This window comes from Chroicocephalus ridibundus, chromosome Z, assembly GCF_963924245.1.
Source record: "Chroicocephalus ridibundus chromosome Z, bChrRid1.1, whole genome shotgun sequence".
NCBI lineage: Eukaryota > Metazoa > Chordata > Aves > Charadriiformes > Laridae > Chroicocephalus > Chroicocephalus ridibundus.
Window position 1 is genome coordinate 824,992 of NC_086316.1, and position 142,786 is coordinate 967,777.

The 142,786-nt window shown below is 47.7% G+C and overlaps 3 protein-coding genes across 17 annotated transcripts in view; 1 reads left to right on the top strand and 2 right to left on the bottom strand.

The window, feature by feature from the left end:
- The window catches only part of LOC134508811 (maternal embryonic leucine zipper kinase-like), a 9,391-nt gene extending 5,131 nt beyond the window's left edge, over positions 1 to 4,260 (top strand). Inside the window, exons 7-8 of the mRNA XM_063320893.1 lie at positions 652 to 750; positions 2,182 to 4,260. Coding sequence (XP_063176963.1) covers positions 652 to 750; positions 2,182 to 2,190 — 108 coding nt within the window. The 3' untranslated portion in view covers positions 2,191 to 4,260. The remainder of the gene's footprint in view (positions 1 to 651; positions 751 to 2,181) is intronic.
- A 17,179-nt stretch (positions 4,261 to 21,439) lies between these two features.
- Positions 21,440 to 44,056, bottom strand: LOC134508424 (endoplasmic reticulum aminopeptidase 1-like). Of its 3 annotated transcripts, none has more exons than XM_063320070.1 (19): positions 43,351 to 44,056; positions 42,647 to 42,785; positions 40,941 to 41,075; positions 40,241 to 40,361; positions 39,733 to 39,887; positions 37,542 to 37,655; positions 36,636 to 36,767; positions 35,963 to 36,094; positions 35,731 to 35,814; positions 35,134 to 35,291; positions 34,565 to 34,644; positions 34,096 to 34,279; positions 32,471 to 32,627; positions 32,265 to 32,380; positions 31,330 to 31,491; positions 30,285 to 30,425; positions 30,096 to 30,177; positions 28,109 to 28,251; positions 21,440 to 22,523 (listed from the first exon to the last, which is right to left on the bottom strand). In XM_063320070.1, the coding sequence occupies exons 1-19, from the start codon at positions 43,839 to 43,841 to the stop codon at positions 22,490 to 22,492; spliced, it is 2,760 nt and encodes a 919-aa protein (XP_063176140.1). In that variant the 5' UTR covers positions 43,842 to 44,056; the 3' UTR covers positions 21,440 to 22,489. The 3 variants fall into 3 exon arrangements, with proteins under 3 accessions (XP_063176140.1, XP_063176139.1, XP_063176141.1); XM_063320069.1 differs by having other exon boundaries at positions 21,441 to 22,523; positions 32,196 to 32,380; XM_063320071.1 differs by lacking the exons at positions 21,440 to 22,523; positions 28,109 to 28,251 and adding an exon at positions 28,664 to 29,794 and having other exon boundaries at positions 32,196 to 32,380.
- Positions 44,057 to 45,705: 1,649 nt separating this feature from the next.
- On the bottom strand, positions 45,706 to 112,651 carry CAST (calpastatin). Of its 13 annotated transcripts, none has more exons than XM_063319736.1 (30): positions 112,491 to 112,651; positions 105,126 to 105,191; positions 95,224 to 95,295; positions 75,575 to 75,634; positions 71,018 to 71,068; positions 70,625 to 70,681; positions 70,321 to 70,437; positions 68,776 to 68,871; positions 68,199 to 68,300; positions 67,336 to 67,416; positions 67,186 to 67,239; positions 66,521 to 66,616; positions 66,296 to 66,391; positions 65,525 to 65,623; positions 64,228 to 64,311; positions 63,200 to 63,247; positions 60,614 to 60,718; positions 60,183 to 60,284; positions 59,401 to 59,502; positions 58,273 to 58,356; positions 57,445 to 57,492; positions 57,184 to 57,279; positions 56,516 to 56,614; positions 55,235 to 55,336; positions 53,405 to 53,497; positions 52,505 to 52,558; positions 51,996 to 52,085; positions 49,981 to 50,060; positions 47,985 to 48,051; positions 45,706 to 46,964 (listed from the first exon to the last, which is right to left on the bottom strand). In XM_063319736.1, exons 1-29 carry the CDS (start codon positions 112,509 to 112,511, stop codon positions 47,994 to 47,996), a joined length of 2,313 nt encoding a protein of 770 aa, XP_063175806.1. In that variant the 5' UTR covers positions 112,512 to 112,651; the 3' UTR covers positions 45,706 to 46,964; positions 47,985 to 47,993. The 13 variants fall into 13 exon arrangements, with proteins under 13 accessions (XP_063175806.1, XP_063175805.1, XP_063175804.1 ...); XM_063319735.1 differs by lacking the exon at positions 112,491 to 112,651 and adding an exon at positions 112,285 to 112,370 and having other exon boundaries at positions 75,575 to 75,631; XM_063319734.1 differs by lacking the exon at positions 112,491 to 112,651 and adding an exon at positions 112,285 to 112,370 and having other exon boundaries at positions 56,516 to 56,611.
- Positions 112,652 to 142,786: the final 30,135 nt, after the last annotated feature.

Sequence of the window (142,786 nt, forward strand, 5' to 3'; positions counted from 1 at the left end):
GTCTAGAACGTGGTACTCGCCTTTGTTCATCTATCCAAACTGTTGTCGTTGCAATCCCTTCAAACTTCCTAAATTGTTGGGCCGTGGGATGGAGTCGGTCTTTTTTCCTTTTGCATACTTTTGCACCACTGTCCTCAGCCTCTCACTCCTGCTTTCTTTCTTGTTTTGCGTGAAGTCTGGTGCCTTGCGAGCCTCCTTATCTATGGTCTAAGTGGGGATTACGGTATGAGGCGGTATGAGGCATGTGGACCTTGTCGTGCCTCTACGAGCAGAGAAGAAGCAGCAGGGTTTTCAGGTTGATGGCACCTGTGCTGGCGGCGGCTGTCATCCGCAATACGTTACCATAGGAAATCCCGTGCCATTCCTAGTTGGATTTCATTTTCGCCAGCGAAATCCTTGTAGATTGAAGGTAATGCAGCAATTTAGTGACCTAAGGGGAGGATACTTGTTTTACTGGTGCTCTAGTTTGAGTGAATGGAAAATGGAGTTTGGGTTGCGCGCTCGCACTTGGAATGTAAGCATTCTGTCCAGAATTAAGGAGCCTGCTTCTCATGAGCTGCATGTGGGCTTTGCCAAAGGGGGACAATGTTAGCTGTCTACCCTGTTTTGGATAGATCATGTTCGCAACTTCCACTTGCGTTTATGTTGTAGGCGGATATTTGGAGCATGGGAGTCCTGCTGTATGCTCTGCTGTGTGGCTTTCTCCCCTTTGATGATAACAGCCTCATGGCAGTCTACAGGAAGATCACGGTAGGTATTGGTGCTGGAATACGCTGGGAACAGACATTGCTAAGCATTACAAGAGGTCTTTGCTTTCCTGATGGCAGAAGCTGTCGAGCTGTGCCTCGTGCGAAAAGGCATAGCTGCTGCATCTTGTTACACTGTGCTACTTTTCCTATCAATATTTTGTGGGTTTGTTTCTGTCTTCAGTTGTCCTTTGCAGTACTCTAGCTGGGTCCTGTAAGAAGGTAGGAAACTGAATTTCAGGAGAAGCATTGTCTTGCTGGTGGGCTGGATTTTTGTGTCCGAGCCTTGATCTGGCTTCTCCCTTTATTGTATGGAATAGAATTGCAACTATGTAATTTGATTTGCCAAAAATAATGTTCTTGCACGTCAGCTATTCTCATCACAGAATCACAGATTAGCAGGGGTTGGCGGGGACCCCTGGAGATCATCCCGTCCACCCCCCTGCCAGAGCAGGGTCACCCCGAGCAGGCGGCACTGGAACGCGTCCAGGCGGGTTTGGAATGTCTCCAGAGACGGAGACTCCACACCTCTCTGGGCAGCCTGTGCCAGGGCTCTGCCACCCTCAAAGTAAGGAGGTTCCTCCTCATGTTGAGGTGGAACTTCCCATGGTCAAGTTTGTGCCTGTTACCCCTTGTCCTGTCCCCGGGCACCTCTGAAAAAAGCCTGGCCCCATCCTCCTGGGGACTCTTGTGATTGGCCCAGGCGCTCTGTGCATCCTTGGCGTAAACTATCTCAAGAGAGGGTATTTCAAAGACCCGAAAGCGTATGGGTGGGCTTTTGGTATGGCAGCTGGAGGGAGTGAGGACATGACACAGCTGCCTGCCTTATCTGGTCTTTCAGCTGACCCTTCTGTGGCGGGACTGCTGAAGGTTAAAGAACAGGTTAAAGGTTAAAGAAGGTGAAAGAACACCCAATGGCTGCTGCCAGGGTGATACCCTCGCTGGTGATACAGTAGCCTGGAACAGCACAAAAGGCTGGGGTGGAAAGCCCCTCAGGCCTCACTGATACCCGGTTGAAAAGAACATCTGGTTCCCTCCTTACTGGAGTAACGTAGCTAAGTTTGAAACGCTTTGTAAGCGCATGGGTTAGACGTCTGCTGGGTTTAGTTGGATACAAGGAAGTCTTGAGACGTTGTATCCTTGAGGAGAGCAGATGGGAGAGATGCTAGAATAAGCTAGTTTGGTGAGAACTGGAGTTGCAAACTAAGCCAAAAGACGAACGGAGTGTGCGCGGGTGCAACTGTACCCGAGTTCAACCAGCAGACACGGTGAGGAAGACTATTGACGACCACCAGAGGACCCTGGAAGACCACCAACGGACACGGATGCGCATGCATCAGGGACATTTACATATTAATGAGTTGTAGGTGCTAATAGGAGTATGTTAGTCATTTCTGGGAAATGTAATTAATATGTATATTCTGATTGCTTGTAGCCTTTGTAGTTGAGCAACTCGGCGCGCACTCTAGGCGGAGCGATCCCCTGTGCGCCCAGCGCTGCAATAAAGAATGCCTGCTTTGACACTCCAAAACCGAGTCTTAGAGAGTCCTTAATCACCGGCTCATGGTATCAGGGGTGCATCAGCGACAGTATCGCATCAGCCGAGAGTCCCCGATTCCCATCCGGAACCTGGTTCGTCGGCTGGAGACCCAAGGCGTGATCAGCAAGCCTTCCACCTGGAGAGGCATCCAGTACACCTGGAACTGACTGCCCCAGGGGTGCAAACACAGCCCTGCTGTTAGCAAAGCACAGCCCTGAAATGTTATTAGTAGCTAGGGTTGGAAGGCCTTACGGGAGTTCTCACAAATAATGAAGATTCTATCCCCGACTTTATCAGGCATGAGCTAATTAAAAGAACTCCTCATCAAGGGAGGCAAGTAGTGCATCATTCTCCAGGAAGCACGTGGAGCGTAAGGACCTTGAGGATGGTACTAATCTCCGTGTTTTGAGACGTTTAGCCGACTTGTCAGGAAAGTGAAAATTCTTAGTGTCCCAAGCTGAACTACCTTCATTAGAATACTAAAAATCACGCCCATAGGTCAAGACAACCCTTGCCCAGGTGAAGACCCTTCCCTTGAGCATGTGTGGTAGCTGTAACTTGACGGTGTAACTGTATGTGAGTTACTAACCAATCAAATAGGGGTGGGAGGTACTAACGTTCTAGCGATGTTGTAAAACGTGTATAAAAATCACACGGAGAGTTCTGATGGCTGTGCATGACAGGAGGAGGTATCCCCCATGCACCCGGTGCTGTAAATAAACTAATGTCGGCTTTCTAAACCCCAGAGCTGGTTTAGAGAGCGATAATTTCATTATGGATGTAGATAACCCTCTATTTGCCATGGCCCGATCCAGACGGCACTGGGGAAGGGGGGAGCTGCAGAACACCGGCAGTACGTCGATGACATCATTGTGTGGGGTAATACAGCAGAAGAGGTTTTTAAGAAAGGTAAGAAGGTAGTCAAGATTATTTTGAAAGCAAGTTTTGCTACACAAAGAGCCTGAAGTAGCCAGTTCTCAGGAATCGGGTGGCAGGATGGGTGTCGCCAGATCCCAAGGGATGCCATTAACAAAATAACATCTATGTCCCCACCTACGAACAAAAAGGAAGCACAAGCCTTTTTAGGTGTGGTGCGTTTCTGGAGAATGCACATGCCAGGTTGTAGTCAGATTGTGAAACCTCTCTGTGAAGCGACTCGAAAGAAAAAGGAGTTTACGTGGGCTCCTGAGCAACGACAGGCCTTGGAGGCAAATTCAACAAGAGACTGTGCGTGCAGTAGCCCTTGGAGCACTCCAAACAGGATGGGATGTTAAAAATGTGCTCTGTACAACAGCCAGGAACAATGGCCCTGCCTGCAGCCTCTGGCAGAAAGCAGCAGGGGAGACTCGAGGTCGACCCCTAGGATTCTGGAGTCGGGGATGCAGAGGATCCGAGGCCAACCGTACCCCAACTGAGGAAGAAATCTTGGCGGCATATGAAGGAGTTGGAGCTGCTTGAGGGGTAACTGGTACCGCTCCTCCTGGTGCCCCGATGATCAGTGCTGGGCTGGATGTTCAAGGCTAAAGTTCCTTCTGCTCATCAGGCCGCTGATGCTACCTGGAGGAAGTGGGTTGCCTTAATCGCCCAGCGAGCTTGAATAGGAAACCCAAATCGCCCAGGAATCGTAGAAGTGATCACAAACTGTCCCGAAGGCAGAGACTTTGGAATGCCACCAGAGGAGGTGGTGACCCGTGCTGAGGAAGCCCCACCGTACAATGCGCTCTCAGCTAATGAGAAGGCAAGTACGCCTTGTTCACTGATGGGTCTTGTGTATTGTCGGAAGGCATTGAAGGTGGAAAGCTGCTGTGCAGAGTCCTACGCGACAAGTCGCAGGAGCTGCTGAAGGACAAGGTGAATGGAGTCAATTTGCAGAGGTAAAAGCCGTCCAGCTGGCCTTAGACATTGCTGAACGAGAAAAGTGGCCGACACTCTATCTCTATGCCGACCCATAGATGGTGGCCCGTGCTCTGTGGGGACGGCTGAAACAGTGGAAGCAGAGCAACTGGCGGCGCAGAGGTAAACCCCTCTGGGCTGCTGAAGTATGGCAAGATATTGCTGACCAGCTGGGGAAACTAGTGGTGAAGGTACGTCCTGTAGATGCCCATGTACCCATGAGGCGAGCCACTGAAGAACATCGAAATAATCAGCAAGTGGATCAGGCTGCTAAGATTTTCCAGACACGTTTGGACTGGGAACGTAAAGGTGAACTGTTTTTAGCTCGGTGGGCCCATGACACTTCAGGTCACCAAGGGATGCAACATACAAATGGGCTCGTGACCGAGGGGTGGATTTAACCACGGATGCTATCGCGCAGGTTACCCCTGAAAACGCGCGAAACATGCTCTGACATCAAGCAAGCTAAACGGCTGAAACCTTGGGGGTGTGGGGGATGATGGGTGAAATAGAAGTACGGGGAGGCCTGGCAAATAGACTACATCACACTCCCTCAGACCCGTCAGGGTAAGCGTTACGTGCTTCCAATGGTGGAAGCAAGCACCAGACGGTTGGAAAGCTACGCCGTACGCCACGCCACTGCCCGCGATACCATCCTGGGCCTTGAAAGGCAAGTCTCGTGGCGACATGGTGCTCCAGAAGGAACCGAGTCAGCCAATGGGACTCATTTCAAACACAGTCTTATAAGTACTTGGGCCAAAGAACGTGGCGTTGAGTGGGTATGTCATATCCCCTGTCACGCACCAGCTTCCAGGGAAGTGGAGCGATACGATGGATTGTTAAAAACTACCTGAATGCAATGGGTGGTGGATCCTTTAAAAATTGGGACAAGCCTTTAGCACAAGCCACCTGGTTAGTTAACACCAGGGGATCCATCAATCGAGCTGCTCCAGCTCAATCAGGCCTTTTACGTATAGTAGAAGGGGATAAAGTCCCTGTGGTGCGTGAAAGGAATACGTTAGGGAAAACTGTTTGGGTTTTTCCTGCCTCAGGCCAAGGCGAACCCGTTTGTGGGACTCTTTTTGCTCAAGGACCTGCTTGTACTTGGTGGGTGATGCTGAAGAACGGAGAGGATCAATGTGTACCCCAAGGAAATTTGACCCCGGGTGGGAATACTTAATTCTGAATCGCATGATATTGTCATATGACACTAACGGTGTTCTATCAGTGTTTTTCAGGGTAACGCAGTAGTAATGAACCTGAACCAACTTCATCAAGTGTCATCCAGCAAAACTCTTTGAGATGGACATGCTACCCAGGGGCATGGCCCACAATGAATTTCATTCATCTTTCCTACCCTGAGAGTCTACTATGGTAGACGAAACGCTACAGTTATGAACTAAATGGACTCAGTGAACTTTTCTGTATAAAGTCAAGATATAACTGAGTAACCTCCGTCTGTCTGTCTGTCTGTCTATCTATCGATCTATGCGTGCGTGTAGGTTTGATAGATGAACGTATCAGTGATCTGAGCACGACGCAAACGGTATGGAATAAGGAGTGGAATGTCCTGGTTTGAGGTAAAACCAAACCAACTGTGCGTTCAGTCATTTTACTTCTGAGCTAGGCCTCTTCTCGCTCTGAAATTAACAGCACGTTGTGCCGAAAACGGTTCGTTCTCGGCGCGATAAGACCAACGTTTGCAGCTTGTGCCGAGGAGCGGCACGCAGGGAGGCTCTTGCTTATACTTACTGCCGTAACACCCAAGCTCAGCTCATTTCGTTATTTGCCCCGTTGGAGGGTGGGAAGCGGAAAAGCGCAGAGGGGTCCCACCTGCGGGGAGGGGAGGAGCGGACGGGACAGGGGACCCCAAACCGGCCAACAGGGTATTCCAGCCCACCTGTCCCATGCTCAGTGTGAAAGCTGAGGGATCAAAGGGTCAGCTCGCTCTCTTCAATGGGCAGCGTCCCAGCAGGGCCCTGTCTGTTCGTCGGCCTGGGATCCCCACCCGCGTGCTCCCGGCTCCGGCTCTGGAATCCAGCTCCCACCCGTCGCCGAGTCCAGTCTGGGACTTCCCCAGTGCCTGCCGGTGACGGCATCCTGGGAGCCTGGTACGGCTTTGTATCTGCTGTATCTATTTCATTATTTCCTTTTTATTTTGTTATTAATATCACATTAAAATGGTTTACTTTCTTCTAAACTTGTAAGTCTCTTTATGTCTCCTCCTCCTCTCCCCGTGCAAGACGTGGGGGGAGAGCATCTGTCGCCGGCCATCGGCCAATGTGGCCAAAACTGTGAGAGTTACCGACACCATTCCCATCCCAAACCCAAAGCACAGCACTGCGCCAGCTGCCGCAAGAAGGTCGATTCCATCCCAAACGAAACCAGCACACAGTAACTCGGGATATCAATAATAATAATCAGTAATTTTAATATCAGTAAACATCTAGGTATGTTCGGGTTCCTCAGGCAGTCTCGGACCTGATCCTCCCCAACGATGGGAGGGATTCATGCTCCTGGCAGAGGTCTGGACGTGTTTCTGCAGGTGGGTGGTGGCAGGATGCCCTTTGACCACACAGCCGGGTTTCAGGCCTCAGGCCAAAGGGGCCGCAGAGTACTGCCTGCGGCAGGGGATGTGCGCAGAGGGACCGCAGGCTGCGGCCAGATCCGGCGGTGGGCTGACTCCCCTGGGAGAGCCCAGGTCCCAGCGGGGGGCAGGATGGGCTGCCCCTCCCGGCAGGGGTGGCGGGTCACAATGGGCCCTTGGTGACCTACCCTTGTGACAGCTGGTGATGTCCAGCAGCATGTGCACGGCAGCCCCACAGTGTCCCGGACACTCGTGAAGAGTGGACATGGGTGATCCGGCACGTGCGAGAGTCCCTGTGCGCAGAACGCGTGTTTCCCTGCGACCCCTGCCACGTTCCCCCCCCAGGGCCAGGGTGTCCCGCAGCAGGTAGGAGTGCGGCTCTGGGCCGGGCCAGGGCCACAGGGACCCCAGGGCACCCGGGCCCAGCAGGCCCTTCCGCAGGGGCTGGGGGCAGGAGAGCCGGCGCCAGGGCCGGCTGGGCGAGGGGGGACTGCCCGCTGGAAACGGCGTCCTGCAGGAGTTCCCCCCAGCCCTGCCCAGCCCCTGCCACCCACCACCTCCCTGCTCGGGCCAGGCCGCACCGCGCTGGGGCCGCTCGCCGTGGGCAGCCCCCTCCCCACCCTCAGCCCTCTCCTCTGTCCCGCAGGACGGCGAGCGGTTGCCCTCGGAGCAGCCCTGCACCGGAGGCGGCAGAGGACCAAAGGGCCGGGGTGGCCGCCGAGGACCATCAGCGGCCAGAAAGCCCCAGGCAACGCCGGGTGCAGAGCGAGGACTTGGGCTGCGCCAGCCTCCTCATGCTCCAAGCGGAGGAGGAGAAGAGCCCCGGCATCCCCGCCATGAGTGAGTAGCGAGAGGACCCCAGGGGACCACCTCCAGCCTCGGGGCAGAGAGCAGGGCAGGGAGAGGCCGCTGGGCCGGCGGGAGGCAGCGGTGCTGCCGGGCTGGGGCCTTTCCCGCCCTGCTGCCAGCACCATCCCGGGGGAGACGGGGCATCAGCACCCCGGGCCAGGGCTCGCTGGGAGCAGGGCAGCGGGCGCAGGGCTGGAGAGGGGGCCCCTCTCTTCCCTCTGCCTCCTGCCGCGGCTACAGCTCTCCCCGCGCTTGTTCCTCCTCAGGTGGAGCTGCTTCTGCCTTCAGCTGCTGGCTGAAGGGCGAGGAGAAGGAAGCCCACACCTACGTCTTGGCCTTCCTCGACGGCACCCAAAGGGTAACGGCAGCCTTTGCCAGGCAGGCTCTGCCCGCGGCTGCCAGCCGCGTGCTGCCGTGCCTGCTGCCTGCGCGCGGGCCCTAGGGGGACTGCTGGCTGTGCAGGGCTGCTCCCCCCCCGGCCCCCTGCGCCATCGCTGCACCCCTCGAGGCCCCGCTCCTGCTGGCCCTGCTCTGGCCCTCATCCGCCCTCTCTGTCTCTCTGCTCGCTGGCTGTCAGGAAGAGGCCTCCAAGGTGAGGTTCCTGGTCTCCATCCGCATGCTCTGCACAGCCTGGCTGCAGGGCAGGTACCGGCCCAACCTCAGATCAGTGCAGGAGCTGGTGGAGAAAATGGAGGTGAGGGCACCCAGCGGGGCCGAGGGAGGGGGGCAGCGCTGGCTGAGCGCTGGCTGAGCGCCAGCCCAGCGGTAAAGACAGCACACGTGCCCTTGGGCACAGGGGAGGGCGAGACGGGCCTCCCTGGGCACAGCCCTGCCTGCCACGGGGCCAGTGCCACGCGAGGGGCTGCCCTGGGGGCCAGTGCCCGCCCTGCAGACTGGTGCTGGCCGCTGGCAGCCCTGCTGCTCCATCCTGCCCGTGCTCTCCCTCTCCAGGCCCTTTGGAAAAAGGAGTCTCCTCACAGCACGGATGCCGTGATGTGGCAGGAAGCCATGCTTGCCATCGCCGCAATGAGGTACCTGCCCCAGACCCTGACCTGGCCAGGGCCCCCCACGGCGTGGGCCTGCTGGCAGCAGGCATCTCCCATCCCGGCAAGACCCTGGCACCACTGCCTTTGGGCCTCTGCTCTCCCTCACGCTTGGCCCCCCATGGGTGCGCCAGATGGGAGGGCAGAGGCTGCCCGGGGGCTCCCCGCTACCTCTTAGCTCTTCCCTGGAAGGGAGAGGCAGGAGGCGGAAAGGGGCTCGGGCTCCCCCGGCCAGGGGGGTCCTCTCCCTCTGTCCCTGCCTCAGCGGCACCGGGGAAGGAGGACGTGCCTCCAGGCATCCCTTCCCCACCTCGTACGGGTACCACCCTGGGGACTGCCAGCCCCGACGCCTGCGACCACCTTCCCGACGTGGAAACCCCGGCATCCAACCGGCACCTTCTCTCCTTGCAGCGAAGACACTGAGGGCCTGGTGCACGAGCACTTCTGCCCCTGCATCCGTGACATCTGCTGTCTTGACCCAGCAGAGAACGGGGACGGTCAAGGCGCTTCCCTGGATGCTGCGGTAAGCGCGGGTTTGAGCTACGGGGAGATCCTGCCACTCAGTCCCCGCACACATTTTCCTAGCCGCCTCTGGCTGCAGGAAGACAACAGGGGAAGAAGGAAGAGCAGGGAGAGCCTGAGGCCTCTCCCGGGCGCAGCGGGCAGTTGAAGCCCGCCTCGGGTGGAAGGCGTTCAAGCCAGCTCCCTGCAAGGAAGAAGGGCCAGGGCAAGCGTGCCACCTGCTCTGTCCTCTTGCAGATCCTGAAGACTCTGAACAGAGTGCTGGAGGTGGTGATGTGTGGTGCTTCGCCGAGTTCCAGCCTGCTGAGATTGGAGATGATCTTGCAGGTGAGGCATTTGCCAAGAGCGGGGCTCTCGGGGTCTCTTCCTTGCCCTACCCGAAAGAGAGGTGACCTTCTGGAGTGTGCACGGCCCAGCCTGGAACCGGAGCAGCAGAAGGAGTCCCAGCATCCTTCCCCGCTCCCCTGCTCTGGCAGCTGGCGCTGCTGAGCCACTGCCCTTGCCGCCCGCCCCGTGCCTGCTCTCCTCCCCAGAGGGCAGCAGGGCAGAGAGCTGCTGGGACGTGGCCTGGTGCGAGGGGAGTCCAGCCCTGAAGCTGCGGGGGCAGAGGTGCTGGCACCTGCCTGGGGCAGGCCCCCCTGGGGGTTCCTGTCCTCCCGCAGAGGGGACACGTGGCCATCTCTGGCGGGGCGTGTGGGAAGGGGCAGAGGTGGTTGGGAGGGTGGGATCCGGCTACCTCCCTGACTGCCGCAGGTCACCAGCTGTTGCCAATGGTCCCCGAGGCTGTGAGGTGGCCGGACCCTGATCCAGGCTTCCCCCTGTGCAGGGGAAGCCTCAGCAGCACATGGTGTTAACCCAGCAGGCGCGCGGCAGAGCCACCGCTCTGGCTCGTTTCCCAAGGATGACCATCTGCTTTTGCCTTCCCAGGTCCTGATGCCCCTCATGACATCCCCGGAGGTGGCTAGGCGCCAGAGGGTTGTGCGGAGGATTGTCAACCTCACCCAGTTCCTGAGACTCTCTTGCATGCGGGAGGTAAGGGGCGTGCCGTGCAGGCGACCTCTCGGCACCCCTCACCGCGTCCTGCTGCCCCAGCGTAGCCGGTAGCGCTGGGCTCCCCGCAAGGGAAGCCTGGCCTGAGGGCAGGGTGTTTGGCAATGCTCAGCCCTGCGCCACCATCTTTGCCCTTCCCTCTGGGAGCTGCTCCCTCCCGTGCCTTTTTTCCGGGAGCCAGCTCCGTCCCAGGGCGCAGAAGCGTTTTGCAGGCCCGGCCCTGGCAGCCCTCCCTGCCTCCCTGCCTCCCCTGGGCTTCTGCCCAGCACGCTGCTCGCCCTGAGACGGCTGCCGCAGGCTGGGTCTCCACGGGGCACAGCACAGGGCAGAGCCCTCCAAAGCTCTGGCTACTGCTCCGTCCTCTCTCCCACAGGACTTGCCCTGCGGAGACAGAAGGAGGTCCTTCTTCTGTAGGAAGCCTCTGCCATTCCTGGGGCAGCTGATGGGGCTCCTCACCCTGTGCTGCGCTGAGGAGGACCAGGAGATCAGCGATGGGGCTGCGCAGGCCCTGCGTGCCTTCCACAGGTTCTTCCTGCTGCGAAATGGTAAGAGAGGCCGGGCGGGCTGGGGCCTCCCAGCCACAAGGACCCAGGCATGGCGCCACACCGCCTCGGCGCACCCCCTCTGCTAGAGGAAGGGGCAGCGAACTCCTGCGAGGCTGGAGCAGGGCAGCAGCTGGGGGCCTGTCCCGAGAACCCTTGGGCTGGAGAGCCTGTGGCAGCGGCACGCCCGGCCTTCTCTCCTCCTCCCGAGCAGAACGCCAGACCCCACGCTCCTGCCCTTCTGCAGCCCAAGAGGCGGTTTCCCCTCCTCCCCTGCCACCCCGGCACACCTCCGGCTCCCCACAGAATGGAGAGCCAGGCACAGAGCTCTGCTTCAGGCCCTCGCCTGCTGGCCCCAGCTCTGCCTTGTTCTGGCCACTCATGCTCTGTTTTGCCTCCTTCCCAGCCTACCAGGCAGGAAAACTGAGCCAGAACCTGGTGCTACGCGTGGAGCAGGCAACTGATGTCGCCCGCTGGGCCCCGGAGCACGTTGCCAAGGTGGTAACAAGCTCCTTCCTTGCTGGGGGTCTTGGCCGTGGGGCTGGCGGGAGGCTTGGGATGAACCAGTGCATCAGCCGCGGCGAGGGATGGCACGGCCTCCTGCCCATCAGGCTGCAGGGAGCCACCACCTCTCTGCAGGGAGCAGTCCAGGGCTTTAGCCCAGCGCCAGTGCCACAGCTCTGGCCATTCTGGCCACCGGCGAGCTCTGGTTGCTGGCAGAGCCCACGGTCCCTGCCGCCAGGGCAGTCGGTGTGACGCCTTTCCCCTCCCTCTCTCCCTCAGCTACTTCGGAGACGCTTCCTCCCATCTGAGAAGAGCGACTTTGTCCTCACCATCTTGAAAAACATGGCGGACCCCAGGGTCTCTGACATCCTGCTGGTTGCCAGGTGTCTGGAGCTGGTCTTGAGAGGCCCGTGTTTGGATCTACTCGGGGTAGGCAGTGTGCAGCCGGGTTGCCCTGTGCGTGTGCCCTGCGGGGGCCGTTCCTTCCGCCCCGAGGCCAGGGCTTGCCGTGCCTGCCAGGCGTCCCTTGAGGCCAGCAAAGGGTGGCGGGAGGGAAGCAGGTCTTGGTGGCAGCGGGGGCCATGGCTGTGCTCCAGCCCGCTCCAGCCCGCTGTCTCCGGCAGATGGACGACCTTGTGGAGATCATCTATAGGCACCTGGTCTGCGTCAGTAGGCTGCAGCTCCAGGAGATCTTGACGTTCACCCTTCTCCGGCTGGCCAGCATCGACAGTTATGAGGTGGTCACTGGCCTGCTGAGGGTTTCCTGGCCCTGTGACAAGTACGTGGCCCATCAGCCTCGGGGGCAGCTCAGGACCTCTGGGGCCTGCCCAGGCAGAAGGGGTGGTGGCCGAGGTGGCTCCGCTGACAGTGTGTTCTGGCTCTGCAGCACTACCAGGGCCATGTGGAGCACGCTGGCCCAGGAGCCCGGCCTCGTGGCCGACCTGCTGAGGGTGCTGGTAGAGGTCGGTCACCAATGCAGCAGGCAGTACAGCATCGGGGGACACTACAGCTGCCAAGAACTCCTGGCCGTGAGTGTCTGGACGAGGCTTGCCCCGTCCCACCCAGGGCTGCACGCCCCTCTCCAGCCCCTCCGGCCCACTCCACCCGCCCCCAAACCCGGCCCTCTCCAGGGTGTCTGGCCCAGGGCCCTCGGGCCACAGCCGGGCAGGGCAGCGCGTGCCGCTCGGCCCCGTGGTGCGCCGGCAGGCTGCCTGTCCCGGCCCTGCTGCCCGGACACCTCTGCAGTGAGAGCCGTCCCGGGCTGTTTCTGCAGGTGGCCAGTGCCATGCGCGAGATCTTCCTGGTGCCCGACAGCCAACGCCACGTGTCGTTACTTTTTGATGAGCTCTTCATGGCAGTGCTCTTCCAGATCTCCTGCAGCCTGAACGGCTCACGGAAGGGCTGCTGCTGCATTGTCAGTGGGAGCGGGACACATCCTTCAGTGCTCAGGTGCTCCGGCACTCCTCGGGTGCCCCGACCCTGTCCCTGGTCTCTCCCCGGGCCCAGAGCCGGGGCCGGGGCTCCACGTGTGACCGCGCTTTGCTCTGCCCGCAGGAGCGCAGTGAGCACCATGCAAGCGCTCTTCCAGGGCCTGGGCGGTGCCTCCCTGGTTGAAGTCATCGGGAGTCAGGGGGCCTGGGACATGCTCGAGAGTGCTGAGACCTACCACAGCGGCGTCGCCATGCTGACGAGGTGAGAGCCTGCTCAGCCGCCCTTGCCTGCCCGGGCGTTTCTCCCCTGGCAGGGAAGGGCCGCCCGCACGATCCCCGTCCTCATGGGCAGTGGGACGCCCACCTCTCAGCGCAGTCCCAGAGAGGTTGGCCTGCCCAGCTCGGTGCCACCAATGCCTTCTTCCCCGGGCCAGGGTGCTGCGGCATCAAGTACCGGACTGCTGCGCCACCTTGTCTGAGCAGGCGGTCAAAGGCCTCCTCCAGAGACGGGCCGTGCAGGACGTCGGCGCCATGGTGGTCTTCGTGGAGGTGGGCCTGCTGGCACGCGCTGCCTCTCTGAGGGCAGGCGGGGGGAAGGCAGGCTGCCTGCGTGCGGCAGAGGGCAGAGGGGAGGCGGCCAGGGCCCTCTGCGGACCCTGCTGCCTCCCGCCTGGGCTGTGTCCGGCCCTGGCGCCTTGCCCCGAGCCGTCCGGGAGCTCTGCTGGCTGTGCCGGGCTCTCACTCTGCTGCCGATTGCCTTTCAGCTCCTGGAGTACACCGACTTTGAGCACGTCAATGCCCGGGTCCTGTCCCTCCTCCAGGCCCACCTGAGGAGCGAGGAGGTGCTGCTGCGCAGGCTGGCAGTCAGCAGCCTCGTCACGCTGTCCGGGAGACCCAAGAAGGTGGGCAGGGGCCGCCGGGCACAGTGCGGGTGTCTGCCTGGGGCTGGGCTGCAGGCGCGGTGCGCGCAGCGGCTTGCTCGGGCTTTGCCAGGAATCGGGAGCGGCGGGAGCGCTGCCCGCTGTCCCTGCTGCCCCGTTCAGCGGCCCGTGAGCGCTTCAGGCCAGGCCCTGGGCTGCTCCGCACGTGCAGAGACCTCTGCCCGACTGGCCCCGCACCCTCCACACGCAGCGTGGGTCGGCCGGTGCGGTGCTCGATTGCGTCACACAACACAACCACAGAATCACCGAATTATAGGGGTTGGAAGGGACCTCTGGAGACCACGTAGGCCAACCCCCCTGCCAGAGCAGGTTCACCTAGACTGAAACGGTGTGTTTCTCGTAGGCAGCGACACTGCAAGGCCTCCTGCCAGAGGTCACGCAACGACTGCAGGACGGTGACAGCGACGTCACGACAGGGGCCCTGGCTGTCCTCGGCAACATGCTCCGCGTGCTGGACAGGCAGACGGCTGGCCCCATCGCTCTGCAGCTGCTCAGGACGCTCCCGCCCCTCTTTGAAAACGTAAGGCGGCGGGAGAGCGGAGGCTTGGATAGCATGCCCGGGGGCGCACGTGTGCCTGGCCCGGGGTGGCGCGTCCCTCTGCGCGCGTGCCCACTGGCCCGAGAGTTCTTCTCCTCACTGCAGAGGGAGAGCCACAAGCATTCGTCTCCTCACCGTGGGCTTGGAGGAGCGGGACTGAGGTCCTCCCCTCTTCCTTCTCTCCTCCCAGGAGTCCAGCGACGTGCGAGAGCACTCCATCCTCCTCTGCAGAGATGCGATGGGGGTGGCAGTCAGCAGCCACAAAAAGCAGACGAGGAAGGACGTGGGGAGGAGCCTGATGATGCCCCTGTTCTTCCACCTGCACGACAGGGACCAGAGCGTGGCTCAGGTGGGGATTTCTAAGCCCTTGGCATGTGCCGCACCTGGGGCCCTGAGGAGGGCTCCGAGCCCCCCGCTGCCTGCAGCCGCAGAGCTGGCAGCAGCTGAGGAGGTGGGCAGGGACGTGTCCTACCCCTGCCCTGCTCGGTCCAGCGGAGCAGAGCAGCAGTGCGCGGCCACGAGGACCGAAGCACTGGAGCCCCCCTGGGCTTCCCAGGGGCGCCTGCAGGTGTCTGAGGCCAGGCCTTGGACCCCCAACCCTTGCCACCCCCCTGTCCTGCCCAGGGACCCCCTGGCAGTCCTGTCCCCTGGGCGGCAGGGCCATCTCCCACTCTCTGCTGCTCTGCAGGCCTCTCGGGAAGCCCTGCTCGGAGCGGCCAAGCTCCTGAAGCGCAGGCTGCTCAGGAAGCTGCTGGAGACGGAGCAGCCATGGAGGCTCGGCGAGTGCCTGGTAAGGGCGGCCTCGAAGCCCCACAGCCAGACTGGAGAAGCCCCTCTCCCCCCACGCGTTGGAGCTCCCAGCTGGGCCCCTGCCCGCTGCGGCGTCCTGGGCGCGCGAGCAGGGGAAGGCAGGGAAGGCCAGCCCTGGGCGCAGGGGGAGGCTCTGGGCCAACCCTGTCCCCTCCTGCTCTCTCCAGCTGGCGGAAAGCAGCCGCGGTGCGGGGGATTACCTGCGGCAGAGCCTGCCGTACCTGCGGAGCCCACAGCAGCCCTTGCGCGAGGCGGCCGTCAGATTCATCGGTGAGCCACAACCCCGCCGCGGGTCCCTCCCTGCCCCGTGGCAGCTGAGCCCCAGCCACGGCTGCTGACGAATGCACCGGGCGCCTGCAGAGCCCCGACTGCCCCACGCGGGGCCGGGCGCCCACGGGGCTCCCTGCCGCCCTCTCCCACCCCTGCCCACGCAGGGGCAGCTGCTGGCAGCCTTGCGGGGTCCCTGGCCGCCGCCTTGGGCTTCACCCTCAGGGCACCGGCCTGGGCTCAGCCGGGCCCCAGGGCAGGCGGGCGCGTGGCCAGGCCCGTGGGGTCGGTGGGGGGCAGTTGGGCTGCTGGGGCGGGCAGGCCAGCGGGGTCTGTGACGGGCTGTGTGTGCCTAGGGCTCGCCGGGCGGCAGCTGAGGGATGGGCGCCAGGAGGAGCTCCAGGTCATCTGCGACGGTGAGCGAGGGCAGTGGGGTGTCTGCCGGGGCTGGCGGGGAGCAGGAGGGCCCCTGGTAGGGAGCTCCGGTCCCTGCCCCGGCCGGGGAGGGCTCTGCTCCCTGTGCGGGCAGAGCACAGAGACGTTTCGGGGGCACGTGGGGCGCTGGTGGCCAGCACCTTCTGGCTGATGCCAACGCCTCTGGCTCCCTCCTGGCTATGGGAAGAGCCGGGGGGCCAAGGGGAGCCCTGGCCGGAGGGGTCCAGAGGTCTCTGTGCACCTGGGCTCTGACCTCGGCTCTCTTCCTTTCCACCCCAGCCCTTGAAGGCGCGGTGAACGACGGCAGCATTTTCGTGTCTTCCCTGGCGGCTCAAACCCTCATGATTATGAAGGCAGTCGTGAGAGAGCCTCCCTCCAGGTTCCGCCTGCAAGCGCCGTGCTCCTGGCTCCGGAGGGCGTAGAGGAGGTGGAGCACAGCCGGCCTGCCTGCGTCTCCCAGCTGTTAATAAAAAGACTGTGGAATTTCATGTGGTGTTTGGGCTCTTCTTTCCCGTCCCGCACTGCCCTGCTCCCCCCCAGACACCCACAGGGACCTACTCTGCCGGGCCACCCCTGCACCGTGTGGAGCCCCAGCCCCCCCGAGAGCTGGAGGGGCCACATCGGGGGTGTCCAGGTATGGAATCAGCCATGCCGGAGCCCGTTGCTTCTCCACCACGTGCTGAGCAGAGCGGCAGTTCCTGGCCCAGGCACGCTCGGGGCGCCGGCAGGGGTGGAGAGTGGCCCCACCAGTGGTGGCAGCCCCACAGGAAGGGCAGAGGTGCTGGACGTGGCGACATCCACGTGTATGTGGGCTCGCGGGTCATGTCTCTATGGATTGGCCAAGCCTGAGATAGGAGGGTGTTAAGGAAAGCTTCCGCGCTGCAGTGGAATTGCTTTCTCTGAATAGAGGAATGAAAGACAAGTAAGCCCTTGACACGTTTTAGGTCTCCATGTTCTTGTCAAGGCTAGAGCAGCATGTCGTGGTTTCACCCCGGCCAGCGACCAGGACCACGCAGCCGCTCACTCACTCCCCCCTGCTGGGGTGGGGCCCAGAATCCCAGACTGGCCGGGGTCAGCAGGGGCCTCTGGAGATCACCCAGTCCAACCCCTGCCAGAGCAGGGTCACCCAGAGCAGGTGGCACAGGATGGCGTCTCCAGGCGGGTTTGGAGTATCTCCAGAGCAGGAGACTCCACACCTCTCTGGGCAGCCTGTGCCAGGGCTCTGCCACCCTCAAAGTAAGGAGGTTCCTCCTCATGTTGAGATGGAACTTCCCATGCTCAAGTTTGTGTCCTTTACCTCTTGTCCTGTCCCTGGGCCCCACTGAGAAGAGCCTGGCCCCATCCTCCTGACACCCCCCCTTTCAGTATTTGTAAGTGTTGATGAGATTCCCCCCTCAGCCGTTCTTTTTCCAGACTGAAGAGACCCAAATCCCTCAGCCTTTCCTCATCAGAGAGGTGTTCCAGTGCCCTCAGCATCTTGGTAGCCCTTTGCTGTCCCCTCTCCAGCACGTTGTTCTTGAACCCGGGAGCCCAGAACTGGACCCAGCACTCCAGGTGCAGCCTCCCCAGGGCAGAGCAGAGGGGGAGGATGACCTCCCTCCACCTGCTGGCCACGCTCTGCCCAACTCTCCAGCCTGGCCAGGTCTCTCTGGATGGCGGCACGGCCTTCCGGTGTGTCAGCCACCCCCCCCAGCTTTGTGTCATCAGCGAACTCGCTGAGGGTGCCCTCTGTCCCCTCCTCCAGGTTACTGATGAATGTATTGAAGTGACCCCTGGGGACCACCACTCGTCACTGACCTCCAACTAGACTCTGTGCCCCTAATCACAACCCTCTGAGCTCTGTCTTGCATTGCATCCAGATGCCCGTTGCAATGCATCTGGATACACACGGGCGAAGAGATGCTTCCTCAATTAAAAAAAAAAAAAAAGCCAGGGGTGTGTGTGTGTGTGTGTTAGAGCAAGAAGGGGCTGTGGTAGATGATCTACCACATGATGTGGTAGATGATCGGTAGCCCGATCTACAAAACGCCTGGCCTGCTGGTAACAGGCAGGAATACCTTGACCTCCAGGGGAAAAAGGGTTCTAGGACAAGAGTTATCGGGGCTCATTGAGAGGGCTTTAAACTAGATCTGAAGCGGGGTGGGGATGGTACTGGGCTTGCTGGTGAGGTGCCAGGGTGTAGTTGCTCAGCGCTCGTGGGCCAGTGTGCCAGTATTTCTGAAAGCCAGAAGGCACACCACATCTCAAGGGTCAAAACTATACACACAACTCCCTCTCTGAAATGCTTATACACCAATGCACGCAGCATGGGGAATAGGCAGGAAGAGCTGGAGGTCTGTGTGCGGTTGCGGGGCCATGATCTCATTGCAATTACTGAGACGTGGTGGGACAACTCGCATGACTGGAATGCTGTCATGGATGGCTATGTCCTTTTCAGGAAAGACAGACCAGCGAGGCGTGGTGGTGGAATTGCACTCTATGTGAGAGAGCATTTGGAATGCATTGAGCTCTCACTAGGGGCGGATGAAGAGCGGGTTGAGAGCTTGTGGGTAAGGATTAAGGGACAGGCAAATATGAGGGACACTGTTGTGGGTGTTTATTACAGGCCACCTGATCAGGATGGGGAGACTGATGAGGCTTTCTACAGACAACTGAAGACAAGCGCAGGCCCTGGTTCTCATGGGGGACTTCAATCACCCCGATATCTGCTGGGCAGACCACACAGCCAGGCATGCACAGTCCAGGAGGCTCCGCCAGTGTATTGATGACAGCTTTTTGACACAGGTGGTACAGGAGCCAACAAGGAGAGGAGCACTTCTAGACCTGGTACTGACAAACACAGAGGGATTGGTGGAGGACATTAAGGTTGGGGGCACCCTAGGTTGTAGTGATCATGAAATGATTGAGTTCAGGATCATGGGTACTATCCACAAAACAACAACAAGAAGTAAAATTACAACCTTGGATTTCAGGAGGGCTAACTTCGACCTCTTCAAGAAACTGCTTGGAGAGATCCCGTGGGCTAGGGCTCTGGAAGGCAAAGGGGCTCAAGAAAGCTGGTTGATATTCAAAGACCACTTCCTCCAAGCTCAGGATCGGTGCATCCCTAAGAGAAAGAAATCGGCCAAGGGATGCAGGAGACCTGCATGGTTGAGCAGGGAGCTTCAGAAAAAGCTCAAGTGGAAGAAGGAAGTTTATAATAAGTGGAAGAAGGGACTGACCCCTTGGGAGGATTACAAGAATGCCACCCGAGCGTGCAGGGATGAAACAAGGAAAGCCAAGGCCGCCTTGGAATTAGACCTGGCTAGGGACATCAAGCACAACAAAAAGAGCTTCTACAAGTATATTGGAAGCAAAAGGAAGACCAGAGAAGTTGTAGGCCCACTGCTGAATGAGGCAGGAGTCATGGTGACGGAGGATGTGGAGAAGGCAGAGTTACTGAATGCCTTCTTTGCTTCGGTCTTTTCTGCTCGGCCCAGCCCTCAGGAGTCCCAGGCATTGAATAAAGTAACAGGGAAAGAAGACGACTTCCCTTGGGTTGAGGAGGAGCGAGTGAGGGACCAATTAGATCATCTAGATATTCACAAGTCCATGGGCCCTGATGGGATGCACCCGAGAGTGCTGAGGGAGCTGGCGGAAGTCATTGCTGGGCCGCTCTCCATCATCTTTGAAAAGTCCTGGAGAACAGGCGAGGTGCCTGGGGACTGGAGGAAAGCCAATGTCACTCCAGTCTTCAAGAAAGGCAAGAAGGAGGAGCCGGGGAACTACAGGCCGGTCAGCCTCACCTCCATCCCTGGAAAGATGATGGAACAGCTCGTTCTGGGTGTCATCTCAAGGCACGTGGAGGAAAGGAAAGCTATCAGAAGTACTCAGCATGGATTCACCAAGGGGAAATCATGTCTGACTAACCTGATAGCCTTCTACGATGGCATGACTAGATGGATAGATGAGGGGAGGGCGGTAGATGTGGTCTACCTTGACTTAAGCAAGGCGTTTGACACGGTCTCCCACAGCATCCTCATAGGGAAGCTTAGGAAGTGTGGGTTAGATGAATGGACAGTGGGGTGGATAGAAAACTGGTTGAAAGATAGAGCTCAGAGGGTTGTGATTAGGGGCACAGAGTCTAGTTGGAGACCAGTGACGAGTGGTGTTCCCCAGGGGTCAGTACTGGGTCCAGTCCTGTTCAACATATTCATCAATGACCTGGATGAGGGGATAGAGTGCACCCTCAGCAAGTTTGCTGATGACACCAAGCTGGGTGGGGTGGCTGACACACCGGAAGGCTGTGCCGCCATACAGAGAGACCTGGACAGGTTGGAGATCTGGGCAGAGAGAAACCTTATGAAGTTCAACAAGGGCAAGTGTAGGGTGCTGCACCTGGGGAGGAACAACCCCATGCACCAGTACAGGTTGGGTGCTGACCTGCTGGAGAGCAGCTCTGTGGAAAGAGACCTGGGAGTCCTGGTGGACAACAGGATGACCATGAGCCAGCAATGTGCCCTTGTGGCCAAGAAGGCCAATGGCATCCTGGGGTGCATCAAGAAGAGCGTGGCCAGCAGGTCAAGGGAGGTCATCCTCCCCCTCTACTCTGCCTTGGTGAGGCCGCACCTGGAGCACTGTGTCCAGTTCTGGGCTCCCCGGTTCAAGAGGGACGGGGAACTGCTGGAAAGGGTGCAGCGGAGGGCTACAAAGATGATTAGGGGACTGGAACACCTCTCTTATGAGGAAAGGCTGAGGGATTTGGGTCTCTTCAGTCTGGAAAAAAGACGTCTGAGGGGTGACCTTATCAACGCTTATAAATACTTAAAGGGTGGGTGTCAGGACGATGGGGCGAGGCTCTTTTCAGTGGTGCCCGGGGACAGGACAAGAGGCAATGGGCACAAACTTGAGCATAGGAAATTCCACCTAAACATGAGGAGGAACTTCTTTACCCTGAGGGTGGCAGAGCACTGGAACAGGCTGCCCAGAGAGGTGGTGGAGTCTCCAACTCTGGAGACATTCAAAACCCACCTGGACGTGTTCCTGTGTTACCTGCTCTAGGTGACCCTGCTCTGGCAGGGGGGTTGGACTAGATGATCTCCAGAGGTCCCTTCCAACCCTATGATTCTATGATTCTATGATGAGGAATAGAACTTGATTTCCCCGCAGTTGAGAAACTGAAGATGAAGCAGTAAAGGCAGAAACCAGAAACGCAAATTGCTGCTTACAACAGGAAAAGAAAGGAATGTGCAAAATGACACTAATGAGGTACTTTATCTAGGCTCACGTCAACAAATTTTATTTATTATTAAATTACCTTTTCAGCTCTGAAAACATTTTAAAGCGAGCAACAGTCAACGATACCTGAAATAACAGCAGGAAATGTACGTGCGATGCACAGCCTGCTCAGAATCCCCGTTTCCTTCAATGAGCTCAGAGGCAAAAGGTGCTGGGTACATAAAGGGGTACCCTCTATATAAGGTGAGTGAGAGGAATGGTTGTTGCGTGAAACGGGGCCAAGCGGTTTTGGCAGAAGATAAACCCCCTTGCGTTCTAACACTCCTCACCGAGGCGGGAGGCCAGGTGCGGCTGGGTTTAAATTCTGAGTGATGCCCAATTCAGCACTATCAGTCCAATCGCGTTTAATATGTATTAAACTACTACGATTTGGATACACTAGTAGTGGGCTGCACCTTCAGTCTAGTCGTGCTCCTGAACTAGCACGGCCTCTCTCAAGTTTTGGTCGCGTTCAGTGAGAAAGCGGAACGACCAGCTACTGAAACAGTGCAGTTTATTTAAACAACAGATATACAGGTTCTTTAGGATTGCCGGTGATAAATACACTGTCTGCAAAGCACGTGCAAATAAAGATATTGCTAAGTATACAAACGCGCGACAAAATTACAAACGATACAGCCTGGCTATAAATGTAGGGTAGAGATTCTCTAGAGAAATTTCTAAGTCCCCGAGAAAGCGCTCGGTGTAATCGAAGTCTTACCCAAAGGCGTCCCTATGGGGGGGAAGAAAGGCTCAGCCCGTCGACTGCCTTCACTGGAAATCAGCGGTGGAATTCTTCGCGATGGTGTCTTCCCTGACATCCCCTCTCTCTTGGGCTATTTTTATATTATTTTTTTATCTTCAAAGTGGAGTTTGAGTGACTTTAGTCATACGTACTTTTATTATGATTAATGTATTCAAGGAGGAGCGTTCACACCTCGGGGGCGGATAGCCTCCGGGATGGAGGTGTGTTTTGGTACATTGTGGTGAGCAAAGTTCGCACAAAAGGACAGCATTTCATCAACATTTGACGAAATGTTGGCTCGGGTAGCGTGTAGGCCGCTTATCAGTTCCGTAGTACCGTCTTGTCCCCATATCTGCTATTTGTCACAAGGGAAGGCCACGGAACAAGCGTGTTCCGTTCCATCCCTCGTGTAGTTTCACGAACAACCTTGTACAGGGAATCACAGATGTGGCATTCGTCGCGTGCTAGCTGCGGCTGTATTCTACCTCAGAAGCCTCTTGATTTTATGACTTTCCTTCATGTGTGAACAATGCTGTATTTTTGTATTCTTGGCCAATTTAGTAATTATTCCACAATGGTATTTTCTGTAGCATTGTGACACAGCTTTTTGCCCTCAACAGCAGAACTCGGCAGCGTCTCTGAGCTCTGGTGAAGGAAGTTTCAACTGCTTGGGCAGGTCTAATTTCTAGCTGAGGGAAGAGCAAGCAAGGCACGGTCAAAAGTTCATGATGAGTTCCAGGTTATGCATTTTTCCCCCCCAAGTTTTTATCTCTGTAAAGTTTCTGTCTGCTTCAGCGTATTCGTGAGGAAACCGACAGGTCAGAGCTGCAGAGGAAACAAACACCGTGGAATCACGGCAAGGGCACAGTTGCAAGAGCAAAGAAATCAAGTGCATTTAAAGACATGTGGTAATTAGTTGAATATTTTTGCTTTTTAAAGTTTAGCACAGAAATAAAAGTTTCCTGCAGGTAAACAGAGAAGGCCATTCCCAACTTCCTGTTAAAAACAACCCTCCACCAGAAAACCACCCACCTCCAAGATTTCAGCTTCGCTTTCTTGACTAACTGTCCCTTCTGAGCACACAGTATTAATAATTTCTCTCCTTAGAGCAATTGGCTTACGCTGCTCAGCATAGAATCATAGGATCACAGAATCTCCACGGTTGGAAAGGACCTTTGAGATCATCGAGTCCAACCATACACACAGAAAAAACCCCTGCAGTCTCTGCCACTAGAGCATGCCCTGAAGTGCCACATCTGGTCGTTTCTTAAACTCCTCTAGGGCTGGTGACTCAACCCCCTCCCTGGGCAGGCTGTTCCAGTGCCTGACCGCTCTTTCGGTAAAGTCATTCTTCCTGATATCTAACCTAAACCTCCCCTGCCGCAGCTTCAGCCCATTTCCTCTGGGCCTGTCGTTATTCACCTGGGAGAAGAGGCCAACCCCCACCTCTCTGCACCCTCCTTTCAGGGAGCTGTAGAGGGCAATGAGGTCTCCCCTCAGCCTCCTCTTCTCCAAGCTCAACATGCCCAGCTCCCTCAGCTTCTCCTCAGATGCCCTGGTCTCCAGACCCCTCACCAGCCTGGTCGCTCTCCCCTGGACACGCTCCAGCACCTCAATGTCCCTCTTGTACAGCGGGGCCCAGAGCTGAACACAGCACTCGAGGTGAGGCCTCACCAGTGCCGAGTACAGAGGCACCATCACTTCCCTATTCCTGCTGGCCACGCTATTCCTGATACAAGCCACAACGCTGTTGGCCTTCTTGGCCACCCGGGCACACTGCTGGCTCGTGTTAAGCTGGCTCCGCCAGCACCCCCAGGTCCTTTTCTGCCGGGCAGCTTTCCAGCCACTCTGCCCCGAGCCTGTAGCGTTGCTTGGGGTTGTTGTGACCGAAATGCAGGACCCGGCACGTGGCCTTATTAAACCTCATACGGTTGGCCTTGGCCCATGGATCCAGCCTGTCCAGGTCCCTCTGGAGAGCCTTCCTACCCTCCAGCAGATCAACACTCCCACCTGGTTTGGTGTCGTCTGCAAACTGACTGAGGGTGCACTCAATCCCCTCATCCAGATCATTGGTAAAGATATTAAACAAAACCAGCCCCAAAACTGAGCCCTGAGGGACACCACTGGTGGTGTCCAACTCTCTGGGCATGGCCATCCAGCCAGTTTTTAACCCAGCGAAGGGTACACTTGCCTATGCCATGATTCGCCAGCTTCTCCAGGAGAAGGCTGTGGGGGATGGTGTCAAAGGCCTTACCAAAGTCCAGACAGACAACGTCCACAGCCTTCCCCGCATCCAGAAGGTGGCTCACATGGTCATAGGAAGAGATCAGGTTGGTTCAGCAGGACCTCCCTTTCCTAGAGCCATGCTGGCTGGCCCTGACCCCTTGGCTGCCCTGCACTTGCCGTGAGAGCTCACTCAAGATGATCCTCTCCATGATCTTCCCTGGTACTGAGGTCAGGCCGACAGGCCTCTAGTTCCCCGGATCCTCCTTCCGACCCTTCTTGTAGATGGGCATCACATTAGCCACCCTCCACTCATCTGGCACCTGCGCTGTTGACCAGGATAGTTGATAACTGATGGAGAGGGGCTTGGTGAGCTCTCCCGCCAGCTCCCTGAGTACTCTTGGGTGAAGCCCATCTGGCCCCATCGACTTGTGTGCGTCTAGGTGCAGAAGCAGATCACTGACTGCTTCCTCCTGGATTATGGGTGGGCTGTTCTGCTCCCCATCCTTATCTCCCAGCTCAGGAGGCTCTGAGCACCCTGGGGACAGCTGGTCTGACTGTTGAAGACGGAGGCAAAGAAGCCATTAAGGATCTCAGCCTTCTCCTCGTCGTTGGTTGCAACTTCTCCCCCCCGCCTCCCCTGCATCCAGTAAGGAATGGAGATTCTCCCTGGCTTTCTTTTTGTTGATGTATTTATAAAAGCTTTTTTTGTTGTCCTTAATGGTAGTGGCCAAGTTGAGCTCCAGCTGGGCTTTTGCCTTCCTAATTTTCTCTCTGTATAACCTAACGAGATCTCTGTGGTCCTCCTGAGTTGCCTGTCCCTTCTTCCAAAGGTGGTAAACCCTCCTTTTATTCCTAAGTCCCAGCAGAAGTTCCTTATTCATCCAGGCTGGCCATTTTCCCCGCCCTTTAGACTTGCGACGCTTGGGGACAGCCTGCTCCTGGGCCTTTAAGATTTCCTTCTTGAAGAGCGTCCAGCCTTCCTGGACCCCTTTGCCCTTCAGGACAAAGTCCTGAGTCCCCCAAGGGACTCTCTCAACCAGTGTCCTGAACAAGTCAAAGTCCGCCCTCCGGAAGTCCAAGGTGGAGGTTTTGCTAACCCCCCTCCTTACATCGCTACGAATTGAAAACGTGACCATTTCATGATCACTAAACCCCAGACGACCTCCGACCACCACATCTCCCACTAGTCCTTCTCTCTTTGTGAGCAGTAGGTCTAGCGAGACACCTCCCCTGGGAGGCTCCCCTACCAGTTGTGTCAGGGAGTTCTCTTCCATGCACTCGAGGAACCTCCGAGCCTGCCTGCTCTCTGCTGTGTTGTATTTCCAGCAGATACCCGGCAGGTTGAAGTCCCCAACCAGAACAAGGGCTGGCGATGGCGAGACTTCAGCCAGCCGCTTACAGAAGACTTCATCTGTCTCCTCATGCTCGTTGGGTGGTCTGTAGCATACTCCCAGCACAACATCTCCCTTATTTGCCTTCCCCTTCGTCCTTACCCATAAACACTCGACTTTACCATCACTGGAATCTAGCTCCACACAATCAAAACATTCCCTAATGACCAGAGCCACACCCCCGCCTCTCCCTCCTTGCCTGGCCCTTCTGAAGAGCTTATAGCCATCCATCGCAGCATGCCAGTCGTGACAGTCATCCCACCACGTTTCCGTGATGGCCGCTACCTCATAGCTGTCCTGCTGCACAACGGCTTCCAGCTCATCCCGTTTGTTGCCCATGCTGCATGCATTCGCGTAGACGCACTTGAGCTGGGCTACCGACTTCACCCCCACCCTTGGCCCTTTATCCCTAGGCTCGTTACTAGCGGGCCTGGTTTTATAGAATCACAGAATCATAGAATTGTTGAGGTTGGAAGGGACCTTTAAGATCATCGAGTCCAACCTTTAGCCTACCCTGACAAGAGCCACTTCTAAACCATGTCCCTCAGTGCCCCATCTACCCTTTTTTTAAACACCTCCAGGGATGGTGAATCCACCACCTCCCTGGGCAGCCTATTCCAATGCTTAATAACCCTTTCAGTGAAAAAATGTCTCCTAATATCTAATCTAAACCTCCCCTGACGTAACTTGAACCCGTTTCCCCTCGTCCTATCACTTGTCACCAGGGAGAAGAGGTCAGCCCCCATCTCTCTACAACCTCCTTTCAGGTAGTTGTAGAGGCTGATAAGGTCTCCCCTCAGCCTCCTCTTCTCCAGGCTAAACAACCCCAGCTCCCTCAGTCGTTCTTCATAAGGTTTGTCCTCCAGACCCCTCACCAGCTTTGTAGCCCTTCTCTGGACACGCTCGAACATCTCAATGTCCCTCTTGTAGCGAGGGGCCCAAAACTGAACGCAGTACTCGAGGTGGGGCCTCACCAGTGCCGAGTACAGGGGGATGATCACTTCCCTAGTCCGGCTCACCACACTATTCCTGATATCCCCTTCCCCCTTCGTTTCTAGTTTAAAGCCCCGTCCGTGAGCCTTGCTAACTCTCGGCCTAGTGCCCTTTTCCCCTTTCGGGATCGGCTTTTCCCATTCTTAGCGAGCAGGCCCGGCGTCCTGCAGATCAAGCTGTGATCACAGAACCCAAAGCCCTGCTCGTAGCACCAGTTTCGGAGCCAGGTGTTGATCTGTCCGATTTTCTTGTTTGCCCATTCGTCAGTCCCCAAAACAGGAGGGACAGAGGAGAACACAGTTTGTGCTCCCGAAGCCTTGACGAGCCGTCCCAAGGCCCTGAGATCTTTCTCCATTGCCCTCGGACTTCTGCTCTCCAGCTCCTCACCGTCTGCCTGTACGATCAAAAGAGGGTAATAATCGGAGGGACGTTTCAGGCCAGGAAGCTTCCCGGCGGTATCCCTACCACGGGCCCCAGGGAGGCAGCAGACCTCCCTGTGGGAAGGGTCCGGCCTGCATACGGGACCCTCCGTTCCCCTCAGAATGGACCCCCCTACGACTGTTGCCCTCCTCCTGCTCTTCACAGCAGCAGTCTTAATGCGTGGAGCTGGCTGCTTTGGCGACTCCCCGGATGGGGCTCTATCAGCATCCTTAGTTCCCTCACGGTCCGTCTCCAGAGGCCCGTAGCTGTTCTGTACGGGCCCCTGGGGGGGCATGGGGGGTCTGGAGGGGACCTCCTGCTGCCCCCAGCAGGTACCCGCTTCCATTCCCCGCCTCCATTCCCGCCCTCCTCTCCTAGTTCCCCTCCTTCTGCCTGGTGACAAGAGGGCAGGGGATCATGACCTACAGGCAAGACGTAAGGAGCGCAATGCCCGTCTGTCCTGTTGAGTGTCAATGGGTACATGTGACAACAGTTGCATTTCGATTAGGTGAAAAAGGGATAACGAAAAGCAAAAATTCCTGCTGAAACAAACTGCTGGTTAATCATCTGAAGTATAATCCACCAACTGGTTTTTTTTTATTTTTGCACAGAAAACGTACGTACTTGTTACCTAAAAGCACAAGAATATTTCCAGGGCGGGGAAAGTATCCACACCGGCAGCAGGAGGAGCCGGGCAGGACTCTGGCGAGAGGGTGGCGTTATGGGCACCTCGGCAGCGTGCAGCCACCGCAATGTCCCCAGCCCTGAGACACCGCCAGAGAGCTCGCAGGGATGGGCCTTGTCGTATTTACTTGGATTGAGGCAATTTTAACTACACTTGGTACGTGGGGGTTTTTTAATTACCTGACGCTTGATCCAAGGTACAGGCTTGTCAAAATTACTCCCCTGGGAACACAAACCCTAAGGATAAAGACGTGTCCGCAACGCGGTAGGGCTGTAGCGCGTGTCAGTGTTGAGTAGCGCGGCCCATTGTACCTTTGCAGGAACGACAGCGAAGGGTCAGCACCTGCAGGTGGGAAGTTCCTCTGGGTTGTTCATCTCACAGTACCTTCGGCTTTTTCAGAAGCAATGCATTTCGCATTTCTAGCGGTCACACAACCCCCGCCCCCCCCGCCTTAATTCACGCCACAGCATCCCCCTGCTCTCAGAAGTGTCACCTGGGGAGACATCAGTGAAAGGACCGGGTCTGTTCCCAGCAAGCCGCAACCGTGAGACAGACAAATCCTGAGCAGCAGCAGCATTAGCCCGCCTTACAGTGCCTCCCAAACAAATCTATCCCATTGAGCTGTCCCTCCAGCCCTCCTTTTTCATGCCTTTTCAGTTACTTCTGACAAAAATAAGCAAGGTGCCTTAATTTACAGATGGTTGTTTTGCAGCCATGTCTTGACTTTCTCCAAATTTCTATCCATCCATTGTATGTTGTCTTCAATGGTTTCGATAGCTTGCTGGACACAGCGAAGCCGTGCGCTTTTTTCATCCAGAGAACTGAAGAATTCTTTCACCTGTTGACAAAAATGTGAAAGAACAGTCGATGAAGAGGCGGCCACCTCTCAGTTGTGCAGGAAGACCAGAAGAAACTTGTGATCCTCGAACCTGGCCTTGGCTCTGCCCCGCCTCCCTTCCTCCCTGCTCCCCGGCCCGCCATCCCAAGAAGAGTTTTTTGAAAAGGTTTCGTAGCGGCTCGATCTCACAAGCCCGGCAAGATCACATTTCGAATTCGACCATAAAAAAACGCAGCTGCGGGAGCTGTCGTCTGGTTCCTGCTCGTTCAATAAACCCGTGTGGCCGTTTCAGCCGTGGCAGCTGCAGTGTTTCAGCGCAGACGTCACCAGGGAGACTGAGCGTCCCCTGCTCTGCCCGGTGGCTGCTCTGCTCCCAAACACACCTTCCCCCGAAGCTCGGCCGGGTGCTCCTGCTGGTACGGGCGGGACAACGGTGTGGGACAGACAAGAGACCGTGCGGCTGTTACTAGAGTGGCTCAAGGAGAGCCACTGACCTTTGCCTGCCGGCAGCTCCAGACCATTTGGAGGCGCAGCAGAAGCGTAAGTGTTGATGGCAAAGCACTTTCGGAAGTTTTCCCTACACAGGGACGTCTGCACCTCCTTTCATTTTGCTAAAAAAACCCCCTCCAACCTCCTCCAGTGCTTGGGGAAGCCGCTGCTCTCATCCTTGAAGCACTTGGGAAGGCAGCCACTGGAAACCTGGAGGCTGCTTCTGCTCCTTGAATTCACTGCATTCCCCGCGGCTGCTGCAAGTATTGGCAGCTGCCTCTTTCACTTTTTTCTTTTTTTTTTTCTCTTGTTTTTTTCCCCAAGGAGGCAGTCCTGATCACAAGGCTCAGGCTTGAGCTGGCCTTAATGGCAGACGCTTTTAAAAGATACAGTGACTGTACATGCTGTACAAATTAAAGACATCATTTTCTGATAATTTACCTTGATGAGTGTGATACAAGACGCAAATACTTGTACAAAGTACCACAGAGACACAAATAGGATACAAGGAAGGGAGCTGCTGGATTTTCTCCCTCAGCCTCAGAGCGACTTTGCCTGGATTCAGAGACTCGTGCCTGAGTCCCACGGATCCCCAGGGAGACACAGCCCCATTTCTGGGTAGGACACGGAAATGTCCCTGCAGCCCCTGCCACTGGCCAAGAGGCTGCTAGTGACAGACCGGGAGAGTCCGCTCAGATTTAAAATGAAGACTGAAGACCGTATTCTATATTCTCTCCTTTTATATTTAATATGGTTGCATTACTTAGGCCTGTGTTTTGCCGTAAAGCAGAAAAGTCTAAACTGGCAACAAAAATTGCAGCTTCTGAAAAGGCATTGTCAGGAATGCCATTATATCTGCACGTGGGCCAGTCTGGGTTTTTTACCATCGACAGGGACTGTGGATTAAGTCGACAAAATCATTATCCTCTGTGACACCCAGGAGCGCGGAGAATTTTCCCCAGAATAGAGGATACAGAACAGCGGTGTATTTCTCACTGGCCTTCAGCATTTGTCTTCTGTACAATCAGTGAACAGACCTACCGGTTTTTTCTCCCTGTTCTCCAGAGTCGGCAGAAAAAACAGAGGCAGGTAAAGCACGAACGGCAGACAAACGTTGACACGCTGCACCCAGGCCCGCTGCTTAAACAAAGAACATCCTCCTCCTGGGCATTGGCTTAATGCTCTCCCTTCAGTAACCTAACTCATCACCAACACCATCGTTTCGCAAGGAAAACGCGGGGTCTTATCCTGACGCTTCATAACTGGCCGTGCTTTTACCATGTTAAGATTTAATCCCAATTTTAATTTCAGCTATACTACAGCTATGTTTTAAAACCAGAATCTGAATGGCTCACCTGTGCAAGCTGTGACCTTGTAGAGTACCGACTTGTCACTCCAGTGACGATGGTGGCTATGGAATTCGAACCGAGTTCAAATCTGGCAAAAAGAACCACCGATACTCAGAAAATGCCTATTTTTGGAGCCAGTAGAGTTTTAAAGTATAACTGGATAGAGAGAGCAGTAAAACAACTTCTGTTCCTTACTTTTCTACGAATTTCTCCCAATTTGCTTTCAAAAACGTCCAAGCCAGATGATAGCCGGATGGGTTTTTGGAAACAAATACAATAATATGTGGAAGATCCTGAGTTCTTACGATGTCACCACGCAGACCTTGATCCATTAACCTAAGAATCAACAGCAGAGACAGAAGTTGTTTAGACCAGGAGATAAACCTGGCAAATTACTCATTTGGTACCGAGTTTTTGGTTGGAAGTTCCCTTTTCTAAAGGTCCCGACGCGTCATTTCTGCCGGGTCACTTCCGACTTCTCACAACAAACTCCTCGGCCACATCCATCTTTCCCATCGCTGTTATTTTCACAGTTACAGCTACTTGGCAGACCTGTATTCTAAATACCAAGCATAAAATCAGGGCTACAGTTTGCTCCTACTCGAAATCTCCAAATTAATGACAGCCCATCCGCCCCCTGAAAGAAAGGTATTTGTTCTACGCTACGTGCCAGTGGAAAATTCGGACCTGCAAGTGCTGCCCAGGACTAAGGTGACCGAACAGCAATGCAACGCAGAGAATAAATAATGACATTACAGAAGAGCTAAAGCACGTCTCCAGTGATACGGGGACACAGCTCCATCGGTGTCGCATGCTGTCACCCCCATCAAACGGCGGAAGTCACAAAACGCGTGGTTTGCAGTTAACACCTGAAAACCTCAGTGGTGCTCAGCTCGCTTAAAAGCAGGAAACCTCAAATTTTTATAAGAAACGCACAGCATGTGTGCCTGTAATCACAGTCACTAGTAAGGTAAATGAAGAAGTGTCTATCAAGCACAGATCAGGTATCTTGCATTTTGTCCTAATTTGCTGCTGCAAATTCTGAGCGCGTTGACTCCTGGCACCAGAACACAGAAATGAGAAGGTGCAGCCACTTCCTCTGACCATATTACCCCTACAAAGCATTTGATACGCCATGAAATGCAAAAGCTCTGAAACGAGACTCTGAATAATTCTATTTCCCGTTTCAATGGTCGTAAAGTTTCTCCAAACACCTTGCTCTTCCTGTGTGACTACTTACCACTGAAGCTTGTCCTTACTTCTGCTGAGGCTGAGAGCCCATTCGATGTCGTCTCTCTCCACGCTGAAGGAGTGCAGTCTGTATTTACTGAGCAGGAAATCCCAGCCTTCGGATGTTTGCGCTCCGACAGCATACACTGCTGCCTTCACATCTGCTGGCAAGCTACAACAAGTTGAAGACCACGTTACTCTCCACGGCATACTTAGGACCACAGGTAGAGACATAACCACGTCACCGTCGCACGTCCACTCGCACGGCGGACAACGTATTCAAAAATACTGGTCCCTGGGGGGTATCAGACAGGGACCCCTGCAGCTGTGAAACACTTAAGCGTATCAGGCTGTATCTCGGTGTTGCTCCTGCCTTGGAAACGACTCCCAGAAATTCTGGACTCATCCTTTTTTTTTTTTTTGTCCTTTCATGGCTATGGCCAGTGAGATACCGATACGGTCCCCTTTGGCCTGCCCAGGACAATCTCTCAGAGGTACTTTGGAGGGTGTTTTAGGGAGTTCTTCCACCATGAGGAGAAACAAACATCAGGTGAAGTTCATGAACAGTAGGGAACTGGTTTTACAGCGGCTATAGGTCACTCTCCAGACATGTAAATCGGGGAATACATGTTATCTTCGCTTTCCAGAACATCTTTACCAAGCCAAGTTGTGGAGTTCCACATGATGTATGTGCTAGTTTGGGCACATATTATGCACCAAACTGCGAAGGCGCTGGGAACGTGAAGTCTAAGTTACAAAACCATGAAGGCTCAACTTCAGCGCCCAGAAAGGACTGAAGTTTAGCTCTTTTTGTAAATTAACTCTACTGGTATTAAACAGAGTATCAGAAAAGGCAGTAATAGTTACAGAACAGACCTCAAGGTCCCGTTGGATTTCTGCCATTCTGTAAAATATCCTTTGGCTTTGTCCACACACGGCTGGTACCTGTGCACGCAGGCGAACAGCAGCAGCGAGCGCCTAAGAAATCTCTCAGACACTGAGCCTTCATCGCTCCAAGACTGCTCGTCAATCAGGTCTTTAAACAGATTGACTATATACTCCTAAGACACGGAAACAACACAGATATATTTTAAAGTGCGTTTTATAGGGTACAGGCACAGTTAGAACATTCTCGATTTTTAAAACCTTACCTTTAACTGTTTCTCTGTACCATCCGTATCCCTCCTCTCCACGAGCCTGTATATAGGAATCAGCTCGCTCATACCCTGGAGTACAGGCATGATTTGTCTTTCGTGTTTCAGGTACAAACTCAAATCAAAAGCTTTGGAAATCGACAATTTGTTTACGCTAAGGAAGCAGACGACAGGGGATAAAACAAGTTATAATTAAAACGTAAAAGCAAAAGCAAAAACTTAAAAGCAAAAGCAAACTTAAAAACTTAAAAGCAATTTTTTTGAGGAAAACTATACAAATAGGAATGCCTTAAGAGTATTTTCAAATCTCTTTTTAACTCTGCTTTTGGAAGTGAAATGTTGCTCAGCAGCTACCCAAGCTATGAAACCTAACCTTTAACCTTTGAACTAAGAAACGGACTGTAAGAGAATGACCTCGGAAGACCGACCTTTTCCCCGCCTCTCTCACGCGCCGAGGTTATCCCAGCAGAGCCTCTCCCTCCTGCCCTCTCCCACTATTGCTTTTGCTCTGCAAACCACACACGTACAGAAGGAATCCCACCACTGAGATGACCTCCTCGGCAAAACACCCTTCCAGCTCAACATGTAGGTATTTGGCCTGCAGTAAGCCTCGAAGCTACAACGCCAACCGCTCCTTCACTGTCTTTACCTGACTCGGCAAACTCTCTCCTACCCCTGCCAGACACCTCTCAACGGTTTCTTCCAAGAGCAAATAGAGAACACCCAAGAGGTCTTTGCTCACTCCCCCTGCTCGTTTGTTCATCCTTCTGTGAATCCTTTTCTTCGGACTCCTTTCCATGTCAGCTCCCTGCACACGCTCTCATTTTGTCCTTATTCACCCGTCTCTTCTGCCTCAAAATACAAGTATGCTCTAGTCACCCATCACAAAATGAACTCTGCTTAACTCAATTTGCATCTCTAGCTGTCCCTTCCTCCTTCCCTCTCGAAGCTCCTCGAACGTGCTGAAAATCTCGCTTCACTCTCCTCTTTCCAAACGAGAAAGACCTTTCCTCTGCTGTCCAAATGAAAATCGCAACTAGGCCTGCTGACATCCCCTTCAGCTGCCAGCTCAAATTCATACGATCTTAATTATCGCCCGTCTCCCTGCCGCTGCCCTCTTTCTCAAACACCGGGAGCTCAGACCGGGAATTACTTCGGCCGGTTCCTTAGTTCTCTGAGCTGCGCACAAATGTTGGCAAAGCGCCTCTAGGACACAGCCTTTCCTAATGCATCCCCGGGAACCAAGATTAACCCCGATCAGAATCACATCACGTCTGTATGACTGTAACAGCCTTGTTTCTAAACAACAAATGGCACCGGGATCTTTCCAGGTGCAAAACCATTATCCTAGTCCTTCACGCTTCACGCTTCACACTGGCATCCTTCCCTTAGCCAACAACAAATATTGAACACAACATGTTTCGCTAAATAGGGTTAGATAAATCCACTGCAACCGAGAAAAATCCTGGGCTTACACTGCTGTAAGCAGGAAAAGAATACGCTCTCCACCTACTTAACAGATTTAAGGAATACTACGTACTTATCGGCACTTCCTTCCCCAGTAGTATACATGCAGAAACACAGAGTTTGTATTTTCTTCAGACTTGGGCAGAAGGCCATACCTCACGAGCTGGAATACGTTGTTAACCAGACTGGCTCTGTCGTTGCTGCTAATTGCTGTGTGGTTCTCTTTCAAAAGGTTAATCAGGCGATCCCATCCGTCATCTTCGTAGTGCACAATGTAATACCCATTCATGTCCACGTTGAATTTAACCCACTCCACCTCTTCCGGGAGGATAATGACATCTGGAAACGAAAATGGAACTCCTTTTTTTTTTCTTATTGATTCAAACACATCCTCATACTACACCCAATGACAGCGTTATTCTCATTTCAGGCATTTAAAGAACACAGGAACACGGTTTCTAAATACATCAACAGATTGATGTCGTGGTATTATGGGGCTGACAAAAAATTGCTTCTCCGGTACCAGTAGTTCCAGTTCCCCGGTCCGAAAAAAACTGTGCAAAACTAAAAGGCTTGCAAACAAACGTTGAATACACTAATCTCCTATTTCGTCAAAGAAATTACCTGCTTTAGTTGTCATCAAAAATCTCTCCACCGTGTCAGATTTACTGGTAATGTAGGTTAGAGGAACGTGCCACGAGTACCTATTGCAAAACAGAAGTGCTTTGTTTAATGAAAGAACTTCACAAAAGCTTCTCCAACTTGTCCCAGTCCAACCGCTGAGTAATACCTTTGCCCGCGCGGTAACGGCAACGCGCTGCACTCGCACCTCTGCGCTCAGCGCAGAGCCAGAGGCACCTAGCCAGCTTTCGTTTTGTTTGCTTGGGGGATGACTGACACTGAAGCCGCAACACTACAAACTTTCCAGCCTGGTCCCGCTGGCACGTCTCCAGTGTGGGCTCGCCCAGAGGCGCAGACACTGCAGCTCTGCAGCTCTGTCACCACCGTGGCCAGGCGTGCGGGGTCCAAGGACAGGAGTGCTACCGATCCCGAGCTACACCGGGAAAGCCTCCCAGCCAAACAGCTCAGGGAGCGCTCCTCGAGAAGCAATAGTGAGAGCTCTTACTGGACATCGCTGCCTGCCATAGGACAGTATTTCGGTTTGTGTGCTGAGATTGCCCCGTTTCGTTTACCCTGTGGACAAGGCAGCGTCTACTCCCTTCACGTAGCGCTCCTGCTGCAGGTGGACGTTCTTCCCTCTCACTGTGACAGTTACCAGGGGAAAGCCTTTTTGCAGCGTCCAGGTGTCCATCATTGCCCTCACGTCAGGAGGTTCTCTGTTAGTCCAGTGCTGGTTTTTAGTGAGGGAAAAAGACAACACGGAGGAAGAGGAAGAAGACAGGAGTACACTGACAGTGAAACAGAAGCGGGTATGTCAGAACTCTAAAAGGCCCTCGGTATTGGTAAGCTCTACATAGGTGCGGTTAGACTGGATGACATCTCCAGCTGTTTATTTTGTGGGCGGTCTCATATAGTTAATGACATCTCATTAAGTTCTGCTGCTTTGCAGTCAGCCCTGGGCACAGGAGTAGGATTTCTGTCCGACGTCAGAGAAAACAGATCTCCCGTGGAACTGAGGAAACTTTACGCTCCCTAGGACCGTGCTCAAGCGGTAAAGGATGCTTTTGGAAGGGGCACGGATCAATGCCACGGCACGGAACAGTAACATCAGAGGGCACAGACACGTGCCAAACTCCTAAGCACTGGCAGGTGGAAAACCAGATACTTACTGCACTTGAAGATGACTGTTGGCTGCTTCTGCAAAAACCATCACCTGGTAGTCCATTTTTATCGTTACCTATTGTAGGGCAAATCTGAAAGGAAAAAACCCCAAAGTTTTGGGTCATCTCGCTTTGATGTCATAATCGTAAGTACTGGCCACAGTCCTCAGTAATATATTAGAGACAAAACACCAGAAGTTAGGAAATTTGAAAAAAAAAAAAGAGAATAAGGAATACTTGCATTTGTCATGCTGTTCCACAAATCTTCATTTTTTGTATTCTGATAGCTGTATTTCTGCAGGTACTGGACAAGTCCAGCTTTAAACACATCAGCAGTCAGGTAGTCCCTCAGCATATTTAATACGCAAGATCCCTGAAAAAAAGAGTCACAAAGTGTTTACACAACTACCCCTTTAGCTGGCAAGGTGCTTGTTTCAGAAGAGTTCCAGCATACCACTAATCTACATAGCAGTTCACTTTTCTATGTCCCTCTGAATAAAAAAATACTCAGCTTTTATGCATATTGAAACAGTACTTTGGTCTTTTTGTGACGACGGCTCTTAAAAATATCACCGATTGAGCAAGTGATGTTATTGGTTTTTTTAATTACTATACATGCCAGCACCACACGATGCTCCAGTGAAAAACACTCCTTGGGTTAAGACCCTAAAAAAGTGGGTTAAGACTAAATTGATACAGAACAGGCAGAAGAAGCAAAGGCTTCCTCATTTGAGAAATCGAAAACGCAACTGCCCTTTGAATCCACCCAGGTGTTTCCAACAAGGCATTATTCCAGTCATAAAACACTTAACACCGTGACTCAGGGACATCTTGTATGTAGGGGTAAAATCAGTAAAATGCAATTGACTAGTACAAGCAGCACAACTGAAATCAGCAGCAGTTATGCACTTTACCTTCTCATAGGAAACGCTATCAAACATTTCTAAAATTTGAGCTGGATCTTCCACAGAAGTAGATATAGCGTGTGAGGAATTTAAGGCATCCACTGCCATGGCATCAAAACATCTCCGTAAGAAATAGTCTTCCTGATGGGAGGCAAAACCAAATATTACTACTAAATTTTGCTCGGTGACTACTGAATCCCTACGTGTTCACTTCTCAGTCCATTCCCCGTGATCTTTTAAGCCACACAAAGGAAAGAAGACTCAGCTTCCTTTTTATTCCAGAGCATAAAAATAACCTCCAACCAGTAGTACAGACAGCCAAGTGACTTCTGGTGTTTTAAACTAACTTAAATAGTTGAGCTAGTGAGACTTCAAAATAACTCCAAAAAGACACCTGCACATTCCAACAGTTTGATGACAGAGTGGTCAGTAAGCGTAAAAAAAAATTAAAAAAAAATTTAAAAAAAAGAAAAAAAAGGAAAAATGTGAATTTCCCTATTATCGTAGCCACTTAGGCTATGGCAAAATTCTGCCCAGATGCACCGTCCATCTGACTTCGGCAGAAAATGTCACGTATCGGGCCTCTGCTAGAGCTAGTGGAAGGATTTTGGTGTTTTCAAATCTGACCCTCTTTGAAGAAATCAGACAAAAGAATTTCTTTACATTTTTGGAAGTCTAAGTCTCTTCAAAAAAAGAATACGTTTGCACCGCAATCGTTGACTTCCGTCATCAGTTCACAAAAACATTTACATGTAGTTAAATCGATATTCCTATCCTTCCCAGTTAACGTCAGATCATCCTATCAAACAGAAATTTAAAAGTGGTTCACAGCACTAATCTGTTTCATCTTTGTCCTTAGTCAGTAGTGGATTTAGAAGGCAGTTATAAAACAAGAATACAGTAACGGCTGCTTACAACTCTCAGTTCTGGATGGGTAACGCTGACTGAGACGAACTCCATAAACTTCGCAAACCCTTCATTTAACCACAGGTCATTCCACCACTCCATGGTAACAAGGTTGCCAAACCACTGGGGGAAAAAAAAAGGACTTCTGACATTAAATACACAATTTCTCACAAAGGTTGCATTGCATTGAGAGGGCTGGCAGATGTTCTTGCTAGACCACTCTCCATCGTCTTTGCAAGGTCATGGGGAACAGGAGAGGTGCCTGAGGACTGGAGGAAGGCTGACATCGCTCCAATCTTTAAAAAAGGCAAGATGGAGGAGCCAGGGAACTACAGACCGGTTAGTCTCACCTCTGTCCCCGGGAAGGTAATGGAGCGACTCATTCTGGATGTCATCTCCAAACACGTTGAGGAACAGGAAGTCATTGGAAGTGGTCAACATGGATTTACCAAGGGCAAATCATGCCTGACCAATCTGATAGCTTTCTGTGATGTTATAACGGGTTGGCTGGATGAGGGGAGAGCCGTAGATGTCATCTACCTTGACCTTAGCAAGGCTTTTGACACTGTCTCCCACAACATCCTCATTAGGAAGCTGAGGAAGTATGGGCTAGACGAGGTGACAGTGAGGTGGATCGAGAGCTGGCTGTGCGACAGAGCTCAGAGGGTTGTGATCAGCGGCACAGAGTCCAGTTGGAGGCCTGTAACCAGTGGTGTCTCCCAGGGGTCAATACTCGGTCCAATTTTGTTCAGTATATTCACTAATGACCTGGATGATGGGACAGAGTGTATCCTCAGCAAGTTCGCTGATGATACCAAACTGGGAGGGGTGGCTGACACTCCGGGGGGCCGTGCTGCCATCCAGCGTGACCTGGACAGGCTGGAGAGCTGGGCAGAGAAGAACCTAATGAGGTTCAACAAAAGCAAGTGTAGGGTCCTCCACCTGGGGAGGAAGAATGCTAAGCACCAGTATAGGTTAGGGGTGGACCTGCTGGGAAGTAGTTCTGAGGAGAAGGATCTGGGGGTCCTGGTAGACAGTAAATTATCCACAAGCCAACAATGTGCCCTTGTTGCCAAAAAGGCCAATGGAATCCTGGGCTGCATAGGGAAGAGTGTGGCCAGCGGGTCGAAGGAGGTCATTCTCCCCCTCTACTCTGCACTGGTGAGGCCACAGCTGGAATACTGCGTCCAGTTTTGGGCTCCCCGGTTCAAGAGGGACAGGGAACTACTGGAGCAGGTCCAGCGTAGGGCACCTAAGATGATTGAGGGACTGGAGCATCTCCCTTACGAGGAAAGGCTGAGAGAGCTGGGACTCTTTAGCCTGGAGAAGAGAAGGCCGAGGGGAGACCTTATTAGGCCTTAGAGGGCATATAAGTATCTAAAGGGTGGGTTGAAGGAGGATGGTGCCAGACTCTTTTCATTGGTTCCCAGTGATAGCACGAGGGGCAACGGGCACAAGTTAGAACACAGGAATTCCCGTTCAAATACACGGAAAAACTTCTTTACGGTGAGGGTGACAGAGCACTGGAACAGGCTGCCCAGGGAGGGTGCGGAGTCCCCTTCTCTGGAGATTTTCAAGACCCGCCTGGCTGCAGCCCTGAGGGATGTGCTCGGGGCAACCCTGCTTTGGCAGGGGGGTGGGACTAGATGATCTCTAGAGGTCCCGTCCAACTCTGAAGTTTCTGTGATTCTGTGATTTATGAAGTTGCATTTATGGTATGTTATTGACCGCTACGGAACCTTTTGCTAGTGATACAGCTTGCTCTGGCCTCTTCCCATTGCACTCTCCTTTTAGCAGTAATACAGCAAAACATGGGCTTCTACTCACATTCCACTCACAAGAAACCTTGCACAGAAACCCCGTTTGGCAGGGAAGCCGCGTATGAAATGGCGCACCTTTCCAAACTTCCATGTTCCCATTTTGGCGGCCTAAAATTAATTTCAAGGGCTGTCAGTGGTGCAAAGGCCCCACAGTGCTGGAGCTGCTGGACTGAACGCAATTGTACCTCCAGCCCTGCGCGTCGGTGCAGCCTGCCAGCACTCCTTCCCCAAAAGCAGTCCTCCTCGTTCACAGACGAGCCCTCAAGCAGAGGCCGCTTTTTTCAGCTTCCAGCTCCAAGATCCTCCTCCCCGCACAGCATCCATCAACCCTGACCCCTCTGCAGGCCCTTCTGAACTCCTTATTCTTCCCCAGATCTCACCTGATGAGCCAGCTCATGGGCTATTATCATAGTAATCTGAAGTTTAGAAGACGCCGAGGACTTTTCAGGGTCATACAACAATGCGGATTCCCGGTATGTGGTCAATCCCCAGTTTTCCATAGCACCAGACTGAAAATCAGGAAGAGCTGCTAAATCTAGAAAAAAACATTAAAATACTACTGGTATCGTTTTCCTCAATAAAGAACTCGCTTACCTGCTCCTCCCACTTCATGACTGCTCCCACATAAGCACAGGTATCACACACACTTCTAAAGGCTCTCTTTAATGTAATTGCAAAAACATACTTTCAAAAAAAGCTCTACACAGAAGACAAGGATCTTCAGCTCCCAGTGGAGCTTTTCCTCAAGTTCTGTCAAGCGGACACTTACTCCAAAAGCTTCTGAGCCAATCTGGGCCCTGTCTTAATACTCTAAATTTCTGGTTTTGTGGTATTTTACTGTCGGTGCTTAATAATGTTCTTGAATGCATGAAATTATTTAACACTTACCTTGTTTCGGTAAAGGATATGGAATGCTGAAGTAATCCTCATAGAAGTCTAAAAGTTTCACCGCAGCATCCAACGCGTAATCAGCTTGCTTGATCTTGTCTGGCACCGTATACACAGAAATCTACGGCAGACAAGCAGGCAGCACTTCAACCCCAACATCAGAAGCTTACAGAAGTTGCTCTTTACCACAGTTACTTCGATGACCATAAAAAGGGACACTAGAGCACACGCCTATCACGTCTCGTACAGGGGCTACTGAAACATTTGCAGAAAAACATTATCGGAATTAGGAAAACAAGTGTTAAAACTCACCCACGAGAACCACCACACCCCTCCAAAGACTTCTACTATTTCCAGCCCTACCACGATAGAGTCACTCAACTGACACAGGTCTCCATTAGTGCTGATACTCCATGAAAACTGGAGTTCATTTGTCTTTAATTATACAATCTTAGATGAAACAAGCTGTCACCGATGCATGGAACTGTCTAAGAAGTAAGCCCGTTACCAAAAACCCGTGAAACTCACAAAGCCCAGAATGCAAATTGATCACCCAAGTACAGAATCAATTCCTTTCTCTCTTTTCCCTCCTGCAAAACGTCGAGACATATAAATCAGATGATCTAACTGCAAAGTAAAACATTATGTATTCATACAGACTTAAATACAAAAAAGCTCTTAGAAAATGGGACAGAGTTACCTTAACTCCGCGACTGGTTATTTTGCTGACGGATTTAAAGTCCGAAACGATAAAGGCCACGAGGTACGTACTCATCTTGACAGTGGTATCAAAATGGTCCTCAACAAGCCAGGGAGTTAGATTCACAGACTTCACCTAAAAAACGAGCACAGCGCATCACCCAGTGTACTACCTGCGAGGACCCTGGCACCAACAGCTGCTGTCTTTCTTCTCACTTTACAGATACTGCATTTTAAAGATAGATACTACGTTACAGTTTAAAGCTATTACATTAGTTTACAAAGACATACTGGAAAAAAGCCATCCCCATGCCCACCCTTCCCCACAGCGAGAACGGAACTGCGCATACGTATAGACATAGGGGCACTTCCATTCAGAAGCGTTACTTACTTCTACACCGGTAAAACCAGAAAAACAAAAACGCTGTTGAGCCCACCGATGGAATTAATCTCTGCTCACGCCGATGGAATTAATTAATCTCACATTGATGGAATTAATCTCACACAACTTTAGCTGATCAGCAGCTGTATAAATCTCAGCAGCCGTTGTTACATGCGAGAGAAGCGAGCTCCTCCAAATCGTGACTCAGCTACCTCGGGTGTGTGGTTTCGCATAAAATGAGGCACTGTTGGAGGTATCCATTTCCCCTCTTGGTTACAGAGAGCCCTAGCTGACCAACTTGACCGGCAACACGTTTAGCCCCACTGAACTGTAACACTGCCACTCACTCCTTAGTCATTTTTTTATCTGTTTCTCTACAAAAGAATTGATTTTTGTTATACCAACTTTCCAGACTTTTCATTTTTGAAAGGTACTTGGGTGAGGGGTGGGAAGTGCTGTTCCCTCGTATAAAGGTTAGTTTCCTTGCAAACCAGCAACTAATAGAACAGAAGAACTTACGGAGAATCTCTTACGCCCAAAGGAAGATCCAATGTACAAAACACAGTTAAGCCCATATATGCACACGTATTTATAATCGCAAACAATATCTGTAGCTACTACACGTACAGCACTTTCACTCTGAGATGTTTTTTCAGAAGTCCAAAGGTTATTTTTTTTTTCACAGAGAAAGTCCTGTTTATCTGACAATTAAGTTAAGACACATGAATCATGTATTTATTCACACACATTTCATCACTCATCTTAAAATCTAAGATCAACATGGAAAGCATTGTGTGAGTAAAAGAAAGATTTTGGAGGCTGCGCTGTGCTGATCATTCTCACACTTCTGCTGAGAAGCAGGAACCCATACGATGCATTATTTTCTTCATTCTGTTTTAACCTTGTGTCAAGACTACCAGCAATAGCACACACACGCTAATGGGAAGGGAAGGGGAGGAGAGGGGAGGGGAAGGGGAGGAGAGGGGAGGGAAAGGGAGGGGAGGGGAGGGAAAGGGAGGGGAGGGGAGGGGAGGGGAGGGAAGCTTGGAAAGGACCTTTAAAGGCCATCTAGTCCAACCCCCCTGCCATGAGCAGGGACCTCTTCAACTAGGTCAGGTTGCTCAGAGCCCTGCCCAGCATGGCCTGGAATGTCTCCAGGGATGGGGTGTCTACCACGCCCCTGGGCAACCTGGGCCAGTGTCTCACCAAACATGTTCAGGTCATCATTCCCAATAAAAGCAACTGCCTGAATATTCTGTTCTCCTTTTGCTTTTGTGTTTCAAAGACCATCAGTCAACAGCACATCATTAAAAGTATCCACCTACAATTGGCATATTGGACAGCGCAAGGTGCTTTGGTTCCCTCCTGATCTTAATTGAGAACCTGGCTTTGAAGGCTGGTTCATCAAAACATGGGAAGGCCATTCGCGCAGCTGTCGGCTCAAACTGTGTTGCTGCAAGCACTCTAAGTGGGGGGAAAAAAAAGGGTTACGGTCAAACACCTTCATAGACACAGCGATGTCTGAAAACAGAGTAATTTCACATTTACACAGTAACTACAGGTACTACCAAAAGCTTCTGCATATCACAGAATCATAGAATAGCAGAATGTTTAGAGTTGGAGGGGACCTTAAAGGCCACCCAGTGGCACCCCCTGCCCTGGGCAGGGACACCTCCCACCAGCCCAGGTTGCTCCAAGCCCCGGCCAACCTGGCCTTGAACCCCTCCAGGGATGGGGCAGCCACAGCTTCTCCGGGCAACCTGGGCCAGGGGCTCACCACCCTCACAGCCAAGAACTTCTTCCTCAGATCTCACCTAAATCTCCCCTCTTCCAGTTTAAACCTGCTCCTTCTTGTCCCGTGGCTCCCCTCCCTGCTCCAGAGTCCTTCCCCAGCTTTCCTGGAGCCCCTTGAGGGACTGGAAGGGGCTGGAAGGTCTCCCCGGAGCCTTCTCTTCTCCAGGCTGAACGCCCCCAGCTCTCTCAGCCTGTCCCCACAGCAGAGGGGCTCCAGCCCTCCAAAAAGGGTTACCTGAGTTCTCCTTCCCGGGTCCTGTAGGTGCTTTTATAAAAGCCATGGAAGGACTCGGAGAGATTTGCCCGGTACTGGATGCGGAGGGTGTAGTTGTGCCCAGCCCGCAGGGGCTCAGCGGTGAGGAGTGCCACCTGCTCCAGGGCCTGCTGCTCCACCACCCGCGCCTCCTGCGCCGGGCGGCCGTGGCCAGCCTCGACGGTGGCCCTGGCGATCCTCAGGTGCTTGCTGTGCAGGACTACCGCGCTGGTCTGCCAGGTGACTGTAACCTCGATGGCGGCGCTGCCGGCGAAGGTCAGGGTGGTGAGGTTGGGATGGATGACGAGGTGGTAACGCAGTGGGACAACATCCTTGGGGAGTCTCACCCCCTGCCAGGGGAAGGGCGTGCTGTCACCGCCGAGAGCCAGAGCCGCGCTCAGCAGCCCCACCAGCCCCGCCGCCACGGCCAGCGACGGCCATGGGGGCGGCCCGGCCCGCCGCCGCGGCGCCATTTTACACCCGCCGCCTGAGGGAGCCGGGAAGGAACGGCGGGAATTCCCCCGCTGGGCACAGCCCTGGGGCGCGTGGCGCGGCACCGCACCGCACCGCACCGCGCCGCGCCGCAGCCCCGGCAGCCCCCAGACCGCCTGCCGCGGCCGCCGGCCCCCGGCGCCGCCGCTGCCGCCCGTCGCGATGGCGGGAGGCAAAGCGAAAGCGAAAGCGAAAGCGGGGGGCCGGGCACTCCGCGCTGCCCGCCCCGGCCCGGCCTCCGCCGCGGGTGGCTGATGCCGGCGCCGCCGGGGAAGGGGAGTGGCTGAGGCGCTGCGGGTCGGTTACTGAACGGGAGCCGCCTGGGGAGAGGCTGAGGCGCGCTGGAGGCGGAGACACCCGTAGGGGACCTGCTCTGCCGGGCCCCCCCTCGCACCCCTGCGGAGCCCCGCCGCCCCCGACAGCTGGAGGGACTGCATTGGATCCCGCTTGCGGCCCCGGGGAGCCCTGCTGTTCCCCAGGCAGCTGGAGGGGCTCTGCCGGGCCCCGCGGGGAGCCCCGCGGCTCCCCAGGCCCCACGGGGCCTTCCGTGGGGCCCTGCGAGGCCGGGAGAAGCCCTGGGGCTCTTGGCGGGGACTGCTTGGCCCAGCTCGTGCATCAAGAGGAGTGTGGCCAGCAGGTGGAGGGAGGTCATCCTTCCCCTCTAATCTGCCTTGCTGAGGCCACATCTGGAGCGCCGTGTCCAGTTCTGGGCTCCCCGGTTCAGAAAGGACGGGGAACTGCTGGAGAGAGTGCAGCAGAGACCTACCAAGATGCTGAGGGCACTGGAGCACCTCTCTGATGAGGAAAGGCTGAGGGATTTGGGTCTCTTCAGTCTGGAATAAAGACGGCCGAGGGGGGAATCTCATCAACACTTACAAATACTGAAAGGGGGGGTGTCAGGAGGATGGGGCCAGGCTCTTCTCAGTGGGGCCGGGGACAGGACAAGAGGTAAAGGAAACAAACTTGAGCATAGCAAGTTCCACCTAAACGTGAGGAGGAACTTCTTCACTTTGAGGGTGGCAGAGCCCTGGCACAGGCTGCCCAGAGAGGTGTGGAGCCTCTGCTCTGGAGATACTCCAAACCAGCCTGGAGACGCCATCCTGTGCCACCTGCTGTGGGTGACCCTGCTCTGGCAGGGGTTGGACTGGGTGATCTCCAGAGGCCCCTGCCGACCCCGGCCAGTCTGGGATTCTGGGATTGCAGCCCTCTCAGCAGAACAGAGCAAGCATCACTAGCAGGTACATTTTTGTGTCATTTATCTCAACACAACAAATTACATTGATGGAGCTGCGTGACCTGACACTAATAAACATTTGGGCTTTTATGCAGAGAATCACGCGGGACTGAGGTGCTGCTGCCACAGTCCAGGAGACCCCGGCCAGGCCCAGGGACGCCACACAGGGCTCACACGCGCCATCGCAACAGTGTTCCTTCTGTCGCCCGAACCACCGCCACTCACTCGTGTATCAGACCTGTCAACCAAAATCCTAACTGCAGTTTTTCAGCAAAACAGTAACTTCGTTTCTGAAAATCCTTGTGATTATGTCTTCATCTTTTGAATGGTTCCTGCACAGTGGGAGCCCACAAGTTAAGTTTGGTCCCTGTTAACTGCGGCAGAGCTTTGAAAACCAAAGGAAAGGGGGAAAAACAACTGTAGGCGGACCTTCATCAGACTGTGAGGGCCTTCATGAAGCATCATGGACAAGTATTTTACAGGTTTTTTAAAAGACATTCTATTCAGTTTTAATACACCAATGCTTTTTTAATTAGTTGTAGGGTTTCTTTTGTCTTTCAATAGCTATTCAGGTAACATTAGGAATAAATGAGAAGTAACAAACATCCCAATGCATTCTTAAAAACTTTATTAGTGTGACACAGGTACTCAGTACAGACTGCGAAGTACAGTCAAAAGTCTAAATATCCCCAATTTAAATCTCCCGTCTGTCTCTGCCTGCGGCGCTACATACTAGAGTCAGCTTTTGGTATCAGTACAAGTGTTGGAATGACCTTCCTCCGCGAGCTAATGCTGAAGCAGTGCAAGTGTAAGGATGTGCAGAAAGATGCTCTGCGAGTCACGGAGACAGAGGAAAACAGGCGGCGGCCCCTGGCACAGCTCCATTGCGACAGCGAACCTGGGAGCAGCGCCCGCTCCTGCAGAGCAGCTGAACGTGACGTTGTTCCTCGCAGCACTAACTTCTGCCCTATTTCCACATCCCCTCCTGGGGCACGAGGAACAGAAGCAAGGACTACAAACAGTGCAAAATTAACAAAAAGGTCCGCCTGTTGACCTGAACTTCTCTTTGATCTCTGCTAAAGGCTCGTGCACCTTCTGTATTGACTCTTCTGTGATGGTAACGGCGTCATTGTCACACCAGGATTTGTATTTGTTCAGTCCAAGAGACTCCTGACATTACCAGATAACAGTACAGATGATTGGAAATAGGAAAAAAAACCCAAACTAAAATCCGTATCTGGTGTGTTTTTGCTGTTTTAACTACAGGTAAGGCAGCATCCGAAATACCTGTTTTATTACTAGATGCAATTCATGAAGCAGTTAATCCCCAGTTTCTCATTCTTTAGCTACCCACAGCTTATCTACAGTTTCCTACCAGGAACTGGCTTGAGGTAAGACTGCGCAGCCAGGCTGAGGTGGGCTGAGGATAACTAAAGCTCACGGCATTCCAGAATACTTAATGCATTCACTGCAATGCTAAAAATGCTAGCACATACAAATTCTTCTGAGATTTACAGGCACTATGTGGAAATTATGTGCAAAAGTCTGCAGATATTTTTTTTTGGCATTGCTATTCATTTATGAAATATATTTCTTGCAAATATAAAGCATTCTTTCCCTCTGAAAACTGAAGAAAATTACAAAAAAAGTCAAAGTATATGAGTATAATAAAATGAATGGCTAGGGGGGAAAAAAAAACCAAACCACCTTAGTCTACTACTGGGAAAAAAGAAAATATGAAAAAAGTCCAACAAGTATCACTGTACAAAAACCACCCAGAGTAACCACATGGGTTTTGCATCAGCTTTTGTTCTTCAGGAATAATTATCCACCAACAGAAAGACGATGTTTTACGTGATGCACCAAGATCCTGGGAGGGAAGAAAAAGAAATTAAAAAAAAAGGTTAGAGTGCTTACCTTCTTTAACTTGGGAAAAATATTCACAAAATAAATCTGGGAAGAATTATCATAGAGATTTAAGTCTCTAGTGACAGCAAGAAACCCAGGAAGGCTAAACACCAAGAGATTAGGCACTGTTTGAAAGTGACACTGCGGTGAGCGCGGCGCTCCCCGGCACACGCAGTGATGACGCCTTCGGCCTGTGCGAGGCCGGTGGGCGGATCGTCACATGGGATTTCGCCGGGTACCGTCACTCACCCCTGCAGCAAAGCCAGGGCTGACGCTGCCGTCGGAGGGGAGAGGCTCCTCCGCCGTTCAGAATGCCAGCGCTCGGGCCCTCCTGGCTGGAGCGGCCAGCGCAGGATGAGCCGCTGCCTCTCCCCTCCGCACCTAGCACTTGTGCCACGCTCCACAGCGCAGCGACAGAACATTCCATGGACTAACGATGACGGTCGCAGACCCCAATTACTCTAACGTTAAGAGCGTGCTCAAGCCAAGCACAAACAAGTACACGGTGGCAGCGGAACACGTGCACAGAGCAGAGCACCAAAACCTGCTGCAGCGGCCAGCTTCACTGCAGGAATATTTATCTGTTCTGCACGCCGTTCCAAAATTAGCCTGGTGCAGAAATAATGACATAATCTCACTGTCCTAACGACAGGAACAACCAGTTGAGATGTGCTTGGTCTTCATTTCTCTGTAACAAGGTCTTACTAGGGAAGCAGTACGTCACGTCTTGGAATCCTTAGTTACACGAACCTAAAGGAATTCCGCTACATGAAGTCATTCTGTATGAACTATATGGACAAAGGGTGCGGGGAAAAAAAAAGTAAGGCCTTTCCTGCCTAGGACAGTGAAGTTCAAGGTCATTCCAAGTGTCTGTAACCATCTCTTGCTTCAGTTAAAATTCCGTCAACAAAACCCAGCTTTAATAACACCAGCATGAGTTGTCCTTGTGGTAGTTCAAGGAATAGAGAGGAAGAAATCTCACCCAATGATGTTAACGCTTAGCTTGTTTTCTGCTTCTCAGATTTGCTGCTGGAGGACTGTCCCTTTGCCTACAGAGCAAGAGGAGCATGAGACAGTAAGAAACCGTGACAAGCGAAAATCTGAAATAAAACAGTGAGTCATGAGGAGTCACAGTTCAGACATAAGTACGATCTGTGCTTGAAGTACGGACAGTTTAGCAACGGTATTCGTAACTTGCGCTGTGTATGTATATTTTCATTTTCCCACCATCACTGACTCAGTTTCAGCTACAGAGGGCTGTGGCTGACCTGTTCATACCCTATTTCTCAACATCCTTCCACCCATGCTACTGAGCTTGTCACAACTCAGAACATTAAAAAATACATCGTTCTGAAAAGGAGTTAAAGACCGCCCCACTCCCCAGTTTTATGTTGAAAATTCTAAGTGTTGAGCAATATTAGTTGTTTAGCTTACGTAAGTTTTAATTAAACTGAATTACTTATGGTTATAACAAGGCGTGCTTATTCTGTTTGCCTAGCTTTGCTTAGCACGAACGGCCAGCTTTGCTGAAGCCTTTAGGCTGCAACAGAGCTATTTGTCTCAGTAATGTTCCTAGCAGCTGGCAGTGCTGCGTTTAGTTTGTCACTGTAAGAAAAATGCTGGTATCACACCGAAGTGTTGGCAGTGTTCTTCCCTAAGTCTGGGACTTTTCAGGTCCCCACGTTCTGGTGGCGAGCGCAGGTGCACAAGAAGCATAAAGCAGAAGATCGGGAGGCGACAACCCCCCGCAGAAGCTGCAAATCAACAAGATCAGAGCAGCCAACGGCCAGCCTGGACACAGAAAAAGAATCCCAGAAGGTGTCAGAAGATCCCAGACCAAACACCACCACTGGGCTCAAAGAGGCGCGAAGAGCGCCTGAGGGGCGGGTGGAGATCCAGGGGTATAAATGCCCGGGGGCTTCTTTGTTCAACGTCCCTCTCCGGCAGCACCAGCCCGGGCTGACCTCGCTGCCGGACCTGTCAATTCCATTACTCGTTTTTATAAAGTCAGCGTCTGAGACTCTGCTGCAGGAAACCTTGGGTGGCGCCTGAAGAACGAGGGAGCGCCTGAGAGCGTCTGTCTGTGTGTGGAGTGGGAAGGGGCCGCCCAGCAGCTATTGGGGGTTCCCTGCCGCGCAGGGACCTGGTCCCGGCAGTGACAGCCTTGCCGGGTGACACTCTTGGGACGGGTGTCAATGCTCGGGCAGTGGCTTCTCTAACAGACAGTTCTGATGTTAGACAAAAGGCATGTGTGGCAATTTCATAATGAAGAAAAATCCCATCACTTGAAACACGAAACATGAAATTTCCAGAGCAGATGTTACCATCTGATTCATGCATCTACCAGCACGTATCCTGTGGGAGAACAACATGCTGGGGAAAGCTTCACCCTTACCTACATCCATTCTGGATGACAAAAGCAACACAACCTTTTCTAATTATTATTTTTTTAAATATAGAACGAACTGCCTTCCTTTTCTCACCAGATTAATTCTACATGCTTATTTATGTAGAATTATATGTAGGTCTTCATTTTTTTAAAATGAGTTGCAATAGTAACTTGAGAAATGGACGTGTGGCTGAAGGAATACGTTCTAATCACTTTCAGAATGTTGTTACTTAAAATTGTCAAGGAAAAAGAGGTGTGATGGGGATCCCGAGGCAGCTACAGGATGTGAAGTGTGACTCAGACCAGCAAATATGGGAATGAGAAGCCTGTGGAGCACGCACTGAGCGCCCTGTAGAAGACCTCACTCTCTCTGAAAGAAACATATTTTAGCACCCAATATTGAAAATTTCCCTTGAAACAGACAGGTGCTTTTCTCCTATGTATACACTTATGAAAATGGACCAAGTTCAACATATTGATGTAAAGTTCTCCTCGAAGAAACATCCATGTAATACAAATCCAAAACCCAGTTGCCCACCTTTTGTGTTTATAGTGGTAACTATCCATACTATAATGTGTATGTTTCTACCTTTTTAGGGTCTTTGGGTTTTCCTTTATCTTTTGGGGTTGGTTTAGTGGTGATGGTTTCCTTTCCGCTTTTGTCCTACACTCCAAAGAAAAAAAAATAATTACAGTTACAAACAGAACAGAGAACTCGTGGCTCCTACTTTGACATCTGCCATAACATTATTCTAAACGTGGTTGGTAAGGTGGGAGAGAAGTCAACGCAGGACACGTGCATGTAATTACTGCCCTCAATCCACGGCAAGCTGCAATCTGGAGCCTTGCTTAATGCTGGGGAGACTCGGACACCGGAAAGCCTGCACAGATGAATACGCTGGTATAACGGGGCGCATCTTGTATTTACTACAAAGTAATAATGTTGCAGCAGAAGATCTAGCTCCAAAGCTCATAACCAAATAAAACAGCACATAAAACACCAACAGTTTGTCCAAGCTGTTTGAGGATCTGGCGTCAAGGCAAGCGCTTGGGAACCAGCGCAACGGTTCAGAAGAGCTGCTTGTAAACACAGCTATTTCCTCCCAGGAATTACATCTGATTTGAACTTTAGTTTCAAACCTGCTTCTTCTCTTCCCCCCAGGAGAAGAACAAACACAGCAAAAAAGTACAATCATAGTCAACACTCTAAGCATGGACAAACTCATAATCCACTCTTGCTAACCAGGTGCCCCGCAGTATAAACTCAGGGAAGCTAATGCAGAATTCCACCTGGGAGCTGGTTATGCTTCCACAGCTGTGTCTGTCCAAGGGATTTAATCTTTCACTGCTAATACCTGGTTTGGTCAAAGATCAAAGATCTAGTACAGCCAAGCTTTGTTTTTTCTTTCTCCTTGCAGGAAGCAGGCGGGACGCTACTGCAGGAGAAAGGCAGGGATGGGCCGGCAGGAGTCCGTGGCAGATGAGAGACAACGGTTCCTGCTTTCCCAGCTGAGTACAAAAGCTATTCCCCATTCAAAAAAATGTTTACGCTTCCCGCTGTCTGCAGGTGAGGCACCAGGGCATAGGATAGAACATGTCAGATACAGGATAAGAGAGCAAACAGGTAACAGGAGGGAGTTACTGGTTCTTAACCAGTTTGAGCTCTTGTAGAAAACAAAAGGAGTCCAGGATTTTCACACCAATATCCCACCAGCTGCTTCAGACGGCTCCTCTGCCAAGGAAGTGGGTAATGTGACTGCAGTGTCACAGTGGATGTCTCAAAGCCATACAAGACCTCTCGCTCTGCACAAGCTCAAGGTAACAAACTCCGGGTTCAGAGCAAGCAGAAAGCTCATCTGACAGGGATGCTTCTCACATGTGGACTAAACCTCAGCCCCCTTCTTCACACTCCTTTCCAGCACAACCATCCTTTCTCAAACACTGTCCTCATGTTGGTGACCTCCAAATCTATGCTGCTTCCACTGCTAGTTCATTTCATATAGCCTTGCATGTGCAGCACTTTGCTGGGAAAAGTCCGACAGCTGTTTGCCAGTTGTGGTCAAGACGATTATGTGACAAATAAATGCTCCATTTCTCATTACAGGACCTCTCCAGTCCATTCCTCCTTCGTCTTTCTTGTCAGCTCTACTACTTTCCCTAACACACCTAGAAATCTTTTCTACTCCTAGCGTTTCTCTCTGCAAAACAGTCCTGAACTGTTTTCTCAGTTCCAGCCTACAACTATTGCTAGGTAGCGCATGCAGTCATTGCAGAAATTCTTCTCTGCCTCTCTACATTTTTTGGACACTCAGATCTGTACAAAAACTGTCACCACAATTCTCTGCTCAACTTACTTGTCCAAGCCCATCTTACCTGTGTAAAAGACCCTATACTCCACAAACCCTCCTTCTTCCAAATATTTAGTACAAAGCAAGATACATCAAACTTCCATTATAGTCGTAAGACAACCACTGCAGCTGAACAGCATCTTCCAAAGAGGCTAGCTCTAAACCTAAACTGAGCTACTGCAAACAAAAGCGAGGAACTTTCACGAAGTAGTAAAAAACTGTTTATTTTGCAAGTTATTAGCGGAAAATGTCCTACCTTTGAGTGCTGTGGTGTGGCAGGAGCCTCTGCACAAGTATCGAAGTCACCTGATAGGGCATCGATAGCTGCAGAGTCATCAGTAGGCTTCTGCAATAACGTTAATTCTGAAGTCACACAATACGCAACACCTCCCGCTGCCAAACTAATGTTTCAGAATTTATGTCTGCTTTAGTTATCCCTTTCTTAAAAAAACCCACCATAACTGAGTTCTACACATATGTTAGAACAGAGAAGTCTGTTCGAAGTTTCCAAGATGGACAATTTCTTTGAATACTGGACCTGAACATTCACAGTGTAGTTGTGCATAAAAAATGGATTGACTATGAAGAGTTACTCTTCACAAAAGTTTTACTGTCCACACTGTTACTATTCCTACTGCGTTCATTAGCATTTACAAGAATTTGCAAATGAATATGAGAATGAATCGTGACTTGATACCACTTAGAAAACAAGATCAGAGCACCCAGCATGAAACCAACACAGAACAAAAATATCATAAATATTACCTTTTGTTCTTTGCGTTTCGCATCATCCTTTGCTGTTGGCTTCACTGGTTTCCCCTTGGGAAGAAGAAAGATTGCATCCACGTTTTGAACTGGTCAGATTAGTTGTAAGATACAAACATGTCACTGGGAGTCTACAGGCTACAAAGATACCTGAACCATTCTGAACTGATTTCTCTGTTCCTCATGCTACTTATGCAAAGTCAGTTCATGATGTACTTTCAAGCTCTGTTACTTTCACTACATCTGCGATATCATCTTTTGACCCTTGTAGTCTATTGGAAAAACAGTCTTCTGATCCAGAAAAGATGAAATCACTGTCAGAGCAGTCACTTGCTTCAGTGCAAGGCAGCGTCCCAGGCTTTAGGTATACCACCAAGGTAAGACTTGTATATACCCTTTGTCCCCAAACTTGGAACGGAACTGCTTGGCATGAACACGCATTATTATTCACAGTTTGCAAGGATCTCCTGTTTAAAAGGAGACTATAAAGCCAAGCTTCTTCAAGGGAGACTCCCTGTTTTCCCACCTGGTTTTCTGGAGCACCTAAAATACTGAGCCAGTGTAGCTGGAATCTACACTGCTAAATTTACAGGATGTTGACTACTACTGTGTGGTTCAATGTGATTTATTTACTCAGGTTGCCCAGTTTAAAAAAAGAAAAACAAACCAATTGTTTGTTTGTCTTTTGAATTAAATGCATGCAAGGATACACATAGCTACTCTAAGTATATGATATTCACATGTTTAACCCTAACACATAAATAGAGCGCACACATTTACTCACTTATTCAGCTTCCCTGTTCTCCCCATAATTCCAAATTGGACAGACTGGCTCATGTGCACAAGTTTCTGGTGTTGCTACAAGACAGCTAAATAAAAAATAACAAAGCTTTTCCTTACCTGCCCACCTGACTCCAGAAGTTTTCGATAGTCAGGTGGGATAGTATCATCTCTTTCTCCAAGTTTGTCTCTGTGTTCAGATTTAGCTTTCTCCTGAAAGCATTTAACAACTTTAGTACTTATGTTAGAAACATTAGCAAACAGCAAGTCAGAGCGCTCACTGAACTTAGGACAGCTGCCTTTTTAGAATTTAAAATTTCAAAACTACCAGGAAAAAACCCACATATTTATTCCATTATGAAGTGTGTTTCATGCCTGAAAGTTCTAAATTTAATAGCTCTCAACAAGCGTACACAGTTACTAAGTTAAATATATATATATATATATACACGCACAGCAGCAGAAAAAAACCAGTTACGTCAACTTTCAGTTCTGCTTTTCAACAATACAACTAAAAGGAGTCATTCCATACTTTTTTATTTGTGATACAGTGATTTGCTTCGATACAGTGCACCAAATCTCATCCATGCACTGTATCATTGACACAAAACTGATGTTTTTGCAATGTCTCACCTGTGAATGCATCCAAGTGCCTTTAGCAAAACCCAGGACACTTCTCCACCTCACACCCAAACTGATCAAGAGTGGCCTACGCGTCCCACCAGACTTAGGAGCCAGAGTCAGTTTCAATTCCAACACAACTAGAAGGCAGAGCACCACAAGCTCCTCAAAACCGCCTCAAGAAGGGATGCGTTCCTTCCACTATGTTTATTTTTCCATTTATGCTGCTTTGATTTCTCACAAAAATACCAGAAACACGCCAAATACAAGAGCTGGTTTAGATCCAAGTAGGTTTCTGAGCGTATTATTGAAGAGTATTTTTGTATTTGTTAACGCAGACAGTTTGAGGCACTCTCATTTCTTTTTGAAATTTCTTCATGCGGCGTAAGCATTTTCAATGCCTTTGTAAAGACCACCACGCCACAAAGGCAGGGCTCCTACAGCTCCACTGAAGCACAGGAGCTCTGCAGATCTCGCAGTCAAAGCGTTCGCTCCCTTGCTATGGCGAGGGACAACTACCCAGACCGCAGGAACCTGTTCTACGGCAGCCAGCAACCTCCGCACCCGAGCCTGGTCTGACAGTAGGAACCTCCTTCTAGATTCCAGCCTGAAGCTATTCATGGGCAGCTTATGGTGGTTTTTTTCCCCAGTAACATCCTTTACCGTAAGTATTTCAGTTTACAACTTGCTATTACTACTACTATTATGCAAAAATGCGTCTGATTTTCTTATTAGTAGAAAGGTCTTCATACAATTACACGAAGAAAGACTGAATGAAGGAAAAACAAGTGGAAACACGCAAGTAAAAAATGGGACTGATTAAATGAACGTTGTCTGTTGATGAACTTGGTACCTCTGGGGTTATAAAAGTTAAAGTCTGACAAAAAAGAAGGCCACAAAATTAATTTTAGAAAGAGGCCAGAGAAGACGCCTGAAAAATAATTAGAATAATGACAATAAAAGGTACTGAAATCGAAGTATTGCAAATTACCTGTAGTATTTCAACACCTCCAAACAGCTAAACTATCTTAAATAATTCAACATTTTTCTCCAAAATCACAAGTAATCCAGTTGATTGAAGAGTACACACTTAGAAGCAATATGCCAACATGCCATGCAACAAGTATGTTGTTTTTTTCTCATAACCTTACACCTACATCTGAAAATCACATACTGTGTACTTCTACAAGTACATAAGAAGTATGGCAGTGTACCATTTAAAAGAAATCTACAAGAAGTTAGGCAAGTATCTCAGTTTTTGTCTGGTTTTTGTTGTGTTTTCCCCACACCCCCCCCAGACTGCACAACTTTCATAATGTCTTTTGTTACCTTTACTTTATCCACAACTGGTTTGTTCTCATCAGGGTCGGGTTCCCTCTGTCCCAGGGAATCGGACAGGAGATCCAAGGCTTCATCCATCTCTTTTCCTCCCTAACAAAGTATAAACACAGTCGTGAATGAAATCAGCTCTAAAAATAATTTAATTCATCAAGCTAATATAAGTACTGACTAATGAGCTGTCAACCTTAGTGAACAACGAACGATCAGCTCTCCCTCTGTAATTACAATGTAGTGCAATAGGTGGGGAAACATAATTTCAAGAAGGGGTTATGGAATTTTTTTTAATAGCTCTCTTTTGTTACACAGAAGCCTACTTGATCTAACGAGAACAGCTCTATGAAAAGATTGTTTTTCAGTAATTGCCATTCATTTTGCAAACATCATTATCGCTGCAGATTAGCTGCTAAGGAAGCGTCAACCTGAATTAAAACTTATTAACATTTTATCTCCACAATACGTATGGTCTTTTGCTAATTCACACCAGTTATATTCAAACACTGGTTAGAAAAAAAGCCCTTCAACCCAACTAAAACCCAGGTGGGAGGAGCTGTATATTCCCCTCTCCAGCCAGGCTGGAAACACCAGAGGGAGCTCCCTCCACACAGATGGAAATGGGGAAGGAGGGACACAACACCACCACGACGTGGTGTGAAGGGAAGTCCTCCTGGTACTAAAAGGAGGTCACGGCACTGCCCACTCCTCCACTAACCTTGAACTCCTCCTTTTATAGCCTTAACAGATGACTTTGCCACTATGGTAATGACTACAGTATTATTATTTTAAATGTTCTCATTGCCTAAGCAGGAAAAGAAAAGGTGTGGTTCGGTTACAGGCCCAACCCTAAAAACAAAACCATCGGCACGCAGGTAACTACCCGCATTGACCCACAGGAGGGAAACGAACCCATCCCCTGATGCCCTCAGCGACTCCGGAGCAATGGGCACCGGACCGGGCAGTTCCTCTCCCCAGCGCGGGTGAGGCCGTTCCAAAGGCAGCTGGGATATGACAGCGAGCGGGAGGCACTCGGACAAAGCGGGCAGACCAGTCTTCGCAGCTAGCCAAACACACAGTGCCCAGAAACTCATACTTTTTATTTTCCCAGATGGAACACTTTCTTACCCCCCAGTAGCCTGAATTAGCAATACATTATTTAACTTTTCAAAAGTCTATATCAGACTACATTGTTACAGTAAAACTGGCCACGCTCCCACCTCTCTCCATCAGGCAGTCCTTAGTTTGAGATAAGGATGTACAGAAGAGGTTGCTTACTGAGGTAGAAGCTGGAGGAGCTGATGAGTGCACTGAAGAAACTGTAGCAGCAGAGATAACGTCTGCGGAATCTGCGGGCTTTTCACCCTCCTTAGTCTTCTGCAACAAGACACAGCATTGTTATAACACAGAGGATTAAGAGAAAAATTCGCATCAAATTCCATGCATCAAAAAGGCAATGCCCATTCAGTTTGCTTCTAGGACTTTATTTTTCTTGGAAGCTCTACCTATTTCAGATTGAAGCCCCTTCCTGAGAAGCACTGGCAACACTTTTGCGTCTCAGTTTGTTCACGTTCCATCTTCCATCTCAACTGCTGGGTTAAACCCTGGCATAGCTTACGTCAGGGGCAGGTTCAATGTGCCTTCAGAGGAGCTAAGATTTCACCAAGCCCACCTATATTCCCAAGTAACACCTAATGCTCTCAACTGCAAAGCATTACTTATGCAAGTAATTGGTAAAAAGCTATGACAACTAACTTACCTAGTTTTTTTTCTTATTATTAAAGTCTTGCTCTTCTATTAATTTATTGCAAAAAATATTTTAAAATTTTAGTTATTGAATTTTATTTAAGAAAGTTTACATAAACTTTAAGGGAAACAAATTACATATCAAGATTATTGAAACAATTTGAAAATAAAACAGATCTTCAGAAATCAAATATAATCACCTTTATTACAGTTGGTGTAGGTAATGGTGCAGATGGGGATGGAGAACAGGAAAATCCTTCTGTCAAACCCTCTAAAAGATCATTTTCACTCATAGGCTATAATTAAGAAGAAAAAAAGAGGCTTATATAAGCTTTTCATCTATTAAAAAGTGATCAGGTAACACAATAAATCTCCATTTTTAAACTGAAGAATGAAACCTTACTGACATTTGAGTAATTAATTAATGAATGGAACATTCATCTGAATATTGACTTTTTTACCTGAGACTTTTCTTCAGGTTTTGGTAAGAGTGGTTTTCCATCTTTAGCCTACAACAGAAAAAGCCCCTTATATTAAACCAAACTGTCCTTAAATGACCATGCAATACAAGTACTCTCAGAGGATTTGCTGAGCAACAGGCAGTATTACACAAGAAAATGATCCAACTAGTTACCTCTAGCCTCTACTGCTGTTACTCAGGGTGTCATTTAAAAATCCAGGTCCTGTAACTCAGAAACATCCGAGTGCTGAGAAGTGATTCAGTGTGTGGGATTCTGAGCTTCCCTATTTCATGTTTCAGTTTCCATGGAAACAGCACAATTAACAAATAAAATCCCAAGTTCCAGGCGGGTAACAATGTTCCTGGATGCAGCGTCTACAGAGGCTGCACCTTTTCACACTGGCAGCTGTGGCAGGTGTTGTGCAAGTCCTGGCTATACCTAATCAACCCGTTTCTGTCAAATGAGTTGTCTGGTGATGTCTGTAAAAATACCACCTTGCAGTGTTTGGGCTTTTTAACAGGTTTGACCAATAACAATTTATTAAAGTTCTAAAATACAAAAAGCTAATGAAAGACTGCAGTGCACTGAACTCAGCCAAAATTATTCATGTGTAGGTAGCTGTGTCTAAACCACTTCTGTGCCTACGCAGGCATCTAATGACAGGCATCTAACGACAGATTCAGGAACTACAAACTGGAATTTTTATACACTATAAGAATGTCTGAATTAAACATCAACATTTCAAAATGAAATGGGGCCTCAGTTTCATCCATATACTCTGAGGAATGAAAGGACAGTAGGTCTGAAACGGCACATTAAATAAATTACTTTTGCTTCTGTTAATCTGTACTCTGGAGGAATTGTTTCTTCGTCTTCACCCAGTTTTTTGCGTTCTTCCTGTTTGGTTTTCTCCTACAAAGGCAAAATAAAAATAATATTAATAAAACCAAGTAACTACATCCCAAGAGAAATGTATTTGAGCAAGCTCTCAGCTCTTCAGTCTAGTGAAGTCTTTCAATACAACTAGCAGATAAAAATCTCCCGCAAATTAAAAGAAAGCCTCTTCTCTTGAGAAAGCCTTAATTTCTCTGCCTGTTTCTTCCTGTGTGTATCAGAAGTAGCTCTAACTGTTTCGATGAAGATCAACAGACTTAAGTGAAGAGACAAGCATAGACCAACAACAAAATAGCATTATACCTCCAGGTCTTAGTTCTTGACTTTTTCTTGACATCCACTCAACAGCTATCTGGGCTGCATGCAAAGGAAGGCTGAACACAGAAATCAGTGGCCAACTTCAAAAAGGACCTCCCCCCATACACGTTATGTTGGAAGATGACAACTAAGAAAAGGTAGTAAAGCCAGCCCTGATAAGTTTTGTTTGGTAAAAGCTCCAGCACACCAGAAGAGCTGTCCTCTCTATTTTTGGCTCCAGTCAACAGTCAATACCATCTGGGCCATGGTTTGGGGTGGCAAATGGGGGCATTCAGACTGTGACAATGAACAGCATTCCCTTAGGCAGAACACACGTTTCGGTGACTTACTTAAGGCTCCCTGTTAAAATAAGATCAGCGACAACCCCCAAAGTTTTATGTATCATTTATTTAAACAACTCATCATAAATTTGGTTCCTTTTGAAAAATGATCATACTGGATGCCACCTCTGATGTGCATGTTAGTTCAGCTTTGGCTCAGCAGTAACACACTAAGGTAATGCGGTTTTCAGAAGCTGAGGGAACCACTGTACTGTAATACGCAAAATGATTAAGGAAGTGTACTTACCGTGTTGAAATCCTACTAGTACTTCCTAAGCAGAACACAACTGGTTTCACAAGTAAATTTTGTTTTTAAAAAAAGTGAAAATATTATCTCAAAATTGTTTCTAGCCTGAGGAAATACAACCATGCTGAAGATAATTATATCAACAGTCCATTTTTTGAGGTCTGATTGTTTCTCTACCTTAACTTTGTCCACCACGGGTTTCTTTTCATCTGGGTCAGGCTCTCTCTTTCCTAGGCTACTGGACAAGGCTTCCAGTGCTTCATCTGCCACATGACCAACCTGTAAGGGTATCAGTACAGTGAAGCACAGTCCATAGTTTGGAGGTCAGCTGCAACTGAAGAAACCTCTTCATATACTACCACAACCAGCCACATATTACTTAAAGGAAAAATTGAGAAGTAAACTAAAAAGACGTAACGCATTTCTCCCTAATTGTCTTCCCATACTTGGGATCTGCTGCGTTCAAGGCGTAAGGAAACTTTGACAGAGGTTGCACTGTAAGCAGGCTTCTCCTTTCCAAAGACTTACTCACAGATAAAATGTTCCACAGGGAGGGTTGTTTGTTTTGGTTTATAATAGAAGCACATGTATTCTGATAAGAGGTGCAAGAATGTCAGCCATTAACGCATATCTTCTGAATTATTCAGTAGGATGATTATGACTTTTTGTAGAATTTGTCTTTTCCCGCACTATCTACTAAGTTCACAAGCAGCATCCCCTTTAGAGCATTAAGTGCCAGAGTAGAACACAAGAACTGTCAGTTTGATTTCCTCTATTAAGAAGGTCACTGGGCTGAGAAGGTTTGTGCTTCACTTGATTTTATTTTTTTTTTTGAAAGCACTTAGCCTTTGCGGCTTACCTCTACAGAGGAAGAATATGCCATAGTGAAGTATGCATCTGGGCAATATGCTATACCACCGCTTAAATGAAGCACTTTAGCTTCAGCTGACACTACTCACTGAAGACACAGCTGATGGAGCTGAAGACTGCACAGTGCACGCTGTTGCACGAGGGACTGCTTCCTCCTCAGTAGTTTTTGCAGACACAGGAGCTGACGGCTTCTGAAACAGAACAATTACACCGCGTTTTACCCAAGATGCTCGGAAACCCAAAATGTACCTCTTAAGTGGCCTTTTTTTTTTTTTTTAAATGAAGTGCAAAACAAGAAAGAAAATTCTAAATTTAAAGGTAGGAGTCAGGAGTCCCTCAGTTAAGGATTAAGTGCCAATAGTGCATGTTCCACTGAAGGCAACAGGGGGAGAGGGAGAAGCTGGGGGGGGGGGGGGATGGGCGGGCAACAGAACAGTATTTTTCTTGAAAGAACAACAGCATTGTCCAGTCTTAGCAAAACTATCAGCGTCAGCATCTTCAGAGAACTGGAAAGACATACTTTGGATGTAGTGCTGGGCTTCGATGGTTTGGATTGTACTGCAGGCTGCACAGGGCAGGCAAAGTCTTTTGAAAATTCGTCAACAAGATCAGATTCACTCAAAGGCTGCAAAAAAGACATAAATGCTACAGGTGACTCACTGCCTGTTTTTATTTTTTCAAGAATTATATTTCAGCTACTCAAAAAGCAGAGAAACTTTTGTAGCCTACATTGAAATAACCTTTCACATTCACGTGCAACAAAACGGCATGAATTTCACAGCACACAAAATTCAGAAAACCACTTCTCAGAGTGAGTCAGTTGCTTTGTTATCAAAAGTCAACATAATGTAGAGAACGTTACGTTCAATACTGCTTACGGGGCTACTGAAAAGGAAAGTGCAACTTCTCAATTACGAAAAAAAAGAATGCTAATATTTACTAGATTGTGTTTAATATAACCGCATCATGTTGTTATACTACTTCAAGTATAAATTACATATAGGTAGTGGAAAGCAGCGCTGTCAGATTATGATTCTTTTTTCTTTTTTCCCCAGCAGAAGGAGAGCTCCCTCAGCAGCAGTGCCACCTGGAGCTTCTCTTGGCTTGGGCACTGACTGCTGACACCCACTGGCGTTCACTGCTCACGTTTTAGGGAAAAGTGAATAAAATGCAGTTTTAGTTCCCCACCGTGTGATCTGTTACAATCTGCTGATACTACGTGATCTAGTACTATGTGACCTATATACTTCTGTGACCTATTACTAATGCTCCTGGGATCCTTCAAACTACTACTTAGACCTAAATGTTTAAATCTTTGCTAGCAGCGATCACCATTCACTTGCTATGCCCAGCCTAATTGGTTAGGGCTCATTTGGTCAAGTTCATCATATGTAAAATGACATTTCTCAAGAACAGTTCTTATTTTCCCTCCCACTTTCCTTCCTTTGTGGATCAGTGACCCTAAGCCTATAAAATGCCTCATTGCATAAGGCCCCACTTTCCACAACAACTGAATTCCTCTTTCAATCACGAAATCACAAAAACACCTAGGCAATAGCAACGTTTTTCACAAAGGTAATGCCACTACTTATGCCTACGGGTATGCAGAACAGAAGCACAAAGTAATAGAAGCTCTAGCTGAAATCATGAAGGAAGAAGAACTTCACATTCACCAGGAATCGAGGAAGAAGTGTAAGTGACTGAAGGTTTTTCAGATACTGACATAACTTTTGATTTGCTGGTTTTGGTTTCACAGGTCTAAATTACCGATAATACCACAGGAATACTGGTGAGCACGTGTTGCTCAAAATCGCCTTCTTTAAATTACAAAGAGTCAAATAGTGCCGAGAAAAATATGGCAACATACGACTTCGATACCTGTGTGATTCACTTAGAGAACAACTAGTCAATCATATTTGCGTCTCTGACTGATAGCGGTAAGGAGCATAGGAATTCTTATTCTTCTACTAAACCACTTAATGCTTTTGGCATAAGACCTCATGATTCTGAGCTCACCTTCTGCTTTGGTTTTGTACTGAACTTTAGACAAGCTATGAACCAACCTCCCTTAACTCACGCCATGTTCCTTTCCCAGAGCTTTTCTTTTTTTGGTGTGCCACCTCTTTTGTGCTCCCTGTGAGGCAGGAAGGCTTGTCTCCTAACATCAATGCCTGGTCCCCTCAGACCATGGCTGCTCTCTTTTTTTCCTTATGGCATCTCAGCAGGTGTTCCTTCTGTGCAGCTCTCGCACATCTCCCTCTGAAGACGATTACATGTCTAAGACCTGACATGAAAATTTTTACAGATGTGAAGTCTCTTCATTGCTGCCTTTGCGTTCCTCCATAATTCAAGCTCGAATAATACAAATGACTTCACATTTCAGCGAAAAAGGCACAGTGTCACTCTTGTTTAGATTGGTCCTGACTTTCACAGTCATTTCAGAAGAATGGAGTTTCCTGTACTTTTCCAATTTTGGCAGCACTCCTCAACTCACAGTATTTCCAAAGTGAAGCCCTCAGTGTCTTCAGTGCTCAGTTCCTTTGCTCTTCCTAATCTTTCCTTTCTTCCTGGGCATTTTAAACTAACCTTTGTAACTTTCAGTCTTTTTGTTCTATCTTGCACTTTCTAGGCCACAATGGATGCTTTTTCACAAAGTACAAGTTGTTCTTTGTGATTAGGAAAACGTCCACAGCAGCTTTTTCCTTCTTCCCAGTCATGTTCCTTTATATTTGATGACCAGTGAGAGGAAACTGTCAAGAAAACACAAGATTTTCCTGCCTCGCTCCTCTCTGTCATTTAAGAGCTCCAACAGACTTCTGCAGAATCCCTTACACTAACTCCCCATACAGTTTTCCTTTGTGTCAGCAGTTATTTCTGTAACTCTCTCCTATCTTCATAATCTCTAAACCTTTTTCTTGCTATGAGCTCTACATCTAGAGCCAGTGAATTTCAATAAAACCAACATTCACTTGACAAGGTTTTGTGCAAAGAAGTAAACACGCAAGCAGACCAAGAGACTTACATAATGGCACAGGGAGAAGTGATGACAGAGGGGGAGAAAACAGGGTATCTATTCACACTCCTACAATATTGTCAGTTTTCTAACCTTAGGTTTTTCTTCAGGCTTGGGCAATATTGGTTTTCCATCTTTATCCTAAAAAGTAAAACAAGTATTATTGACATTTTCTATCATTATAACAAGTGCCATCCTCCATAATCACCAGCAAAATAAATGATACACAACAAGATGAAATCAGTGACATAGCAACAGGAATTCCCCTAGACAGGGGGAATTCTTACATGGCCAGGTAAGTGGATAAAAAAAGCAAATGTGTTGTCAGCAGAATACAAATGGGCCAAGACACTGAGAAGTGCTCCTTCCTATCAATATCAATATGCGGCAGGAATTAATTCCACAGTAAACCATCAGGAATTCATCCAGTAACAAAACAACCATTGAGTGCAAAAGACAAACTTTTGCACTTGAACAAATAGGGAGTTTAATCCCGGGTCTGTAGTCAATCAGTCTTTTAATCCCTTAAAAGAAGGGTAAAACTGCTCCACTGCTCCTTTCAAAAGAGAAACGTTACCATTCAGCTCCAGCAAGGCCAGTTTATACAGCAACCTCATTAACACCAGTTATACCAATAATCATCACAAGAACTTTAAATTCAGAACTTTATGGCAAACACATCTCAGTTCTAGTGTTATTTTCCTTAACCTTGAACAAATCTCAATCAGCTGAAGTAACAATCTGAAAGACTGAGTTAATTTTCATACCACTTTAAAATAGTGTTTTCAAGGTTACCTTACAGAAGGATACGCACGAGCACTTCTGTAAAGGGATGCAATTTACAGCACTGCGGTTTAGTATCAGAAACAAGTAAGACCACTCTTGGAGAAGGAATGAGTGACCTGGGAAGATCAGATCTTTGCTCAGAATGCCTGAAAAACCCAGTCATGCTGGGCAAAGGAAGGGAAGGAAACTACAGATAAGAAATCACCAACAGGAGAAAGTCATCGACTGAATACTACTATTGCTTGTTTTCCCCATGTTTTTTCCCTATCTGTGATGAAAGAAAGTGTCAGAGGCAGTGCCCTATTTACAAAGCAATAAAGAGATGACAAGCTTACCAACTCTGGTGTTAGCCTGTATTCTGGAGGTATCGTATCATCATGTTCTCCAGCCTTTTTTTCTTTTTTCTCTTTAGCTTTTACCTTAAAAAGAAAGAACAAAAGTGTCACTAATAGAAATTAATGTAAAAACCCAAAGTACACTAAACTTCACTATCATGATTCTTCAGTGTACTGTTTGAAGAAGTACTAGCATCAGATAGAGTTATTCCATGTATCAAGACAGTAAAATTCCTCAATTTATTGCTATCAAATTTCTGTGGTAAAATTGTCAGGGCTTAAGAATCAATGTCATATGTGAATATGGCTATATTATTTTAATTCCTAAAAAGCTTCAGACACTATTCAGAGCCGTCACTTTGTGAATTTTAGAATTTTTGGGGTGTACAAAATCCTTATGTTTCCTTGGATTTCATCACTCTGATTATACAAGCCATATTCTGTATCTTTTCTCATCACTGTTACTGAAACACAGCTTTTAATTCTCTGGACCTCCTTCATGAAGCAATGCATCCACTAAGTTATTTGAGTGAATCTGCAATACAGCATGCTCTTTTTTGCCAAAATTGAGTTCCAACATCTTCTCTCAGCAACAAAGGATTTTCTGCACTTTCCCTGTCATTTGTTTGCTCTGAGCTGTAAGCGAAGACAGTGGAAAATAATTGATACTAGTAGGCTTAGAGGCAGAGTTTGCAAAACTAAACTAAGAAGTCAAAGTTTAACGTGCAAACACAGGGCTACTGTTAAAATCTAACTGTTGAAGAAAAACAAGATTAGAAGACACAGTGAAAGGCAAGACCCAAATCAGAAAGATAATGGAGTCTGATGGAAAAAGGAGTACCTGCACCAAAACGCCAAAAAGTTAATTAAAAATTGAATCAGAAAGATAATGGAGTCTGATGGAAAAAGGAGTACCTGCACCAAAACGCCAAAAAGTTAATTAAAAATTGAACAGCAAATACATGCAGAACAAAAGCTTGCTACAAATTGTACCCAGTGCTTGGGGAAAAAACACAGCAACTATAGCTAATACAGGGAAAAGTGTATGTATGGAGGCTTCTACAACCAAATGATACCATTCTGCAGGCCATCCTACTATATTGTATTCTACCTGAATCCACTCAGGATTTCGTCATTTCTTACTTTTCTTAATCATATAAGACTCAGACATTGCTTAGGCCTTTGATATGAAGCCCACTTTGTTGCTGTTCTACACATTTCTACAGTATCTAACACAGAGGACTTTGGATTCCACTGCAGCGTCTGAAAGCTGCTGTAAAAAGGAGTAAGATCATACCTCTGACACCTCTACAACAGGGGTAAGATCTTTTTCAGGCTCAGGTTCAGGTCCACCAAGAGTATCAAGAAGAGCTTCCATTGCATCATCTTTAATTTCCTGTATTTAAGAAAATATGCAAATCACTTCTTTATTTCTTTAAATTGGCACAGGTTTTATCTTGTGTATCTTTTATGCTGTATATAAAGCAAACACCCAGCACCGGACTGCTCGTTTCTGTTTGGCTTTACCTGGTGGTAAGATTAGCACAGCCTAATCAACACGTATCTCCTCTTAAGGAGAGGGGAAAGTTAAAAAAAAAAAAAAAAAAAAGGAAAGCAAAAAAAAAGCCAGTATCACGTAACACAATTGCCATATGCTTTGACATGGCAAACCCAGAAAGTGTAAGGTCACACTTCCTCTCTACAGAAGGAAAGAAAAATTTGTAAAACATGAGGAAATTACATCATATTCAAGTTTTAAACACACCTCACATAGCTAAGAAAAAACATACACTTTTCTAGTCCATTGCCTCTAGTCAGAAGAACCGCAGTTATTTTGTAGAAGAATCCAAAAGGAAAATCATCCGACCTACTTGTGCCAGATCTTTAAGGTACAGTAAAGTCTGAGCAATGGCAATTCATATTATTCCTAAACTTTCTATGACAGACTGAATCTACAACTGAAAACGAGGGTGATGAGCATCTTTACAAGATCAGGCACACATAAAATATGACATGTGCTAGTAAATTTTAATTAGAAGTTAACTAGTCAAAGAATGACTATGTATACCTCTTTTGATTTTGTTTTCTTCTCCTTTGGAGGAACTGAGGTCTTGACTGAACTTGCTGCTTGTGCTTGCACGATTTCCCCTTCCTTACTTGGTTTCTACGAGAGATACAAAATTACAGGCAAATTCACAACAATAAAAAGAAGGGGGAAAATGTCAAGACCATTTTAAATTGAAATATTAAGATAATAATGGCAATATTTCATTTCAATAAAGGCATGCAATACCTCTGTCAGACTTGTCTTCTTTTCTTCACCCGACGCAGTAGGACAGGTAAGGTCAGATGACAGGGCCTCTGCAAGCTCATCATCTGTCATTGGTTTCTGAGCAAGAAATTGCAAACTAGGTTATGATTATTAAAGTTCAAACACCAATGCTGTCAAACTCAGTTTGAAATCTGAGTGTGCTCCATGCTTACTCACCCAATGACCTCATAAGCACATGTTGCTGTCACAGAAAAAAAGATATCTCCCCTCACTGGTTGATTCATTATTGATAAGCTTTTATTTTTATATGTTAAACTTATATAAGCTGGTTTACGGAATTCTCTTGCTAAGTATAGAAATTCAAGTAATCTTCAATAATGACAGTAGGAAGAGACTGCTGCATGCACAGCCACTCCTTCCTCCCTTTGGTATTATTATGACCAATATCTCTATGAGTGTTTATTTTACTTGTTTCAGCTTCAGTCAGTGTCCTGAAAATTTCTATTTCTTTATTAAAAACATCCATGTCAAATTCTGCTTAGTCTTACCAGTATCTATGTTATCTCTCACCCCACAGCCCTCTCCCGCTTCCTGGGATTTTTGGAAGACAGGCAACATTTAAATTTAAATGATAATTGGGTTATTTTCAACCTTCCAATATTTAAAAAAAAAAAAAAAGTTCTTACTTCATCTCGTTCGTCTACTTTTGGTGGGACTCCATCTTTGCCATCCCCTTTACTCTAAAACGAGAATTAATTTTGTAGTAAATGGGAAACAAAACCACACAATATGGAAGCAAACATGCTTGAAGAGTATCTTTCTTTTAACTCACTAACCTTCAACAATTTAACGTACTCTGGAGGGAGACTACCTTCCCGTTTACCCATTTCTTCCAAGTATCTTGAAGATATATCTTCCTATGGAAAGAATGCACACATTAGTGTTTTTGTACTATTGTTTCTTGAAATACATTTCTAATGTAGAGCTATCTACAGTGATACTTGTGGAAAGAAAACGCGAGGGTTGGCTAGATGAGAGGGCCAGTCCTGGACCACAGCTCTCCAGTGTCTTTCAGAACCCAGTGTCAGGCACCTGCATCTCACGTAGCTTCAACAGCGCACGTCACCTGGCAAAACTCTGCATCTCCACTGCCAGATTCCTTCTGCATGAACATTGGCCATTTCAGTGTCTCAGACCATAGAATGCATTGCTGTACCTAGACTGAATTATAATTATTTATTTTCCAAAATTTTTATCATGGCTGAGCACTGCACTAAGCCGTTCACTTTGTAATCTTAATCCCTCTTAAATTACTCTCCCATTCTAGCTCAGGAAAGTACACGTTTTTCCCCAAATTCTCAACGTTTTTCTCAAGTAGAAATGAAATCTCCCAGGTTGTTTACACGCTCTTATACCTCTATCACTGCCTTTTGTAAATCCAGTGCAGGCTATGCTTGGAAATCAGTTCCAAAAGCAACAAACTTTCATTGTTGACAATTTTTTGTTTTCTACCGCAATACATGCGTAACCGTTTCATTTCTGTATTACTGAAAACAACACTAAAATGCAACTGCGACAACTTCATTTTACCTGTTAGCGGATCAAAGTGACAACTACTGGATCAAAATAGTAATGTGCAACTACAGACATACTTTAGAGATTACTCCTCTAAAAAATAAAAATGAAAAATTTTAAATACCGTAACTTCTGGACCAGTGTAAACGGGACTAGGAGGCACATCTTCTTCAGGTCCCCCTAGGGTATCTATTAGGCTATCTAGTGCCGACTCATCCATGCCAGGCTAAAAAATAAGCAGACAATTATAGAAGTTATCAAACGGTACAGAGGAAAAAAACCCCAACATCTAAATCATCTAGTGGATCTGTAGAAAACTCCTGGATACCAAACCAAAAGCTTTCTTTCAGTAGGTCCTGCACTTGCCAAACATTTCAGTGAGAACTGTTCTTAAACTCATCCCACAAAATGAGGAACAAGATCGTATACAAACATAATTGAAGACAGAGAGTAATTAATTTTATGCTAGTTGTGGTAAAAGTGATTCTAAATAGGTCCTATCTGACAAAGCACAAATGACACACCACTAGGTTGTGACCTCTTCTGTCAGACAGTCCTTCACCACCATGCATTACTACTACATAGCAATACTTCAGCAGTTACCCATTTATTTTTTCTGAAACTGAAGTGTTTCTGAGAGAGAAATACGCTCTCAGACATTTTTACAAGGGAAGAATTTGTCTGGGACTGCGTTTACCAACCTCAGTACTTGACTCATCAGCTGCAGTAACCACACTTGCACTGGCTGCACCTGCATCAGGTGGACTAGCCACTATGGACATCTTCTCAGGCTTAGGCTGGAGAAATAAGAGACAAATTAAGAGACAGCTTGATTACATGGCCCGATGTTACAAATCCTAGAGAGAACAAGGTAAAACAGAGACGTTCTACTCAGGCACGCATATCTGTTGTCCCTCTTCATCTACACTTGCAATAAAGATAAGCTGGTTCTACGTGCTGGCTGAGTGGTCGGAAAGTTGAGTAGCTGCAGCTTGCATGGTACTAAGCCCAGCCTTCTGAGGTTGCACGTATTTTTTTGGACTCAGCAACTGGCTAACACACCTGCAGAGCATCCAAATCCTTGGGCATAGCATCTGCCTGCAATGCTACGCAGACATACTCTCTTTCCACTGTGACTTGGCTGTGAGAAAGCAAGCATGCAACTTTAAGTACTTTCTTCTTTCTTTTACTTTCCATTTTGGAGGCTTTCACTTACAACTGATAGTTCTCAATACACCATTAGCACCAGCAGCAAATAGTGCTCAAATAGGTAGGGTGAAAACTGCTTCAGGGAGTTAGGTGCAGGAGCAACGCCAACTCTGTTGCTGTTCATGTCACCCTGGCCTTGTCACCCAGGCACAAGTAGACCAGACGACCAAAAAGATCTAGATCCTGACTTTACTACACAGTTTTGCTCCAGCTTCTTCTCCACTTGCCCCTCTGAAATGACCCCTCCCCAGCTTCTTCCCCAACCTTTCTCTTCCTAGGTTTTTTTTGAGTCTTGCAGTCAGGGTGTACGGGTTGCCCTACTGAAAATGCATCACCTGCTGACCTGCTGCATTTGGAGCCAACACTGCTACTACAAACACACCTGGAAGTCCACAGGTGAAGGAGCTCCATGATGGCACTGCTCATATGAAGAAAGCATTTGCTTGACTGACCAGGCGGCCCCTTCTGTTCACGGGGCAAGGGAAGAGACTGACAAAGAACTAATTACACCCACGTAGCTGCAAGGAACTTGCACAAAGCTTGCACAAATGACAGAGGAACCCCAGACACCTAACACACGGGAAGAGGCCTACAATCGTGATAATGTCGCTTGCTTAGATAACAGCTGGAGTGTCTGGGACCATGAAAACAGATGTATGAACAGGACAACAAAAGGTGGATGCACACTGGGATCACCAAAGGAGCAGCACGAACTACCAATACCGCCGGGCTGGGCTGCTCTATCTGCAGCTGATGCTTATCCATTAATGCTGTCATGGGTTAGCTGGAAGTGGTATATTCAGGATGTTGTTTAAGTTAATTAGTGGGTAAAGTGTACAGTTTCTAAGTCCTAGATTTTAAAGCAGGACAAGGAGGTTTTCATAGAAACCTTTAGGCACAAGACAGCTTTTGAGCTTTTCTACATAGTGATTTTTGGGGCCCCAGTCTTGCTTTACAATATTCATTATAAGAATCCATCTTGATGTGAATTTTTAACCCCTACAATAACATAAATAATATTGCTACTTCTGCTATACCTTTGCTGTCTCTGTGGAGGTTGCTGGTGGAGGCTGATCAGCTTGTGCTGTAGTTACTTTTCCGGTATTATTTGGTTTAGAAGCTGTTGTCACAGAGGGTGAGGTTTGGCTTTTTGCCTGTGTAGAGATAAACTATTATCATTAGATAAGAAAATACATATGGGCTGGTTTTGTTTGGTTTGTTTTTTTTTAATTATTTTTTTTAAACGAAAGAAAGAAGAGAAATACCACAAGAAGCCCCGGGGTGGAGGAAAGGGAGGATAGAAGGAGTGGGAGGGAGAGAGAGATAAATCATACAACTTACATCACGGGGTTCCTTTTGCCTCTCTTCAGAAGCCTGTTTATTTTGAGAATCTGTTGGCTGTCATGAAATAAAAAATCGAGATCATTTAGCGTTACCACCATTGAGTGCTATGGAACACGATCTACAGCAGTTCAAATAAGCACAAGATACATTTACAGATGGTTACCAGAACACCTCTTCAGCTGTTTTGAAGCAATAAAGCATCCTGACTGTTCCCCCAAAACACTGCATTTGCAGACCTGCCAGCTCCTCGCTCTTTTGCGCACAGGTATATTACTCATCTCATGGCAGTTTCATGTGGCGCAGTGGCAGACAAGACTTTAGCCTCTTCTTTCAAAGTCAGTCAAAGGCCAAAGCACAACAACTCACCAAAGGTCGAAGATATGCATTTACCTTGGTTGACTGTGCGGTTTTTCCAGGTTCTGTTTTGGTTGTTGGTGCGGGCTGAAATAGAAGCAATATACATTCAGACAGAGATTAATATGCCTGGTTATTTCTACAGAGTCAGCTTATTCAAAGAAGAATATCGGACAGGTTCACACTTGTGAGCACAGATCCTGTGTAACTAATAGACAGTGCCTTGACCTTGCACAGATCTCCACTCCAGCGACTGAAGAGCACTCAAATGTGTGCAAACACACACCCTCACACACACACTCTCCTCATATGAAGGACTGAAAAGAGAAGGAAAGAAGATACTAAACAAACACAATGAACAGCTGGGTTTACACCTGAAAATTTTCTGCAGCCATGCCACGAAATTGACTCCTGTGATTCAACTCAAGTTGAAGTACAGTAAGCAATAAATGAATACTGGTAGAAACGTGTAAGAACAAACACTGAAAAATTAAGGAATGGTTATATTTGGTAAAAAGAAATAAAAATGAAAATGCCAGCCTCCTCACCGTATTTTTATTTGTTTTAGCTGCCAAACATTAATTACCATTTAGATATATCCAGCTTCTGTTTGCTAGCTGACCACACAGAGAAATGTGCTACCTTTTTCTACCATTCGTTGTGCAAGTATTCACACCCCCACACTAAACCACAGACACTTGGTTGGGAAATCCCAAACATGCATAAAAACGTAGGTGTCTGGGCATAAGCCTGGCAAAGGTGTCGAAGCTGCAGACCACAGCAAAGAACACCCCACCACAAGCAAGTCAGTCACAAAAGGCAAAATACTGATAGAGAAGGAAGACGAAAATTTCCCAAAGTGGGGACAAAATTAAAAATAAAACATTTCAAAAAATGAAAATAATCACTTAACCTCTCAGATTCCCCCTGTTGGATTTTCTCTTGATGTCTAACGTGATTGAAACACAGTACGTCTCAGGTTCAGTCATACCGTATATGCTTCCACTTGCACATCGTGGTTACATGACTACCATATGGTAAATACACACATCCATTTGTGTACCTGTACACTAAATAATCCTATATTGAAAAGGTAATCCTGACTTTTCACAGTTTTTAAGCTAAAAAAAGTTGAGTTTTTTTAGGTATCATGTAAAGCACAGAGTCATTCAGAGAGGGGATGTCCTTCGGCAGCAAGGCTGCCAAGAAGCATAACACAAGCGCAGGCGTGAGGTTCAAGGAACATACAGTTTGACTTTTCCTGCGGTGGGACTGCTGCCTGCTCGGCACTTTAAGTACCCTGCTGTTAAGAAACAAATTCAGGTTTTCCTTACGTGCTTTTCGGAAGAAAAGTAAACACACCTTTTTTGCAGGACAATAAAATATGTTTACTTGCATTTCTGTCAACACTCGACAACACCTGTACAAAACACAAATTCAAATTCTCAGCCTGCCAAACCAGTTATCAGCAACTGCATGCCTTTTTTAGTATTGTAAATATTGTTTTACTAAATACTTAATGTCTTTTTTGTGTATGCGTTATTCGTTATCCTTGTACATCTTTTAGAATGTGCAGCATTGCTCATACCATAGATTTATCTATGACAATGCTGAAGAGCATGTCCAATGCTGGACCCATATGGGCAATGCTTTCATTCAAGACTTAAACACAGATGAGGATGATGAAGCCACATTAAAACACATGATCATGAGCACATACAGGCTCTCATACACGCAGAGACATATCTATTTACATAGGCTTTAGCAATAACAAAGTTCAAATCCAATTTTAAAAAAAAATATTAGCAGGCAAGTCAAACCAACCATTTTAGTATAAGACCATACTTTCAAAGGCAACTATTCACTCATCCTTTAAACTGTGTCAGCTGTGAGCAGTCACAGCCTGAAGCCATGGCATGTTTACAGCAAACACCGAACTCCTACAGAGAAAAAGACGTTCCACCTCCCCTTCTGTTGCCTGCTTCCACCTGCTCTGTGCCACCGCCTCAGAGGCTGCCACCGAAACCGACCCAGGAAACTGAAAAATAGCCTACGAAAGAGAACCAGTATTTTTTAACTCCTTCCGCAGTTTACAGTGGAGCTGCACAAATGCGTGCAAGAGGCAGAAAGCGGAATGGGGTGTGTTTCTGCGGTGGCAGCACCCCGATTCCTGCAGCAGGAGGCGGGGGGCTCCAGCCCTCCACCCTGCTCTCCAGCCTCCCCAGCGCCCCGGCCTCCCGCCCAGCGACAGCTCCCACGTTCCCTCCCGCAGTAACTCACAGCTCTCTCAGACGGGCGCAACACTGAGGGCTGAGACAGAGGATTCACGTACACAGACCCGAAAGCTGAAAGGGGTTCAGAGCACGTTTAAAAGTAGTTGCACACTACGGCGATTCTAAGACAAATGAGGTGTGGTTATAGCAGGCAAATGGGAAAGAGTTGTTAATCTGCAGGGAATTGAGGGCTAGAAATGAAAAGTGACTCAGCAACCTTATTTCTTCCCAAAGGAGCCTACTGTTGAAATGCAGACGGCTTTGCTTCATCCAGCAGGAGGAAGGCATTAATAATGCATCAGACATTGAAGTAAAACACTGACTGTCTTACACATTGCCCTGGTTTCAGCTGGGACAGAGTTAATTTTCTTCTCAGCAGCTGGTACAGTGCTGTGGTTTGGATTTAGTAGGAGAATAATATTGATAACACATTCACGTTTTAGGTGTTGCCAAGGACTTTTTGCCAGCGAGGAGGCTGGGGGTGCACCAGGAGCTGGGAGGGGGCACAGCTAGGATGGCTACCGGCTACCCAAACTGGCCACAGGCATTTCCCGCACCAGATGGCGTCATGCTCAGCACGTAAATGGGGGGGTTGGCGGGGGGTGGCTGTTGCTGCTTGGGCACAGGCTGGGCATCAGTCGGTGGGTGCTGAGCAGCTGTTCTTCACCTGCGTCACTCCTCCTCCTTGGGTTTTACATCTCTCTCTTTTGGTTATTTTCCTTTCCATTACATTTTTTTATTACTCTTATTATTTTACTTTAATTATTAAACTCTTCTTATCTCAACCCATGGGTCTTCCCATTTTCACTTTCCCGATTCTCCCAGGGAGAGGGGCGGCGAGCTGCCTGGTGCTCGGCTGAGGGCTGGGGTTGAGCCGCGACACGTGTCCGTGCAAAGGCAGGACTCTGGTTCAAAGGGGCTGTTGTTTACCAGTCTCACAGCACTGGCGTATGCCTCTCCTACTCTATTTTTGCCTCATCTTGCAACACCAGTTTTAAAGATCTGATTAGAAATTTACCACATTCTTCTAGAGTTATTTCAAATTTCAAGCAGGGAAAGACCGTAACTATTTTTAGATAGCTGGCTGCGTTCAGCCATATGGAGAACAGCACCAGTAATGAACGTGACACAGATGAGTTTGCTCACAAACATAACTGGAAGATGAAACCGGAGACTTGCTGACACCTTCCTATATGAGTGACGATGGACATGTACAAATGGAAATGGTTTAATTGCTGCCCAGCTCACTGCTACCAGTCTAAGTATTACATGTGTGCGTGGAGAAAAAGGGTTTTAAAAGGCTAAGGGGAATGTAAGGGCTAACTTCAGATACAGAGGAGATGGACCGAGACTCTTCTCCCAGATGCACAGTAAAATGACAACGGGCAACAGATACAAGTTGCAGCAAAGGAACTTCCCATTTGATACAAGGAAAAAAATCATCATAATGACGGTACTCAAACATCGGAACTGTCTACCCAGGGATGCTGCATCATCCGCACCCTTGCAGACATTCCAAGTTTGCCCAGCAAGGCCTCCAGCAGCCTGACCTACCTGCCCGGGGCAAGGGCCGGACCAGACAAGCTCCAGAGCCTCAGGACTCTAAGCGTTCTCTCCTGACCTCACCGCTCTAAGTGTTCCCTCGATTGTACTTACAAAAGGTGCAGGCAGACCTAAGCTTTGCCGCTGCACAAGTCCCTGCCGGTCTACTTTGGTATTCGGTATTTTTGTTGGTTTCACTGTTACGATTACGGAAAATGAAGCAGGGAGAAAATCATTAATCATTTGTTTAAATAATACATGTAAATTCTGTTAGGCAACAGAGGCATACGTGAGGATTATGACTCTATTCTAACAAGTAAAGTACGTGATTGATGACACAGCTTCGACACTACAGAAGTGCTAGTCATGAGACAAGACAGAACAGGCATAAAGGACAAAGGCAAGGAAGCTGTCAGATGGACAAAGATATGAGATTAATGAGACGATGCAACTGTACGCACACTCAAAGCTGAAACTTGTCCTGAATTCTTTGAATACGTGAAAAATTATCACTACATAAATAACCCTGTAATTACACTGGGGGGAGCTATATACATGTCACAAAATGTGACTGAGCTAAAATTAAAATTAGTATTGCTGTCATGAAGTCTTCTGAGTACTTTGTATAGCATTTTTTAGATGCTTTTTGAAGAGGAAACTAAGCTGCAGGGAAGAAATATGCAAAATAAAGTTACTCAGTATCAGTATTAAAAAAGAAATTCCATTGCTTCATATGTTTGTGCTTAACTGCAAGCTTGAGTTTCTCAAGAACTCGTACCTTTGTCTCAGATGGCTTCATAATTTCTGGTTTTGATGCATCTGCAGAGGGGGACTGCTTCTGAGAGAAAAAAAAAAGGAAATTGATTAATTTCACCTTTGTTACACATACAACTATTAAGCTAGCATAAGCAACCTGAATTCAGCTAAAAAAAAAATTAAGAATAAATTATTAGTGAAAATTAGAGTTATCAGTTTAGGTCTTGTGTCTTGCCTGTATTCCTACAGTAGAAGTATGGAGGATTTTGACAGCATGATGCCCATAGATCTTCTCACATTTTTTTTCCCTCTGACATGTACTGACAGCAAATTTCGTATCAAGTATCAAAATAACTCAAAATCCTGCTCTGATACTGAAGCATATATACTTATTGTGGATTATTCTTCTACATGATTTTTTTAACAAAAATTGTACTTTTTGGATTTACTAGTTTTCCACACAAAATACTTAATACTAAATTAGAAAACTCAAATATGCTGACATAAAAAGGAATAGTTAAATCTGTATGTAACACACAGACAAGTGCTCCTGCATATCACCACTTGCGGAAAAGCTGCAAATGACACGGCCTGTTTTCCTACCTTCAGTGATGTTAATCTGCATGTTTTAATTCTGCTGTGACTGTATCAAACTTCAAAGCACAGAAATTAATATTCTAATTGTCTCATCAATACTTTATACAGATGTAATACTACCTTTCTTTCCTGCTTCGTGTTTCTCTGCTGAAGGCTGTTATTTTCCCCCTTGATCATAGCAACAAACTTACAGTTTACATTTAAACGAACAGCACAAGTTATCAATTCTTCTAGATTTCTTCACGTTTTCCATGCCACTCGCTATATTAAAACCTGCCTTGTCTGAACGAACTCAGAAGCCACATTGCTATTCCATACCTGGGGTGACTTCTTACTTCCACACGGAAAACTTTCTCAATCCCAGAACTTTTCATAGCACAAGCATTTCTCAACACTAAGACGAAAGTTGTACAGAATTAGAAGCTCCACTGCGGCAATGACAGTGTGCTCTCCCTGCCAGCGTACCCGGCATCTTCCACACCTCAGTAAGAGGTTTGACTACTCCAAATATATACTAGAGAGAATTTGCAACTGTCACACTACAGAAATCTAAGCAAATAATATCTGCTTCCATATACGTATATACCTATACATACTAGATGGGAACTTCTGTATGGGTGGAGATGTACACGGGAATGTACAGAGCCTCCCACATCAGGACAGGGAACAAAAGTTTTTAAAAAATCTTTTTATACATTTCCACTACCACCATCAGGTAATCTGTAGGTAACACCATATTTTTCTTAATTTGTCCTTTGAAAGTTTTTTCCGTTCCTTTTCTTTTCCATTAAATTAATCTGAATTCCTTCACATGACTAACAAGTAGGTGTCTGTTCTACACCTTTGTGTTAGTCACCCTCATCCCTGTCCATTTAATAAAAACACGTTTATCTGAGCCCTTCTCCCTTCCTCCCTTCTGAAAACTCCTACCGAGCCTTTCTCTTACAGTACATCGAAAAATTCTTTCCCAAGTTCCAGCACAACAGCTGCACTACAACTGGCAGAGATGAGCGAAAACCTCCCAAAGAAAGCAGCTGCTGCTTCTTTCTACCCCATCCAGCTGGATGGCAGTAACACCAGCAACTGAGAGATGAGGCCTTCAAATACTCATGGAGGAAGAAGAGTAGTTTGTGGATAAAACGCAGTTTAATGCATGGCTGCTGATGAGCAGCTACACAGGATGCCAAGCCATCCTCCCCGAAAACGCTCAGGGTTGATCTGGAGAAACAAAATGCTGTGATGGAGGGGGGAGCGGGAAGGATGGTGGAGAGCAGAGGGCACCCTCCCGCAGACCACCGCAGTGACCTTCTGGCTCTCTCGGGGCCACGGTGTGCCCCCCCTCACTTAACAGCAGTTTTTGCCTCAATTCCCCACTATTCCGGGCCTCCAATTTTCCACTCTCTCCCCAAAAAGAGCCACTACAAGCAGGGGTCCTTGTCCTTCCTAGCCCTTTAGTGCCCTGGGTCTGCAACCATGCTGAGCTTTGCAGACTGACAGCACACGAAGCTGCCAGGGTCCAACCCCTCGCCTGGTGGCCACCAGGCAGACGGTCACCACCAGCCTGGCTCTGGGGGGCTCCTTTTTACTGCGGGTTGTTCCACTTTCCCTCTTCCAAGGACCAGCGTCTGACTGTGCCTGGCTGCTCACCGTCCACATCTGCTGCAGCCCGACCGACGGACTGCAGAAGGGGTGAAGCAACAGTCGGACGCGTGTCAGGCGCGGAGGTAAATATTAAAACGCTGCCTAGCAACCAGCATAACAACCGCCTGACGCACCGCCACGGCCCGGGCAGGCACACCCTGCTCCCACCCCGGCTGGTGAAACACCCCCTCACAAAGGGAACTGCGAGAACGGGCAGAGTCCGGCCTGCCCCGGAGCTTGGGGTTCGGCAGAGAAAGCCAGGCAGGTGTTCCTGCAGAGAGCAAAGTTTTTGTTGTGTTGTCAGGGACGCCCCGAAGGGCAGAGACGGCAGCGGGTGGAAAAATGAGCATCATGGGCGCTGACGCCTGTTCCTCCTGAGGCTGCACCTGGGGGTCCTGCCCAGACAGAGCACTGGGCCGGGGGGTGCCGAGCCGGCCCCGGTCCCGACCCAACTGGTGGGGAAGGTCCCCGGGGAGCGAGGGGCAGCCAGGGGTCCTGGCTGGGGGGCGGCTGCTGCACGGCTCTGCCAGCTGGGAGAGCAGGTGAGCTCCAGGGCAGAGCGGCCACCAGCAGGGAGCACGCGGAGATGGTTCCTGCAGGGCAGCCCATGGACAGCACGAGACCGCCACGACCACCACAGAAGGGGCTTGAAAGACAGAGGAGAGGTTACAGGTTGACACTGATTAAGCACAAACTGGTACCTGATAATTACCCTGTCACCCGGGTGACAGGCAGCATCCCAGGCTGAGGTGTCACCGGCCCGGCCAGCAGGCAGGACAGGCATGGACGGACAGACAGACAGACACAGGAACCCACCCACAGACCTCAGAGGCTCCTGGCCACCAGTTAGATGATGGCTTTCCAGGGAGGGCTGACGGAGAGACTGGGGATCTGTCACAGATGGGGATATTTGACACAGTTATGATTTAGCAGCGATTCAAAATTTATTAATGATTTGAGATAGATCAAGAGGTTGAATTTTAGCCATGCCTAATCATTAACCAATTTAAAGGCTTACAAAGTTATTTAACAAAATAATTGAACAACAACTTAACTTTGAAGATGACAAGATTGACACTGACTTACTATAAAGTATCCCAAACCAATACACAGATATGTGAGCAAAAGCACAGATCTCAAACTAATGCATATACACATGAGCAAAGCACAGGAGTGCGCACGCGCGCGCACACACACACACTCCCCGTCCTCTATAATCACCGAGATCAAAGATCCCTCAGTATCGCACACCTCTAAGGAGCTGGCTGGTACCCCTTTCAACTCCTACGTGTGCACATCCACATGAAGAGGAACATCCACATCCACAAGGCTAATGTGTGTATCACAAACATAGAGGTGGAGAGGTGGGTGACAGAGAGGCTAGCCTATAGTCAAACTTCCCTTTTCCTGAGTTGAGAGCGCATGTTCACACCGCATCGGCATTCCTCAATGGGCAGTAACTGAGACTCAAGAGGGGCTGACTCACCCCAGCCTTCTAATTCTCGAGGTGTTTGCCTCAGGGGCGTCCCAGCCCAGGAGAGATACTAACAACAGCCCCCTGTGATCCCGGAGAGCCCAAAGGGTCCCCCTAGAATCACTATTTACAGGATCTGAGATAATTGACTTTCGTCAGGTACACTGTGGCCCAGCTGGGACAATGGAATATTCCAGCATTTTCCACCGGTTATGCAAGCCCCGAACTCGCTAGGTCTTGGGGTCCTGGTATCCCGCCTTCTGTGGCCACGATCCATATGTTGTCAGGAGTGATCAATTATAGTTATTATTTAGAAACGGTAGGAGCCATAGGTACACTAAAGGGTTGCCATAGTGTTCTGGTCCATTGCTCTCCACCTTTCCTTTCTTTCACGTTAGACCATTATGTATCATTCTGGTCCATTGTATTATTATGTGGCAATGAAACCGTGCCAAGGAACAAGGTGGTGGTGGTGGGGTTGCACCACCACAGGATCTAACTTGGTAAGAGAAGGAATACCCTTAGGAACTCATTTGTCAAATTAGGGGGACAATCTTCAGGCTACTGTTGGAACAGAACAATCACAGAAGCCAGAAGTGGGTTAGTAAAACAAGACAAAAAAAATAGCCTATCAAGAATTGGTTATCACAGTGCGTGTACCCCACAAATGCAGAAGTAAAAGGGAAAGTGCAACGGGAGAAGAAAATGAAAGTAAAGGTGACAAACACAGAAAGAAAGTAATTCTAGCTATTCAGGGAACTGGCTGAAAATGCATATTTGGAAAAGTCAAACAGCAGGTGATGAAATCCATGAGAGCTCTAAGTTATGGAAAGACGGAAGTCATTGAAACTACCGCATAGGCAATGTAGCAAAGGCTATCGTCAACTAATACTATAAATTTTGGAAATTCATGGAGAAGATTCATCAGACTACAGAAGGTCACTGCCCACCCTCAGAAAAGAGGACAACGCACCAGTTGTATTCCTTCAAAACCAGCAGAGATACTGAAAACATTTACCAAGCAACCAATACAGAAACACTTAGATGATAACGAGAGTAAGTAAGAATCAACAGATTGGTGAAGAATAAAGTACGTAAAAAGACAACGCAACACTGAATACACTCAAACACAGAAATAAGCCTGGTGAATAAGAACAAACAAACCTCCAGAGTAGGACATGTTGCCACTGCAACTTCTGACAGTACTTGAGGTGACATTTTCTCGAATGAAATGGGGAGGTTAGATTTTAACACTGGGTTACAAGCTTCCTTTCAGCCAGCTTCTAGCCTAAACGTTTCAGGGAGTTCCCGAAGGGATCTCCAACAGGCTGGTGGTAGGTTGAAGGATATCAGATGCAACAACACAAGAATCCAAAAGCTAGGCAGGCAGCAATACTGAGAAAAGCATATAAGGTTACAATGTCACAGGCTGAGATACCCTTGCCAAAAACAACCCAGGAAAGAGGAATTCAAGATAAAAAGTTGTTACCATGCGAACACAAATATAAATGTAAAATATGGGAACAACTTAATCTTTTTGGCTTGAGCCTCTCTAGGTCAAGTGTAAGACAGTTCTCGCCATCACAGTACAGTACAGACGAATCATCTGCAGTACAGACAAATAAAGAAAGATCTGAGGACAGCTTTAGGTGGGAAAAAAAATAAGGAAGAAAAAGTGGGTAAGAGGGAATTAGTGTTAAGAAAAGCAAGATAGCACTTGATGTTTTGTCCTCTGGTCAGGGAGCTAAGGCAAAGGTAAAAGAAGAAGAAACTGACTTTTTGTATAGCAAAGAATCCCTCAAGTCAGAGCTCACAGATCTCCCTTCCTGGGAGAAGAGCTGCTCCGTGGCAGAGGGTGCCCAGATGAACCTGGCACTTCCAGCCCCAGCAGCCTTGGGCCAGCTTACCTAAGTATTTTCTGACTGACCTAGCTGTGCCGATTGAGGACAGCGGACTGAAGACCCACCTGGGTCCTCGTTTGGGCTTACACACCTTGCACATGAATGAGTCGGGACTGTTCCTCAGGCTGAAAGTGAACAGCAAGTTCATTATTTCAGTGTTACTAACTTACAGGGTTACATCAACACAGCTGTGTAATGCAAGGCAAAACCTCACCTACCTGGATACAAATGGTGGCTTCTCTACAGGAATGGTTGTGTTACTAAACTTTAATTAGTAACGTTTGTAAGATGTGGGCAACAAATGCTCTTTAGGGAACTATTGTGGAAAATAATGGGCTATTTCACTTCAGCGTAAAATACCGCGTGAGCTGCTGTAGGTTAAATGTCTCGCTTGCTTTGGTGGCGCGTGGTAAGAAAAGGGCAGCGCAGCCCTCGCCCCCCAGAGAGACAGCGGCTGTCGTCGGGCAGGAGGCAAGGCAAGGATGGCACCGAGTGCACCCCAGCACCCGCTGCGGGCTCTCACACTGCCCGCAAAGCAAGGCACGTTCCACACACGCTGGCCGTGAAGAGTCAATATTGTCATCTGCAGCATAAACACAATTCCACTAATGTTCCAACGAGTCAGCTGGAGGTGCAAGGCACAATCTCAGTCAATATCCATGTGTGCATCCATATGTACAAATTTCTATATAAAAATATATAGACATATATATTTAAAGCTACATGGCAGCTAAGATATGCAGCGATTTAAAACTGGAAGAAGTGTACCACTGAAATTGCCTCTTTATATAAATTTTATTATGACAGTATCCATAACAGCCGAGTTAAAAATTACAAGTTTGAGTGCTTCTGTGCCATTTTCCATCCTAAGTAATTCTGGAAATATCCTATTACTTTGCAGTTACTGTTCTTATACGTAGTTCCTCTATTAAGTTGTTTTAACATGTTTTTAAGAGAAAGGTAATAAAAAACCACGCACACAACCAAGAGAACAATATTTTTTTCCAAGATTTCAGACTCTCCGTTAATTTTGTGGAGGCTTAATATTAAAAACTTAATGAAATGTAATAGCAGGATATAGGTTTCCTCTTAGTACCTGCATATTATCCAGACGCTGATGTATTTACATAAAACATTCCTGCCGTGTATGCCGCTATGTCGTCCTGTTGTGATAAGTTTCTTTGTAGAAGTAATCAGCATGATTTCTTTTCTAAACAACTCACATTGCAAGTTCTAATGACTGACTTTGCCACATGTGACTACTGGCATGCCTCTTTCATTTCTAAAGCCTATTATCAGTGTTGAAATTCACTAACACTGCATGTTATAAACAAAGCCTACTGCCCGTGCCAGTAACTGAGGCGGGTGGGGAAGAAATCCTTGGGGGAAAGCTACTTTTTTTGTAACTAAATTCTAATTCAATGTAAAATTCTTTGTTGGTGTTGTTACTGTGATAGCACGGAGCTCTTTACAGCCCTGACTCAGCAAAGCCCCCCAGCTTTGCACTGGTTGCCGTAAAGCAAACAAAACCAAAGCAGGATTTAATATGTAAGTATTAAAGTTCATTTGAATAGGCAGTTTGTTGAATTAATGCTTTTGTGGTTCAGTTCTTCAATACACATGGTTTAAAATATCCATTTAAAAAAAAAACACAACCAAAAATGAGAAAAAAACACCCATCTCTGTACTTCTGTGCTTTTAACATGGTATGAACATAACTTAAAAAAAATGTAAAAACTATTACTATTTTGCTAGTTTAAATTTCCACAACCTGACAAAGGTAACAAGAAAAATAATTTTAAGAGATAAACCCACTCCCCCTTAGAGCTCAGAAACTTAGATCTAGATTTTGTCTGTTCAAATACGCACCCACAGTTCAGAGCGAACCCGAAGAACAAAGTGAAGTAGAGCTAAAGTATTCCCTCTGCAGAGGACAGACAAACGCAGCAGGTAAGTCTGCTGGGCGTCAAAATGAAACTGCTGCCTGGGGAGGGGCCGGCATGCGAGGAGATGAGTGGGAGGAAGACTACGCACGCAACTCAACCATCAGGAGCCTCATCTGGACATTCTCATCTCAGGAGCGCCCCAGAAGTGCATTTGCCACCTGACAGCCTCTCAGCGCCACGCGCCCCCTCCTCCTAAGTAACAGCAAAGCTAATGACAAACAGTAGGATTGCGCCGGTGCTTCTTTTCCAGATCGGAAAGTTGACGGGGATGAGTCAGAGAGACAAAACCCAAAGACCACTGGTAGAACAGGACCCTGCCTCTCTGCAAAACCCAATTCAAAAGATGATCCATATCACTACTTTAGAAAAGATTAATCCTCGAATTTTATTCTTCTGCAATTTTCTCATCACATACAATAAGTATTTGCAACAAAGATTAATCTATACCCAAGAGCAAGATCAACCAACATTTAGAGATGCTCAAAGAGCACACAGGAAATAAACAAATCCATTTTCTCGTGAAACAAAAACATGACTATTTTTTTAAAGAGAAATTTTTCAAGAAATTGAAAAGCTTATTAGCTCATGAAGCATTCTTACAGCCTCGAGTGCTGCTAAATTTATTGGGGATCGCAGCACACTGAGACAGACAACTTTCATACGACAGACTCACACTTACTGTTTTCTGCTGTTTTGACTACTAAAATAAAATCTCTGCCACTTTGGCACAGGAAAAAAAAAAAAAAAACAACTTATCAGTACTTTTTTAATCTATCTGCCAAAGCTGATCAACCATACTACTCAAATTTAAAGTAACAGGTTTTTAAGCAGCGTTTTTTGAGATAACCTGTTTCCATTTGAATTGTGTCACACTGAATCAAGTGTTATCAAGCACAATCTGTGAATAAGATCAGTATTATATTTAGCACAGTGTCAAAAAGGCTTCATACACCTAGGAACTAACTGATGCATCAAACCACCTTTAGGTTAGATGTCTGCTTTAGGCTTTCTGGATTTCAGTAGCCTATGTCAAGTCCAACGCTTAATACTGCTATGTTTGTTCTTCTTTATTTTAGTAACTATTAAGTCACCGTTAAGACTCTGAAACACCTTTATGTTTGAACAAGAGGCAACCAAGGGCAGTGAATGACAATTGACTTTGAACAATTTTTGTACCATTTGACTCTTTTCTTCACCTTTCAACACCTCAGTTTATGCTTACTTATATGCAGGAAGTTAGGGATATGCACAAAAATTTATAACTATCCCACAGTTGCTGGTAAGAAGCTCTGTGCATTCATTTGTCAATCTCTCCTACTTGAGTCTAATGTTTTCACAGGGTCGTTTACTGTGTTTGGGGGCAGGGGAAAAGAGTTTGCTAGGTGGTCACACAGCAGGCCCAGTACTTGAACGCAAAGAACCTCTACCTACACACAGTTCAGTTTGTGGGCCAAAGAAATTAGACTTAAGTAATGGCTTAGAGCATGGCTACTGCTCTACAACCTTTGCAACTCCTGTTTAACATCCTTTCACGACTATTGCAAGTGATCTGGAAAGAAAGCCAGTGCATGCCGAGCAGGGTAACAGAGTTCACCTGCCGCCTTCAGATTCTGCCCGTATGCAAACAGACCACCACCTTAATATCACAGGCTAAACACTCCTTGTTTCTTTTAAATGGAGTTAAAAGCGAAGACTGCAAGAAAGCTTTGGTTCTGTATCCAGATTATACCACACCAGCACCAAACGGAGACTTTGTTTCACTGGAAAAGTTTTCCAACTCACAGCTTCAGGCAAGTAAAACCATTTTATTTTCAAAATTACTTTTCTTTGTCAAAGATGTTCATTTTATTGCCATTGAGATGAGGAGTTATCTCAGTATTTCCACTTGATCACAGAATGGGTTACCTAACTTGAAAGTGCCCCCAGCTACACATTGAGAAATACTCAGAAAAGCCAAACGTGTGAGCACTGGGTGAAACCTGCTCGCTGGGCATACAGTAGTGTCACGAAAAGAGTTCTGACACCAACAGTTTGCTTTAAACTCCCCATTCTTATTTATTCTTAAAATGTACTCTTTGATTACCTGCTTTTGGAAACTGTTTCCCTCACAATGTTGTCCCAACCCTGGGCTCTTCACCCGGGATGCAAAGAGCCGATCCACCCCCAGAGCCCAGATCCGTGTTTCCTGATGTCTGCGCGGAGCTGGGCGCTGGGGGAAGCTCCACAAAGCCAGCACACCTTGGCTTATGCATTGTAAGCTTTGATATTTTACAAAAATCCACTCATTGCCACGCTACGCTTCTCTCTGGCGGCTCACGATTTCACAAGAAGCGCCTGTTGGCGACTGGTATTCTCCCTTCGATTAAAGATATAGAACCTTCCTGAATCTCTGCGCGAGCCCGGAGAGTGGGGGTCTCGTCTAGGAGGCGTGGAGCTTCAGAGGTGGAGGTGTGGTGGGCACGTTGTAATGAGCGCGGTTCACCTGAAGGGCACATGCTGTTTGTTTTCACCACTTTGTACAACCACAACCTTGCGGTTTTAGGGGAATGCCCCAGTTCTCCCGAGTTGTGTTCTTGTGTCTTTTTGCTGTCTACAGCCGGACACAACACATCTGTTCTCTTTGACTGACCGAGGTCTCGTCTTCCTTAGTAACATCCTGTCTGCTCTGCCTTCATCAACAATAAATGCTACGAGTTGGCACAGACTGGAATTTCATTTTCATTCAGTCATATTCAAAGATTAGAAGCAGTGCATTGGTCCTGTCACCGCTCTTCTCCGGTTCCCACTCTGCACAACAGAGTATTACAGTGACGTACCGGCTGGTCACCGTAGCAGGGCTCTCCTTTTTGTACATAGCTCAAAAATCCTCTTTTCAGTTCTACACCCTGCAGAAGGTTAGTATTCAGCTGTAATTACTACAGGTGTTTCCATTTCTGCGTGTTGTTTTAAACACCAGAAGGCTCCAAAGTGATCTGCAGCAGCAAACTGCACACTGATAAGAAAACACCAGGAAAACAGGCGATTAGGTGCCAGCCACATGCCACAGCGAGCTGCTGAGCTCAGCTAGGATTTGTGTCACTTGGTCTGCGGTGTCGCCGGGGACAGCACGCGGAGCCCTCCTCTGCACAGACGGAACGGCGAATTACAGACAGAACCAGCCTTCTTTAAAGTGGCGTTTAAAAAGACAGAAACGTTCTGTGAGAGAGGACTTCACCTTAAGACGGAAGATCTCTGAAACGATGAGCCCGGGTATTTTTATTACAATAATCAAACTAGGCAATACTCAAAATGGGTGGCTGCCAGTCAGAAGAGCTAGTGAGCAATACTCTGAATTAGAAACTGGATTTTTCACCCCCAGGATGCAGAAACAAAGTCTTATTCACAAAGCCACATGATCTGATACACACACTGTCACAGCGGTATCGGTTACCAGAAAATAAGATACAAGGGTAAATAAAAATCACCAAGTCAAGGAATCTTAATAGAACTTTGCTGTTAAAATATCATCTGAGCACAACACTGCACAAACTCAGGGGGAGGAGGTGTTGGGATGTTTTTTCTTAGATAATTTTACAAAAACTCAACATTGTTTTACTATTCCTGCTTAAAAAGAGCCAGATTGGGACATTTCTTGCTTCAGCACTGGCTCTTAACTCAGGATCTCTCAAAATTGCTTCATAAGGGCCCTCTGCATGTTCTGGAGGAATAAGCACATCATTGTTCAATTAAAAAACACAAAATCTCCAGCTTCATGAAGCCTTGTCCTGCTTCACACAGGCTTCCTTCCTGGGGATCAAAAATGGGAGTATTCCAGTCAGTTCAAGCACTTCTACTGAGTCAGGCAGAAAGGCAGGCGCAGAGCTGACTTCTTTGAGAAGAGGGAAGGTTTCCGAGCCTTAAAGAGCTCCGGAGAAGCTCACAGGGCCACTGCCTCCCTGCCAGGTTCTTACTTTGGCAGAAGACGCTCTGGACGAAGCCCCAGGTTTTTGTGAGTGCAGGTTTTTTCTACCCCTCAGGAAAACAAGAGTAGAAACGAGAATGAACACACTGAAGACAAACTCACTGAAAGAAGCAGTTCCTTTCCTTTCTGTAGACAGAGATTTCTCCTCTAGCCCCATTCGCAGTCCTCCAAGAGCCACGAACTTCTGGACAGTACAGCTGTGCCGAGATTTCAAACTGGGAGTGTCTGGTTAAGGTGCAGAGCTCCAGAACTAGAGCTGTGAGAAATACTGGCTGAGGGACACTCCATGACACTCCAAGATTAGGAACGGAATTTTCTGCAAGCTCTACATAGCTCAATGTATCTAATCACTCCCATAAAAAACAAAAAAAGCACTGTTTTATACAAGAGACTGTCACTAACAAGTACGCTAGTCCACGAAAGAAAATGCCTTACACAGAAGAAAGTACTATCCAGTATGTTTTGTATCAATTAAAAAAAAAAAAACAAAAAAAAAACAACGTTGAGAAAACTAGTTGTCAAAAGAAGATAACAGATCAAGAACTCAGCAGAGGTCGCTGCAATGTTCAAGAACTCCACGTTATTTAACTCACTATTCTTACTTTCTCCAAAGAAGAAAAGAGAAGGAGCAAGAATACTAGAAACAATAATCAAATAGCGGCTACCCTAAGCAACACCTACCTATCTAATTTCTACTACTACAGAAAGAGCAATAACACACAATTTATTGAAAAGTATTTCTTTTCCCGTATGTTTGTTGTATCTGGTATTTTAGCATATTATAGGTATCAAGTATAACAAATTCTTGTCAGTAAGATGTTGATACCTAAGCACACTTCAACCAAGAAGTCGCTCTTACGTATCCCCATACCCTGCCTACACAATATTCTCTACGTGCCGCAGGCATATGAAGCTCTGCATTTGTTTGCAAAAAAAACTACATCAGGTTTTGAAGCAAGAACAGTGTGGGCTGTGAGCAATGAAAAAAAAAAAAAGCAACAAAAAACCACACCAACCCAAAACCAAAAATATAAATACAGAACAACTTAGACACTACTTTAAAAGTCTGCTCGTCCTTATCCGTCTCTTCTACAAGACTGCTTATGTCATGTAAACCACTTGTTGTGTAATGTGCAAAACATGCAGTTTTACACAGTGTCTAAAAAGACTGTTCCCACCACCTTACAATGATTTTAAAAGCCAATTCACCACACACAGCTAGCTCCGGAGCACTTCGAGCCTGACGACGACGGGATCACGCTGGAAGCCCTGGAAGTCAGCAGCTTGTGTTGTTTCAGCCCACAAAATTCCCGGGGGAAGGGGGCGGGGGGGTTAGAACTGAACCTTGTAAATTAGCCTAAAGCAGAGTCGGCGGGAAAGCAAAGCCATCACGAATAGCTAACTTACCTGGTACTCCTGCGTCCTCTGTTTCCAGCAGGAACGCCAGGATATGGCTGGTTTTCATCCCACTGTCAGGATACGGTCGGTTTCCGCCGCGGCGCGGCGCAGGCTGTGGTTTCGGTTTTTTGGGAGGCGCTGGCCCAGCCCTGGGCGAGCCGGTGCGCCGAGGCTCGGCCCCCGCCCCCAGCAGACAGGGCTGTCACCGAGCTGACGGCCCGGAGAGTGACGCGCCAAGAGCAGGGATGAAACGGCCGCCAGGGCGGCACAACTCCCGGCTGTGGGAAAGCAGCGTTCGTCTCCCACCTTCCGAGCCAGCAGCGCCGGTGCGGGCGGACGGAACCTACTCATCTGCCCCGCACAACACCGACACTTTTATGAGAAGCTTATGGGACACTTCCTCCCTAAATTTGGACTGATTACCCAGACTCCCTAAGTACATAGGTGTTATTAATCTAAAGAAATCGAGATGGTTGGACCAGTTAAAGCCACTGGAACTTGCCTAATGAGGACTATTTTTAAGCGTCACAAATTCCAAATAATTTATATTAATTTAGAAATTAAAAGATGCTTCTTGAAATACCAACAGTGACCAGCTCTTGACTTTTTAATTATTTTTTTTTTGCTATAGAATCAAATTATCAATATCGGGGGGGGGGCAGGGGGAAGAGGTGTACGTTTTATGTTTTTTAAGGAAAAGCCCCCATATCACTAACAAACCCTTCAGCCATTTTTTTCGTAATAGCCTCCATGCTGCCCTTTATCTCAAGGGAACAAGAAACAGAAGTCAGCCCTAGAAGGGAAGTAGGAAGGGGAAAACGCCCAAAGATGTGACACGGACTGATGAGGAAAATATCCCATTTTTGAGTGAAGTACAGAACACGTATTGTGAAATGATCATATTATTCTGACCGCTGCATAGCTTTACAAATTGCAACTTTCGCAGCAGTCTCCAGATTAGAGGCTTCTTTTGCAGCCCCACTTTTCAAACGCAGAGATGACCTCGGGTGATGGACGCCACATCCCATGACCTTACACAAAGGCAGCTCTCCCACACAGGAGGCAGCTTCTGTACTCCTGCAGCTTCCAATTTTTCATCTTCTGGTCTATTTTTAGCATGCCTCTGCCACCAAGAAAACCAGCAGTGTTCTCCACAGGGACAGGGCTCTCATGGTTTCCACGTGCTGGGCTCCGTGCTGGCAACAGCTCTGAGGGCAACTTGCAGCAACAGCCCCGTGCTTTGCCACAGTCTTGCTGCAAAACACCGATAAACTGAGGATTTGTGCACCATGACACAAGCTTACTCAAAGGAGAACGTGAAAAGGAAGTTCTCAGATACCTCATTTAAGTATTTTTTCTGAATAACCTCAAAATTTAGAGATAGCCTTTACAACCTTCATAATATGACTGGTAACATGGAAATAGATTTACGCATTTCTGTGGACGTTCCAAATCAGTATTGTAAAGTCAGAGGTCTTCTACTCAAAAATGCCTTCCTTCGCAGTAAGATGCCTGTGCAAAGCCCACAGAATAAAAATTTAGTGACAGCTAAAGTAAGGCATGTAGCAGAAAAAAAACATCCCAGCAAATACACTGACAGTAGGAATCACTTCTGATGACAATCCACGTAAACTTGTGACAGAATTTCCAGTCTGCTGCAGAAATAGTAGGGGCTTTACTCAAAGATATTTAGTAATTGCTCTTTTTTTCCTTCTTGCTTTTCTCTCTGTCGCACAAGCAGATTGAATCCCCCTTTAAAACTGTTACTTTGGATGCCAGGTGCAAGTAACTAACCTTAAATTTCTTAAATCATTAAGATCAAGAAGTTTCCTTTGAAAATATTCAAGATCAGTCAACTCTGAAACAAAAATAATTCTTACTGAATTTCCACTGTTCCTGAACTCTTCCAGCACTGCTTCAATAAAGTGCCCATGCAAGTAATATGGACAAACATTCTGACTTCAGTAAACTACAGCAGCCAGCAACAAAAAGAAAATTATTACTCATTAACAACCCATTAAGATCAATGCCAAAAACCTGTTACATAAGGAGCAGCAAAACTTTGTTTGGTATCAATAGAATTACCATATAAGAACACAAAGATCCAAGACAAATAGCTGGATCCAGCTGTGTTCAAATATTAGTGCCTTCTATTAATAGCTATGATTGAACACTGGGCTAGAAATTGGCTTTCCTGTTGGCCATGCAACTGGCAAAAACAATTTAAAAGGCGGTAAAAGAAAACACAGCAGTGCTGGTAGGGTACCTTCTGCACAGGAAGGACGTTAGTTCATTTTTTCCTCCTCACTGCTGCCTGCTAATCACGGTAGCGATGAGCTAATGTGTATAGCGATGAGCTATACCTTAATGTATACATTGAGTGTGTGTTTCTGCAGCTAATGTATACATGGAAGAGGCCGCACATGAGCAACCACTAAATACTCACCATGATCATAACCTTACCCAAATCTTAACTTTTCACCCATTTATCTAGCAGGGTACAAGGCATGTGCTTCCTGAAAACACCCTGGTACAAAATAATAGTCGAACAGGATTTCACATCAAAAAAGGAAAGTAAGCCTTGTGAGTGACAGAAAGAAGTCAGAACATCTGTTTCAGTTAAATATCTTTACATTATTAATTTAGATTTGAGCCATACACAAACTAGGCACATGAAGGTTGCTAATTAAACTTCCTAGGTGCCCTTAACACAGAGAACACAAAAGCTGTACAGATAGAGAGGAGACAAGAGAGGCAGCGCTTATTCCCTACACCACACGGACACACATGCAGCCGGATAAAAGCCCTGTAAGACGACACTGAGCAGAAGCAGCGAGTAAACGCTGGCTGCAATGCCAGGAAATTCAGAATGAAACAAAAAAGAGGGCGCAGATAAAATTAATACACAAAGAACGGCAGTTCAGATACACAGTGCTGAAAACAAAGCCAGAGAGACAAGCCCTTGCTCTTAGGAGCAGTCGACGTCACAAGATACCATCACAGGAAAATTAAACTACCCACGCATTAGGCAGGCATTAAGCAATGACAAGCATTCATCACACCCAAGTTCCTGTATCTTAAACTCAGAAATACAGGCAACCCAACCAGAACACAAGCCATCAGTTATCATTACTTACTAACTGAAGGAAAAATTACTTAGGCCATAATATAGAAGCAATAAACCCTCTGGGTATTCAATTTAGAGCAAGTAATTTCACCATAGGGTAAGAGTAGGTTAAAAAACTGAACAGCTCTAGCTGTAGCAACTTAACTGCCTCACCTCACCTGACTCCTCAAAGAAGTTAGAAATTTATCTGGGATAAGGTATATTAATGAAAAGTATTATTGACCAACAAAATGATTAAGGAATGAAAAGATATTTTGCACACAGGACACATTAAAGCTACAGCAAGGAAAAAAATTAAAGGAACAAAAAGCAGTTCCAACGTTGTCTAAAAACTGGTGGAATATTTTTCATTTCATCAAAGGATTTTATCTATTTTTGCAGCAAAAGAGAAAAGGCTGCCCTGCCTTTTCAAGAACTACTTCCCTTCCTGTAAAATTCCTGTTAAAAAAAAAAATCCCTACAAATCCCTACAAAATTTTTCTTTTGAATAGCTATTTTTAAAGTAAAAAAAAAGGGCAGAAAAGAACACAGCTAGCCAAATGGCTTAAAAAAAGTACAGGTGGCACAAACTACAAGAACAGAACAATAAATCTCCGAGTTTTGCTCTACTTTAAATAACACTACAGGATTGCAGGAGATTGTTACAATTAGAAGATATAATTAAGAGAAGGTTTAGTCTAACTGAAGAAAGGTAGTCGTGGACAAGAGGGAAGTAAAAAGGTTAAACTTAAAATAGCTATTAAGAGTCAAAATTAGACAGCATCAGGTAAGTATTTTCAGTACATATCTTTAATAGTAAATATTTTGGAATGTCACAGAAACTGGAAAAGCACCAAGTACTGAATAAAATACACAGCCAAAGTTGCCACAACCTAATATAAAGCAATTTCTGGTGAGTACATTACGTCACATTTTCCTCATGACACTACCTTCCAGTTCTTACGCTTAACAGCATTACCAGAAATTGTATCTTGTCCACTTAACGTAAAAGATGCACTTACAATAGTGACACAATTACAATAGTGACAATACAATACAATACACAAACAGAGAAAAAGACTTAAAGATGCCTTAGTTCGCAAATTAGATGTGAGCTTCCACAGGACTATGCAGCTGGTGACTGATACGCAGAAATACTATACTCGAGACCATCCCACATTGTAGAGCTGTCATGGGAACTACATATGGACGACTACATCCACCTTAACTAGCAGGAGAAATGCCCTGGCAAACTGCAAGGAATAGAAACAAAAGCAACAAAAACGTTGGGCTGTCTAGTGACAGGGAAAAGCACTGTAAGAAAGGGACAAAGAAAGTGCAGCCCTGAGGAGAAGGGGGTGTTGTTGGGTGAGAAGCTCAACACGCCCCGGCAACCTACGCTGGCAGCCCAGGAACCCCCTGCAGCCTGGGCTGCATCCCGAGCAGCGTGGGCAGGGGTTGAGGGGGGGATTCTGCCCCTCTGCTCCGCTCTGTGAGACCCCCCTGCAGTGCTGCCTCCAGCGCTGGGGCACCAACAGCAGAAGGACACGGAGCTGTTGGAGCGGGGCCAGAGGAGGCCCCGGAGATGCTGGGAGGGCTGGAGCCCCTCTGCTGTGGGGACAGGCTGAGAGAGCTGGGGGGGGTTCAGCCTGGAGAAGAGAAGGCTCCGCGGAGACCTTCCAGCCCCTGCCAGTCCCTAAAGGGGCTCCAGGAAAGCTGGGGAGGGACTCTGGAGCAGGGAGGGGAGCCATGGGATGAGGGGGAAATGGTTTTACACTGAAAGGGGGGAGATTTGGATGAGATCCGAGGAAGAAATTGTTGGCTGTGAGGGTGGTGAGCCCCTGGCCCAGGTTGCCCAGAGAAGCTGTGGCTGCCCCATCCCTGGAGGGGTTCAAGGCCAGGTTGGCCGGGGCTTGGAGCAACTTGGGCTGGTGGGAGGTGTCCCTGCCCAGGGCAGGGGGTGCCACTGGGTAGCCTTTACAGGTCCCTTCCCACCCAAACCGTTCTATGAGTCTGTGATAACAGGATTTATATCCTTGTGTCCTCCTTCACTGAGTAGAAAGGAAAAATAATTACTTAGGTAGCACAGAGATATCTTTAGGAGTACTACTTTACAAAAGCAGTGATTCGCCATACTTTGGTTCAGGCTTGCTAAGGAGCAACCAGCCTCATGTCCCGGGGCTGAACTGGCGAGCCGGAAAGCCCCTGGCTCATATGCAAGGGAGTGAAGGTGTCTTGAAAAATATTTCAAAAGGTTTGAAATTTCGAAAATATTTGAAACCCAAAATGCAACACAAGCCAAGTACAGGACAAGATACCGGAACTAAAACGAAGACATCTATCTTGTCCATACTATTGACTATCAGCCAACTATTTCACCCTAAATATTGCCATCAGGCTGGGCCCAGGTGGAGCTCTCCCTGAACTGCAGCTGGACCGCAGGCCGGGTGACTCCCCCCTTGAGGAGATCCCTCTCAAGGCTTGAGATTGCTTACATGAGACTGAGATCCTCCCGCACCCGAGGCAGAGAGATCCCCTACCTGCGACTGATCACCTGTGTACTCGATAGCACGCCACATTAATGCTATGAACCGTCACTAACCCATAGAGTTAATACGATTCTAAACGTTGTATGGATGAGTCCTTTAGACATAAACCACTGTTCAAGTCTGAGACTCAGATTGGACCCAGCCACACCCAGGCTCCAAAAACAGAGCTGGGGGGGGTCCACTCTGAACCCTGTATCTCAACGGCAAGGCCCTCTTTACTCTGCCCCTCTGGTCTCTGTGTGAACCACTCTAGCTCGAGTTGAACTCAATTTTCCTTTGTATGTTTCCTCCATGCGGTAATTAATAAGGTGAACCTTGCCACCAAACTTATTGAACCACTGTTACACTTTGTTAAATTCCATCAAACTTACTCAATTGTCAAATTATTATTTTACCTTAATAAAACATATTGCGGCTTCTGTCTTTCGAGTGAGGTGCATTCCACTCATCCGTGACAAATACGCACCTAAGAGTGATTCCCAACTACAGCCATCAGTTCATGTGTGACCACCATCAGACACCGTATTTTCAACATTCTATTTCAATATTCTGCAAGACCTGAGCACGCTTAATGTGATCACTGCTTCTCTTCAGGGAATATCGACTGCACTCCTATGCAAGTCATCTTCATAACGCTTCTTATGCTAACTTCCTGAATGACTGAACTGCTCCAGAGGCTATGAAAGCAAAGACACTTACCAGTGCTTCACTCTCACCATGTCCCATGGAGTAAACAGAATACAAACACACAAACAAAAACTAAGAGTAAAAAAAGGGCCATATCCCTGTAAGTCAAATGAAATTTGCCACTGATATCAATGGGACTGTGTTTTTTTTTAAATAACTAGGAGACTAACAAAGAGCACGTGACAGGGGAAAATGTTACCAAGTCTATTTCCTCACAAAGTCAATGCTAGCATTCCACAGGCTTGGGTTCCCCTTTCACTTCAATTCACCACGATTCCTAGTAGACCTGAAGAGCATCATAGTGTTGCCGAATGCAGGCAAACAAACTATTTTCTATTCCATTGCAGGGGAGGAAGTCACAGCACATCCTCTTCAGTTTTAAAAGAGACCATTTCCTCAAGTACGCATTACCTTAACAGCAGAAGGTGCTCCACTTGTCTGAGTTTTGGGGGGCTGGCTGACATTAGCACTTCCTGGTTTCTTCTACAAAATACAAAACATAACAAGTGTCAGAAGTGTTGCTGAAGAAAAAGAAAAGCCAAGTAAAAATGTAAACCAAAAAGAAAGGTATTAAAAAAAAAAGGTACCCCCCCCCCCAAAAAAAAGTCCATTAGAACATTTTATACTAGGCAAGTTATCCAAAAATAAATTCTCCTATGTAACTTTTAACTCGCGCAGACTCATTTCAAACAGTATTGCCCAGCCCAGAATAGGCTGAGCTCTCTCATACTGTTTTACGGACAATATATAAATCTGTGCTATTTCCTGTGGCAGAATGACTCTGTTTTAATCAACAGTTAAAGCAACAGTAACCATATACACTTCAATGAAAAGTACCAATGAAAATAAATGGGTGAGCTATGGATGTACAGACATAACTTGAATGACAACAGAGAAGGTAACACTACAGCTCAGGCAGGGAAGTAAAGATACAAAGCTAATGGAAAAATGATGGCTCTTCTAGTTAATAAATATTCTTGCAACTGAAACAAAACCATGACATCCCCTTTGAACCTCCAGGTTTTGGCCAATGTAATGTCTTTATTAGCAAGTACCATTGAGTACCACTGCAATAACTCAGCGATACGTGAAATCACATTTAACGAAGACTGGGAAAATAAGCTGTTATTAATGAACATAGCAAAAAGCATCTGATTTTTGGAAGCAGCAGACATTTGGGACCTATTAATTTTCTGTGATAAGTGGAAGCTCAAGACTCACAGCTCTACTAAAGCCATCACACTTTAATTACTCTCTACAAGCAGGGAAGTCTGCACAATGACCAGAGATCAGCAAGCTTGGATGCAAACTCAGAAGCACCAGTTTTCAGTTGATGGGACACTAGGTACAGTAACAGACTGGGAGGCTGAGAAACCTCTATCACTAAGGTAATTTTCACCTCCTGTTCCCTTTCTGATTCAGCTCCAAACACTAGGAGAGCATCTCGAGCAAACAAAGCTGCACCTCCAACAGTCAACCTCCAGTCAGAGCCTGGGGCAGCAGGCCACCCTCTGTGGCCATTTACATAAGATTAACATCACAAAAATGTGGCCTGATGGCACAGACTGACACAAAATGGGATATTTACATCAAGGATTTCACACTTAGTAATGGCCACGCTGGAGACATCCACTTAAGACTGCACAGTATGTTGCAAAAACCATGCGTAATAGTGATTTTTCCTGTTAAAGGGATGTTAGGAGTGTGGCTGCCTCCACCAGCCGCTCCGGCACTGGACCCTCCTGCACGGCTGCTGAAGTTCAGTGCTGCCCAGCATAGACCAGCACTACCCAGTATGGACCTGCCCAGCTGCTGGAGCCCAGCCCGGCGCCTGCCCAGCCAGGCCTGCCCAGGCTGAGGGATGTGGTTGCAAGTTCAAACAGCAGCAAAGCCAAGCACATGTCCCAGAGACACACAGACAGACAGAGGACGCCGACACCGCTGCTGTCAGCAGCGCCCACAGGCAGGACCCCCATCACACCCCAGCACCCCCAGGCCCATCCCCTCCGCTGGGGATGGCCAAGGCAGCAGGTCACTACTGCAAGAAGACATTTGGTACCCGCTGGGATCATGAGCAGATGATGCGCACTCGGGTCCCCCAAGCACCAGCACGGCCCCTCTGTCTCCCCAGCACCCCAGCCCGCAATGAAGGCAGAGCAGACAGGATGTTACTAAGGAAGACGAGACCTCGGGCAGTGAAAGAGAACAGATGTATTGTGTCCGGCTGTAGACAGCAAAAAGACACAAGAACACAACTCGGGAGAACTGGGGCATTCCCCTAAAACCGCAAGGTTGTGGTTGTACAAAGTGGTGAAAACAAACAGCATGTGCCCTTCAGGTGAACCGCGCTCATTACAACGTGCCCACCACACCTCCACCTCTGAAGCTCCACGCCTCCTAGACGAGACCCCCACTCTCCGGGCTCGCGCAGAGATTCAGGAAGGTTCTATATCTTTAATCGAAGGGAGAATACCAGTCGCCAACAGGCGCTTCTTGTGAAATCGTGAGCCGCCAGAGAGAAGCGTAGCGTGGCAATGAGTGGATTTTTGTAAAATATCAAAGCTTACAATGCATAAGCCAAGGTGTGCTGGCTTTGTGGAGCTTCCCCCAGCGCCCAGCTCCGCGCAGACATCAGGAAACACGGATCTGGGCTCTGGGGGTGGATCGGCTCTTTGCATCCCGGGTGAAGAGCCCAGGGTTGGGACACCTGGACCCTGGCGCTCGGACCCGCCCAAGCTCCCCTGCTCACTGTCTGTCCCAGCTCAGTGCTCGCTGCCAACACACAGCACTCACACATACATCCCACAGGCACCCCACACTCGTGGGTCCCCCCAAAACCAGCACGGACCCTCTGCCCGCCTGACACCCTGCCCAGACCCAGGGTCCCCACTCACCTGCTGGTCCCGCTTCAGCTTTGCCAGTGAATACACACGCACACCCGTTTTGGGGAGGACACACACCCTCGCCCTCCCAGCACCAGGCTGTGACCTGCACATCGCCCCACCAGCTAGCACCGTCCCACCAAACCCCTCCAAATATCCTGGAGCCTCCGGCTTCCAGCCTCACCAGTTACAAAGTCACGGTTTGCTGCATTTTCCAGAGAGCCCATCCACTAGTGTGGCTTACCAGGTTTGTTTCTGGTTGTTGTCTTCATTGACACTAATTTCTCAGGTTTTAGGTCTCCGCGCATCTGTCTCCCTCCCCTTCCTTATCCACCCAGTTGAAAAGATAAACATCACAGACTCATAGAATCATTTAGGTTGGAAAAGACCCTTGGGATCATCGAGTCCAACCATCATCTCCACTCTACAAAGTTCTCCCTTACACCATATCCCTTAACACCACATCTAAACGACTCTTAAACACATCCAGGGATGGTGACTCCACCGCCTCCCTGGGCAGCCTATTCCAGTGTCTGACCACTCTTTCTGGGAAGAATTTTTTCCTAATGTCCAGCCTAAACCTCCCCTGCTGCAGCTCGAACCCACTCCCTCTTGTTCTATCAGTAATGACCTGTGAGAAGAGACCAGCACCAACCTCTCTACAATGGCCTTTCAAGTAGTTGTAGAGAGCGATGAGGTCTCCCCTCAGCCTCCTCTTCCTCAAACTAAACAGTCCCAGCTCCTTCAGTCGCTCCTCATCAGATTTATTCTCCAGGCCCTTCACCAGCTTCGTTGCCCTCCTCTGCACTCGCTCCAGCACCTCAAGATCTCTCTCATATTCACACTCCACATGTCCAACTGGTGCCACTGACCAGGTTTCCTCTTGTCACAGCCTCCCTCATCACGTTGGTCAGGTTTGTCTCCGAATTTTCTTCTTATGGCTCCTTTGACCAGACACACTTTAAAGGGCCGACACTCTCCTTTCACATACCCTTCAACCCCCATCACAATGAACATTTTTAATTAAAGCATCGGTCTTCCAGCCCCAGGTGACAATGCTCCTGAAGGCAGGTGACGAAGGTGTGATGCATTACAGTTTCCTAGGGACAATGCTGAGATGCAGAATGCCTTAGGTTTTGTCTCTGATGTAGTGCATTAAAAGCTCGGTAATAAGCATCATCCACCAACGCTTCAACTTTTAAATAACTTACTAGGTTGCTGAAGAAACACAAAATTTTAAGTGCTACCTTTCTATTTTCAAAAAGAAAAGGAAAAAAAAAATCAAAAATTCTGGGTTAGTATTCTGGGTATGCCTTCAGCATCACAGCTCTTGATTTCTAGTGCAGGCTCAGCCCTTGGTTCAGGACCTCATGGTGTTCAGGACCTACCTTTGGTACCTAAACTATGTCTAACATAACTGTGAAGCTCTGAAAATCCACAAATAATGTACTGTTGTGCAGAATGAGTTTTTATGACAGCTACCAACATACTCAAAAATTTCAGGCACAAGGCTAGCTGTTTTTTTCCCCCCAGTCTGAACTAGAAAAAAAACCCTAATACTAGACTTAAATAAATCCTTGTTCTGAGCATGAACTTATGTTAATCTATTAAACAGTATAAAGAAAAAAAATGTTAACACAAACATCTCTCTGTTTCACTGTAAGTGGAACAGCAGGCTCCACTGCTGTACAGGTAGAAGACAGAAAAGAAGCAAATAAATTATTCTTTAGAGTAGAGAAAGACTTCCTGGAGATAAGCTACATGGAGAGTTAAGCCACAACATCACATCAGTATTCTTTAGCGAATGCTGACCATGATAGGCTAAGTACAGTAATATATTTCAGTTCCCAGGGTCACCTTTCAATAGTAACTTCTTTGATATCTACCCCTTAATACATTTGTAAAAGCATAAAAATTGGCCACATCATGCTACTCGGTTCATCCTTCTTTTAAGCTTATTAAAATAATGATGTTATGTACTTCCCAGCATCCTCCACACAATGCTCCCTCCAGGCAAACCAGCTCCGACACTTTATGAACAAATCCATCAGAGCCGCTGACACCTTCTCCCCCTTCAAGAAGCGGATGAGTTTTTCTGTGACAGTCTGACACAATCAGCTGAAGAATCACCTTGAAGCTGTACTCACACCTTGCTTCCCAACCTGATAATGACAGAGCTAATGAATTATCAAAGCATAGCTTCCTTACGAAATGAATTAGAATAATCAAGAACCCATACAGAATTGCATGTGAAGGAATAAAAGCTGTGGCATACAGGTACCCATAATCTACTTTTCATTATTAGCAGTGGCTTCAAAACAAAAACCCAAAACACTGTTTCAGAGTGGAATATTACTTTCCCCATGTTTAACAAAGGGAAGATAAAATACATATCCCTTTGATATTTAGATTTTCCAAGTAAAGACATGCCTTAAGACTGGTGTCTAGGAATACTGGACTATAACATTCAAGTGTTCATTATACTATTGCAATGAGAATGCATATGGTACAGGTGTTTTAAGGAAAAAAAAAAAAAAAAAGTACCACATGAGGAAAGAACATGCAATCTCTGTTCTGGAAATGCTTTTGACAACCATAAGCAGCATTTCAGCCTCCAGCTTTCAATCTTTCATTCAAGAATTGTTTGGGCAGCAATCACACTCTATTTCTTCCTATGGCAGGAAGAGCCTCACGTCACAACAGCTCCCAACGAGTATTAAAATTTAACTGAAATAATGTTATTTTTGCATCGTAGCTGAAGAACCACCAAAACAGAAAAGGAAGACAGGCAAGAAAGCCAGTGCTGTACCCCGCAGAACACCTCTGCTCCTCCACCGGTGCCCCCGGCATGTCTGGGCAGACACATCTGCCGGACACCTGTGCAGGGGGAAAAAAATAAACAAACAAACAATGCACTTTAAAATAAATAATTTGGTACCAAAGCAGAAAGAAACCTCACAAAGGCTCTAATCAAAGTTACTTATGCACGTCCGCAATTCAGACACATAGTGGATATCCCAACAGATTTTTACCAGTCATCATGTCTTTACTCACCATTATGCCCCTGGACTCCGAGTAACTCTAATGCTTTTTCTGGATAAGGAATCCTGCATCACAAGCATCAGGATTACAAGTTATCACAGAAATCCTGATGTTAGAGCAAAGAATGAATTCTAAAAGGATAGTAATGCTTTGACGCCAATTATCACTGTCATCAACTAAAAGTAAAGAATGTATTTCCTGTTAAATAAAGAATAATGAGCTGAGTAAGCAGCAAATATTTTGTCTGGACTGCTGTAAAGCATGACTTGAAATGGCAGGACGCACTAGGGAGTGTCTTGTTTCATTCCCTACCTGGTAAAACGTGGCCCCACTCTAAACTGAGGCTTCAAATTCCTAGAATATATGGCTCCATCCTCCTTTTAAACTACATTTTTACATTCAGACACCAGCAGTACGAAGGCTAGATTTTTAGACTGATACAGAAGCTCTCCTTGGTATTTCCCTCTACAACAGTAAAACAAGAATAGGTCTTACTATAGAATGCAGTTAATAACACAAGCATGAATCAATTCAAAACAGAGTTATGTGGTTTTCAGAGGAGAATGAGTGTCTGGTCTGCATCAATCTTATGTGCCCTCAAGGGCAGCCCTCTGAAGGGGCAATACTGAACACAGCATTCAAGAAGAGGGCAGCAGGACCATACAACTCACTACAACACAAGACCCATCTTACTGAGGCGGGCCAAAGTGTCACATATGCCATTCCCCTGTCCCTAGCAGTAGCCAACAGCAGATATAAAAGAATACAAAAACAGTGATGTAGAAATAGGTTAGGTACATGTTAACCCTCTTACAAACAATTTGTGGTCCAGGGACTTCTTAACTATCTCTTATCTTTTAGCACCCAAAAGCTTCTAGAGCACTAATGCCTTGATGGCACACAAAGTCTGAACTGATCTCAAATTGCTGGAAGGACACATTAAGCTGAAGTTGATGTGAAGATGAGAGGTAAAGGAAAACCCCACCAGCTGTGTCTCACATGCTAACCCTTTAAATACAAAATTGCTAAAAGCCTTGGAACATCAGGAGGGAAGGAGAAGAAAGGAAATTTCCTATCGCATACACTTTGCAACGACATGCTGCAAACATGTTGACTCACGACCACAATGTCAAAACACAGCGAGAAAACAGAGGAAGAGATGGGAAAACAGCAGCACATCACTCACTTCTACTGGGTGGCAGGTGCATCCCAGCTGCAAACATATGCAGCAGCTTCAAGTGCATGAGCAACCACCAATTCCAGCAACCATCATTTCTTTTCTGTTAACATCCACGACACACACATCCACAAAGAATGAAAACATTTCATTAAAGCTGATTTAGATTCTCAAGAAGTGTCTGATTCTCCTCAGAATGTGAATTCATCAGATGTAAGGTTCTGAAACCCAAGACACAAAGACTTAAGGTATATCCTTGTGACTTGAACCTTTGTCCTTGAACAGTGCCCAATACAACCATAGCACACACACACTTTCACTGTCAACTACACTGATAAAGAACTGCCTGATCTTTCAATTATGTATTCTAACACACCTGCAGTTTCCAGTTCTGTCCCTCCAGCTAATCTTTTGCCTATTTCTACAAGACACCATGTACAGATACACCTTCAGTTGCTCATCATTAGACTGACAGATTACGTGCACCTCAACCTAAAGCTGACCATTCCTATAGCAAGTAAGTCCCCCAGCCTGTCTAGACCTGAAGTCTGAGAAGCGCTGCTGAAATGAGGCAAACCACTGACAGTATCTTTCCTTTGATAACATACATTAAGTACTGAAGTGGAGGAGATTCACCTTTCCAAGCACAACATGGCCCTGTAAAGCAGGGTATCACAGTCCTATCCCTTCCGAAACACCTCTCTCCTGTGCTAGATGCAATGGCACCGAGTACTAGTGCAACCAAAGGGCTTCCAAGTAACTACCACAGGCTACTGTGAAGGATGAGAGTTAAAGTAAAATGGGCATATAGCCTTAAGGACACATCTTAGCTTTTGTTTTCAGAAACTGAACAGGCTAAATTCAGTATTCTAGAAGGAAGAGAAGCATCAGTCGGAACCTCAGTACTGTGGTAAGCTTTACGTTTCTGGCCACTGAGGAGAAGAGGTGAGAGTGGACCCTTGGGAAGAGAAGCAGGGAAGGACTGTACGCGCCCTTTACATCCAAGCAAGACAGGTGGTTGAACTCACCTGCTGTCTGCCTCTTCCAGCAAGTTCTAGCTGTGGGACCAGTGTCAGCCTCTCCAGTGTTTTTTTCAATCTAGTTTTAAGTTTCCAAGAAGGAAAGGTTTAAGAAGCCTATTGTACACCTTAACAGCACTTGTTTTGAGTTCTCCTTGATGCTGTGGCTAATTAGTGTCTTCTACTCAAACCTGTGTCAGACCTTTCCTACCTTTACTTCTCAAAGCTTTACTCACCTTCTCTCACTCCTTCGGGACTATGTACTCAAAGAATTTGAGAGACAGAGTCATTTATTGTTATTTTTAGCTAAACAATGAGCACAAGGGCTTTTGCAATTTTCCCTTCAATATGAATATGAACTCTTCAAAGACCTTTGTATTTCCTTGTCATTTTTATAATGCATTACTAAACCTTTTCTAGTAGGCAGATGCACAAACTCAATATTCTAGGCAAGGTGTCCACAGCCATCTACAGGCGGATTATCAATTTCTGCTTCAAAAACTGAAGACTACAGAAATAACCTTAAACTTTTAAACAAAAATATAACATTGAAGACTCTTGGGAAATCTGCACAAAGATTTTGAGTTGCTACCTCAACTGCTTAAAATATCAGAGTGTTTTGGAGGTTGATGTGAACCATGGCGGCCCTAATGCTGTTCAATGGGCCTACGCGAAAGTGTTTTGATCTACTTTCACTTTTAAGCATTGTAAAGCCAATGAAACAACTCAAACATATCAAGAAATTCACAAGAGGAAATATACACGCAGTATTCTAAGGACTCATAAAGTAAAAGCATCAGGACAATAAACTTAGTGACAGCCTTCTTTTGCTAGCTAGAAGCAGATCTTCTCAGTGAGAGGTCAGAAACAGCAACTCCACAACCCAAACTACAGGCTTCAACTCCCACCCTTCCCACAAGGAAGTCAGCACTTCTATATTAAGAGCTACAACCTGCAGTCAAAGAATTTGGCATTAAACTAACAACTAAAGTGAACTAAAAGAATAATGCTATTTAAGAAAAAAAATAAACTGTCTAGAGAGGAAAGAAGGAACGTGTTCCCAGGCTAGCCAAGCCTTTCTTGGTATTGGGACCAGGAAAGAAAGGTAATTGCTCTAATCATCTCCTTCAGAGGACAGTAATAAAAACATTCACAGGTGTTGATCTGCAGTGCAGTTAAACACACCACAGTTTAGACGTTGTCCAAATAGCTTCTGCTATTAACAAGGTATCAGGCACAACTATTTCTGGCTCCCATGTATCAGTGATTGACATTTGAAGCCAACAAGTAGACAACTAGTAACAGACATCACTACAAATTCTTCACTGCCCGAACCTGCTGTTAGCCTTCCCTGGGGAAGCGCTGCTCCTGCTTGCCACGGCAGAGGCTGTTGGTGAACTAACGAGCAGTACTGGCGCTCGCGTCCTGGTGTGGACAACACCTTCTCTTTGCAATACCAGCCCGACTCGCTGCAGCACACAAGGACCTACCTCTGAGTGGCTGACAGGGCTTGGAGCTGCTGGGAGAGAGGAGGCCCTTCAAGGTACTGACCCTAACACTGCCCACAACCCATATGGCTTATGATTGTTAACAACAGCCACAGCTGCTACGCTCAGACTATGAAGTCATTTGTGTAAACTCAATGTTATAACCCAGCAGGGACCCTTGAACTGTAAATACCAGTTCCTGAGGAGGCAGTATCTCAAAAAATAAGTATTTTTTTCTAAAATACAGTACTGACCACATATTTGCAGGTGTGTCAGGAGATGGCCCAGACAAGGAACATATATGTATGAATTTGGATTTGCATTTTTGGAAGAAAAGCCAGGGTGCCGACAAGGTGGAAAGCATCACAGTGTACTCATTTCATCCGTACTTCTGTACAACTGAAAAACCAGGACCACCATACGTGTCCCAAAGGGTACCTGCACTGCAGAATAGACACACCCACTCAGATCATTTCCACCAATACTAACATGAAGTATTTGTGAAAGGATGAGCAAAGAAAAATTTTCAGTAGGCTGCTCAGCAGCACAAGACAAAACTATACATTCCTGGAATGAATAATGAGTGACTACAGTCACCGGCTGATTACCTGAAAACTACCACTTTGCCATCAAAAGACAAAGGTCTGTATAGGGGAAAATTCACTATCAACTTTTCTTTTTCATATGTTCAAACACTTGAATTTACCTCTGCTGCTTCTCCTTTATTCTCTCCTGATGTGGAAGAAGCTCCACTTGCCTTCTTGTCACCATGCTGTAAGCAGAGAAAATAAGATGTGTAGTTAATAAGATCCCAAATTACACCTTCTACGTAGAGAATACCCCAAATATCTTAGTGCATGTGTGATTCCTTCCACCTACTGCAATACAACAGATGGGAACATTTTAAGTTTTCTTTCTCAGTATTGGACAGGATTTCTACATGACCTGCTGTATAACTTCAGGTGAAATCAGTCAGGAAGTCATGACTTTCAGGGCAGCACATGTAACTTGACTGTTCTTGTGAAAAGTGCTGGAAGATATTATGCTTGTCATTCATTCCTCACCAGCACAGCCCTCTCCAATACCTGCTTCATAAACACTGTCAGTCCCACAGGCTTCAGCAGAAACAGAACAGCTCTGAGAGATCAACACAACGTGTGCAATTACAAGCATCTGCTCCAACATCTGACCTTTCCTCAGACACGTTAAAATGCTCACGATGCCCAGCCCTCCTAACCTGAAAGAAAGCTATTACTACGATTTCTAGAATTCAGCTGCTCATATACAAAAACCAAATGCTGTAATAGTTCAGACACAGGTGCACATTAGGAAATACAGTTCTTCCAGGTTCCCCAAACCTCCCGCCTCTTTGATCCCCTCCAAGACTTTAAAGCTCTTGCTTTCACATAACCTGATGTGCAATCCCACTTGCTCCCCACATATGGCAACGTACAGTTTCTTCAGCATGCACACTGGCATCCAGCGCACATTTTAGTCTCTGCGTCTCTCAGAATTAGTTAACAATGTCCCTCAACAAATCTTTTTCAAAAGCATATTGTTTAATCTTCAGAATAAAAAAAAAAGTTAAAAGCAAGAAATTTTACCATGAATATAAACGGCAACATAATAGAGATATTATCTAATATCTCAGCTGGTGTAACTTCCCACAGAAACAGAGACATCTGGGAATGAGGATTCATGTCTGGTTTGTTTTAAGTAAAGACAGGAGATGATTTGAGGCCGATTTATTCCCTTCTGTTTTGAGGACTGAGCAGCAGGAGGTAAAGTTTGCTAACTCACTGAAGTAATGAGTTCCCGCAGATTTTTCTTTACATGGCTATAGGGAGAAAGTAATGATCCATGTACCACTGCACTATCAGCAACAGGAACGTGCTCGAGCACGTCAGCAGACAGGCTGGGAAAATACTACAGCTGAATGAAAATTTAAAACTAAACATAAAAAAAATAGCATGTCTCTAATCTGTTTCCATTACGGTGGTACCTGACAAAAATTTCAAAAATTATTTTAGACAACCTCTAATAATTCAAGTTTCTAAAATGAGTTTGGGCATTACTAAGATACTTGACAAGTTTTAAAATTGAAAGTGCTATTCTCGTATTCCAATTGTGCCTCTTCAGAGGAAAAACAAGTCCCATAGGTTGGCTTTTCAGGTAAGAGATGAATTGACTCACTGCCCCGTAATAGCACTTTCAGTATAGACACAATTAACCCAGTTACCTGTGCTTTTTACTGCTACCATAAAAGCACACCACATACATACCAGTAAAAGCAATGTCAGTGAGCGTGCTCCTGATGACAAAGTGAAACTCCAGAGACAGCACTGCTATGAGGCTCAGGAGCTACAGCTCCCGCACAGCAAAACTCTGCTGTGCAGCCAGGCACTCTTCCTAAACAAATGCTCTTGGCATCACAACACTCCAAAAGCCAAGTGCTACCCTTAATCCAGCTAATACAGCAAGCATGTCTTTCTATACACTGCATGTATTTTATTGCTTTTATTGACTTGCTGTTTCAAATTTGGACATAGCTTAAAAAGCAGCAACACCAATTAAAGCCCAGATTTTTTTTGTTGTTTTATTAAACCACGTCAAAGAACGGAGAAGCCTTACTTAGTTCCTACTGAGTGCGACAGACTTTTACCAGGGTCAAATCTGGTGTTACCCTTCCTCCCTAAGTCCACCTCCTCATCTTCACACCAAGGAAAGCTGTACCAGACAGACAGAGCATCAATAAGACGCCCAGTCCCAGGACTATTCAGGGGGAATATACACCGTGTCTGAGCGGGCGGATGGAGCTCAGAGTGTCCCCTCCTGCGTGTCAAGGCTTCTGCGTTTGCCTGCCTCAGCAGACGCTTCTGTTTTCTCAGACCAGGCAGTCAGGTACAGCAGCCTGCACTGCCTGCAGAGACAGGAGGTCAAGGGGGCTGGCAGGATTCCCTCAACCTCCCTTCAAGCAGAATATCAATTCCACGTCCCTGAGGCACCCCAGGGTGGCTTCACTGGCGAGAAAGGACAAGAAACGGAACAGGACAAGGACCACAACTTTGCCACCCTAAACTCAAGTTGGAGAGAAATTAAATGCATGCCATCTTCTCTCCAAAAGGTTATGTCAAACAGCACCACTAACAATGAGACTTTGACTTAAAAGCCAAAGACTGCTTATTTTAACCACAGGAACAAGGCACATAAGGGCCCAACCAAAGTAATTTTTTTTATCCAGCGAGCTGGCCTCACACACTGTGTACACATCAAGTGCTGATACGTTCTGGCCTCAGATAATAAAACAGTCTATGAAAGTATTACCTCACTTGAAAGTCTGCCATCCTGAGGAGGTAAGCTTGGAAAGCACAACTTCCTAATACACCTTCTGAGAAGATTATGCTGCTTCCCTGAACAGCAGATGCTTAAGACATGAGAAGGGACGCTGTTTCAAACATGCCCTTCAACACCTCTATTTTGCTCTGTATCTCCAAGCTTTGAACCTTCTAGTAAAAAGTTAAATATAAAAATGAAATAAAGCAAATAAATCAGTTTGCTTACAGGAGACTACACTCCGGTTTTCTTAGACAGTATGCATGCATTGCTCTTTTACATTCCCAAGTGGACGACAAAGTTGACTTCTCCTTTGGGCACTCTTTAACACTCATCTTTCCTTCCAATGCCAAAGAAACATATCCACAACCAAGACAGTGGACAAGAGAAGCTCCAGCTCTGTCACACAAATAGTGGGTGAACAGCTGAAGTTACATTTCTAGCTTAACTAACGAGCTAACAACCATTCCTTATAGTTGTTAAGTTGGCCCAAATTATTTTCAAACTTTACTAAACACGCAAATCTACCCATAATCACGTCTCCACAAAATACACAGAGAAGTACCATGAAGAAGAAAGATTATCCTGAGATCTTCATCCTGTTCTACAGTGAACGAAAATACCATGACACTACTCATAGAATCACAGAATCATAGAATTGTTTTGGTTGGAAGAGGCCTTTAAGATCACCAAGTCCAACCATTAACCCAGCACTGCCATGTTACCACTACCCCATGTCCCTCAGCACCACATCTGCCCAGCTTTTAAATCCCTGCAGGGATGGCGACTCCACCACTGCCCTGGGCAGCCTCTTCCAATGCTTGACTACCCTTTCCGTGAAGACATTTTTCCTAATACCCATCTAAACCTCCCCTGGCACAACTTGAGGCCGTTGTCCTCTTGTCCCATCGCCTGTTCCTTGGGAGAAGAGCCCGACCCCCCCTGGCTACCCCCTCCTTTCAGGGAGCTGTAGAGAGCGAGAAGGTCTCCCCTCAGCCTCCTCTTCTCCAGGCTGAACACCCCCAGCTCCCTCAGCCGCTCCTCACAGGACTTGTGCTCCAGACCCCTCACCAGCTCCGTTGCCCTTCTCTGGACTCGCTCCAGCACCTCAATGTCCCTGCTGCGGTGAGGGGCCCAAAACTGAACACAGTATTTGAGGTGCAGCCTCACCAGCGCTGAGTACAGGGGGACCGTGGTCACTGCCCCAGTCCTGCTGGCCACACTATTCCTGACACAACCCAGGGTGCTGTTGGCCTTCTTAGCCCCCTGGGCACACTGCTGGCTCCTATTCAGCCGTCAGTTGACCAACACCCCCAGGTCCTTTTCTGCCAGGCAGCTCTCCAGCCACTCTTCCCACAGCCTGTAGCATTCATGAGGTTGTTGTGACCCAAGCGCAGGACCTGGCACTTGGCCTTGTTGAACCTCGCACTATTGGCCTTGGCCCATCCATCCAGCCTGTCCAGATCCCTCTGTAAAGCCTTCCTGCCCTCCAGCAGATGAACACTCTTGCCCAACTTGGAGTCCTCTGCAAACTTACTGAGGGTGCACTTGATCCTCTCATCCAGGTCATTGATACAGATATTAAAGAGAACTGGCCCCAGTACTAAGCCCTGGGGAACACCACTCATCACTGGCCCCTAACTGGAGTTAACTCCATTCACCACCACCCTCTGGGCCCGGACAGACAGCCAGTCTTTCACCCAGCGAAGCGTATGTCCATCCAAGCCATGGGCAGCCAGCTTCTCCAGGATAATGCTGTGGGAAACCATGTCAAAGGCTTCACTAAAGTCTAGGGAGACAACATCCACAGCCTTTCCCTCATCCACTAAGCAGATCAGGTTTGTCAAGCAGGACCTGCCTTTCATAAACCATGCTGACTGTGCTCGATCGCCTGGTTGTCCTGTACGTGCCGTGTGACAGCACTCAAGATGATCTGCTCCATAACCTTCCTCTGCACTGAGGTCAGACTGACAGGCCTGAAGTTCCCCAGATCCTCCTTGTGACCCTTCTTGTGGATGGGCATCACATTTGCTAACCTCCAGTCAATTGGGACCTCCCTGGTTTGCCAAGACTGCTGGTAAATGACGGTAAGTGGCTTGGTGAGCGTATGGGGTGGATGTCATCCGGCCCCACAGACTTACGTGTATCTAAGTGATGTAGCAGGTCCCTCACCATTTCCTCTTGGATTATGGGGGGTTCATTCTGTTCCTTGTCCCTATTGTCCAGCTCAGGGGCTAGGTACCCAGAGAACAACTGGTCTTACTATTAAAGTCGTCTGAGGCAGAGAAGGAATTAAGTGCCTCAGCCTCTTCCTCATCCTTGGTCACTATGTTTCCCCCCACACCCAATAAAGGATGGAAATTTTCCTTAGTCCTCCTTATAGAAACGTTTTTAATTGTCTTTTACAGCAGTAGCCAGATTACATTCTAGTTGGGCTTTGGCCCTTCTGATTTTCTACCTGCACAGCCTCATGTAATCTTCGTACTCTTCCTCAGTGCCATGTCCCTTCTTCCAGAGGCCATAAACTTTTCTGAGTTCCAGCCAGAGCTCTTGTTTGAGCCAGGCTGGTCTTCTTCCCCACTGGCTGATCTTATGGCACATGGGGATGGCCAGCTCCTGCACCTTAAAGATTTCCCTCTTGAAAAATGTCCAGCCTTCCTGGACTCCTTTGTCCTTCATATATATTATTTTACAGACAGACCTTTTAACTTCTGAGTCAAAGAACATTCATAAAGTAACTGGCCTAGGTCAAAAGCACAGAGCAAAATACTAAGAACTGAACATACAATTGCATTCTCAGCCTGTGCTTGCAATAGTCAGACCTCAGCTAAAGTTCTTGCTTCAAAAAATTCCTCCTAAACCTCGGGAGCCCCATCAGCATTAATGAGCCTTTGGTTCAAAGCCATTGCACAACATCTCAGAGGACTGCAGTGACAACATGCTCAGCAACTAGGTGAGAAGGGAAGCCTCCTTGCAAGATTCTCCGCTGAAGTCAACCAACTTTGCATTACAGATACTAAAGGAGACATGCTTTTATGCGGATAGGAGTTTGGCCTTCATTTTCAGCTGAAATTGGGAAGACGGAGATATCTGATGCTGCTCAGAAAACTGCCAGCGGAAAGAGGTTTCGGGGGAACTAAAATCAAGCAATGTAAAGAATGGAAAGGTGAAAATTAGATTCATCTTACAGACATTCTGTTCTCCTTTAAATACACTAGCCAGTAAAAACCTTGGTAGAGCAACCAGTAAATCACTTTTGCATCTGTTCCTCCTTCCCACTTTTTCTGCTTTGCTTACTCATCCTTTAGGCCACAAGGTCTTCCAGGCAGAAACTGTCCTGTGTGACACACGTGCATGAGACAAGAGGACGCATGTCTCACGTGGAGGCCCACAGGTCCTACGCTGCTGCCAACACCTGCGACAATGGGTTTCCAATGGATCACGTGGAGGAGAGATTTCCTTACCTGATCAAAGGTAGTCATGTTGCCTTAGTATTTTTTTTTACCCTAGATTCAGTGACCCGGGACTACCGAGGCATTTAACATTTGTGTCATCACTTAATGCAGCAGTTCCCAAACTTTCCTCCTTGTGACTTTGTGTCACCTCCATCACTGATCTGACTTGACAGAAGGAACGGTACTTGAAAACATTAGTAAACACTGATCCGAGCTACTTAGAGCAATTTAAAAGCACAATCATAGATTCAACAGATTTAATCTGCCTGATTATCTATTTAGTAAACACATTAAAGTGATATTTTCTCTGAAAGCCACCTTACACAATGCATACTTTCTGTAAAACTTTAACAGAACGCAAACTTTTATTCACCACTCCATAGTGCGACCAACCGTTTCCTCATATGACTAATAAATCACAAAGACGACTTTTTAAGGCAACTGCAGGTTCGTCATGGTAATTTAGAGTAGCGACCTAAGACCAGCCAAACCGCACGGAGCCATCAGAGGGCTGTGGTTTACTTAGGGAGTCGCTGGCAAGCGAGGACTATTCCTGGCAACTCCACCACCTACCTGCAGTTGAGAACATGTTGCTGAAAAAAGGCACACCGCGGAGTTTTTTCCAAAGCCAAAACAATCCCATACAAATTGGGACTTATATAGAAATTCTGCCTTATGTTGCAAATGGCTGTGTGGTAGTTTCATCAGCTAGCGCGCTTGCAGTATTCAGAAAATTACGAAAACAGCCAACAGCACGAAAAAGCAGATTTTCCAGAGTCGCCTGTAAAAGACGGCACAGGGATTACGGAAGCAGCGCCAGAGAACACCAAGTTCTCATCTGACCTGAAACTCTACTGCGCGAGCGTTTAAAAAAAGCGCTGATTTGCCGCCAGTCACCACAAAATCCTTTTCCTTATCCCTTCTTAAGCCTTGCCCCCGGAGCGGGGAGGGAGCCTACGGGCCACCCCGCCCGCGGAGACCCCCACTCCCGGCCGCCCCCCGGCCGCCCCCCGGCTTCCCCGCCCGGCCCGGCCTCACCCCCGGTCCCGGTCCCACGGCCGCAGCCCCCCTATTTACCATGGCGTACCACCACCGCGCGAAGGCCATGGCGCTGCCCGCCGCTCCTCAACCGCCCGCACCGCCCGGCCCGGGCCGCGCCCCGGCAGCCGCCACCGCCCCAGGGCGGCACCCGCCCCTCCGCCAGGCCCCGCCGCCCCACAGCCCCGGCGGCACCAGTGCCCGCGGCCCGCCATCCCCCAGACACGCCCGCACCCCCGCCTTACCGCCGCTCCGGGCTGCGACATGGCGGCGGGCTCCCTGCCGCCTGCCCCCGGCGTTGCTGCGGGCCCCGGGGAAGGCGGGCGGGGGGGGCTGCCGGTGGTGGCGAGCAGTCGTCCCGGCGCCGCAGCCCTGCCGTCCCGCTCGGCGGCCGGTCCCTCCCCTTCCGGCCGGGGCCGGGGGGGCCGGCGGGGGGGCGCGCTTCGGACGGCGGCAGGGCCCGGGCTGAGGCGGTCGGGAGGGGGCCGGGCTGGGGCGGCGGCCCCCGGCGCCCGGCGCCCCGCGCTGTGCCAGCGCCGGTGGCGGGACAACGCTTGGCCGAAACAAGAGTGGCTTTTCTTTAAAAAAAGGGTGTTTTGTGGTAAAAAAATGCACAGACGCCTTCCTTTTCCTCACGAAAGTCGGACCCTCAGCCTTTCCCCTCGGGAAAGCGTTGGGTATGGACGCGCGGCCCTCGGGCTGGGGCTGAGGCAGCTCCCGGCAGGGATCCTGCCCTCTCAGGGCACCCTCGGCGACTGAGCTGGGCAGCAGCGCCTGCGGCTCCTCTGGCTCCCTGACATCCCGGCTCCTCCACCAGCCTCCGGCCTTGGCTGTCACCTCGGCCTGAAATGGCACAGAAGGCAAGGGACGCCATCCCGACATGCCAGCGCCCTCGGTCTCCGTGTGGGTCACGCATCCTGTGGGTCCATGTGTTAACGCTCACGTCAGGAGGATGTACCGCAGCTCGGGTTATTCAGTGGAAAAGCTTTCAAGGTCTGATGGTTTTTTGAGAGTAGGTCCCGAATGTCCCTGTCCATGTGAGCCTTCACACAAATGAGCTGCCTGGGATGTACCGACGGCTCTTCCAAAACACCGCCGGAACAGACAGTGGTCGGTCAAAGCTTGTAATAAATAGCCAGATCCCTTAAACAGAAATGGCACTTATTTTATTATAGGGACAAAGCCAATAAAGCAAAAGCACAGCGCTGGGTGCGTGACTCAAGTCAGTGGCACACCAGCTAACACTTCAACCATGTCTTATATACATTCAATATTGCATACGTATTCACTCTTTTAGACAGAGTAATTGTTGATAAGGATTGATTATTATTAGTCCCTTTTCTCTTCTATTTGTGTGTTTCCTTCTGAATTGTTTCTGAGGATCCATGATCCTCACTTCCCTTTTCCCATGCATCTGTTTCCTTCTGTTAATCACTTGTGGAGTCTTTTGGAGAAGTTCTCTTTTGTTTCTTTCGGATGTTTTTCTTCATGATGTTTTTCTTCATAGTTGCTGTTAGTTGTTATCTTTGAGGTTTCTCCTGTTTCCTAATTTACTAAAGGTTAGTTATCCTTATAAGTCAAAGATTTATAGCCTTGTTATTATGGCGAAAGCCAACAATACCTTTGCTATTTTTCACAAAGCTGAAGGAAGATTCAGCATGGCCAAACCTCCCTCATCAACAGCTGGAAAATCCTCCATAAGTAGGAATGGTTTGGGCAAGGCTCCTGTTTCTGTGGATATATAGGTGGCATGAAAAATTAATCTTTTACCAAAAGAGGTTCTCCGAGGCCACCTTGGTAAAGAAATGAACTGTGACTGAGTAGTATGGCAAATATTCTTGAAGCATTATGGCAAGAACGATGTGGTTAATGACATGAAGTCAACCTGCAGTGGAAGGGGTTCAAAGTGCAGTAGCTGCCAAGCCGTGTGTAGCGCTCACACACGGGGGTTGTGTGCAGGAACTGGCACGGTTCACCAGATTTGTCTCACCCAGGTCTTGCTTGCGCGCAGCTCAAGTAAAATAGGTGTTCAGGGTGTTCTGTGCCAGGGGATCCCAGGCTCAGGCTGGCTGGGTGGCACAGCGTTGGGTGGGTGCTATTACTCCAAAGAGGTCCCAGCAGTGGCGGTTCCTGGACATGGGCACATGCGAGGAGGCCACGTCTATGAGCAGGAGGAAGGAAAAGTATCCGAGTCTCTAGGGAATGCTCACCACCTAAGCAACTACTCCCTGCTTCCTCCGGGGAAGAAGCAGAAGGACTAAGTCACTTGGTGGGAAGTCTATAAACCTAATTAGTGCTCACGCCCTGTCCTGTCTGACGGAGAGAAGGAGACGAGTGGGCGAGGGTGAACCCCTCGAGGCCTTGGAGAACAGCTTTAATCTCCAGAGAGGAAGGACAGGTTAAAGCTGTCCCTGCTTTTCCTTTCTGAGTAGCTCCACGTAGATTTATGGCTGGCCTTTGAAGTGTTTCGGTCTGTGACATGTATGGGTTTGGCATTCCACTCGATGGGTGACTTGCCTAAAATTTTAAGTACACAGCCTTTACCGAAGCTCTGTATTGCATCTGGCCATGGAATTGTAAAGGAGTTACATGGGACCAGCTTATAACGCCATCCATCTCGGCAGGGTGCTCCGGAGGAGAGGAAGGCAAGGGACGTGCTTAATGCATGACTTTCACACGAGGCTCTTGTGTGCTGTTTTACCTGGGGTCACTCTGACAGGTCTAACAGATTGTACTGCATTCCTTGGCTGCAGGCAGCAGACCCTCCCTGCTGGCACGCTGCGCTGGGAAGCCTTTGCTCTGCTTCACCACTCTGGCTGCTGCGTGCCTGGTGACAAGCAACTGGAGCTGACAGTAATTGGAATTGTGGAGCTGCACAGTAACGAGGCAGTAATACATGAAATCCTTGGTGATGTCGGTCTGTATCACGCTGGGTGTTGAGGGTTCTGCTGATCCAGAAACACATCATCAATTCTAAGCTCTCCTTGTAAGAAGTTAGGCATATAGATGAGATTTGAGCACGGCATAATGGCAGACTGGAGCCATCCAGCCACGTACTCCGGTTCCCACAGCCACTGCGTGCTTCTGCAGTGTTCTGGAAACCAACTGGGCTCCAGCCTTGCAAGGAAATCTTGCTTCGGGGCAAAGGTGTTGGCACTGTTGTTTCTATTAGAAGGTTCCTCCAGTTTGCCACTGCTTGAAGAAACCATTGTTTATTGGCAACTTCTGCATAAATTTTTTCTTAACTGGTTTAGATTACTTTTATACATAAAGGATGTAGACAGCACACATTTACCAGGGGAATGAAAAGCAGGTACTTGTTCCCCTAACGCAAGTGATCTCAGCTGTTGGGTGCGTGAGTCAGCTCTTGAACTGCTGCAGGCCTAAACACCAACAGTTTGCTCGTTTGTGTAAGGATTTGGGCATACGAGTGGCGGAGGTGCTACCAATTATCCAAGTCAGTCGGACACTTTCTATCTTTAATCAGGAAAAGGTAAGTTTTTCCTGCAGCTTTCAGTAGCATGCAGGTGTGTAATTTCAAAGTCATACTGTATTTTCTGTTGCCTATTCTACTTATTCCTTCACAGCACCTGCAAGTGAACACACCCGCTAAAGCCTGCTGAGATTTTACGTGTCACTGGTAGCGGAGTTCTGCACAGGGCTGGTCAGAAACAGGTGCAGGAGATGACGGATAGTCCAGACCTATGTTTGTTCCATGTGTATGGGTTGGAGCAACAGCAGGTGGCCTTGTCAGGAGCGCAGGTTCCTCACTGTGATAATGTGTAATGTAAACAAGTATTTTAAAACATTTGGTATGCTTTTAATAGCCATTTAGAGAGATGTTTCACAGATACATTTACATTTAATCCAAGGTATTGGGAGTCTAAAAATGGAATCCAGAATCACAGACTCATTTTTCCCTACCGTACTCTGTCTCCAAAGGGCATCAGTTGACGTCAAATGCCTCTGAATAAAAAGGTTCTCAAAATTCTGGCAAGATTGGATGAAATTTTTGCCAAGCATACATATTTTATTAGTATAACTTGCATAATAGTACTACTGCAAGCTTATGAGTCATTCACCAAATTTACAAAATAAAGTACAAAATCTCTTGTGTAATTGGATTTTTATCTAGGGTAGCTTTAGAAAAGTCTAAAAGTAAGGATAAAAACCAGTCAAACAAGTTCTTTGTTTAATCTCTTTCCTCCTCTTCTTCTGGTCTACCAAGAAAATTCTAACAAGTTTTCTTTCTGTTCTCTTCCTCCCAAAACCATCAGGATTTACTTTTTTTTTTTAATCTGATGCATTCAGTCCCACCCTGTTTTAACACACCAACAATAACAAAGACAGACAAGTACATTTCATTTCTTCTTCTACTGCTTTTGTTCACAAACTGTTTAGTAAATGGAAATTGGAGTTTTCAGTTACGGAAATTCTATTTCTTGGTAAGAGCAAACAGTTTGGTAACCTCCTTGCTCTATAAAGCAATAATTCAAATCCTCACTATTGAAAAGAAAGGCTTATTTACGTATATATTGATACCCATATTTTTGTACATATTATAAACATGTTCTCTTTTATCGTATAAATGGTATGCCCTCTGATTGTTTAGTGTGGTTTGAAGATTTCCTGTTGGACTCCATCCCACTGCTGAATGGAAATTTCCTTTCCACACACAGAATTCCCAAGCTTTGACACCAAACAAGAGAAAATCAGTGTTTTCCTTGGGTTTTGTTATTTTGTAAGTCCCTAAATACTGAGTTGGGCCTTCATTAAAAAAACCAAACAAACAAACCAAAAAAACCACCAACAACAAAAAAAACCCTTTGAAATTAACTTTGAATAATTACTGGTGCTGAATTTGGGTGATAGGTACAAAAGCTTTTATTTATCTAGGTGTTCTGCTTCATTACACCGAAATAGGGCAAATCCCAAAGCTTCAGCAGAACAGATACAGCAGAGCAGATACAGCAGTATCAGATACAACCGTCAGTGAAAAAAAAATAAAGTTGTAGCCTTCATCATACAGGACTTTGTTCTGCCTCCTCATGTTTGGTGCTCTCTTGCCTCCACAGACAGTTTCTACTGGGGAAGCCAAACAGTGCTGTCAGCTTGCGGAGTCGGCAGAGATTCAAGGCAGCTGAGGTGAGACCACCGTATCCCCAGAATAGTTCTAGCTGTTGATTTGGAACCAGTTTGAGAACGTGTGCTTCGAATCATTGGTTTGTTTCAGTATAAATTCAGCTTTTAGCAAATCACAGGCATTTCTCTGGCCTGGATACAGGCACAAACAGTCGAGGTTATGACTCCAAAGCGAGCCCAAGAGGAAGTACAGCACGATGAGCTAGGCGTTACCCCAGTGAATGTCAAACATCGCAGCTATGTGGGAGTGGCAAACCTGCAGCTCCTTTCTGTCTGCTGGATTTGTCTCAGAAGAGCTTGCCTGAGATGAGGTATAATCTCTCAAGTGTACGCTAATTTATGAAATTACAGCAAAATGTCCTCAAACCAGGACACCTAGACATTTCTGATTTTTACAAACCTGGAAGAACTCTGCTGAATGCAAGATTTATACATGTGGAAATGACAATACCATTTCTCTCAGGTTCTCAAACTGTAGGCTTAGATTAGTCTATAACTAGAAACTGCAGATAAGGAGAACTTTGTAGAGCTGCATGTGAGGTGAAATGAAAAAAAATCTCTGTTTAGAAGTAAATTTTGAAGTCTTATACACTAGAAAGTTTCAAAATCAGCAGAAAATCACGCTAATAAAATAAAATAAATAGCTTTTAAACACAGTTTACGTTTTCAACGTGCAGAAAACAATGCAAAATGTTTTTATTTGTGTCAATGCTGTATCTTGCAAATCATACAACCCATGCAGGAGATTAAAACTTCAGTGTGCTTCTTGGGCATTTTCTCACTTAATCTCCATTTGCCACAGAAACAATGATTTCCTTGAGAGTAATAGGGTTCCCTCCAGTGCAACACTGCACTTATCTGCAGTCATCAAGGTTCGCAGTGGCCCCCTCAGGGCAATGCTCTCCTTCAGATGAAATTAATCCTGGGATTCTTGGTTTTAACAGAGACTTCGCAGGGGACAGGCTATGAAAAATAGCTGTGGTTTTCTAAAACGCGTTCTGTAAAACACGGTAAAAATTGTTTCTATTGGTTTGTAAAGACGCAGTAAATCACTTATGTGGGTGACTTTCGATGAGTCATCCCAGGGTAATGAAGAAAAGGTTTTGCGTGATACCACATCTCTTTTTCTATTTTATGTTTTCTTTTTCTCACTGTCTTACCCATGCACAGATACACATGCAGTTAGGGCTGAAGAAGCCCAAGACAGATTAAAGTAAGTACAGTTTACAACTAATCCAAAAGCAAAAATAAAACCAACACTTGACTGCTTTATATATAGCATGTATATAGATTTATACAAACATATTTGTATGTCCGTCTCGCAACTATTTTGTACATGATGTAATGCACTGTATCCCTAACCAATATTCCCATGATTCCCAGGTAAAATAAAAGACTAATGACTGAACATTAACCAATAATAATTTAAAGCAAAACAGCACTGAAAGATATAATTTACCCTGGACTTACACAACAAAATATTGAGCTTAAGATAGAATTTGGATAGAAACCTCAGAGAATCTCTAGGGCCAGGAAAGGGAGAAAAATATCTCTGCCACCTGCCTCCACTCCGCCTTCGTAAGCAGTAGCCACAGCACAAGCCTTCAGTTGGGTATCAGCTGTAGTTACCAGTGACACCGGCAGCACACAGCGGCCATCGCTCTCTTAATACTGCAAATGACAGTCATTTCTGTGGCTGCTCCTTGGGCACTTATAGGAGTGTGCTGCTGGCAGAGTACTGGGCACTGCCACTTGTTAGACAACACAAAACGCTGTTTTGCCAACGCTGCTAAATGTCTTTTTTCCTTCCCACTGGTGGTTTGTAACTTTTTCCCCGATGCTGTGTTGGCTGGGCAGTGACGCCTCTTCTCATACACTTTCATCAGCTGCCCATGAAACAAGACATCAGTAATTACAAGAGTACTTCCATAGTATTTCCCTCTGCACTTGTGAGAGGTTGTGAAAAAACCTCTGGCAAACAAGAAATTCCTGTTGAGAGAGAAGGAAATTATAGTGCTGGCCTCTGGCAGCTCTCATGACTTGTAACACATCCCCAAATCCTGCAGGGTTCGAGGACCCCAGGCTTTCGTTCACATTTCTGGGGGAGGCCGTTGTGTTTGCTGCTGGTAAACTGAGGCTCAGAAGGACTGAGGAGCGTCCGGGGTCACACAGGGTGTTTGTCGTGGATAAGGGCATTGACCCTGAGGTTTGTTTATGCACAGTCCTTTTGGTCACACCACATTTCTGTTCTGATTATCAAGCTTAAAAACCAGACTGTATCAACAACGAAGAAAAGTTATTATATAGCTTGTCCTCTCCAGTGTGCCAGCCGCGAGAAACCTAACTGTGGTTTTCATCTAAGCATGCAGCCATGTGTAATGGCATAACGATGTCTGCAAGACGTATTTGTATGCAGATGCACACATTCATGCAATCATGTACACATTTTAAATATATACACACACAAACAATTTATTAAGGACACTCTAGAGTTAGAAAAAAGACATTGTCGAATACTTTGCCAATCACAGTTGCATGATATGCCCAGAAACAGGGGAAAGAGCGGACAATGCTGTTCCTCAGGAGAGCATCGTGTTGCTGAATAGCTGCAGATCGGCTCAATGAAGGTTGGTGGATGCTGTGCATTTAGCAGCCTATTAGCGTCTGGTTCATCCTGCACTTAACTTGGTTGACTAGTGCCTCATCTGAAAGTCAGACTAACATGTTAAAAGCTGCATTAATATTAATAACCAAATCTTCAAAAAAGAGCTCTGCTTACAGTGTGACATCCCAGAATCCATCGTAGCCATCTACTGCTTTGCCATTACTTCCCTGCTCTGATCTTTTCTCAGTTGCATGGTTCAAGCTCTTCTTCACCACTGGCGACGGTGTGCTCCCTGCAGGACTGAGTCTCACGGGCCTCTTAGTTTAATATACAACTGCTGCTTTTTAAGAGGCACAACTTGCAGTCAGATCAGCAGAAAGGAAGTCAAAGTAAGTACAGGCTGGTACATAAATGTTTTATGGAAAATTGCGACGCTGCTTTGCAGGAAATTCCTTCCTGTTCCAGAAGTGTGAGAAAATATGAAACTGGGATTGCTCTGAAGGGAAACATGTATAAAGTGGGAAATATTTTACAGCTATGTGCTGTTTTGAAGGCAGTATACATTTTTGACAATTAAAAAAGAAAGCAAATTGAACTAACATTGAGCAGAACCAGATACAAGTGTGCACCTGGAAACAGGACCATGACACTCAGTGCAGCCTGGCTTGACATTTAATTAAAAGCGAGCGGAAAAAACAACTCTCACCTTTTGCTTGTTTCAGTGCGTGCTGAGCAGGTCGCTCCCACCTTGGTAACCGAACGCAGCTGCAAAACAGCACAATAATATAAATATTCGCCTGAGCGGCCAAGCAACAGCGTCAGGGCGAGAGCCTCTGCGGTGCATTGCTGGGGGACATCCCTGCTTGCAGCTCACGCTCCTCTGAAAGCATTCGGCATTAATGGAGCCAAAGTGCAGATAGCTCCCTCTCAGCACACGCTGCTCTCTCTGGGGAGCACTTCTCCTTTCTATTTTAAGCTGTGCGTTAGTTTCACGCTTGTCCTGGGATGGGGTAGCCCTGCATTGCAGCAGGACCTGTTTCCCCCCGTCTCCAGGACCAGGCGTCAGCGTGGGAGTGCGGAGGACTTGGTTTGCAGTAAAACTGCTTGGTAGAGCAGCTCAGCACAATCTTGGTCCAGCTGATGTGCAAATCATTATGAGAGGTAACAGGTTGCAAGTGCATCACAAAACCTCAAACCTGTCATTTCTCCCCAGAGGAATGTGCTGCTCCTGCACGCCAGCCAGCCCTGTCAGCCCAGGCGATGCTCCTCTCCCTCCGGGCAGCGGCCATCCCAACACCGCGTGCCGGTGTCCAGGTGTCCCTTGCCATGCAGCACAGGCTCCCCCGGCCTCGGGACAGTGACTGCAAATACACGGTGCTTGCCGCAGGTGTGTGTGGGCAGTACGCGTACAGGGGCTGTGAGAGGAGACACGCAGGAACTCACATTTTGTAAACATCAACACCACAAAACCCCACGTACTTCTTGCCACCATCGGGCATCAAAAAAACTCCACATACTTCATGCCACCATCGGGCAGGAGAGCAGTAACATCTGAGGGGAAGTACTCCGCCTGAGGAGATGCATTTGTTTGGTGTGGAGCGACTTGCGATGCCACTGCCTGGGACAGCCGCACCGTGCCCGGGCTTGTCCTGCTGAAGCCAGCCTGGCCACCCCGGCTCATGGTGCTCTGTCCCCTCCCCGGCACCGGAAGCACACCCCTGCCCCCTTTCCAAAACCTAAGACAACCCGGCTGCCTCCCGATTCCCGAGACAAGGGGCAGGGGAGCGGGTCGTCCCTTGGCAGGGGAGCGGGTCGTCCATGTCGGGAGGAGGATGGCACCCTCGCCGTGCCCGCTGCTCCCCTCCTGCCTCTGCCATGACTCACCGCTGGCGAGCAGATGACAAATCCATCCTGCTCTGCTCTCCCGAGGCCGCAGGCCAGTGGCACAGCAGCTTCAGGGTGGAGTAATCAGCTAAAGAATTAAAGTGTAATTATTAAATGTGGCAAAAATAATGGCCTCGAGTGAGAAAATACATGCTCCCTGCTGTAAGACCCTGAAGACTCAGAGGAGATTTTTGCAAACAGCACGTGAGCACCGGTGCCCACCTCCTACGCCAGGCACGGGGGAAATGAAAATCCTCCTCCGCTACTCAGAATTTGGCGTAACCGGAGGAAATGTGGTCAGTTGTGCTTGCCAGGGGCCTGCCACAAACCTCATTGCAAATACTGGTTTCACACTGCTCCAAGTGAGTTTTAGATCAGGTCTAAAAATCATTATTTCTGCAACATTAAAGTATGGAGACGGTACTTTACATGAGCCAGGTCCCGATATCTGCATGTGTGAAAATCCCCTTCTCCCTGTAGGGTAAGGATTGGAAAAAAGTGTATGTATCCCGACACCAAAGTCCATTATCCTTTTCAACAAGACTCTGGAAAGCTCTAGGAGCATTGCATACTGCTGTCAGAAGAGACTGGATCCTTTTTAATTGACCAGTTACACCCAAAACTGCTGTCAGCAGCTTGCTGGTGTGACGATACTTGTGGTGAACAAATAGTTAAGTGCCAGTGTGCCACTGTGCCTGTGTCTGTGCCGTGATGCCAGTGCAGGCATTTCCTCCACATCCTCTGCCTCTGCTGCCAAAGCGCATGGTTTGCAGCTAGAGGCAGGGGACATGTTTCACATGCCAAAGAGAGATAATCCCTGACACCCCGGGGAAAAAAATAAATACAGCCCATAAAGCTGGAAGTGGGAAAGGGAGTGCCAAAGTGCAGGAGGGCTTGGAGAAACCAGGACAGTGGTCTGAGACGTGGGGCAATGTTGCCCAGAGATGTGTCCCAGCCCTGCCCTCGCAGGGCAGTGGCACGTCTCTGGGGAGCGGCTTGTTTGTGCCCCGTTTCCAGGGTGTGCTGGAGTCGGTGCGTGGCCGCCGGCTGATTTTCTTCCCTCGGACCCCAGTCCTGCCATTCTCCTCTGCCCCTCTCAGTCTGCGCTCTGGTGTGTTTACTGGCGGCAGGGCTGTCGACCAGATCTTTAAGAGATGCACAAAGCATGAGTCACCCGCGCCGAGGAGGAGACTATCTCGGTGCTGGTTGTTAAACCCAAACCTTCACTCCCTTACCCTGACTCTTCTGTGTGAACCCATCAACGTGACTGTGCTTGTACTCCGTGTTTTTCTTGTTCGTCCTCACCAAGATGTTGTATGGAAAGATTTGCAGGAGTCATTCTGGGTTGGCTCTGAGCTTCCGAGCACAGAGTGACAGCGTATTTGGGGTGAATCAGACACTGCTGGCTTGCACTGCTGGGGAGGGATCTCCGCCCCTTGCTGGGGCTGCGCTGCCTCCCGTCTCCGCCATCTCCCTGCCTTGTCCACCAGGGCTCTGCCAACCGCCCGAAGAGCCGCCGGCTGCACCACTGACCCAGGAAACCTGAGATACCAGGTTTTGTACCCTCCACTTTCACGGTGGCAGCTGTGTGTTAAGACCCTTCTAGGCTTTGCCAAAGAAACTTTACCACAGCGCTTTTCACCTCCTTTTGGACTACTGGCTGCTTAAAAATGCCCTGCCAGAAGTGCAGGCTCTTTCAAGGTGACACATACCTAGGTTAACGTTTGCTGTACACGGGCCTGCTTGTCAGACCTTAAGTCCTTCAGAAGTGGTCTGTGAAGCGTCCTGGTTTCAACCGCTCTGACGGGGAATCAAAACAGCATCAACTAAGCATCATTTATTTATTTGGTTAAACAATATTATTCACCGTTTTTTTTCTGATGCTCTGATGGCATCTGGGAGTCTCAAGCACCCCCCACACACAGAGAAATATTCAGAGATCTGGCAGAAAGGCAGAATCTGAGGAGTTTAAGCTGTGAGACCTAGACACCCCTTTCTGTTGCTTAAAATGGCTCCGAACATCAGTTGCATGATGGCACTGGTCTTTCCTCATCCCGTGGTCTGTTTGGCTCCTGCTCAGCTCTCCTCCTCTTCAGGATGCCCCAGTCAGAAACAGGCTTTGATTTTTGCTGCCTCTTCTCTTGGGAGCTCCCTTCGCCCCCCTGGGCCGTGACTCATTTCCTCCCATGGCTCATCTCATCCTCTCTGCTGCCGGAGCTCTGCCCCTCTGCAGCAGCAAAAAATTCTTGAAAAAACAAGCGAAGCTGTCACGTTGTCAGAAATCATGGCTTTGTTTCCGCAGCATGCAGAGAGCCTTGCTGTAGGCACCGCGGTGAGGCTCCGTATACCGCCTGATACGTAAGGAAAGGTGGGGAAAAAACGCAGTTACCTGCCCACAGTGCCAGTTTATATTCCCGCTGTGCAAACATGCAGAGAGGTACCGGCCGTAATAACTCAAAAACGTGAAGTAGCCTCAAACTTCAGTATCAAGATCTCGGTATAAATTAACGCCCTCAGCGGCAGGGTGAAGGCAGGATTGCCGGGCTGGCAGTGCCACCTGCTGGGGTCCCACCCGTCCCCAGAGCGAGCTGACGGGCACCTGGGGTGCGCATCGTCCTGCTCTGCCTGCCAGGCGCCACTCCCGCACACGGGCACCGCACGGCGGAAATCCCACTCTGCATTTTTCGGGATATGTGATCCTTTTTCCACCAAAGAAACCAATCCTTTCTGGGACTGAAAACAAGACATTTTTAGTTATCCTTCTGCCTTTCTTCGCTTAATTTTCCCCTATCACTCAGATACAGTTTTGTCATTATTTATATCAATTTTAGGACAGAAGGCAATGAAACCTCAGTGGTAGAAATCTTAAAATTATGCAGTCTCCCTTTAGCATAACAGAACTCTGGGATTTGGCTTCCTACCACTATAGGGGAAAATAAGAATTTTTAGGGTGGATGTTTTTTCAATTCCTCCTCTATTTGAGTGGCCCGCTGATGATGTGCCAATGATTTTTCTGTGCTTCCGTGAGAGATTAAAAGACCTTGCCGCATGCCCGGCGGTGCATTCACGGGCGCTGCAGCTGGCATCGAAGGAGTGCTGCCTGTGGCGCTGGGTCTGATGCACGACACGTCAGGGTGGGGAAAGGGGACAGGAGTGGAAGTCAGGCTGCAAAGGCAGTGGCCAGGCTGACCACGGGCCGCGTGGAGAGAGAGACGGTTAGTAACTCCTTGCCCTATGGATTTGCATCTGAGAAGCAGCAAACTGCTCTTGACTCTATCAAATGCATCCTATTTTTTTCGGAGTCTTCAATTCAGTTTTAACAGATAAAACATGGCAATAGAGCAGTGGTCGTTCAGTGCTATGAACAAAACCACCAGAGATGTGGTCAGATGTGAGGCTGAAGCGGTGTGAGCTGCCATACCGTGCTTCCGCGTGTGTGCGTCTGTGTAATTTTGTGCTGCCTGGGAGAATTAAAACTTCCCAATGGGAACACAGGGCACTGTGCACCTCACTTCTTCGGGAATCATCCAGATAAATCAATGAGACTCCAGGGTGCTTTGGAGGTAAATGAAGTGAATAACGTCTGACCAGAAGCAGAGGAGTGTTTCTCAAGGTTGAAAACTCCTTGGAGGAGATGTTTGTGCTAGCGTTTTTATCTGCAGGGTTCCAGCTTCAAGACTGATTGCAATTAAAATCTGATGCACGGAGAGAGGCAGTTCTCCCAGTGTACACGAGAGGACACAGATGAAATGTCAGTAATGCACAGCTCATTTCATTTTTTTTAGTGCATTTACTACTAATTATAAACAGGATCCAAACTGGCAGAAGAGAGATTAGGTCATGTTGGCAAAGTCTGTTGGTTCATTCCTTATTTTCTCTTGAAAGACTGAAACTTGTGCCATCTGGTGAGGTCATGGGGTTTGTTTGCTTTTATTCCTTTTATTTCTTTTTTTTTTCTTTTTTTTTTTCCTTCCCTCCCCCTCCTTTTTTGAGACATGGCAAACAGCTAAAAACTAATCCATGGCCAAGAGATTCCTATGTTTGTGCACACTCTTCATCCCTAACGCGATGCTTTCAGTTCCTTGCTGACGAAATCCAAGACAAGCGTTGAGGCAGGCGTGAGCTCCAGAGGCGGGGAAGGGCTGAGCCTGGGGAGCGAGGCCGAGCTCCGGCTGGGGCCCAGGGAGACCCGTGCCGTGCTTCTGCTCTTGTGGTGCAAGCTGGTGAGGCCAGGCACCGCTCTTCAGTGCCAGGTGCTGGCCAGGGAAGAGTCCATCTCCACAGCTGGGATGAGAGCCCTCCAAAGACAATCTAGTCTGGTTTAAAGAAATGCTCAGTTCTTTCTCTCTTTGTGTAGTAGCCGTGGAGGACTTCCATTAAAACCTGTATTTCCTTCAGAATGGCAGCTAAGACATATCCAAACGTTGTCCCCACTTTTGGGTGGAGGACGTCCTGGTCCCCCAATCCAAATAAAAGCAGTCATTGTGTCACCGGACAGACCTTTTCATACTGACCTGATCGTTCTCAGTTACCACATTAGAAATGTGGCGTTATACTCTGATCCTTTTTTTTGAACTAATCACTGCTTCAGGCTGAAGTTGAGTGATGGGGTCTGCTAATAGCTGCACCATGTAATCAATGAAGAAAAGACCTCGTGGATTACTATTGTTATTATTATTAGCTGTTGACATTCTGTGTCAGGTTGAGAAGCACAGCAGAGAGTGGTCTTTTCTAAAGAGCCTGTGCTTATAGAATATCCTTAAAGGTAAAAAGATTATTAAAAGACTAAAACTGAAAAAAGCTTATTTTCAATCCATTTAAAAATACATGTGGATTATAGTTTGTGTCAGTTGTGTGAATTCCTAGGCAGTATGGCAATAAGGAATATTTTTTCAGCACCATGCCTTCTGGTGTGATTGACAGCTGATTTTGAACATATTGCTGAGGTGGCCATCAGCACTGGAAACCCTCTGACCACAACGTCCTTCATCTCTGTGTGCCTGGAGAACTTCTGGGGTTACACTCCCTGGGCCCTTTGCAATGCAATAATCGGAGTTTCTCCACCATTCTTTACCAATAGGTTGGGGGGAAACTGGCCACGCCCAGGACCTGCCACCCATAGCAGCCACGAGCTGTCCTGCAATGAAGGTATGGCCAAAGGATTTTCAGACGCAAATGAGCCAAGAGGTGTCTGGCTGAACTGCCAACTCGTGCAAGCCCAAGCCAGGCAGTGACGCAGAGCGTGAGTGTTTTGCTGTGATGCTTTGTCAAAAGCAGCAGAGTGCTGTGCCCAAACCTTGTCCCGCCTGACTATTAGAGGAGTAGCGGCAGGGAGTGTCTACGTGACGTGAATAAAGGTTCATGGTGGAAAAATCCTCTAGAAAAATGCCTGTTTAGAGGGGAAAAAAGTCTTCTTGTCTTAGCTTAGTGTCAGACCCCCCTGGTTCTCCTACCGTCTCCATTTTTGGCATTGTTTCTGTTTGATGGTGTGCGGGAGAACATCTACCCTGGGTCAGTTACCGCGCTGCCGTATGAGCCATGGGGTCCTTCAAGGTCTGGGAGAAAACGAGCCTAGGGAAGCATGGGATGCGGGATGGGGGTGCATGAGCTGCCAGCTCCTCCAGTGCTGGGGAAACGGGTGGCCGGGGCAGGAGAGATGCAGCTGTAGCATCTCCTCCTAGACCCATCTCCTCCTGCCCTGGACCCAGACAGCGCTCTGTGACTGCAGCCGCACGCACTCCCAGGGTCACACGCCTGTACCGGCGACCACCCAGCCAGTGAGAGCCTCGCAACCTGCAGAACAGCGGGGCAGGGTGAGAAATGCGTGTTTTGCATCACTTGCCATCCCCGCTTCGCCTGCAGCAATGTGTCTGTCACCTGCCTGCTCTGTACTCAGCCTTAATTAATTTCTAGTAAAATGAAAATTAAACACACATTGCAAAAAAGCTCGAGCGTGAAACAAATCTTTGTAGACTTTAATTTGACACATCATAAAGTTTTTCAGGCAAGACCAGGAAGACAGCATCTGATTAATCTAATATGCAAATATAAGCCTGTTAGCAATTCATGCTATCAAATATGAATAAGACAGTGACAAAGCGGAGGTTTATTCCTGGGTGATGTGAAGTAATCCATTTCAGTCCTTAAGAAATATTCAGGGAGGCGCTGGCTCTGCTGCAGAAAGACTTTGAGAGGGGTTTTCAGAGGGGAATCTCAGGGTTTACAAAGAGAATATTTAAAGATAGCGCATCCTCACTCACGATGCTCCAGTAACGGAGCAAGAAAATAAATGTCTGTGTGCGTAGGAGGGGTCTTTGCTTCCACCCTGAACGGAGGTGGGTGCTCTAGGAGAACCAGGTTCCAAATAGCTCCTGGTTAGGAAAAAAAGAGAGGAAAAAGAAAAAAGGGATTGAAAAGCTGATATGGCATCATAGCCTTTTCCATTGCATTTTCCTTCATCAGATGAAAAGATTTCCTGAAGTTTTGCCTCGGTTTTATTGCTGACTGGTGGATGTTAGTCCTGAAGTCTTTCCCTCCAACAGGTTTGAGTGCCCGCTGTTGTGATCTTGGTATCTTCATACTGCCCCACTTTCTGCCGCTTGCCCGCAAGGCAGCGGCAGTGGTCTTGCGTTGCTACACTCCGTCAGGGGCCAAAATTCCTGCCAGGAGGCCTGGGTCAGTTTGTGCTGCTTTGTGGTGGGGTCTGGGCTCCCTGCGTTCAACCCCGTACCAAAAAGTGCTTGATGTGAGAGACTGGGGTGCTCCGGGAAGGAGCTGAGGCATGGAGAGGAAGGGTAGCCCATGGAGCCCAATGGAAAAATACTGCATGGTCTTCAGTCCAGGTGAACCACAGGGATTTTACTGAACTTTGCTAGGAGTGGCAAAAGTGGCATTTTTTCGTTTGCAGTCCATTGGCGTTAATGGTGTTTTACGTTCAGCCATGCTCCTGTCCCACACACTGGGTGTTTCAGCCCATTCTGTACTGAAAGACTCCATGTGAATGCCTGCCATGGCAGTTTTTGTGGCACTCAAAGTATTTAAAAACGCAATGTTTAAAAAAAACAAAACCACAACAATCTTGAGCATGTGCATTGCTGGAGAGTCAGCAACATACAAGGCCTGGACACCCAGCGCAGGGCAGGAGCAGGCTCTTTGCTGCCTTGAGACAGAAGGGCTGTTTTCACCTATTTGTAGCACAAATTGTAGTGTTTGCTGTGAGGAAGGTCGTGTGGGGTCTCCTTGTTGGCATAAGCTTTCCTCCTCCCTTGTTAACTAAGTTTGAAAGGCGAAGGAGTGCATGTGAAGGAATGGCAAAATGAACTGGTCATATTTGAATTGCTTATTTTTTCCCAGGGCTCCCTCGGCGTGTGGAAATTCATATTTGACAGGAAAAGCTGAGAGCCCTGGTGCCAGCAGCAGCTTTTCAAGGGGTCGGAGCTTCTCCTGCCCTTGTCTGCCCCACACAAGGTATGGCTGCGGCTCCGGCTGGCAGGCAGGGCAGGCTGCCGACTGGCAGCCCTGCCAGAGTTCATCTTTTCCTTTTTTTCCCCCAAAGTGACTCACCTTGTAGCCATGGCAACTTGCTGCCAGGCGCAGGCAGGCCTCAGAGCTGGCACTGCCTGCGGCTTCCTGCCCGCGGCAAGCTGCAGCATCCTCTCGGGAGCCGCAGCATCCCCTGGAGAGATGCAGCATCTCCTCAAGGGCTGCAGCATCCCTCCATGGACCGCAGCATCCTATCCTGGGCTGCTCCCACACCCGCACGTGGGGCTGGAGATGCTGGACGAGATGCCTGATTAAATCTGAGCAGGGGAGTGGGATTGCTCTCGGAAGGGCCATTACCAACATTTGGGCTTGCTGCTGTCACAGACAGCCCTGTGCCACCGTGCATATCCTCTCTGTCTCAAAAAATCTCCTGTTAAGATGTATATTCTGGGTTGAAAAAGGGATTTGGTACTGCACCAGCAGCAAGCTTAAAGGCTTTAAAGGGATGGAGTCATGCAGCTTGGGATTTTGCTTCTAGGCTTTTTGCAGTTGTTTGTTATTACAGACATTTGTTATACCCCGCACTAGGCGGGTTGTCCTATAAGACACCTTCTCCTTATGGCAGCAACCTTCCTTAGTGAAGATTTCTTAATGAAAACCATTACTTAAGGTATCTGATAGGTTTCTCTTCTTCATTTATATGGGCGGCCCAGACCCTTTCCTTTTGTTGCCTTGAGGAGTCCTCCTCCTCAGGGCCTGAGGAAATAGAGGACGAAAGAGAAAAGCAAATTCCCATGCTCTCTTGGCCCAGACAGCACCTTCTCAGGGCTGCCAGGGGAAGTGGGGGCAGTTCCCCCCAGGAGACCTGAGGTGACAGGTGGAAATCACAGGGACACCCTGACCCGAGCCAGCACAGAGCCGCCTGGAGCGAGGCACAGCTCCGTCCCTGCCGCACGCCTCCTGCGATTCGGCTCCTGCTAGCCGAAAGCATCACCGTCATCGGGAGCTGCAGCTCCAGAAGTCTCCGCATTGCTCCCTGGGGAGCCGTTCCACCTCTGCTGGAGGAGGCACCGCCGAGAAATGCTTCCCAAAAGCCGGCAAAAGGGCTGCACAGGAGCCTCATCTCTGCGTGCTCAGCCTGCAGCAGATACCTCTGTGTGCCTGCAGACCCACCCCGGGTTTCACAGCCACCTCTGTTTCTGCTGAAGTGATATCCCCAAGAAAAGGCGAATCTCCAGCTCCACGTGTCCGTTACAACAGTGGAGATGGGAAGGGGAGACTGGACTGGCTGAAACGGAGATACGCTTGTAAAACAGATAGCAATCCATAGGATGACCTTATACTAGTCCAACGAGAGGAGCCTGTGGACAGGTTACCGGTGACTCCGCGTAGAGCAGAAGGGGTTTATGCCATCTGCTGTGGCTCTGTTTGTATCTTGTGAAGGTGGACAAATGAACTGCCATGTATCTGCGTCTGTGCTACCCATGCACTGGTATTAAAAATATTTTGTAACTATATCATGCCGGGAAACGAAGTCCAGTCTCCACTTAGCATAGAATAACTTTCTTTAAAATCATCAGCGAGCTGATCCTTTTCATAATTTACCAGTAATTTCCTTTACACTCCTAGACTTTCTGTGGCATTACTTCTATTCAGTGACCATTAAGAGATGTATCTGCTCAATGTTACGCAACAGCAAAGAGGAAGAAATTGTAACCGCTTTTCCAGTGTGAATATACTGGTTCAATTTCAAAGACCAGTGTTCAAAAATCACATGAAAGTCTGCATTTTCCCTCAGAGGCATTTGAGCTCAGTGGGTACAAACACCATGCCAATCAACATTGGTCTTTAATATAAAAACGGAATTACCTCCTAAACCAAAACCTCACAAGGTGTTTGTTTTGCGAATAGTTCAAAGTAATTTAAATGAGATAGTTTCTCAGGCATTTTTTCTTGATGAACAGAGTAGAAAAGAGCTGCAGTGATGAACAGCCGCGTATGTCGTCAATACTAGGTGGTACCAACACATGGCTGTACCACACAGGCTGTTCCCCCACAGTGACTGTAAGTCTGTCTCTCACCACAGTTCTCCTCATTCCACTTGTCAATGCATTGACACAAAATTTGCATCTGATTTGCATGAAATAAATTGCCTGCAGTGATGAAACTGATTTTTTCATTCTGATTATTTGGTGGTTACAGTGGAAACACCGATGTCACTGGAAGTGAGACGCCTGGACCCAGTGGATGCACGGCAGCTGCATTGGGTCCTGGTTATACCCCAACATTTTCAGTGTTGGTCTTCCTTGAAATCTATAATGATATCTAATCTTTAAGACATGCTACAGGCTTTTATTGCATCTATTTGGATGCTTTGAGGGCAAGGAAGTGTCGGTAAGGACTTTTGAGCTCTTATTCCAGTGTTTGCATACTCTCCTGGAGAGGAGAACAGCCGGAGGAGCGCGAGCCAGCCAGTGATAAGGAAGGTCAGATTCCAACGTGAAGGCCTTCCCGCTACGCAGCTGGTTCATAGCCCTTTCTAGTGCCTTACAAATGCAACCTCGCAGCGCCACACGCAGAGCAAGGGTGACACTCTGTGATAACCCAGGAGAAGTACAGGGGCTTTTGTTTGGTTTGGCTGTTATCTCCACATGGGTCAGGATCGCTACAAACCCACGATCGATGGACTTTGCTCATTGTGGCTCAGGGCCAGGTGATTGTCCTCCTCCCTGTGTCGGTGACTGCTCAGGCAGCTGTCGGCACTTCGGCAGCAATAAGCAAGTGAGAAGGCAACACATTGGCCAAAGCACAAGCTCTCTTCATCTTAGTGACGCTGTGTGCTCTCTCAAGGGACAGGAAAAGCAATTTTAAAATTTAAGGCAAATTTTCCTTAAAAACTTTCCCAAAATCCAGTAAAACAAGTTGCTCCATGATCCTGGTAGTGGAAGGTGCCTTATTATCTGCAAAATTGTGCCTTCTAGTTGATGCTTTCCTACTGACTTACAATAAGGTTGCAGCGCAAGGACACACCTTGTTAGATATTTTAGGATGTATATGCTGAAGGTACCATGAGATGCATCTGGAGAGGCATCAGCCTTTTAAATACCAAAATGCCTTTCTGAACATCAAAAAAAAAGTTAGGAGAGAAGCTAAGCAGAAGGTCCTCTAGTGCCTAGCAAATCACGAACTCAGACAGAAGTTTTCTGTTCAACTAATACCAGTTACAATGACAACTGAGAGCAGCCCAGCGCTATTCCTAGTATGGACAGTCTGTATGGCCTCCTGTTGCTGTGTCTGTTGTACTTCTTGTACAACTAGAAAAAAAACCTCAAAACAGGATTTCACAGGATTCAAAGTTCTTCAGGAAACTAGGCTAAAACATGAGCTAGAATTTGCTTTAGGAAAATAATACCTCTGAAACCAGATATATTTGGTAATTATTAGGATCTTGGACAAGATTCATCTGGTTCCAGCATTGCTTTGGGTATAGGCTGTCCTCTGGAGGAGGCTTTAACTGGCATTTTTGCCGTAGGGGAGCTCTCTGCATCTTTAAGCATAGCAGGCTGTGGAACATGGCTTCTGTGGCCCAAGGGTTGGGCTGTACAGAATCCCAGAATCCCAGACTGGCCGGGGTCGGCAGGGGCCTCTGGAGATCACCCAGTCCAACCCCTGCCAGAGCAGGGTCACCCAGAGCAGGTGGCACAGGATGGCGTCTCCAGGCAGGTTTGGAGTATCTCCAGAGCAGGAGACTCCACACCTCTCTGGGCAGCCTGTGCCAGGGCTTCATTGCCTTCAAAAACACCACTGGAAGCTCAACAGCTCCCTCACCCTGAGGGTGTGGGCAGTGTGTGCCCCCTGAACGGGCCGTGCCACTTCTCATCATCCTTGCTGCGAAAAAGCCACCGAGCAGCTACAGGTGGATGAAGACGAAGTTAAGCTGCCCGTCTCTCAGAGCAACACGCACCTGATGTCTCTCCTGGAGCTACAGCTGAATGATGTTACCTGATTTCTAACATTTGCAGAAATTCTGAGGTCTTTTGACTGAAAGAGGGCATCAATATGTGGGAACTACTTCCCTTCCATAAACTTAATTTTTGAGAGATTTTCCTCACATCAGGATGTGAAATCTGGAATCATTTCTCACCATGCCTCCCCGTGAAGAGCAGAGGCTTTCCCAAGCAACGTGACGTCCATACTGACCGCTCAGATAACTGCTGTGCCTTTACTGTGTACCGGCTTTGCATTAGTAACCCATTGCAGGTTTTATTGTGAAGCTTCATTGATGATTTGCATCTTACAGAAGCAACACAACTGGAGAGTAAAGGAATTTCACCACTGGGTCTGCAACTGATTTGCATTTTGCAGCTATTGGGACAGGAGCGCAGAATAAATTCTATCCTGAAAGCCTGTCCTCAGGGCTCCCCACTGTTAACGGTACCTTTATATCTTTCAGCAGCAAATATCTTGTTGAACAATCCCAGCTGATATCATACCATATTTCCTTTGCAACTTCTCCTGCACTTTTAAAATCTCCCATTCTGTATTACTATTTTGAGTGGCCGATGCGAAAATGTAAAAAATTTTCTTTATCCTGCCCTGGACCTTCACAAACGCTCCATACTGTTGTGGGAAATACACCTTAAACTATTCATCTTTTATAGATTCACCTTTTATAGACATTGTTATCCTGGAAGATGGAAGCTATTACCTCCCTGCTGTCATATCTTTGGAAAGACGATCATTTTGCTGAGTAGGAGAAGAATAATCTGTTCTACTCACCGGTCTTTTTAATCAGCGGGTCGGTTCATGGCTCGTTAGCAGAGCCCTGGCTGCCTCTCAGTGGTTTCTTCCCCAGCCCTTTCCCTAAACAGCGGTGGGAGAGCTGTTAATTAGAGCGGCCGGCTGTCCCGGAGGGTACATGATGAACTTCTCTGCTGCCTGTAAGTCAAAGGATGCGGCTGTTTCACAGGGATTGTGGCAGCCCTGGGTACAGCCCTGATGATGTGCAAACAGCTTTTCTGTTAAAAAGGGTGCTGCATTTCCTTCCCTCCCGTTACGCCAGCATCCAAACCTCTGAACGTGAATCAGAGGGATGAGTGGAATTTGAGCGGCCGGCAGGGAGCGTGGGTGAGGTGGGGGCAGCCCTGCACTAAGGGCCGGCATCACCCTGGATCCGCAGGCGCAGCGCTGCCGAGGTTCGGGGGGAACTCGTGCGCCGCGGGGGGACCTGGAGAAGCCCAGGGTGCAGTTACGTGGGGTTTGGTCCCCCCACCTCTGGTGTCAGTGTGAGTACAAGCACCAAACAGTCCCGACGGCCATGGCTGCATCCGGCCCTGATAAAAGGGTACCATGAAATTCAATTTCTCCATGCTGAGGACGACTTCCCAAGCCTCATTTTTCTTCTAGCTAACCCTAGTTCAAAAAGGGAGTCCTGGCCTGATGGAAGCCAGTGGAAGGTTTGCTTCTGGACTCGTAGAGGCAGGATTTTAACAACATCCTTCAGACCCCTGAGAAACGCCCTCCAGCTCTGCCTATCGCCTCTGCTGCTCTTCTGTTAATACGCCTTTTACCCCAGTTTCATTTCAAGATTGTTCCCCTCCGTGCAGAAAATGTTTCTGACCGGTAATCCTATTTCATAATCCCTTCCATGCCTGTTTGATTTATACGGCTTCGAATCTCCCATGATCTTCTGCAAAGCAGCGGTCAGACATCTGCCGGCTTGTCCAACCCCATTCTCCCTTCTGTCAAGCTGCAAACATCTCAAAAACACCCGTGTCCTTTCCTGCCCTTTCCAGACACGGTTCAGACAGAGCTACACGATCTTACAGAGTACAGCCAAATTACACTTGTGCCATGGAAAGGATGCCCAGGGCTGGCCACTGGGTTGTAAATCTGGAGTAAAAGTGGCTCCGTGAAATCCGTAACGCACATTCATCGCCTTTAGGAGGACCCGGAGGACCCAACAGGAATTGCTGGTGCATTTCTGTTTACGTTTTCTCAACATTGCCTCTGAGGCATGGTACTGAAGGACAGTTTTTAGTGTTTTATAAAAATATCTATAGAAAATTAGGTGAGGGAAGTTTATTCTCTGTACACTCTGTTTGTGAAGGTACCACCGCAGCATTGTGGAGAACCTGGACAGAAAGGACTGAATTGTTTTACAGTCACTGATTTTCCTGGTTTGTGCCTCATCAGCCCAGAGAAGCTGTTGGAGCCATCCTTCCTGCCTGGACTCTCTCCGGAGCAGGAGGAGCATCATCCGAGGAGCCGTACACCCCTCTCTGGCCCCAGCCCTAGCCCTTCGGCCCCATCCCGGGGAAGGGGCTGCAAATCCGGCTCCCGAGAGCCTTGCCGTGCTCCCCACTGCAGCGGAAGGGATCCTGCCTCATCTGAATAATGGGTTAATTAACTCTCTTGTATTTAAAATTGCTCCTTGTCCATCAGAGTCTTGTGTGAAAGCCTTGTCATGTGCTTCATGGGGATTGCGAGGAGGCATTATTTTTATATATGTATATTTATATATGTATATTTTTATTTGTATTTTGAGAATTTATACATGTATTTTTGGGCCTTATTTTCTCTCCTAGCCCTAGACAGCACCATGGCAGGACCCAGCTCCATAAGAGGATGCACTGGGCTTGTTGCACAAAGGCTGGGGTAAGCTGGGAGAAGGATAACCACCATTACCCTCTCACAGGGCAGGTGGATGCCGTCAGGAAACATCTGGCAGGTGGGTGGATGGCTCTGTGACTTTGTTCTGCAGCAGCTTCAGCAGGAGAGGAGGAGGAGGAGGAGGGGGAGGGGGAGGTCTGTTCGGAGGAATGCTGAGGGTGGTGGGGAGAGCACATCTCCATTTTTTTTCCGTGAGAAATAAGTGGAAATAAGTAATTCAGCAAAAGACAAACTATAGAGAGCTGAATTTGTCACCATTCCTTGTAGGGCAGGCTTTTAAAACACACAGTGCTTTCTGCTGGGACTGGGTGAACACTTGCTGTCTAAATGCATGGAAACACTACTAAGAGTCCAAGCAGACGTACTTCTTGTCCAAACAGCGTTTCTTCACATGAAAATAATTGTGAGGGGAGTCAATAACATAGAATCATAGCATTGTCTAGGTTGGAAGGGTCATTTCAGGTCATCAAGTCCAACCATTAACCGAACACTGCCATGTTACGACTACCCCATGTCCCTCAGCACCACATCTGCCTGGCTTTTAAATCCCTCCAGGGCTGGTGACTCCACCACTGCCCTGGGCAGCCTCTTCCAATCCTTGACAACCCTTTCCGTGAAGACATTTTTCCTAATGTCCATCTAAACCTCCCCTGGCACAACTTGAGGCCGTTTCCTCTTGTCCCATCGCCTGTTCCTTGGGAGAAGAGCCCGACCCCCCCTGGCTGCCCCCTCCTTTCAGGGAGCTGTAGAGAGCGAGAAGGTCTCCCCTCAGCCTCCTCTTCTCCAGGCTGAACACCCCCAGCTCCCTCAGCCGCTCCTCACAGGACTTGTGCTCCAGACCCCTCATAGAATCATAGAATAGAATCACAGAATCTTCATAGTTGGAAAGGACCTTTGAGATCATTCCAACCAAACAACCTACAGTCTCTGCCACTAGAGCATGCCCTGAAGTGCCACATCTGGTCGTTTCTTAAACTCCTCTAGGGCTGGTGACTCAACCCCCTCCCTGGGCAGGCTGTTCCAGTGCCTGACCACTCTTTCGGTAAAGTCATTCTTCCTAATATCTAACCTAAACCTCCCCTGCCGCAGCTTCAGCCCATTTCCTCTGGTCCTGTCGTTATTCCCCTGGGAGAAGAGGCCAACCCCCACCTCTCTGCACCCTCCTTTCAGGGAGCTGTAGAGGGCAATGAGGTCTCCCCTCAGCCTCCTCTTCTCCAAGCTAAACATGCCCAGCTCCCTCAGCCTCTCCTCAGATGCCCTGGTCTCCAGACCCCTCACCAGCCTGGTGGCTCTCCTCTGGACACGCTCCAGCACCTCAATGTCCCTCTTGTACAGCGGGGCCCAGAGCTGAACACAGCACTCGAGGTGAGGCCTCACCAGCGCCGAGTACAGAGGCACCATCGCTTCCCTGCTCCTGCTGGCCACGCTATTCCTGATACAAGCCAGAACGCTGCTGGCCTTCTTGGCCCCCTGGGCACACTGCTGGCTCGTGTTAAGCTCTCCAGCTCTGTTGCCCTTCTCTGGACTCGCTCCAGCACCTCGAGGTCTTTCTTGTTGTGAGGGGCCCAAAACTGGACACAGGACCCGAGGTGGGGCCTCACCAGTGCTGAGTACAGGGCGAGCATCACTGCCCCAGTCCTGCTGGCCACACTGTTCCTGACGCAGGCTGGGATGCTGCTGGGCTTTTTGGCTACCTGGGCATATGTTATGCTTCAGAAGAGATCTTGTGAAGTTATTGCACAAATGAGGTTAATTCAACCTGGACACATGTGGGCCTTGCTGCAAGTACAGGGTCCATGGGCACCCCCAGACCCCCCATACCTCTGCTGGCAGTGCGGGCTCTGTGAGACAGGGAACAAGAAGGAGTGCAGGGGATAGGTCTGAGGAGCACAGGGCTCATCTGGAGGCACTAACAGAGAACCCAATATTTGTAAACACAGATAATTATTTGTTGGAGTCTATTGACCACTGCCAGGAGCACCTCTATCAGTGTGAGCACTCCCAACGTGCACACTGGGCATTCACTGTAAAACCCACGCACGCAGCAGCTCTGTGCTTGGCTTGGTGTGTAGGCAGCACAGCTCCACTGGGATTTGTGGGGGCCACTGGCAAAGACAAGAGAAGGTGCTGGGTGTTGAATACCTTTGGGGCCCTCTTGCACCAAAGCCCAGGTCAGCACCCTTGCACCAGTGAGTGTGGTTGTCAGATAATCTGGTGTTAAGCCAAAACATCAAAAGCTGCAGCTAATTTGTCTTTTCTAGCCCATCTATGACATTTCAGTGGAACAGAAGGACTTTGCAAAAGTACCCTGGCACCATTTCTTTTAAAAAAAATTGCTCTTGAGCAGGGGAATAACAGCAAGGTCTAGGGCCAGATAGATAGAAATTACCTATGTTCGCAGGTATCGTCCTGCTTCAGCATCTGATTATCACCTCTGCTGTTCCCTTTTACACCTAGGCTACATACTACGCAAACTATCCAGGAAGTTTGTCATGAGAGCAGATGTCCACTGGCAAAAAGATAAGCGTACCTAAGTGCTTTCTAGGGGCTTTCCTCTTTATTCAGCTCATTTACAGGTGGCCTTACAAACCCGCTCATGTGGTCACAGCTGCAGCTGTACTTACACGGAATAGTTACAGCATGAGGAAGCAGGAACACTCGGGAAAACTCTTGGTTTTTCCAGAGCATGGGACTGCCCAAGCTTTCTTGACGGCTCCCTCCTTTCCTGGCTGTGTCATGGATGCCGACGTTGGTCCCAGCACTAAGCAGCATCTTCTGCAGCGCTGGACGGTGTGTGGTGGGACCCTGGGCTGAAGCCCGCTGCCGAGCCGGGAGGACAAGCCTATCAACGGAACAAGAGGTGTGGGAGCACATCAGCCATCGAACCCCCTTGACACGGGGTTGGTAACACGGGGATGATCTCAGACAACAGCAACTTCCATTACCTTGAAAACCCTGAACTGCCAGTCTGAGGCGTAATTCCTTGTTTGCAGAGATAATGTCAATGATTGGAATAATCATCCACCTGATCCAGCTGGAAAAGTAAACACTTTATTTCCATGGCTCGAGCTGTGTTTGCTGAGCAGTAGCACCTGTGACACACTGGAGGATGAGCTCACACCCGTGAAATATTTCTGTTCCCACTTCTATTGTCCTTTGCAACGGAAGCTCTCACCTTTGTTTTTACTATAAATCCCTTGTAGGAGAGAGATCATCTGCAGTTCTGACTCAGACCATTAAGAGCATATTGAGAAATAACTTAGGTTTCCCAGAAGGCTAATTTACGTCAGCAAGCAAAAAGATAATCACAGTCATAAATCTTTGTCCATGTCCGTACCTCCTGATTGCTTTGAAAATATCAGGACACTACTTCCTATACCTTAACCAAATGCAGCAATTTCACTTGTTTTTCCTAACATCTGCAGTGCGTGGTAGTTATGCTGTTTTATAGCAGCCTCGTTTCCAGCATGCTGGAATTAAACATGGTCTGTAAATTATGCATGACTTTTTAACATTCATGAATCCCATCATTTTACTTTATTGATCAGTTCTTTCCCATAATTGGCAACAACCCACAAGGAAATGAATGTTCTACATCAGGCAAATGGGAATTTTATTGATGTAACATTGGGAAAGCAATAGACATGCTTAGCAAGCTAAAATGTTACTGTCCTTTACATTCGTTTGAGAGCAGTATCTGTGTCCTCCTGCCTGCATTTTACCTGGGGTCTTCATGGGAGTTAAAAAAGCTGCTCTATTTAATATTTATAGGGAAGCTAGGAAATCTACCTACCCCTCTATTGCCATTAATATTAACGAAGGTAACATATACCTTCCTTTCCTTCTATTAATATTAATAAAAATGAACACATCTGTCAGTGTAGGGATTCTAAAGTTTTTCATTACACCTTTTTTCTTAGGGCTGGCAGTCAGCCTTTCCTGCTCCCGCTCCCCCCATCTTCACTCCACGTGTTCCCAGTTGACTTGCTTGGCCAACCGCAACACAAGGCTCTGCTGCTGGCCCCCTGCCCCCCAGGCACAGCAGTTCCTTTCACTTTAGCATAAACAAACCTACCATGAATAATCTGGTTAATAAAGGCTGAGATACGGCATTTGCCCTTGTGTCAGTTATAAAGCATGAGACACAAGATGCATTGACAGAGACAAAAGGCGATGGCTGGAGAGGAGCCACAGCCATACCTCTGCCGTGCTTTTGTTCAGATCGCGGGAGAAGGGAAACCAATCCCTTCCTATCCAGGGCAAACCCAGCCCTTAATAAGGTAAATCAGCTTTGTATAAAAATGGTTACTTGTTGGACATGATGGCACCAAACCCCTTATTGTTCTTAACAGGCAGCCAGCCTTCCCAGAGGGCCACCTAGTAGGTGTTTTTGGTGGTCCCACGGGGCTCCCAAAGAACAGCCACGATAACAAAACAGCTCCCCACACTGATCGTGATCGCTCGTGACTCCATTCGCCTACCTTTGGAGATACAGACTCACAGTTCGAGGGCAGTTAAAGTAAATTTAATTCTCTACCTGCACCTCCTAAATCATGTAAATGTATGATTTGCATTCCTTGCATTATTCTTTGGGGAAACGCCTGATTCCATTGTACACTTTGATAAAAGTGATTAGTGCAAGAGGGCCGATTCTGCGTCAGTTATTGGGTGTACGAAATGAGATCAATTCGCCCATTTGGTTTCCTGCTCATCAAGGAACTTTAAGCTTGTTGAGTGACAGTGAATTTGCCTCCACCAGGAAAATGAAGAGATTTAGATTTATTCTAATAAAATCTTGTACCAAGGCGACATTAACCTGCAGACAAAAATGAGTGCTGCTCTAAAACATATTAGTTTGAAGTGTCCATGTAGCAAAAATGTTCCCTGTTAAAGCATAACTTGCCTTTTACTCTTCATTTTTCTCCAGAGTGCACAGCATAAGAAATAGAAAGACCTTAGGGCTTTTTTTTTTTTCAGAAACAGCTTCAAAATAGTTGAAAAAAACTTCTTTGTGCTCTCAGAAGGTCTCACTTAAGCCTCATAAGAAGTATAAATATGAGTAGTCCATATTAAAATAATTAAAAAGTTACTGGGGGGAAAAAAAAAAAGCCATCCCCCACAAATAATCCTAAAAGGAAAGTACAGGTGCATCTAGTAGCCACGATGGCAGAGAGAGCTGATGTTATGTATCAGATGAAGAGTTGCCCCAAAGATCCTGGAAACCCACAATATAGCAGATTATAACCCTAGCAATAAAGTAAAATGGCAAAAAAGAGTATAGTTTCTAACAGGTGAAAAAAACCTTTGTGCTCTAAGATATTTTAGCAAATAAAGCCTATGATCCAGAAACAGAGGAAGGCTACAAAGAAAACAAACCAAAAATCCACCTCTGAGTTTTGAGGTTTGCACGCAGTTGTTGGTAGTCTCATTTGGCAACCTGTGACCGCGCAATGACCACGTACAGCCCCGGGCATGAGGTCTCTGGTCAGCAGCCTTGTGAAAGCAGCATTCACGGGGGGGCTTTTGGGGAGCCAAATCAAATATAACTTTGGCTTAGGAGAAAGTGATTCTTTGTTACAGGCCACATGTGAAAACATGTGTCTCGATCCTTGAATTTTTGGGTAATCAGGGAGTGGAACTGCCATCTAAACGAGTTACGGACCATCCTCTTGGATATGGGGAGCTAAAACAAGTCATACTTGAGGGATACCTGTTTTTCAGTAGGACTACCTGACATTACACAATGTGCCCTCACCACGCTGCACACTTTTTCCACCACGTTTGATCTTTAGAATAACTTTGCGACTGTGCAGAGCTCTTCATAAATATTTAATTCAAATTATTCTGCAGACAAAGGCACCAGGGGAGAGTCAGAAAGTGACTCACTGTTTCTCAATCAGGGATGAGTGACGAGGCAGCTCTGGCGTCGCAGTGGGAGAGGGTTATCGGTGCTGATTCAATCAGCTGAGGATGGATCCCATGTGAGCTCGGGGGCCGCATCCCGGCGCGAGCAGGTGGCTGGACGCGCCGCGGTGGTGTGCGCCGGGCATCAGGGACCTCCCTGCTGCAGTTCTGGAGCGAAATCCATCATTTGTCTTGTCTTGTTCTTTGTATGCAGGGCTGTGTGATTTTTAAAACTTTTTTTTTTTTTTTTGCCACAGCAGCAGCCGAACCCCTCAGTTCTGGCACGGAAAAAGAGCAAGAATATGGGCGACTTCTTTCTAGTGCAGCATTTGCATGAGATAAACGCATATAGGTCAGAGCACCGTAGGTTCAAGCTGTCTTTAGAGTCAACGTCTGACTCCACAAGGCACTTTGCCATTGATGCTCAAGCGCCAGACTGCCCACCTTCTAGGCACGTGGTTCCCCAAGTGCAATCCACAGACTCACACCAGAGAGAGGGCTCACGTCTGTTTAGGAAACAGAAATGCATTTAATTCAAAAAAATCTTCTGGGAGAGAAAAAAAAGTATTTCTTGTGCCATCAGCTAGAGTATTTGTGAGAAAACAAGCACAACTTGCATAGTCTAAGCTAGCACAAATCACCTTAGCAGTAAAATAATGGTAAAACCCAGTAGGAGTAATTTATTTCAGCTTTCAAGAGCTTTAACCGTTATATCATGGGTGGAAATAAGAAATAAAAAGTGATCACACATCAAAATAATTGATAGCTCATGAAACACTTTGTGTGAGGTGCAGCCGTTCCTGTGTTCTTCTGGTACAATTTAATTGACTTCTGTTTATGCTCACATTTTTC

Bases quoted from the DNA above. Each gene is read 5' to 3' on its own strand.
- CAST (XM_063319746.1), bottom strand. From the start codon at position 112,314: ATGGCCTTCGCGCGGTGGTGGTACGCCATG. The intron at 67,240-67,335 runs GTTAGTGAGTTA...TTCTCGTTTTAG, and splicing joins AGTACGTTAAATTGTTGAAG to AGTAAAGGGGATGGCAAAGA. The intron at 60,285-60,613 runs GTATGTCTTTCC...GTTCTGTTTCAG, and splicing joins AGCCCAGCACTACATCCAAA to AAGCCGTCAGCTCCTGTGTC.
- LOC134508424 (XM_063320069.1), bottom strand. From the start codon at position 43,841: ATGGCGCCGCGGCGGCGGGCCGGGCCGCCCCCATGGCCGTCGCTGGCC. The intron at 35,815-35,962 runs GCAAGTATTCCT...TTTTCCTTTCAG, and splicing joins TGTGGAACAGCATGACAAAT to ATTTGCCCTACAATAGGTAA. The intron at 34,645-35,133 runs GTAAACGAAACG...GTTTTGCAATAG, and splicing joins GACGCTGCCTTGTCCACAGG to GTACTCGTGGCACGTTCCTC.